The sequence below is a fragment of the Suncus etruscus genome, chromosome 11 (assembly GCF_024139225.1).
Source record: "Suncus etruscus isolate mSunEtr1 chromosome 11, mSunEtr1.pri.cur, whole genome shotgun sequence".
Classification (NCBI taxonomy): Eukaryota; Metazoa; Chordata; class Mammalia; order Eulipotyphla; family Soricidae; genus Suncus; species Suncus etruscus.
The window spans coordinates 13,814,957-13,948,281 of NC_064858.1; the positions used below are offsets into that span (position 1 = coordinate 13,814,957).

Below are 133,325 nucleotides of genomic sequence, written 5' to 3' on the forward strand. Positions count from 1 at the left end.
AAGAACTCTCCATGACATCTTCAACAATGAAACACCACTGACTAAGTAGGTGGGAGCAAAAATAATCAAATCGGATTAAAATACTTCTGCATCTGAAAGGAAATAATGACCAGGATACAAAAGCCACCCATAGAATGGAAGAAATTATTCAGTACACATCTGATACGAAGTTAATATCTAAAATATACAAACTGGTAGTCTTAATAAGAAATGATATCCAACTCCATTAAAATATTGGGGTAAAAGATTGAAAGAAATTTCCTCACAGAAGAAATGCAAATGGCCGAAAGGCACATAAGCATACTCCACAATAGTAATCATCAGAGATATTCAAAGTAAAAACAATAATGTGCTATTATCATATACCACAGAGACTGATATACATCAAAAAGAACAAGAACGAACAGTGGGGACATGGATGTGAAAGAAGGGATTCTCTTTACTGTTGTTGGAAATATAGACTAATCTAGCAATTTTGAAAAAGCAATCTGTACATTTTTAGAAAAAACCCTAAAAATTTAGCTTCTATTAGAACCAGCAATACTGCTCCTTTGGAATATACCAAAGAAGTCTTGAAAAATAATGCAGGAAATCCTATCTGCACTCCTATGTTCATTGTGCCAATTCACAATAGCCAAAATCTGGAAATAACCCAAGTGCTCAAGAACACAGGATAACATTACCTATGAGTTTGTAGAGCATTTGCCTTGCACGTAGCTGACCCAGTTTGAAACTCCAGCATCCCATATGGTCTCCTGAATATGCCAGGAGTGATTTCTGGGCACCGAGCCAGAAGAACCCCCTGATGTTTGGATGTGGCCCAAATTCTCTAGCCTTCACCCCCTAATCCCCCCACATGATTGAATAATGAATAGCGTTATCTTCAGACAATGGAATACTATGCAGTTATAAGAATAAATTAAGTCAAGAAATTCACTTTTATTTTAGGTGTATAATAAACATGGAGAGTATTATGCTGAGGAAAATGAGTCAGAGGGAGAGGTCCACATATCACACACATCTGTTGGATATAAAAACCACCATAGTATTAGAATAATACCTAAATATAATAGAAATGATGAGGAAGCGAAGTGCAATTAGACAGAGAATGGACAACTAGTTGAAAATGATTACTCTGGAGGGAAAAGGGCATTGAAAGTAATTAAAAAGATATGTGTAATACCCCTTCCATAAATCTTGAACATCACTATGCCTAAAAGGAATAAAAGAGGAACAAGAGTGTCTTTCACAGAGGCAATCTGGGATATAGAGAAAGAGGATGTGTGGGACACTTGGGAAATAATCATTATGAAGGTATGTGTATTGAAATATTGTATGACTGAAACCCAACTATCAACAAGTGTTTAACTCTGTATCTTATGGTGATTTAATTTATTTCTTTTATAAAAGATTACATTTTATTTTTCATAATTAGCATTTCTTTAGAATAAGTATTTTTAGAAACTAGTATTTGATACTCAAAACCATTTTGGAATTTCTTTTTAAATAATTTGTACTCTTAGCCTAGCCCCTAGTATTTCTCAATTACATAAAAGGAGATTTTATTTTAGCATTATTACTAATTATATCTTATATTTTTGTGTTTTATATATTTTATAATTTTAAAACAAAACCTATTTTATTGTGTTTTACAACTACATATTTGAGTCACTTTTTTTTTATAAATTCTTAAAAATACAAATAAAAGCAATTTTGAGTCTCTCAATAAGTTTCTAAGGCTTCCTTCAACTTTACTACACAGCAAATGAGTTTCCTACTTTATTAAATAACAACCAATATATTTGAAGAGTTCTACTATAAATAAAGAACAACAACAACAAAAAAAGAAGTAATTAACATTGGAACAGAAATATGGGTGTGACTGATTTAAAGAGGGAACAGGAAATACATTTTATTTTCTTTAAATTAAGCACATTTTATTTTCTTTTATGGATGCTGTAATGCAGATATTTGGAAATACAAAAATGCCTGAAATCTTATTTCTAATAGTAGACTAATGAGTCATCAAAGACATACAGTTGCATGTGGGAGTCATCACTGTGAGGTTAAAATATCAGGTCAAATGTGTATGGCTCAAATTCTGGGACTGTTTCATGTCAGGGTTAACTTCCACTTCAAAGGAATCCAGCAGAAAGGAAATGAATGTTCAGTGCTTCTTCCTTTACATATGATCTCAAAATGGCTCATATAGTTTTGTTTGGTGTCATCAAAAGACACATTTCAAAGTTCATTATTATTTGTCTCTTATCAAGGGCCAATAATATGCACATGTGTATACTTATCAATTAATATTCATCATTTATAAGATTGATGATCAGAATCTTTGTTTCTCCTTTAGAAGAGTATAAATAGAATATTTGCTGAATGACTCATACACAACCTCAATAAAAGGATGGTGTTGAAAAAACGCTGACAAGTTATTCATGAGAAATGAGAAATGTTTAAAGGAAATATGTAACTCTAGATATTGGGCAGGAGTTTCACTGAAAGCAAATACAAATTTAAAAGAAAGGACTACCCATGTCTTCTGCCATTCTTCAGTCAAATAGGTATCAGCAATTTATTTTCTTGAAACATCCAGGCTTCTTAGTAGGCAGACCTTAATCACATAAATGAAATAAAAACCTACATAAAGAGCTTCAAATTCTGACGGTAGAATCTTTTCAGATATTTTGATGTCCTCAATTATGTGTCATCTCCGCAGATTGTGTAATCCAAAACTTAACTGAGCCATTTGAGCATAAGGATAATATAATGGTAAACAAACTGTTTTTTTTATTAATTCCTATTCTAAATTATCTTTAAAAAGTTTACCCTCATTAATCAAAAATAAGATGTACATATATGGGGTCAGAGTGATAGCACAGAGTTAGGGCATTTATCTTGCATACAGCTGTCCCAAAATGGACCCGGGTTCAATCCCCAGCATCCTATATGGTCCCCCAAACTCTGAGTGCAGAGCCAGAAGTAACCACAGAATGCCTTTGAAGTGTCAAAACAACAACAACAACAACAAATATGTACATATACAGAACACTAGTTTTGCTTTTTCAGAAAGTATTCAAACACTTCTTACATACTCCATGGCATTTCTTTAACACAAGCTACATCAAATCTCACACTGAACCAAAATGATTGGGGCTAAAGGTGTGGGGTAATAAAATGCATATCACAGATACTTTTAATAGTAATAATTTCTTATGCATTTTTAAATTAGAAATGTGCTTTCAATATGATTTTCTGTTTGGAATTTTTATTTAGAGGTTAGTGAAAGAATATATTTCTTTTTAAATCTTGTCTTTCCTTCAGCAGCTAACACATAAAGCTACTGCTTATGTATATTTTAAAATAATGATGTATTTCACACCCATAAATTGGGAATTAGAACTCTGCACTATTTACTTGGACTATCTCTGCTTCTTTTGCAGAGAATGATGAAGCAGATCATTTTTGAAAGGCATATTCTCTTGGAGATATTATAACTATTAAACTGAAACATTCCTGAGTGATATCACTCATTTATAGAATTTTCCTATTATAACTTTGCATAATGTAATTTCAATGTTCTAACTTGCCACTTTTCTATTTTACTTCATCCATTTTTAAATATTTAATATATGTTAATGGTTCAAAACTAGAAACATGCTAACATTATAACAGTCTCATTACTATTTGAGGTACAGAGTTCTATGTGATTCATACCCTGCTACATATTCTCAAAATTAACTGTTATTAATATTTTTCTCTGTTAGCACAGAAACTGTTGTACTTTACCTAAAATACAGTATACTTTTTGGGACTGTGGTGACAACCTGTGGTTCTTAGGTAAGGGCAATATCTAAAATATACAAGATACTGACAAAACTTAAGATAAGACATCTGACTACAACCAAAATACATGGGGAGAATAAATTAATAAACATTAATAAACATTTTTTAAAAAAGAAATATAGATGGCCAAAAGACATAGAAATGTTTCACATCACTAATTATCAGGGAATGCAAATTAAAACAACAATAAGTTACCATCTCCCACCACAAAGACTGACACACATTACAAAGAACAAGAACTAATCATCAAGGAGATGCAAATCAAAACAACCATGAGTTATTATCTCATGCTACAGAGACTGATACACAAGACAAAGAACAAAAACAATCAGTGCTGGCAGGGATTTTGAGAGAAAGGCTCTCTCATTCACTGCTGGAATGCTGTCTAGTACAATCTTGCTGGAAAATAATATGAATATTGCTCAAAAAACTGAAAACATGTTCTAGCAATACAACTTCTAGGGATATAACCTAGGAACACACACACACACACACACAAAAACACAATACAAAAATGCCTTCTGCATGTCTATGTTCATTGCAGCTCTATTTACAGTAGCCAGAATCTGGAAACAAGCCAGGGACCTGACAACAGATGAGTGATTAAAGAAATTTTGGTACATACACACAATGGAATACTATAAAGCTGTTAGGAAGGATGAAGTCATGAAATTTTCCTAAACATGTATGGACATGGAGACTACCATGGTGAGTGAAATAAGTCTGAGGGAGAGAGATAGAGAAAGAATAGTCTCACTCTGTGGGACTTAAGAAAAATAGAAAGCATTATGGTAATAATACCCAGAGATAATAGAGATGAGTACCAAATTGACCATCCCATTATATTAAATGTACCTTAAAATTTACCTTAAACTTCATATAATTGGGAGGAGGAAAATAGGGGAAGATTTCACTGCTAAAGGGGGGATTATACACTTTATGACTGAAATCAAACTACGAACATATTTGTAATCATGGTGCTTAAATAAACATATATTATTATTAAAATGTTTAATATCTGGAAATTAAGTTTCATTCATCATACCTTTAGCTTTAGTATTTTTTCAGACAAGAACTAATTTCACACCTGGTAAGTGCACCGTGAGAAGAAAAGAAGCACCAGAACTAAAGGAACTGTGTTCCAGTCTCTCCTGCTGGGCTCTGCCCACCCACCAATCCCAAAAAACTAAGGCAGATAGAGAGACCAACAACATGGTTCTTATTGTGATTCAAAATAGCCATTTTAACCTCAGACTAGTCAATCCTGAGGGAAAGAAAAACACAAGGACAAGGCCAGGAAAGAGTCTTCAGCCACCCAAGCTGAGCTCCACCTAACCCACAATACCAAGAACCTGAGGCAAACGAACTGATAAGCAGTTTGGTACTTTTTGTGATGAAGAAGATCCGTTTTCTCCCAAAATCTTTGTGCCCTGAGAGATATAGTTGTCTTCTACAACCTCAGTTTAGCTCCAACCAGTCACAGAGTCTCAAGAATCTAAGGAGACAAAAAAAAAAAAAAATCCAGCAGTAGGGATCGCATTTTGACTTAGATAATAATTTTATCTCAGTTCAATGCAGCCACATATCTTCTAAGTCATGGGTCACGTTGGTTACATAAAGAATGCAACACTGAAAACGTCATAGTACAAAAGAAAAGCAAAAGCCCACCATACTTAATGAATAAAGATGGTAGTTCTGAAGATCCAACTAATACTGGCCATCTATATAGTCTTCTCTGATAGGCTTTAGAAAGAAAATATTGATAATGTTCAAGGAACTCAAAGAAACTGTGGAACAGCCAGTCAATAAGATGCAAAGGATTGGAGGGCAAAAAAATGAGAAAAATTAAAATAGAAATGACAGAACTGAATAAAGTTACTGTAAAGCCTCACTGACAGAGCAACAGGACAAAATTTTGTCCTTATGCTGAGGACAAACTCAGTGAGCTCAAGATGAGTTGCATAATACCTCACATATTAGCAGAATATGGAAAAGATTCTTAAAGTAATATTGTAGAAAATAGGAAAAAAATAAAAGAAAAATGCCACATGACATGATTGGTGCCTATGGGGATGCTAGAACAAGTCCAACAATCCCCTTGACTTGATTCTAACATGAACTTTAAATGGAGGGACACTTCTACAGACTTCCTTATTAAACAGATAGCAAAGAAAAGGACAGACAAAACAAATATATAGAGGGGAAATATTGAAATAGTGTGGTGGAGTTTTAAATTCAGTGAACCATTTTGGTCTGTGATTTGATCTGTACGGTATTGACGGCAAAATGGGTAAATGGAGAAAAATAATGGTTGGGACTGAGGCATTAAAGGACTAGAAATGAGCTTTGTAGAGCAGTGTCAAGGGCACAATACAAGATGGATATTATGTAGTTCATTTCTAATTTCAGTACCTTGTAATCAGCAAAGGAAGACTGCAAGATTTCTATCCTCTTGATTTTAGGAAGGTATGTTTTATGAACAAGCGTGTGGTCTATCCTGGAGAATGACCCATGTGCACTGGAGAAGAATGTGTATCCAGTTATCTGGGGATGGGCTGCCCTAATTATATCCACTAAACCACTTTCCTCCATTTCTCTTTTCAGAGCTAGTATATTTTTGTTCAGTTTCAGTCTTGTTGACCTACCAAGTGTTGACAGGCAGTGTTGATGTCTCCCACAATTATTGTGGTGTTATAGTATATTCTTTCAGATTTTTCAACAATTTTATTAGATATTTTGCTGGTCCCTCATTGGGTGCATATATGTTTAGGAGTGTGATTTCTTCCTGTTGTACATATCTCTTGACTATGAAATGCCTATCTTTGTTCCTTACATCTTTTCTGAATCTAAGATTTGTTTCATTTGATACATAATGGCCATTCCTGCATTTTTAAGGGTGCTATTTGCGTGGGTAATTTCCCTTCAGCCTATGATACAGGTCAAACAGCAGAGACCAGCTCCATTCTATCTACAAAGTAGAAGAGGTCTAAGTGAATGATGGGCGGAGAAAATCAAATCCAAGGCCAAAGCTGAGAGAAGGCCCAAAATACCATGCTTCAAGTCAAACAACACAGACCAGCTCCACTTACTGTAGGCAGGACTGCTCAGCTCCAAAGTAGAAGAGCCCACAGGAAATTATGAGAAGAAATAATCAAAGCTATGACTGCAGGGTGGCAGAGAGAAGGTCCAAAATGGCTGCAGTGCTTCAGGTCAAACAGCAGAGACCAACTTCATTGTCTATGGGCAAAACTGTACAGCTCAGAAATAGAAGAGCCCTCGGGGAATGATGGGCATAGAGGAACAAGTATCAGGCCAAAGGACAGCCAAGAAAAGACCGAAATGGCTGCCTTGATATAGTTCAGAGAGCAGAGAGCACATACAAGTCTGTTGGCAGTATGGTCACCTCCAAAGTAGAAGGCCTCAGGAAATAATAGGTGGAGTGGATCAAATCCAGGACACAGGACAGAAGAAAGCCCAAAATGAATTCTGTGATTCAGGTCAAACAGCAGAGACCAGCTCCATTGTTTGTGGGCAAGACTGCTCACCTCTGAAGTAGAAGAGCCCTCAGGAAACAATGGGTGGAGAGAATCAAATTTCAGGCTGCAGGACAGATGAGAGAAAGCCTAAAATGGCTTCTGTGCTTCAATTCAAACAGCAGAGACTCACTCCACTGTCTGTGGGCAGAACTTCTTACCTCCAAAGAAAAAGAGTCCTCAGAAAACAAAGGGTGTATATCAAATCCCAGGCTGCAGGACGGCACAGAGAATGCCCAAAATAGCTACACTGCTTCAGGTCAAAGAGCAGAGACCAGGTGCACAGTCTGCGAGTGGGACTGCTCACCTACAAAGTAGAAGAACCCTCAGGAACAATGTACAGAGAGAATCAAATTTCAGGCCACAGGACAGCCAAGAAAGAACCCAAAACAGTTGTGTTCAGGTCAAACAGCAGAGACCAGCTCCATATTTTGTGGGGAGGACTGCTCAACTCAAAAGTAGAAGAGTCCTCAAAAACTATAAACATAGAAGAACAAATCCCAGGCTGAAGGTCAACCCAGAGAAGGCCCAAAATGGTTGCCGTGCTTCAGGTTGAACAGCAGAGACCAGCTATACTGTCGAATGGTGGAACTGCTCACTTTTGAAGTAGAAGAGCCCTCAGGAAATGATGGGCACAGAGGTAAAATTCCCAGGCCGCATAACAAATGAGAGAATGCTCAAAATTGCTGTTGTGCTCCAGGTCAAACAGCAGACCAGCTCCACATTCTGGTAGGTGGGAACCTCACATTGAAATATAAGAGCCCTCAGAAGTCAATGGCTTCATAGGATCAAATTCCAGGCTGCAGGACACCCGAAAGAAGGCCCAAAATGGATGCTATTCTTCAAATCAAACAACAGAGAAAAGTTCTATGAGACTGCTCATAGAGACTGCTCACTTCAGAAGTAGAAGATTCCTAAGTGAACAATGTGTAAAAAAATCAAATCCCACACCACAGCACAGCTGAGAGAAGTCCCAAAACATCTCTCATGCTTTAAGTCAAACAGCAGATACCAGCTCCACTGTCTTTGAGAGGGACTGATCACCTCTGAGAATAAAGAGCCCTCTGGAAATGATGATGGTAGAGGATAAAAATCCCAGGCTGCAGGAATGTCAAGAAATGGATCAAATTGGCTGCTGTTGTTACAGGTCAAACAGCAAATACCAGCTCCACTGTCTGTGGGTAGGACTGCTCTCAACTCCAAGCTTCAGTCTCAAGGAAAGAAAAAAAAGATTCGAGGTCAGTCTCTTCCAAACCTGAAGAGGAGTGGAACAGACAGATCACCTCTGAAAATTCCTACAGAGGGTGAGATGCCCACGACCAGCCACAAGATCCTCATGCTGAACTGACCAACTCATCAGCCAAACCTGAGTGACTGTGACATGATAAACCTGCTGTGTCTACAATCTATCCTCAGAAAAGCTCTGTAAGTAATGGGGGTGCCCCAGATGGAGATTTCTCCAACAGTACTGTATATATGCAAAGGAAAAAACCAAGTTATTCAAATACCTGATAAGGTACAAGGTAAAGGTGGAGAGAAAAACTATTTTTGTAGCTAATTAAAATTCTAGAGGGCCTAACTTAAAACCCACTTCTTTGAAGTAACTTATATGAAAATGTTCTTACTAGTTGTACTGAACCAGATCATAAACTGTAAATATAAACATTAGTCTGGCTAAAGTAACTCAGAGCTGTGTTTATTGATAATGCTATGATGCTTTGATTTCTGTTGTTTAATTTGTGCTATCATTACAGACAATAAGGACAGCTGTGTCATTCAAGTTGTACTATTTACTGCTCCAAGGCCTGATTGGGTTAAATAATATTCCCTTGTCTAATTGATATGATCCTTTTCAGGTGTTAAGACTGCAAAAGTGAACCAGTTAACTGCTCCTTTAGGGAAAAATTAGATTTTACCCTATCTAGAGATTGAGACTACAGTCCCTTGCCAGCCTGAAGTAGCTACAGAAAATTGATCTTCGACCACGTTCCCTTTAATGACTTCTAGGGTGAGGAAATCTCTAGGAAAAACATGGAACAAAATGGTCATCAGAAAAATCTATGAGGGAAATAAGGGGAAAAGAAAGGCCACAGGAATTAATAAGCCAAGTTAACAATTAAAGATAACATTATGCCTATCTATCACAGAGGTTAAAGCAGGTAGCAAAATAAACCAATCCTAACATTTAACAAAGATAAGTAGTATAAGGAAAGAAGCAAAAATTATGCTTCCCTTGGTAATGTTAAAAGTAAGAAATTATTACTAAATATGAAATTTCTTCATCTCTGTCTAACCCAGTGCAGGAAAGGCAACTGAAGTTTAGGGCTCTATTGTTTTCTCTCTACCCCAACAGCCCTTTTAAGTTGCAGGATTAAAGAAAAGAATGGATTTCCTGAAGCTCTCCCCAGCTAGGGAGACACCGTCCAAAGACGCAGCCCGCGCGAGCAGTTTGGCTCTGCCCCTGGTGACTTCCTTCAGTATTTCTCAGGTAGGGAGACCCCGCCCCAACACGCTGCCCACGTGAGCAGCCTGGCCCCGCCCCTGGCGATTTCCTGAAGCTCTCCCCAGCTAGGGAGACACCGTCCAAAGATGCAGCCCGCGCGAATATAGCTTAAAACAACTTATAGGTATAGCCAGTTCAGGCCTAACACCAAAATTTCTTAAATAATCAAGAACCCATAAAATTGGGAAGAAAAAAAAAAGGTGGGCATTCAGAGACCTCTGTGCCCCACAGTCCGCGTGCCTCTCCCTAAAGTGAGTGCAGCACCCAGAGGCCACTCCACCTGGGGCATAGGGATCCCCGCATCCACGACCCCCCCCCCGCACCAGTGCCCAGAAAGAGTGCATTCCCCCGGGACCATTCCACGTGGGTGTACTCCAAAGCATACCAATAGACGCAAAGAAATATGGGTAAATCAAAGAGAACCCTAACATCTGAAAATACAGAGACAGACCCTATCAAGTTTCCAAGTCCGCCAAAATGCACAGATCCATGGGAAGGTGACCTAAAAGCAGCAATGAGGAAGGAAATGCAAGAATTAATAAAACAAATGAAAGAAACCTTAGATACAGAGTATAAGAAATCTATGGATGAACGAATCAGCCAAATTGAAGAAGAAATGTTAAAGAACATGAGAGAGTCCATACAAAAAGAAATGAAGGAATTAAAAGACAATGTAACAAGCCTTACAAGCAGAAACACAGAGTTGGAGAGACACATTGAAGAACTCGAAGGAAAACTGCAAACAAAAAATGATCAAGAAACCAACAAAGAAATAAAAGGCAAAGCACTGGAAAAAAAAGTCCAGTATCTAATGAACAAGGACAAAAGAAACAATCTAAGAATTGTGGGTATACCAGAAGGGGAGGAAATAGGGAAAGGGGAAGAACAAGTAGTCAGAGAGATAATAGCAGAGAACTTCCCCTCCCTCTAGAAAGAAACCTCAATGCCAATCCAGGAAGTGAAAAGAGTCCCTAATAAAATAGACCCTAATAAAACAACTCCAAGACATATGGTAATCCAAATGGCAAAAAATAAAGAGAAAGAGGAACTCCTTAAAGCAATAAGAGAGAAAAAAAATCTCAAGTACAAAGGTAGGGACATAAGAATCAAACCAGATCTCCCATTCGAAATAATCCAAGCAAGACGACAGTGGAATGACATATTTAAACGACTGAATGAAAGAAACTTCCAACCTAGGGTCCAATACCCAGCAAAATTATCATTCATATGGGAGGATAGACTAAAAACATTCTCAAACAAGAACGAGCTTGAACTATTTGTGCAAACTAAACCAATCCTAAATGACCTGCTCAGAGATGAATTACACAATCCAAACCCCCGATTGTAACAAAAACCACCCTACACAACACAACTGCACAACAGTCATCTCTCTCAATAATCTCCCTAAATGTTAATGGACTAAACTCCCCAATTAAAAGACACATAGTAGAGAACTGGATTAGGAAAAATAAACCAGACTTCTGCTGTCTGCAAGAAACACACCTACAACTACAGGATAAGCACAGGCTTAGAATAAAAGGATGGAAAGTAATTATTCAGGCCAATGGAAAACAAAAAAGAGCAGGGACAGCCATTCTTATATCAGACCAAATTGCATTCAACATCAAGAAAGTGATCAGAGATAAAGAGGGCCACTACTTACTGATCAGGGGAACATTAGATCAAGAAACACTAACCCTGGTCAATATCTATGCACCTAATGTAGAGTCAGCAACATATGTGAGGCAACTGCTCGTAAACCTGGAGAAACACATGAAGGGAAATGTGATAGTAGTAGGGGACCTCAATACTCCACTATCACCACTGAACAGATCCACCAAACAGAAAAATAGCAAAGAAATAAGAGCTCTAAATGAAAAATTAGAAGATTTGGGGCTAATAGACTTATATAGAGCCCTACATCCCCAGAAAGCGGAATACACATTCTTCTCAAGCCCACATGGAACCTTCTCCAGAATAGACCATGTCTTAGGTTACAAAGCCAACCTATATAAGACCACAAAGGTAAGGATCATTAGAAGTACCCTCTCAGATCACTATGAAACAGAACTCAAAATTGATGTCAAGAAGAAGCAATGGAGAAAAACTAATACCTGGAGATTAAACAACATGCTGCTCAACAACAGCTGAATCAAAGAACAACTCAAGGAAGAAATAAAAAGATTCCTTGAGACAAATGACAACGAAGAGACAACATGTCAAAAATCTGTGGGACAAAGCAAAAGCAGTAATTAGGGGGAAACTCATAGCAATACAGGCCTATGTCAAGAAACAGGAAAATAACAAAACCAACAGCTTAAAAGACCACCTCAAAGAATTGGAACAACAGCAACAGAGAAATCCAACCACAACCAGAGGGCAAGAAATAATAAAAACCAGAGCAGAAATAAACAACATCGAAACCAAGAAAACAATACAAAAAATCAATGAGACCAGAAGTTGGTTTTTTTTAAAAAATAAACAAGATAGACAAACCACTGGCAAAACTCACCAAAAAAAAGAGGGAAAACACCCAAATCAATAGGATCACTAATGAAAGGGGAGAGATTACAACAGAACCCCAAGAAATACAACATATCATGAGATCATATTATGAACAACTATACTCCACTAGGCTAGAGAACCCAGAAGAAATCGACAGATTTTTGGGAAAAAAAACCCTCTTCCAAGACTGGAAACGGAAGATCTAGAAAGCCTAAATAGACCAATCACCTCAGAGGAAATTGAAGATGTAATTAAAAAACTCCCTAAGAACAAAAGCCCAGGTCCAGATGGATTTACAGGTGAATTCTATCAAGCTTTCCAAGAAGACTTACTACCACTTTTCCATAGGCTCTTCCAAACCATAGAAAAAACAGGAATCCTCCCTAACTCCTTCTATGAGGCAAATATCACACTCATTCCCAAAGATGGCAAAGACATCACCAAGAAAGAAAACTACAAACCAATCTCACTAAAGAACATAGACGCAAAGATACTCAACAAAATCTTAGCAAACCGAATCCAGCACTTTATCAAAAAGATAATACATCATGACCAGGTGGGATTTATACCAGGAATGCAAGGTTGGTTCAACATACGCAAATCAATCAACATTATACATCACATCAACAACAAGAAAGATAAAAACCACATGATCATATCAATCGATGCAGAGAAATCATTTGACAAAATCCAACACCCTTTCATGTTAAAGACACTCAGTAAAATAGGCTTAGAAGGAACCTTCCTCAAGATAGTTACAGCTATCTATGAAAAGCCAACAGCCAATATTATACTTAATGGTGAGAAACTAGAAGCATTCCCACTAAGGTCAGGAAATAGGCAAGGCTGTCCACTCTCTCCACTCTTATTCAATATAATCTTAGAAGTCCTAGCAATAGCAATCCGACAAGAGAAGGGAATCAAAGGAATCCAAATTGGGAAAGAGGAACACAAACTATCTCTATTTGCAGACGATATGATGATTTACATTGAAAACCCTAAACAGTCCACAGTAAAACTTCTAGAAACAATTAACCAATACAGCAAAGTGGCTGGATACAAAGTCAACACACAAAAGACAGTAGCGTTTCTATATACAAATCACGAAGTCGAGGAGAGAGAGATTAAAAATACAATTTCATTTAAAATAGTATCAAAAAATATCAGGTACCTAGGAATCAACCTTACAAGGGAAGTGAAAGACCTATACCAGAAAAACTTCAAAACACTTCAGAAAAAAATTGAAGAAGATCTAAAGAAATGGAAGAACATCCTATGCTCATGGATAGATAGAATTAACATAGTCAAAATGACTATCCTACCCAAACTTCTATATAGATTTAATGCAATCCCTATCCAAATCCAGACACCATTCTTTAAAGAAATAGAACAATCAATCACAAAATACATCTGGAACCACAAAAGACCCAGGATAGCCAAACAAATACTGAAAAACAAGAAGCTGGGTGGCATCTCCTTACCTAACTTGAAACAATACTATAAAGCCATAGTAATCAAAACAGCATGGTAGTGGAACAGAGACAGGATATCAGACCAGTGGGTCAGAACAGAATTCCCTGATATAAACCCCCAGATATACAGCCAACTAATATTTGATAAAAGAGGCAAGAACCTGAAATGGAACAAAGAAAGTCTATTCAACAAATGGTGTTGGTACAACTGGAAAACCACATGTACAAAAGTGAAGATCAACCCATACCTCACCCCTTATACAAAAGTCAACTCAAAATGGATCAAAGACCTTGAAATCAGACCCGAGTCTATAAAGTTTATTGAGAATAAAATAGGCAGAACACTCGAAGACCTATATATCAAAAAGGTCTTCGAGAATGGAGCACCATTGGCAAGAACCTTAGCAACAAACATAAACAAATGGGACTGCATCAAACTAAAAAGCTTCTCCATGGCGAAAGAAACCCTACTTAATGCAAGAAGACAGTTAGCAGAATGGGAAAAAATCTTTTCACTCGACATATCAGATAAAGGGCTGATATCTAGAACATACAAAACACTCAGAAAGCTGAGCCCCCCAAAACCAAATAAAGCCATAAAAAAATGGGGAGATGAAATGAATAGACACTTCTCTGAGGAAGACAAAAGGATGGCCAACAAACACATGAAAACATGCTCACCTTCACTCATCATCAGAGAGATCCAAATCAAGACAACAATGAGATACCACCTGACACCAGTGAGGATGGCTCACATTAAAAATAATGGGAACAATCTCTGTTGGCGGGGATGCGGTATGAAAGGAACTCTCATACACTGCTGGTGGGAATGCCCCCTTGTCCAACACCTATGGAGAACAGTCTGGAGAGTACTCAAAGAACTCAGAATTGAGCTGCCATTTGACCCAGCAATTGCTCTCCTAGGTATATACCCCCAAGTGGGAAGGACATTCATTCCAAAATATATGTGCACCCCTCTATTTATCGCAGCACTCAGTGTAATAGCCAAGTCTTGGAACCAACCTCGATGTCCAACAACAGATGAATGGATCATTAAGATGTGGTATATATACACAATGGAATATTACATGGCAGTCAGAAATGATACAATCACAGACTTTGCAGCAACATGGATGGACCTAGATCATATTATATTAAACAAAGTAAGTCAGAAGACAAAAGAGAAACACAGAATGGTAGCACTATTCTGAAGCACCCAGAACACACATCTTATACACAACTGATACTCAACAATCAAATAACACGGTTTAACAGGGTAGAAACTCTAAACACTGCAATAGTCAACATATACTCAGGAGCAGTCCCCAAAGTACTTGAAAAAGGAACAATGCAAACACTTGACTACACATTATTCCACAAAGAAAGCAGCAACACCAAAAACTGCACCGTAGAGAGAATAGGTATGTAATCAACCTTCCACGACAAAGGCCCACAACAATCACTTAGAGATAGTATTCAGGAACACAGGTAAAGAACACCACGGGAAATCACTGTCTGCAATGGAATCATCCCATAACACTACGTTTTAATGTCTTTATCTTATAATATTTAAAATAACCTCTCAGCTTTTATATCCATAGGCATCCTTGAATACAAATGGCGGATAAACTAAGATGGCAGCGCGGGATACGACACGAGATACCATACCTAGCTTGCACTATGAGATGGCCCCGAGAAAACTCTTTAACATACACTTTATCTCTAGGTTACACCTTCTTTTAGGAACTGAAGCACGTGACCAGTCAGACCACCAAAGCAGTAACTGAGACGTACAGACTTAAACTACACGCTCTATTCTGTGAACACATTCAAGCAAACTAGCATTCCCCTGCTATTTTCTCCTCTCTTCTCACTACTTCCTTTTTTATTTTTATCTTCTTTTTTTTCTCTTCTTTTTTTTTCTTTTTTTTCTCTCTTTTCTACTCTTCTCTTTACTTTTTTCCTTTTCTCTTCTCCCTTTCTTTCTAAAGTATTTTCTCTTTTCTCCCTTCCTACCCTTTCCATATACCTTCCCCTTTTCCCCCTTTGGAAATCCAACTATTTCTTCACCCCTCAATCCCATACAGACCTCCCGCCATATTAAAACTCTCCACCCTCAGTCCTTAATCTATTAGGCATCAAGATTGACCTCCTACCCCAACGATCCACTACCCAGCACCCAGTCGAGAGGACACCCAGTCAAACCCACACCTCGTCTCCTGCAAGAAAAGGCAGCCAACTCCCCTGCGGATCCATGCTGCGCTGCCCTCCCCACCAACTCCCCCTAACGTGGACTGTTACCTGAAACCGGACTTAGGTCTAAAAGTATCCTCAATGCAAGAACCCTTCCAGGACCTCCCTGCCGCAAATCTTTTGCCACTCTGAAGAAGATCTGGGGATGGGATGGAAAGACGCCTGGGGACCCACACACCACAAGAAAAACCCAAAAGACAATGGGAAAACCTGTGTTTCCAATATAAGCATAAGAACTGTATCACACCACCTCTTTACCTGCTTTTCCCCAAATGTAAGATAGTCATATGCATCACTTTGGCCCTTTAAATACTTTGCTACCTCATTTAAAAAAAATCTGGCCTACATATACATATGTAAGCACATACATTTTTGTTACCTATTTTTTTCTATTTATTATTTTTTCATCTTTTTTTGGGTATGTAACCTGTTTCTGTTTTCCCCTTTTGACCACCCCCAAATGCACCAACAATATAAGGTAGCACCATTTCCCCCTGCAAAGGCACACTAAAATAAAGGGGAATTCTTACATATATATATCTATATATATATATATATAGTTATATAGATATATATATATTAAAAAAAGAGAGCTCTTATCTATTAGAGATAGGAACTCATAGTTGTTTACAATAGAGGGATATCTCCTACCTTGAAAATATGTCATGTGGAATTAACTTAGACCTCAGGTGTTTAGATACCATCAATCCAGCCTTGAACCCTGGATCCCAGACACAGGAATGGCACAGTTCTTCACAACTGCTACAGGAAACAAATCCCATCTGGGACAGCCGCAATACTGCGAGGTCACCAACAAATGCCAACTCTAATATGACATCCTGACAACGAAGAAAATGGGAACAACTTGACCTAAGTGAAGGTTATCCTACCTTTCTAGCTAACGACAAGAGAAAATCAGAAGACTTGTCACCCTTTGGAAGGCCCAAAAACCAAGATTGCGAGTTACAGATGACTGCTGCTAGAACCATGACCAGACTGTATACAGCCTGGGACCAATAAAAAAGCCCTAACCTAGGGTTTGAACTACGATCTGCACAATGAACATGATCCCCAGTTTCAAAGGTCTGGCAGAGACCATTGTAACGGAATGGGGCTTCTGGAAGCACAAAGAAAGACACTGTCCTAGGTACCATCCTAGCTTCAGTGCAAAGACCAAGATCACCAACCACAGAAGATGAATTAAAATGACACTGATGGAACAGAACTCCTAGAACCACAAAGACTGACTTCATCATAACTCCCACCGCAGGATCTGTGCAGATACTGAGATCCCTAGACACAGAGGCCTGATAGTATCACCCAGGACAGAGCAGAGGTCTTACAAACACCACAAAAGCACCACTGGGAGAGTAAATGATCCTGAACAGAGTCTATAGTTGATCCCATGACAATACACTCCAAGGGCGGAGAAACCCCATATCTCTTAGGCCAAGTGAATTCCTTTTCGAATGACCCCAATATTTACTGTGCCTGGGCAGGAGGGGAAAAAAAACAAAAAGCACAAAACATTATTTATTTTTTATATATATATTATTTTACTTTCATTTAGTATTATTATTATTTACCTATCTATTTTTGGTCAATTTCTCTGGGTGTGATAATTGAAGTTGTCCCCAGTTATACTTATTCTTTCTCTTCCTTTCTGTTCTTCCTTTGTATGCTATGCCATGTTTCCTATATCAAGACCATGGCATTTTGTTTGTTTGTTTGTTTGCTTGTTTTGTTTTGTTTTGTGTTTGTTTTTGTGTTTTTTTTTTGGTGCTTTTGTTTATTGTTGGAGTCCTCACGGGATATTTGACACTTCTTTTTGTACTGGTGGAATGTTTCACCTTTTTTCTCTCCATTTCTCAAACCGATGTTGAGAGCCTCTGGAAGAATTCCGATTATTTTCGGCGTATTAGACTTTTACCCCAGTTTATTACTTTTCTCTCCTTCAAACAAAACCACGTAACTTGAACTAGCTAGTCCTGCCCCCCCCAATTAGAGGGGGAAACAAGGGAGACACCAGGACCAAACAGGTGCAAGACTACTATGCAGTAGGCTAGATACAGAGGAGACCACATATCCTAGCTACCCTGGGGGTGAGGGAACAGGATATGGGTGGTAGGACAAAAACGGAGGTGTAGGGAGGACAATTTGGTGATGGGAATCCCCCCTGATTTTATGTAAATATGTACCTAAAATATCATTGTCAACAATATGTAAGCCACTATGATCAAAATAAAAAAAAAAGAATGCAGAAACCTCCTTATCTTCATGGTGAAATTCACAGCCTGAACAAGAAGAAAGCCCTGAAGATCCAGCTGAGTCAGCTCATAGGACCAGAACAAAAGGCAGACAGTCCTGGTCTTCCTACAGCAGCAACCATATGGCACTCCCCCTCCCCCCGTGTGAATGCTTTCTGAGCCTTATGATGTTTTCTCTCCCCCTTCCACTCCCCTAGCAGTTCGGCTGGCCACCATTGCTGCCCTACAAAGCCAAGTCTGGAAGGGACTCAGAAAGGAGTGGCTCCTCACTCCTTCAAGCTGGGAGACCAGGTCCCGGTGAGATGGCACCACTCGCAGACACTAGAGCCTAGGTGAAAAGGACCGTATGTCATCCTTCTGATCGCCCTGACTGCTGTTAAGGTGGACGGCATTGCTTCCTGGGTTCACGCCTCCCATCTAAAACCTGCCCCTGCTGATCTTAACCATGATAAGTAGAAAGTGGAGCACACTGAGAATCCCTCAAGATTCGAGTCCGGCAAGCACACTCCAGCCCTGATGCGCTCACTGACTCTGACAATGCTCCTCCTGGCACTTGCTGAGGGAGGACTCGATCAGGTCGTACACCCGGATGAGCTGGTAAAAGACTATATGGAAACCCCTGTGACTGCAGGGGGGCTATCAACTCAACAATAGGCTTCTTTCTATACACTCGATCAGTAGACTCTGGAACTAGAACTGCTTGCCTCCAGTCCCCTCCTTCTTCCCATGTGGGGGAGGGAAGCTGGAATGGGTGTGTAAAGCAAAACCTCAGCCTTTGCCTCTCTCTTTGGGGGAAAATGCCCTGCTGGATGTGTGGAGCTTAATCAAGTTCACTCCCAGTGTTCTAGGGAGTATCAAGAGTGTACCAAAAATAACAAGGCATATCTGGTGGCCAAACTCACTGAAACTTATAGGGGGAGCATGGGAGGGGAATAGACAGTTAATAGCCATAAGTCCCCCCCCCCATGGGGCCGCGAGTTGCATGACCGAAGTGGGAGACCTGGTCTGTTGGCCCCTAAAGGTGCCCAGATGGGGGGGCAACAGACCAGGAAAGAGATAAGGAGGCTATAGACTGGGCTACAAAGAAGGTGGAGACCCTAATGCCTAAGTGGCCCCAGCATCTCACCCTCCGACCCCGAATGCCTGCTGAGAAGTTAGATCCAAGTACTCAGAACATCCTAGAAGAAACTCACAAACTTCTTGATTTCTCTAACTCTTCTTTAGCTGCTGATTGTTGGCTTTGTATGAAGACGGGGGAAAATTGGCCTTTGGCTGCCCCTGTCCGACTAGGTAATCTAACCTTTGCTTCTTTTAGTTGTACTTATGTCAAACCCTTTAAGGTAGTCCCTTTTAGCTTTGAATCTTCTGTTTGCTATTCACATAATGGCACCAAATCTGTAGACATGGGTCAGGTAGGAGCTGCTCAGTGCTCAGAAGTCCTACCTGCCCCCCCCTCCAGCCCAGGGTGCTTACCTCTGGGATGGGTATGGATATGTGGGGGAAATTTGGCTTACTCTCTCTTATCCCAAAACTGGACTGGAATTTGTGCCCCAGCATTAGTACTTTCCAACATTGACATTATCCCCGGGGACAGAGCCCATCCCTCTGCCTAGCATAGATCTCTTAGGCAGCACTCTTCTGTTTCGACGAGCCATGGTGCTCCTGCCCCTACAGGTAGGGCTCAGGGTAGCAGGTGGATTAGCGACTGGGGGAGTAGGGCTAGCAATATCAATAGACACGTATGACAAACTCTCTCAAAAGTTAATTTCAGATGTGGAGACAGTATATAAATCTATTAATGATCTTCAGGACCAGCTCGACTTTGTGGCTGAAATGGTATTACAAAATAGGTGAGGGTTAGATTTAATCTTGGCAGAGAAAGGAGGGCTTTGCATGGCCTTGCAAGAAAAATGTTTTTATAGTAACAAATCAGGAATAGTGCGGGACAGAATCAGACACCATCAAGAGGAGGTGGCCAAAAGAAGAAAGGAGCTATTAGATGGTCCCTTATGGTCTTTTTGGGGTGGAATTCTCCCCTATCTAATATCCCTACCAAGAATTAGCTCACGCAGGTAATTCTGACCAGGAATATCAGGAGATGGAGGCCCCCTATCACACTGGCTTCTAGGATTAGAAGCCTTACTACAAAAAGTGGGAATTGAAAAGGAAAGTCATCACTACCCTGCCCCCACCAACCTTGGCAGATGTCCCGCCCTTATAAGGAAGTCATTACTACCCCGCCGCACCAATAACTCATATTACCTTGGCGAATGCCCCGCCCTTAAGGAAGTTGTCACTACCCCTTCCCTTCCCCTCCCCCTTCTTATGGTATATAAGAACAAACGTAGAACGCCATGTGGTCCTTTGCCCCTGTTCAGTTCTGAACAAGCATTGAATCCTGGCCGGCCAGAATAAAGAACCCCACTTGAGCTTTTGCCTGAGTGACCGTCTCTTCATTTCTCCACATCGGAGCAGTATCTGGACTGCCGAACCTTTCACAGCAAAGACCAGCTCCATGTATTTGAGCAGGACTGATCACCTCAAAGGAAGAAGAGCCCTCTGGAAATGATGGGGTAGAGGATAAAATCCCAAGTCACTGGAAATCCTACTAAACTTTCAAAATGGCAGCTGTGCTTCAGGTCAAACAGCAGAGACAAGCTCCACTGTCTCTGGTGGAAATCACCACCTCTGCAGTGAAGACCTCTCAGAGAATGATGGGCATGTAAGGTATATATGATAAAATAGGATAAAATATATATGATAATATAGGATAAAATCTCAAGCCACAGGACAGCCTATAGAAGCCTCAAAATGGATGCTGGAAACAAGTCAAACAGAAGAGAGCAACTCCACTGACTGTGGGTGGGTGTGTCAACTCCAAAGTAGAAGAGATATCAGTGAACATGGGCAGAGAGGATTAAATCCCAGGCCACAGGACAGCCTAGAGAAGGGCAATAAATCCAGCCATGCTTCAGGACAAACAGCAGAGAACAACTCCACTGTCTTATGCAGGACAGTTCACCTCCAAAAAAGAAGGGTGTTTACTTTTTGCATTATTGTCCAAAGCGTCCGATATATCAGCTTTCCTTTTCTATAGAGGAGGTAACTGTGTGGTTTTTATTTGACATGGATTGAATTGATGATAATGAGGAGGAGAACATAGAAGAAGATGGCGACAAGAAGAGAGAAAAAGAAAAGCAAAACAAAACAAAACAAGCCAACAAACAAACAACAAAAAATATGAAGTAATGAGAAGAGAGGGTAAAAGGGCTAGGGCATGTTAATTTGCTTGAATATGTTCGATGTGTAGGGCCTGTAGTACAAATCTGTAGGTCACGATTATTGCTTTGGTGGTCTGGCTGATCATGTGCTTCAGGTTCTAAAAGAAGGCATAATCTAGAGATAAAGGGTATGTTAAATAGTTTTATCCAGACATTTTCATGATGCAAGCTGAGTATGGTGCCTCGTGTGACTAAGCACCGAGGTACCACCATAGGATGTTCACCCTTTGTATCCAGGAACACCTATAAACAAAAAACTGAGAGGCTATTTTAAATGTAGTAAGGTTAAGGCATTCAAACATATTGTTTTGAAATGTTTCCATTGAAGTCAGTAATTTCCCCTCATAATTTTTATCTGTAATCCTGTATAGGATCCCTAGAAAATTATTATGGGCCTTTTTTGTAAAAGGCTAATTACATACCTGTTCTCTCTATGCAGCTGTTTCTGATGATGCTGGTTTCATTATGATATAATATGTAGTAGGCTTTGCGTTGTTTCTCTTCCCTTTGTTTTTGGCTCTACTCCACAGTATATGTGATCATTACAGTGCTTGAGGTTTCTATCCTGTTACATCCTGTTATTTGATCATGGGGTATTGGGTTTATATCCGGTGTATATTCTAGGTACTTCAGAATAGTGTTCTGGCTTACTTTGTTTAACATAATGTTTCTTGGTCCATCCATGTTGCTGCAAAGTCTATGATTGTATCATTTCTAACCACCATGTAGTCTTCCATTGTGTACAGATACCACATCTTAATGATCCACTCATCTGTTGTTGGACATCGAGGTTGGTTCCAAGACTTGGCTATTCTACTGAGTGCTGCGATAAATAGTAGGATGCACACATATTTTTGGATGAATGTCCTTCCAACTTGGGGTAGATGCCTAGGAGAGCAATTACTGGATCGAATGGCAGCTCGATTCTGAGTTCCTTGAGCACTCTCCAGACTGTTTTCCATAGTGGTTGGATTAGGGGGCATTCCCACCAGCAGTGGATGAGAGTTCCTTTCATACCGCATCCTCGCCAACAGAGATTGTTTCCGTTATTTTTGATGTGAGCTATACTCAATGGTGTAAGATGGTATCTCATTGTTGTCTTGATTTGGATTTCCCTAATGATGAGTGAAGGTGCGCATGTTTTCATGTGTTTGTTGGCCATCTTTCGGTCTTCCTTGGAGAAGTGTCTATTCACCTGCTCATTTTTCTATGGCTTTATTTGGTTTCTGGGGACTCAGCTTTCTGAGTGATTTGTTTATTCTGGTTATCAGCCCTTTGTCTGACGTGTTGAGTACAAAAATATTTTCCCATTCAGTTAACTGTCTTCTTTTTTAAGTTGGGTTTCCTTCGCTATACAGATGCTTCTTAGTTTGATGTAGTCCCATTTGTTTATGTTTGATGCTAAAGTCCTTGCCATTGGTGTTCCATCCTCGAAGACTTTTTTAATATATAGGTCTTCGAGTGTTCTGTCTATTGTTTCCTCAATAAAATTTATAGATTGTGACATAATTTATAGATCTTTAATCTATTTTGAGTTGACTTTTGTATAAGGAGTGAGGTATGGGTCAATTTTCAGTTTCTTACAAGCAGTTTTCCAGTTATACCAACATCATTTGTTAAGAGACTTTCTTTGTTCCATTTCAAGTTCTTGGCTCTATTGTCAAATATTAGTTGACTGTATATTTGGGGGTTTATGTCTGGAAATTTTATTCTAACTCACTGGTCAGAGGATCTGTTTTTGTTCTAGTACCATGCTGTTTTGATCACTATGGCTTTATATTATAGCTTCAGGTTAGGTAAAAAGATGCCACCCAGCTTCTTGTTTTTCAGAATCTGTTTGGCTATCCTGGGTCTTTTGTGGTTCCAGATGAATTTTGTGATTGATTATTTTAAGTCTTTAAAGAACGATGCCTGGATTTGGATGGGGATTGCATTGAATCTATATAGAAGTTTGGGTAGGATAGTCATTTTGATTATGTTGATTCTACCTACTCAGGAGCATGGGATGTTCTTTCAAATCCTAGATCCTCTTCAATTTCTTTCTGAAGTGTTTTGAAATTTCCCTGATATAGGTCCTTCACTTCCCTTGTAAGGTTGATTCCTAGGTACTTAATATTTTTTGATACTATTTTAAATGGAATTGTATTCTTAATCTCTCTCTCCTCTACTTTGTTATTTGTATAGAGAAATGCTACTGTCTTTTGTGTATTGACTTTGTAGCCAGCCACTTTGCTGTATTGGTTAATTGTTTCTAGGAGTTTTACAGTGGACTCTTTAGGGTTTTTGATGTATATCATCATATCATCTGCAAAAAGAGATAGTTTGAGTTCCTTCTTCCCAATTTGGATTCCTTTGATTCCCTTCTCTTGTCGGATTGCTATTAATAAAACTTCTAAGATTATATTGAATAAGAGTGGAGAGAGTGAACAGCCTTGCCTAGTTCCTGACCTTACTGAAAATGCTTTCAGTTTTTGCCATTAAGGATAATGTTGGCTGTGGGATTTTTATAGATAGCTGTAACTATTTTGAGGAAGGATCCTTCTAGCCCTATTTTGCTGAGTGTTTTCAGCATAAAAACACTTCTCTGCATTGATTGATATGATCATGTGGTTTTTGTCTTTCTTGTTGTTGATGTGGTGTATGATGTTGATTGATTTGCGTATGTTGAACCAACCTTGCATCCCTGGGATGAAACCCACTTGGTCATGGTGTATAATCTTTTTGATACAGTGCTGAATTCGGTTAGCTAAAATTTTGTTAAGTATTTTTGCATCTATGTTCATTAGTGAGATTGGTCTGCAGTTTTCTTTCTTGGTGATGTCCTTACCATCTTTGGGAATGAGTGTGATATTAGCCTTTTAAAGGGAGTTGAGGGGATTCCTGTTTTTTCAATGGTTTGAAAGAGCCTGTGGATCAATGGTAGTAATTTATCTTGGAATGTTTGGTAGAATTCACCTGTAAAGCTATCTGGACCTGGACTTTTGTTCTTAGGGAGTTTCTTAATTACAACTTTAATTTTCTCTGAAATGATTAGCCTGTTTAGGCTTTCAAGATCTTTCTTTTCCAGTCTTGGAAGATGGTATTTTTTGAGGAATCTGTCTATTTCTACTGGGTTCTCTAGCTTATCTGAGTATAGTTGTTAATAATATGACCATATGTTATTCTGTATCTCTCAGGGTTCTGTTGAATTTCTCCCCTTTCATTTGTTATCCTACTAATTTGGATGTTTACCCTCTTTTTTTGGTTAGTTTTGCCAGTGGTTTGTCTATCTTGTTAATTTTTTTGAAAAACCAACTTTGGTTTTCTTTTTTAAATTTCTATGTTGTTTATTTCTTCTTGGTTTTTATTATTTCTTTCCTTCTGGTAGTGGTTTATTTCTTTTCTGCTGTTGTCCAGTTCCTTAAGGTGATCCTTTAAACTGTTCACTTTGTCATTTTCTTCTTTCCTTATGTAGGCCTGTATTGCTATGAGTTTGCCCCTAATTACTGCTTTTGCTGTGTCCCACAAATTTTGACAAGTTGTCTCTTCATTATCGCTTGTATCAAGAATCTTTTTATTTCTTCCTGAGTTGAGCAGCATGTTGTTTAATCTCCAGGTGTTGGATTTTCTCCATTGCTTCTTCTTACAGTCAATTTTGACCTCTTTTGCATAGTGATCTGATAGGGTGCTTCTAATGATCCTTACAGTTATGGTTTTGTACAAGTTGGATTTATATCCCAGGATATGGTCTATTCTGGAGAAGGTTCCATGAGGGCTTGAGAAGATTGTGTATTCTGTTTTCTGGGGGTGGAGGGCCCTGTAAAAGTCTACTAGCCCTAGATATTCTAATTTTTCATTTAGGGCTCTTATTTCTTTGCCATTTTTCTGTCTGCTGTATTTGTCCAGTGGTGATAGTGGAGTATTGAGATCTTCTACTATTATCATATTTCCATTCATGTGTTTTTCCAGGTTAGCAAGCAATTGCCTCACATATTTTGCTGACTCTATATTAGGTGCATAAATATTGACCAGGGTTAGAACTTCTTGATCTATTGTTCCCCTGATCAGTAAGTAGTGACCCTCTTTGTCTCTGATCACTTTCTTGAGGTTGAATGCAATTTGGTCTGATATAAGAATGACTGTCCCTGCTATTTTTTGTTTTCCATTGGCCTGAAAAATTGATTTCCATTCTTTTATTCTAAGCCTATGCCTGTCCTGTACTTGTAGATATGTTTCTTGCAGGCAGCAGAAGTCCGGTTTTTGTTTTCTAATCTAGTTTTCTACTACGTGTCCTTTAATGGGAGAGTTTAGTTTGTTGACATTTAGGGAAATTATTGACAGAGAGGGCTGTTGTGCAGTTGTTTTGTGTAGGGTGGTTGTTGTTACAATTGGGGGTTTGGATTGTGTAGTTTGTCTCTGAGTAGGTCATTTAGAATTGGTTTTGTTTGCACAAATAATGCAAATTCGTTTTTGTTTGAGAATGCTTTTAGGCTGCCATCCCATATGAATGAGTTTTGCTGGGTATTGTACCCTAAGTTGGAAATTTCTTTCATTCAGTTGTTTAAATATTTTATTCCACTGTCTTCTTGCTTGAATTGTTTCAAATGAAGATCTGGTTTGATACTTATGTCCCTTCCTTTGTACTTGAGGTTTTATTTCCCTTATTGCTTTAAGGAGTTCATCTCTCTCTTTCTCTCTCTTTCTCTCTCTCTCTCTCTCTCTCTCACTCTCTCTCACTCTTGGCATTTGGATAACTATATGTCTTGGTGTTGGTCTATTAGGGTCTATTTTATTAGGGACTCTTTTCACTTCCTGGATTTGCATGGAGTCCTCTTTCCAAAGGGTAGGGAAGTTTTTGGCTATTATTTTTCTAACTACTTGTTCTCCCCCTTTCACTGTTTCCTCCCCTTCTGGTATACCTACAATTCTTAGATTATTTCTTTTGTCTTTGTTCATTAAATACTGGACTTTTTCTTCCACTGCCTTGCCTCTTATTTCCTTGTTAGTTTCTTGGTCGTTTTTAGTTTGCAGTTTTCCTTCGAGTTCTTCAATGTGCTTCTCCAACTGTGTGATCCTGCTGGTATGGCTTGTTATGATGTCTTTTAATTTTTTAAATTCCCTTTGTATGGAATCTGTCACATTCTGTAACAGATCTTTAATTTGGCTGATTTGTTCATCCATGGATTTCTTGTACTCAGTGGCTAGCGATTCTCTCATTTTCTTAACCGTGGCTTGCATTTCCTTTCTCATGGCTGCTTTTAAATCTTTATCTGTTGGAACTGTGTGTTTTGGTGGACTTGAGAACTTACTAAGTAATCTCTCTGTATCTCCTGCTGTTTGGGTCCTCCTCAGTTTACCCATGTTTCTTTGCATTTATTGGTGTGGCTTGGAGAGCAGTGCTTCCGATTTCAATCTGCTATTGCTCCCTGTGGTGTGAGGTTGGGTCCCTTCTCTGGATTGCAGTTCTGGGTGGGACTGTTGGGTGGGCTGACTGAGGTTTGGCCTCTTGCACACCCTCTAGTGGAGCCTGGTGAGTTGCTCCCCCCTCTTGCTGCCAGGCAGTGTAGTGCCGCTCCTGGCCACAATGGTGGAGCATGCTGTTGAGTCTGGCTTTCTTGCCTTCTCTCTTACCTGGAAGTCAGCAGAGCTCTGCACCCTCAAATTCCCTCCCGTCTATAGTTCTTAGCCATCCCAGTGGTACTGGAGACCTCGCAGACATACATGGGGAAGGGGCAGATACAGCAGAAGTTCTCCTACAGTCTGCCAGCTCGGGAACCCTTGGGACGTGGTTGCAGTTGGGGTGGAGACAGTGGAAGTTCCCCTGACATATGCCGGCCCTGGAAACCTCAGAGACATGGTGAGAGGAGGGGCAAAGGCAGATGAAGTTCCCCTACCATCTGCTGGCCCGGGAAGCCCTCAGAGACGTGGTCGAGGTAGGGCGGAGACAGCAGAAGTTCCCCTGCTTTCTTCTGGCCTGGGAAGCCTTAGAAACGCGGTCAGGGAGGGGCAGAGACAGCGGAATTTCCCCTGCCATTTGCCGGCCCAGGAAACGTCTTAATAAACATTTTATTTTGACCAAAGTGGATAACATATCTTTTACAGTAATATTTAAGTTACATATTGCCATTGGATCAGGGGAATTCCCACCACCAAAGTTGTCCTCCCTCCACCCTTGTTCCTAGCATGCATCCTATATTCTCCCTTAACCCCCAGGCTGCTAGTATAAGTGGTCCCCTCTGTGTCTATCTTGTTGTAGATTGGGTATTGATTCTGTTGTCATTGGATTGGGTTAGGTATTTGTTTTTGGGAAACACCTGCCAGGGCTCGGAGGACCATATGGGATGCCAGGATTCGAACCACCATCCTTTTGCATGTGAGGCAAATGCCCTACCTACCTCCATGCTATCTCTCTGGCCCAGGTTTTGGTATTTAAGTCCAATCATTTTTATTACTACTTAGTGATCATACAACTGTTTGATCTTAGTGCCCTCCGTAGTTTTCCCCTCAGATTAAAAGGCAGAATGAGTTTGTTCAAATTATGTGGTTCTGTTTGATTAGAAAAATATATAAAATGGGGGTAAGAATCAAACAAGCAAAGAATGAGTGGAGTCCTTCTAGAGGCTATAAATATTAATTTGAGAGAAGAAAAGTATGAAGGAAGAGAAACACATTAACAGGGGACAGAGAGTAGTATGGAGGTAAGGCATTTGCCATGCATGCAGAAGGACAGTGATTTAAATCCCGGCATCCCACATGGTCCCCCGAGCCTGCCAGGAGTGACCTTTGAGCATAAAGCCAGGAGTAACCCCTGAGCACTGCCAGGTGTGACATATAATTTTATTTTTTTATAATTATCTTTATTTAAACACCTTGATTAAGAACATAACTATAGTTGTATGATTACAGTCATGTAAAGAACACCCCCCTTCACCAGTGCAACATTCCCAGCACCAATTTCCCGGATCTCCCTCCTTTGTATAGATCCTTCACATCTTTAGACAGGTTGACTCCAAGATATTTGAGTTTGTGTGGCACTAATGTGAATGGGATTGTTCTCTTAATGTCCATTTCTTCTCTATCGTTATTAGTGTATAAAAAGGCCATTGATTTTTGTGTGTTAATTTTGTAGCCTGCCACTTTGCTATATGAATCTATTATTTCTAGAAGCTTTTTGGTAGAGTCTTTAGGGTTTTCTAAGTAGAGTATCATGTCATCTACAAACAGTGAGAGCTTGACTTCTTCCTTTTCTATCTGGATTCCCTTGATATCTTTTTCTTGCCTAATTGCTATAGCAAGTACTTCCAGTACTATGTTGAATAGGAGTGGTGAGAGGGGACAGCCTTGTCTTGTACCAGAATTTAGAGGGAAGGATTTTAGTTTATCTCCATTGAGCATAATATTTGCCACTGGCTTCTGGTAGATGGCTTTAACTATATTGAGAAAAGTTCCTTTCATTCCTATCTTGCTGAGAGTTCTCATCAAGAATGGGTGTTGAATCTTATCAAATGCTTTTTCTGCATCTATTGATATGACCATGTGAGTTTTATTTTTCTTGTTGCTTATGTTGTGTATTATATTGATAGATTTACGGATGTTAAACTAGCCTTGCATTCCTGGGATGAAACCTACTTAATCAAAGTGAATGAACTTCTTGATGAGACACTGGATCCTGTTTGCCAGGATTTTGTTGAGGATCTTTGCATCTGTGTTCATCAGGGATATTGGTATGTAATTTTCTTTTTTGGGCAGTATCTCTGTCAGGTTTTGGTATTAGGGTGATGTTGGCTTCATAAAACCTATTTGAAAGTGTTCCTGTTTTTTCAAGTTCATAAAAGAGCCTGGCCAGGATTGGTAGTAGTTCCTCTTGAAAGGTTTGAAAGTATTCATACGTGAATCCATCAGGGCCTGGGCTTTTGTTTTTGGGCAACTTTTTTATTACAGTTTTAATTTCCTCAATAGTAATGGGAGTGTTTAGACGGCTACATCTTCTTTATTCAACTGTGGAAGGTTATATGATTTCAAAAATTTATTCATTTTGTTCAGGTTCTCATATTTAGTGGCATAGAGTTTCTCAAAGTATTCTCTGAATACCCTTTGAATCTCTGCAATATCTGTAGTGTTCTCCCCCTTTTCATTTCTAATATGCATTATCAAGTTTCTCTCTTTTGCTTTGTGAGTTTTGCCAATGGTCTATCAATCTTGTTTATTTTTTCAAAAAACCAACTTTTGCTTTCGTTGTTCTTTCTGATTGTTTTTTGGGTTTCTACTTCGTTGATTTCTGCTCTCAGCTTTGTTATTTCCTTCTGTCTCCCTATTTTTGGGTCCTTTTGTTGAGCACTTTCTAGTTCTATTAGCTGTGTCATTAAGCTACTCAGGTAAGCTCCTTCTTCCTCCTGATGTGTGCTTGCAAAGCTATAAATTTTCCTCTCAGTACTGCTTTTGATGTGTCCCATAAGTTCTGATAGTTTGTGTTTTATTGTCATTTGTTTCCAGGAACCTTTTTATTTCCTCCTTGATTTCATCTCGGACCCACTGGTTATTCAGTATGAGGCTGTTTAACTTCCAGATGTTATATTTTTTCTTCTGTGTCCCTTTGTAGTTCACATCTAACTTCAGAGCCTTGTGGTCAGCAAAGGTAGCCTGCAAAATTTCTATCTTTTTGATTTTATGGAGGTATGTTTTATGTGCCAGCGCGTGATCTATCCTGGAGAATGAACCATGTACATTGGAAAAGAATGTGTATCCAAGTTTCTGAGGATTTGAGTGTCCTATATATATCTACTAGGCCTCTTTCTTCCATTTCTCTTTTCAGGTCTAGTATATTTTTGTTGGGTTTCCATTTGGTTGACCTATCAAGTGTTGACAAGCCTGTGTTAAGGTCTCTCACAATTATTGTGTTATCATTGATATCCTTCAGATTTGTCAACAATTATATTAAATACTTTGCTGGTACCTCACTGGGTGTGTATATGTTTAGGAGAGTGATTTCTTCCTGCTGTACAAATCCCTTGATTAATACATAATACCCATCTTTGTCCCTTACAACTTTTCTGAGTATAAAGTTTGTGTCATCTGATATTAGTAATGCCACCCCGCTTTTTTAAGGGTGTTGTTTGCTTGGATAATTTTTCTCCAGCCTTTGATGTTGAGTTTATGTTTATTCTGACTGTTCAGGTGTGTTTCTTGTAGACAGCAGAAGGTTGGCTTTAGTTTTTTGATCCATTTTGCTACTCTGTGTTTCTTAACAGGTGCATTTAGCCCATTGACATTGAGAGAAATAATTGTCATGGGATTTATTGCCATCTTTGTGTAGAAGTTTGGTTTGTTTTTTGTTCTGTCTTGTCTTTAGAGTAGATCTTTCAGTTCTTCTTTTAAGGCTGGTTTTGTGTCTGCAAAGTTTTTGAGCTGTTGTTTATCTGTGAAGCCATGCATACATCCTTCAAACCTGAAAGTGAGTTTTGCTGGGTGCAGTATTCTTGCACAGCTTTTATTTTATTGAGTTTTGCCACTATATCCCACCACTGCCTTCTGACCTTGAGTGTTTCTGGTGACAGTTCTGCTGTAAATTTCAAGGATGCTCCCTGGAATGTAATTTCTCTTTTTGATCTTGCTGCTTGCAGTATTCTATCTCTATCTGTGGGTTTCATCATTGTGACTAGGATGTGTCTTGGGGGTGTTTCTTCTGGGGTCTTTTTTAGCTGGTATTCTTTGGGCATGCAGGATTTGGTCACATATTTCCTTTAGCTCTGGTAGTTTCTCTGTGATGATGTTCTTGACCATTGATTCTTCCTGGAGATTTTCTTCTTGGGTCTCTGGGACTCCAATGATTCTAAAGTTGTTTCTGTTGAGCTTATCAAAGACTTCTATTTTCATCTGCTCATATTCTTTGAGTAACTTTTCCACTGTCTGATCCTTTGATTTAAGGCTTTTTTCCAATCTCTTTTGCTGTGTAAAGTTGTTATGCATCTCGTCTTCCAGAGCACTAATTCTATCCTCAGCTGCTTTTAACCTGTTGGAAAGCTCATCCATTAAGTTCTTCATTTACTGAGTTTTTTAGACCTGTTATTTGACCTGATATTTCAGTATGGAGTTTTCTGATTTCTATTTTATATTCTCTTGATTTTTATTAGTGTTCTGATTTATACTTTCTTTGAGTTCTGTGAGCAACCTTCATATCTCTTCTCTAAACTCCATTTCTGAAAGACTGCTTACGTGGTTGGCCATTGTTGGGTCATCAGAGTTTCCATCTTCATTCTCTATGGCTAAAGTTGGTCTGCTGTGGGTTTTTCTACGTGTTGTGGTGGTACTTATTGGCTAGGTGGAGTGCGCGCCACCACACTCCTCTGCTTCTACCCCTTATAGGTGGGCTTAAGAGGGCCAGCAGCGTCAGCTTTATCCGCAACTCCAGCTTGGAAACACTCACCTTAGCTGAGGCAAGCCGTCAGGTGATGAATTCCAGAGAAGATCAAAGTTCCCAGGTTGAAGCAATCCCGGGGAAGCCCCAAAATATCTGCCAAGCTTAAGGGGCCCAGCAGAGTCTCTTATCCACAACTCCGGCTGAAAAGACACCGACATATAATTTTAAACAATGCAGGAGTAAAAGCCCTCACATATGGTATCTGGTGAAATTCCCTGAAGGTTTTTGACCATAACCATTAATTATTAGTATGAGTAGGACAATTATGCCATCCTTGGAGCCAGAGCCATAGCACAGCAGTAAGGTGTTTGCCTTTCATGCAGCCAAAACAGGAAGAACCCCGGTTTGAACCCGGCATCCCATGTGGTCTCTCAAGCCTGCTAAGACACTTATGAGAGCAGAGCCAGAGTAAACACTGAGCACCGCTGGGTGTGACAGCCCCCCAAAAACTCACATACACAAAAAGTATGCCACCCTGAATAGAGATTATTATGCTGAGTTAAATGAGTCAGAGGGAGAGGAATAGACATAGATTAGTCTCACTCATCTGTGGAATAAAAGAGAAAAACCAGTATGGCAATAATTTCTAGAGAAATAGAAATGAGGACCATAGGACCAATCCCTGATATTAAGCTGGTCCCAAAGAGTGATGAGTTCAAGAAGTAGAATCTTCATCCCAGAGAGAGGGTCAGGGAGGAGGAAAATAGAGGCCATTGGTGGCCAGAAATTTGTACTAGTAAAGGATGGTGCACATTCTTTGAATAAAACCCATCTATGAACATTCTATAACTATATTATTTACATAAGAAAATTATTAAAAATTAATATATGCCATTCTAATTGTAATCTTCAGGAAGTTGAACACATATAGTTTTTATATTTTGTACAAAATCACTGCAGTTAGTGACTAGAAAAGTCTCCTGGGCCTATATTTCTGTTGACTTTTTGTCCATCCCTTTTTCTACCTATTCTTCCCCTACTGATTGGTAATCTGTTTTGTAACTTAAAAATTCAAGTGTTTGTTATCACTTCATAATGTTTACTCCTTTGTTTTGCCTCTATATATACCACAAATAAGTGAATTTTTATTTCCTTATCTAATGGGACTATATACTTACTATGATACCCTCCAGCTCTATCCACACAGCTAAAAACAGCATAGTTTAATTTTTTTCTTACAGTTTCCTAGAAAGGAACATAGTATTATGTTGTTTGTCCCAACTTCTTTATTCATCTTTCATTGAAAATTTGGGTCATATCTATCTCCTGATTATTGTATTAAGAACTACAATGTAGCAGTACAATCATATGTTTTTAAATTATTGTTTTTTTATGAATAAATTCTTCAATTAAATTACCATGAGATACACAGTTACAATGTTGTTCATTATTGAGTCTCAGTCATACCTGTGCAACACCCTTCACCAGAGCACATTTTCTACACTTTTCACCAGTGCACCCTCCCTTCTGCCTGCCTTTGTGGCATACATTCTCTCTCTTTCTCTCTCTGCCCTTTCTCTACATTTAGAAAATGTGATTTGAGTATTATTATTATTATTGCAGGGGTAACATGTATATCAGTTAATTTCCTTTCAACACCCAGTTCTTGACAGAGTGATCATTTTCAACTATCATTGCCATTGTCATTCCTTCTATGACCTAATTGCATTTTCCCTGCTATTTTTGGCAAGCTTCAAATTTTCATGTTTTGGAGATGACAAAGAGTCAAATTGCTAATAATACGGGAGCTCTAGTTTACTTTTAGTGAAATTATCGCATCGTTTTTCCATAGAAACTGTATCAGATGACATTCTCAACAACATGGAAAAGCATTTCTTTTTCATCACTTTCCAGCAAACATATATTGTTTCCAGTCCTGCATCAATAAAATTTGTGAAAATTAATGTATCACTCAATGAGGTCATTAAGTCTTTGTCAGAAATTTGAGTAGTGCTTTTATGCTAGTTGATCATTGTTACTTCTTTTGTTTTGGAAAATTAGGTGGTCTCATAAACACATTGCTTGCTGTATGAATTGGTGTGTTTCTACCAGATTGACAGATTGATGTCTCTGTAGAGTACTGCCTTAAAGAAGTGATGAAGGAGGGCCATTGATGAAGCAGTGATTTTGGTTATGGTTGCAATATATGTGGCTATGGCAGGATGGGGATTTGGCTCACCATCTCATGAAATTAACTTTCAGTTGTGTGGCCACTCTACCCATAATTTTCAGTTTATTTTAATCTCTTACAAGATCAGAGTGAATCTTTGTAGCTGACTAAATGCAGACATGGCAATTGCCTTTATCTGAATAAAGTTTTTTACATTAGCAAAGTACATTGGACTCTAAGAAAATCACCTTTTTGACTCAGATTTAATTCAATGATTTATATAGTCTTATTCACATTGCTAATTTCTGAAGTTTTGTTCATATTTTAAAGCTTGATGCTTTATTCAATACTTATTATTTGAACCCACCAATACATAGATTTTAAAATTATTGCTGAATTCTTAAACATTTCTTAAATATAAAAGGCAAAATGCCTCAAATAATTATGAATATTTGTTGTAGAGGAAATATATCTTTCACTAGTGTTGTTTTACAAATACCTTCTTAGATTTCTACTCTTTCATATTAGAAGTACTTGTATATTTGCTTTCTATATGAAGGTGGGCCGTAAAGTCTAAAACATGACATCATTCATGAGGCTTATTCAAGAAAAATTTTCTATTAAATTCTGGACCTCTTGTGGATAGTGATACGAGGATATTAGACCTTTGTTAAGGTATTTAATTGAGCCTATAAAACAGATATTAATTTCTTGTAAACTATCATTACTTTATTTTTATCACATAGACAAAATTAAAAATTCAGTAATTTCTAGAATGATCCAATTTGTGAATTTAATGTTTTTAAGAAAAAAATAATTGAGAGCAACCATTTTTAGCAGGTCTTGCTACATTTTCAGGGGCTGGGTTAGGCCTGCTCTCCCCTCCCAAGTTCTAGTCCTTTCATGTGTTCAGAGATGGGACCCTTCTGGGCCTCTGAGTACTCCAACATTTTTCAAATGCTCATGAACCAATGGAAAACACTGCAGAAGACCCTCGACAGAGAGATTACTGACATGCACACAGGACTTGACAACTTTGGGTAGAATATAAATCAGGCTAAAGTGCCATGACTAAAATGTTTATATAAAAAAGTAACATCATGATAGCAATGTACTCACACAAAATAATATGTGAAGCAGAAGCTCTGAAATTGCCTGAAAAAGAAAATTGCAAAAATATCAAAGAACTATTAGCAACTAAAAAATGTCAAAACTATAAAAGATTCATCAGGATAATACAAGTTCATCTATTCAATTTCCTGACTGGAGTTATGAAATCAACTAAAAGTAAGTCTGTTAAGGAAGGTATTAAAACATTAAAAGATCTCCCCCCAAAAGATAAATGGATCCATCATTACCAAAGTGTGTTGAAATATTTTGAGGACTCTGAGGTAAGAGTCCCTTTAGAATAGATGTTCTAAATGCAAGGAAATGTAACTACATGAAACTAATAAACTGGATTCTGAGTATATTATTGTAGTCTGTAAAAGTTAAAGAAGAGGTAAAGAATGTAGTGGTGACATGGAATATAATTTGCTCTGCCCAACTTTACCTCTGAATCCACCAAACAGATAAACACTGACTCTGCAATCTAAACTGACTATCTTAACAACTTATTTCAGAAGAGAAACATCAAGCCAATGAAACGTTTGGGCTTAATGAAACAGGAATAACACAGTTCTTAGGGTTAAAAACATTAGGGCCTCTTCTGCAGAAGTGTGGTCAAAAATTATTCTAGGTCTGCAACTCCTAGAGCTTCATGAGTACATGTATGTGAATGCCATGTATATTGCCATGTAATACTTCCAAATTCAACAATATGGACAGTAGACAACAACAACAACAACACAGAAGAATCAAATATCAGCCAGTGTTTTTAACAAAACCATCGTGAGATATAAATTTTTGCTTGTTTGTTGGCTCTGCATTCAGGAATTACTCCTGATGAAGCAGTGGAAAACACACAGCATTCTGGGACTCCAACCTAGGTCAAGCCGATCCAAGGCAAACTCTCTATATACGCTACTATCATTCCAGCCCAAGATATAACTATTTTTAAAAAATTACATTTACTGAACTAATTTTGACAATTTAATTACCGTTTTGTTTTTGCATCTGATAAGGGGAAAGGCTTGATAAGTAGGATAATTTTGGAGTAATGTGACATGGTGCTGAGATTGGCACTGAAACATTGAATGCCCAAAACAACTCTGTTATGAAGAACTTTGTAAATCTTGGTGTTTTATTAGTTAGAAAAAGTAAATCGAAATGCATTGAATTATAAAGAGAAAAGAAAACTTTTGTTTCGTAATCTAATAATTCATTGTATTTTATCCCATCAAAAATAAAATTTCATCTCAATAAAAAGCTTGGCAGATAATAATATGATGATAAAATATTTAAATTTTAAAATTTAATTAAAGTACATCATTAAAGATGAAAATAGATTTTAATAATCAGTTTTGACTTATCAACTCCTAATTAAACTAACCTAAATTTTCTAAGCTCTAAGCTTAGAGTCATAATTTTTAAATATGCTCCTTTGTCTTTTTGTGTGTCATCACTACCAAAGAAGAATAAGCCCCAGACAAATTCTAGATTGGCACTAATATAATTAGATTTCAGTTTTTCTCCAACAGAGATTAAATATATCATGTTCTAATTTTTCCTTAATTAGAAGAATCACAGTAGTTTGAAAGACTCAAAAAAAATACCATAACAGTTTGCAAATTTTTCTTAGGGATCACAAGTAATACTTAAATATAAGATTCACTGAACATATTTTATAATTTTAGGATCCAATTTTCTTTCTGTTTCTTCTCTTCTCTACCTTCTTCATACTGTTAGTGGGAAAAACCTCCTAGGGACAGTGTATTCTCTATTCTTGATATGAAAGCAATATACAAGACATCTAAATTCAGAAAATTGTCTTTTACTGTTTTAAGCCAAAGAAAGGCTAACTAAATGTAAAAATGAAGGAAATTAGGGTCAAAACCTGATGTGAAAGGTCAGGTTTCTCAAAATGTTATATGATGAAAGGGTCTTTTCATAATTTCCATCTTAAAGAGGGTCATTTGGTGACACTGAATTTAGTCTCTTAATCCATGGACTGGGTTGGGAGAACAATAGAAATCATTAATATTTTAAAATCTTTTTTATTTTCCCATAATGAGTGGGACAGGTAGAAGAAAAATTACAAAAATAATTTTTGTTTGTTTTATTATTTATGGCTACATACTCGGTTTCAGTGTCCTGGGCAGTGTAAGGCCTGTGTGATAGTTCAGTGGTTAGGGCATTTTCCTTGCACAGGCTGACCTGTGTTTCTTCCTAAGCATCTGGTCCCCTGAGCCTGCCCAGAGTGATTACTAAACATGGAGAGCCATGAGTAACACTTGAACACTGCTATATATAGACCAAAAACCACATAAACAAACAGATGAACAAAAAACAATAAAAGAAAAATGCATAGTTACATGCTCACACTTACACATATACTTACATACACACTAGGTACATAAATATGCAGCTATATAACCATATCAATATGTGAATATATGTGTAAGAATTAATTACAATGATTTTCTTAATTTTTCATATATGTCACAATCATAATTGACTTCACTTTTCCACCTCACATTACATATTTTTTTAAACTCGATCTACTTTTCAGTTTGTTGTAATTTAATCCTCCTGTATCATGCTTCACCTTTTAAATGAGACATGACTATAAAAGAAAAATTTCTGAAATTGCATGTGTGTTTTATCACAAATTGGGAGGCATTTTATTACCTAATTTGAAGCTTTATTGTAAGGCCATAGTGACCAAAACTGTATGGCATTGGAACAAGGACAGATTTTCAGACCAATATGTCAGAACAGAATATCCAGTGGCAAATCCCCAAGTATATGGTCAACTAATTTTTGACAAAGGAGCCAAGAATTTAAAATGGAACCAAAATAGTCTCTTCAACAAATGATGTTGAGAGTTTGATAACCATGTGTAAGAAATTAAAGATTGATCCATACCTCATACACAAGTTAATTTAAAGTGGAAAAGAAAACTTGAGATGGAACCCAAATCTATAAATCTTACCGAGGAAATATAGGCATAACACTCCAACTTTTAGAACCCAAAGACATATTTGGTAATAGGATGCCAATGCAAGAGCTATAGTATCAACTCTGAATACATGGGACTACATCAAACTAAAATGTTCTGTATGCAATAACAAACATGGGCTAAAATTAGAAGACAGCTAACTGATTGGGAGAAAAAATACTTTTTGGTTTTTGGGCCACACTCACCTAGTGACACTCAAGGATCACTCCTGGCTATGTGCTCAGAAATCACTCCTGGTTTGGGGGACCATATGGATCCTGGGGGATGCTGGGGATCGAATTGAGGTCCATCCTGGATCAGTTGCCTGCAAGGCAAACACCCTACCACTGAGCTATCGCACTGGCCCCAGAATGGGAGGAAAGTTTTACACTCAACACATCAGATAAAGTTTTAATATCTATGATATACAAAGTACTCACAAAGGTTAAATCCACAAAACCTAAAAACCCCATCAAAATAGGATAGGAAATGAATAGACACTTCTATAAGGAAGAGCAACTGATGGACAATAGACACATGAAAACATGTTCATCATCACTTATTAGAGAAATCCAAATCAAGAAAACAACGAGATACCATCTTACACACATTAGGATGGCACATAGCAAAAATACTGGAAATAATATATGTTGGTGAGAAAAGAATTCCCCACTCTGGTGGAAAAGCTGTCTATTTTAGCTCCTATGGGAAGTAATTTGTGGTTCCATTAAATTGAATATTGAGCCACATTATGACCCAGAAAGTCCTCTTTTGGGTACCTACAGCCTTTGTAGCTATATGCCAGTCTTCCATAAAGATCTTGGGCCAGATCATTGACAATTCTGACATCTAGCTGCCCACTAATCCAGGTATGTCACACTGTGGTTGGTACTTGCTTTGTGGAGATGAAATTGCATGCTCTATTCGATCAAAGTCATCTCCTATGCTCTTTAGCTTTTCCACGATACTAAGCATAGGCCCCTGGGCCAAAGTGTCATCAATTTTGACATCTGGCTGCCCACTGATCTAAATGTAGGTGGGACCTGCCTTAATGTAACTAAAAATGTTTCCTTCAGTCTAGCAACTTGGGATACCACCTCTTTAGCTGTACTTGCTGAAAGTTGCCCAATCCTTAGTCCAGATGTAAGAATCAAGGCCCCCTGGGTTCAGTCACTTACCCCAGTGAAGTAGTTCTTGAGACAGGTTAAAAGTTTCGGTACTTTTCCACTTTGAGCTAAGGCAGAGTGAGTTAACTCATAAAAACAAAGTTGGTGGCCTCCAGGAATGAACAACTAAGGGTTGAGTGAATTTGGAATGTTCTATCTGAAAAGGCTCCCTTGACAAACAAAGGTTACCTTAACAACCAAAGTTTGAATCAGAGTATCCCTTGACAGCCAGTGTTGTCCCTAGACAACCAAAGTCAAGCCATAAATTCAGTGATTAATTAAGCTATCTATACAATGAAATAATTTTATTGTTAGTACTTGTGATTTCTATATAAATTGCTTGAAGATTTGTCTTGTCAAGGATGAAACTTGGTCCTCAGCTAGCCTAATATACTCCCTTTTGAGTTTTGCATTATTATTGGAAGGGGTCTTTGATTCTCAGCACCAACTTGGATGGTCAAATCGCACCCTTACATGTGGGACTCATACAGGATTGCCTTTAGCCTGGAGTCTGGCCAGCCCTGATATAGGAAGAATTAAAAGACCTGAAGACAGTAAGGGAAGGTCTTCAGACCAATAGGCTTGAGTGAAAGGAGTGCAGCTTTCTCTGTGTTAGGGGCTGTCTATTCTGACATAGGAACCGATCACCTGACTGTCAGGGACAGTCTCTGGACAGAAAGGCCTTACTCTGCACTGTCAAGGGCAATCTTAGACATAAAGGCCTGACTAGGGAGACCCTAAAACTGGAGCCAGTTGTGAAGTTAGCAGACGTGCTAGTGATCTTCCAGCAGAGTTTTCAGGACATTCCTGCCCTCTCTGAAATTCCCACAGAACTATGAACTTTATTCAGTAAGATCTGAAGGGAAGGAAAGAAAAAGACCTTGGGTTATCCTGTGAGCCATTTAGTGTGTGTCTGGTCTCTGTTTATGTGAAGGAATGTTTGTCTGCCCCTTGCCACCTTTTGTGTTTTGCTTGTGTGTGTTGTCTTGACATGTCTCTGAGTCCGTCACTGCCTCCGCGTGGTCAAGGGAAGTGCCTTTGGGACTGGTGGGTGGTAAGCGACATCACACCTGAGCCTGAAGTTGGGGAACCATGGGAAGCGTGAGCCTACCTGCCATCTGCCCTCCCTTTTCCATGGGAGTAGGTGCGTCCTGGCTTCTGCCAGAAGAGACAGCACTGGGAAAGTTGGGGGCCAGCATCTAGAGTTGGGGCTGGGCCTTCTGAAGGTGAAAGCACATCCAGACCACTACCATCCTAAAGAAAAAAAAAGCATAAGACCAAGCCTCTTTTCCACTCCCTAAGCAAGCTACTGTGATCGTTTCCAAGGGAATGCAGGTGGTGTGAGGGTTAACAGAAAGCCAATCAGTCTGAGCTGCAGACAAGAGCTGAAGGTAGCTTTAAATGTATCTAAAAAATAGAAAAATTGTGTAGAAAATGTTGTGGTTAGCCTTTTTAGAAAATATAGTTAGTCCTTAATATTGTTGAGATAACTAAATAATAGCAGTGTTGTCACCATGCATTTAGCTTAATGTTGATCATAATGTATAACATATTAAAATGTGAATGATTAGGTACTTCATTGTAAATAAAATTTTGGAAAAAATTATTTAAATGTCTTTAATAAACTTACAAAAAGGACAATTTGTTCCTGTCAGATGTAAGAAAATCTAGAAACATGTTTTCAACATTAGAAGGAGATTAAAATTTGAGTATCTGGATAAAATACAGACTTTTAAAAATTGTAAATTTATTCTATTTTTCTGAGGCTTTACAACTTACCATAATGCTTAGATTTAAAAAAGTATCTATTGTCCTTGACATGTTAATTTGGAACTATTGCAAATTATCTATTCCTCATTTGCTGAAATTGAGTGATTAACCTTGTGAAGTTTGGTTAACTTAGTAATTGGTGCTTATATATATGTCATATATGTATATATATACACACACATATATAACATATATATGACTATGAACCCTATAATAAAATTTAGCACTGAGATTTTTATTCATAAAAGAAAAATCAGGATGGTTGTTTTGTTGTGAACTATTTTAGACTTTTTGTTAGCAAATTGAATATTTTAAATTGTATTACTCATTTAGAATTATTTTCAAATGAAAGCCTCTGATTTATCTTGTCAGGGCAAGAAGCAACTACCTTGCTTCACATAAGTGTAACATGTTAAACTATTTGCATTCACAAGCAACAAAAATCTCTAAGATATGTGTATAAGATATATATATTAAAATTGCAAAATGATATGCCTGATACAACTAGAGAAAGAGAACTATTTTACAAGTTGTTCTAAGTTATTGATAATGGATCATAGTAACTAATAATGCATATTATGAGTACATATATTGTAATGGTCTATGAATTTTTTAAACTGACATATAGAATTTTAACACGAAGCACTTATAAGCACATTAAGAGACTATAGCTTCTGAATTTATTTGATTTTGGTTCAATAATTTAACTAGAGTTTTGTTCTTTTCAAATATGACTTAAATTAATTGAAAGGGAATACTCATTAGTTTTGGGCAATTTAAAATGAGCTGAACTCATCTTAAAAGGAAACAATTAGAATTCTTGGTAATTGACAGATTATAAATTTAAGGTCTTTAAAAGTAGGGGCATTTGTGTTTCTTGAATTGTTATTAAAATTTCTCTAAATTAGAAATAATCTGATCTTCTGCATAAATAACTCTATGGAAAAGGAACTTAGATGCTTTCAGTCATATTATAGTGTTCTTATGCTTACTGTGTAAAAATGGATTAATGATAAAGTGCTATGAACTCCTAAAGATAAAGATTTTGAAAAGAATAATCATGAGCTTAAGAAAGGTCATTGAAGATCAGTGTAAAGATTTTTGTAAAAGTAGTGATAGTCAATTTTTGACTAGGAATTTTTAAGACTAAAGTCTACTAAACTTTTCATTACTTTCTGCCAAGTATATTGATTGGTGTATCACAAAGAGCTTCATGAATATGGTCATAAATTGGATCTATAAAATTATAGAAAATCTTATCATGAGAAGCCCTCTAGACATTGGTCAAATGGTTTCAAATTTTCCTGTGTGTTCTGTAAATGAGAGGCATTTGCATTTTTTTCTCCTCTTAGCACCTTTAGTATTTTTTATGTTTTCTAGCACTATGTTGGTTTGCTTAAACACAGACAGGTAAACTTCCTTTCTGTAGTGAGGATAATTTCTGATGCTGACAGAAAATCTTGAACCTCAGAGCCCTTTTTATAGAAACAGAGTTGAAAGGAATTAAGGTTAAATTATAGGAGCAGGTCCAGTAATAATTGGTACTGTTACAAGTACACTGCTTAAATTAGGGGAGGATATAGAGGTATACTGGCCTAGAAAATTAATAATTAATCTGTGCCAGCTATCCACAAGCCCAGTCCTACTCCTAGCAAAGTTCTGGAGGACAGAATCTCTCCCAGTCCTGGAGAGGGTGGGCCAGGCTTAGGACACTCCTACAGAGAGTTACAGAAGACAGAACCTCTCCTAACCCTGGAGATCCCTTTAGATCCCCAAAGGTCAGAATCTCTTCACAACCCTGAAGGGGAGTAGGACAGGCTCAGGACAACCCTACAGAAGATGAGAGGAGCAAGGTCATCCCCAGCTCACTGTGTTGATCTGACTGCTGACTTCTAGACCTCATCTTTACATCAACCAAGCCTACGGAACCCTGGCATTGAATGTAAGTCTCATTGCCTTTAGTGGTATATCCCCAGAAACTCTTTAAGTAATGGGGTGCCCCAAATGGAGATTTCTTCAGCATTGCCGTGCTTATGCAAATGAACAAGTCAAGATTATCCGCCTGTCTGAAGATGGAGAGAGAAACTATCTTTTTCTGTAGCAGATAGAATTAAAATAGTGGGAAAATATGTCACTCTTCTTGGGCAACCTATGTGAAAGGAACTGAAGGCAATAAATGCAATCACTAGTTTAACCAAGGAAAACTCAACCTGAATGGAAGTAACAGCAGAAGTAATTCAGAGCTGTGCTTATTGCTGTTACTGAACCCAATTGGTCTCCTCCAGGAGAGCACATCCTGAAGAAGACTGGTAGACTTCACAAATACCAAAAATTATTGGAAATATAATATCAACCTGCCTAATTGACATAATCCTTTTTAGGTGTTTAAACTGCAGAACCCAACCTATCAATTGCTTATTAACAACTAAAGCAGCATGAGGTAGGGCCTAAAGTCCCTTGCCAGTTAAAGAAGTTACAGAAGATGGACCTTTGCCCACTTTACCTATAATGACTCCTAAGGTAGTAAAATCTCTAGAAAATATAAAACAGGAAGGTCATCAGAAAATCTTTCAGGAGAATAAGTGCAAAGAAGGGCCACAGGAATTCAATGAGCTAAGGCCATTGACAATAATTAGAAATTATATTATTTCTATCTATCCCAGCAGTTGGTTCAAGTAGCAAGAATTAACTGTACACTAAAATTTAAGGATAATGGGTGATATAAGGAAAGAAGGAGCAAAGATTGTGGCTTCTCCTAGAAATGTTAATGGTAAAAGAATTAACACCAGGTGTAATTTCTCTTGAATTCTGCTAGCCCCATAACAACTATTTAAGTTATATTAACTATATATATTAATATATATTAACTATTAACAACTATTTAAGTTATAATAACCTCTTATCCAAAGGAACTTCCCCTGGCCTCATAGTGCAGAATTAGAAGGACCCCCTGCACATTCAGTTGACTCAACTTCCAGAACCAGAAAAAATAAAAATCATCCCGATTTATCATCTGACAGTGGTGACTGCAGGACATCTGGCAAGAATAAACATCTGATTTATTTGTGGATAGTACTTGGGCAATTACCCATTCCGTGGATGGAGTGTTTTTGGGTCAAACTATCACTCCTGGGATCCCTCCCCTAAACCTTGACTTCTGATTGTGCTCCACAAAATTTTCCCCTGCTGAGGTGTATGCTGCAAGTGGCTTCTGTCTTGCAGCACCAGTGGGATTTCAGTGAATTTACTTCAGGAGGAGTGGGTTACCCGAACCGGCATATGGAAAAATATTGAAAAAATGATGACCACACACGAAGTATGGGGACTCACGTCTGACGAGCATGTGATAAGTTTAATTTTTGAGCAGGGGAATTTATAGGGGTAAAATTAGCCAGAGGTAAAGAATAATTATAATCACAAAGCATAGTACAATAGTAACAATACTTAAGCTATGGGTGTGAGTGTAAAAATTCTAAGTTACAAGAGAGGAGGTTACACTCAAGATGACTCTTTGCAAGCTTACTTCAAATGCAAAATCAGGATTAGTAGGAAGTAGAAAATATTTAGAAACTTGATCTTTCTAGGCTGGACTCTATTGTTTTAGAGGTTAAGTAAAGGGAGGAGCCAAATCCCCAAAAATGAGTTTCCCTGTTTCTAAAGGAAGATCTGCATTCTGGTTATGCCCTTGATTACCAGAACTGCAGCTGCAAAGACAAATTTGAAAAAGGGAGAAAAATTGATTCAGAAAAAATGATCCCGTAAGAATAGTTAGAAGCTACCACTTACTGTTTGTGTAATTGTGAAAACTTTTAACTCTGAGCCTGAATTTCCTCACTAAGAAAATGAGAGCAATAATGCCTGCCTCCTAAGGAGTCAGACCAGAAATCATCACTGTAGTCCAGGAACCTTGTGATTTATATCTATTACTAAGTACCTTTTTGTACATTTCTTAAAAGACTGCTGGTCTAAGAAAAAAAAAAAAAAGAAAAAGCAAAAGGGAGAAAAATTGTCTTTGCTTTTAGGGCTAGCTATATCCAGAACAAGGAGTTCTCAAATAAGCTTTGGCGCTGGAATTTCTGAGCCAAGTTATTTGATAGAGGTCATTGTTTTGCCTGATATATACAAAGGAGAGATAGTCAAATACTGCCTGAAAATGTAATGCCAGGCATCTCTTTGGAAATTCCTCAACCATCCACGTAGGGGAAAAAGGCTTCCACAGCATGCCTTTTGAGGAATCCCATGGGGCTTAAGTTATTTCTACCCACCAGGAAAATCTGAGGATACATCTGGTGGGCTGAGCCCCCCTAAAAGCTTAAATATGCCCTGGCAGGTGTAAATATTGCCTGAGATGAAACAACCATAAATGTTGATGTTAGAATATAATGTGTCAACAAAATAAAAGAATATAATGTGCCTTTGCTTAGAGATGACATTGCTTTGGCTTCTGTACTCTGCTTAAGGAAATTAACTGCTACAAGCTGCAGTTTTGAGGTAGAAAGACTAGACCCAGCTAAACAGCAGTTGATAGATAGACAAATGACAAATAGACTCTGGATCTGGAGATGCCAGAGCACCTCTCACTGAGCTGACAGCCACCATAACTGTTTCTCTAATGCTATATTTGAACTAGAACCCCTAGGCCATTGAATGAGAATGGATGATTCCTCCTTGTGATCCTAAGACAAGAGGAATGTAAGAACCTAGGACCCCTGGGTTCAATCACTTACCCCAGTAAAGTAGTTCTTCTTGAGACAGCTTAAAAGTTTAGGTACTTTTGCACTCTGTGATAAGGCAGAGAGCGTTAACTCAGAAATAAAACCAAAGTTGGTGCCCTCCAGGAAAAAGGAACTATGGGTAAAGTGAGCTCAGAATGTTCTATCTAATAATGCTCCCTTGACAAACAAAGGCTCCCTTAACAACCAATGTTTGAATCAGAGTATCCCTTGACAGTCAGAGTTTAAGTCAAAGTTAAGACAAAGTTGAGCCAGAAAAATTAATGATTAATTAAGACATCTATACAATGAAATCATTGTATTGTTAATGCTTGTTATTGCTATATAAACTCCTTGAAGATTTGACTTGTCAAGACTCCCCTGCTTGGATGAGACTTGGACCTTAGCTAGCCAAATAAACTCCTTTTTGCATTTTGCATTATCAGAGTTGGTCTTTAATTCTCAGCACCGACTCGGGTGGTCAACTTGAACCCTTACACAGAAATCACAGGTTCAAACCTATGTCTACCTTTTGATCCCTAGAATGAAAGTGTATGGGTGGGACCTGCCCTTATGGAGCTGAAACTGCATGCTGCCTTATATTAGCCTCGGTCACTTATTTGACTTCTGTGCTGCCTACCATCCTCAACCCCCCTGGACCTGAAGGTAGACAGTTCTAACAACTGTAGGGAATCTAATGCAATTTGTGTAATTGTGTGTGAATTTCTGGAGCTGAAATTGCAATCTGTAGTATACCCGTTTGGGATATTTGCCTTTTCAGCTGTAGTGCTGCTCTCCCACAAGAACCTGGTCCAGATAATTGCCAATGCTGATGTCTGTCTGCCCTCTGATTTTAAGTGCATTGCTATGGGGTGGAACTCCCCCCTGGAGCTAAAACTACAAGTTCCATTCTGAAATGTGGGATCCCAGCCACTTTAGCTCTTCCATATTACTAACCCCAACCCCCTGGAGAATAAGTTGCAGATTATGACATCTGGCTGCCAAGTGATCCAGATATGTCACTCTGTGGTTGAGATCTGCCCTCATGAAACATAAATTACATGTTTCAATTTACCAATGTAGTATTCCAGTCTCTTTAGCTACACTGCTGCCAGAAATCCCAGCATCAGGAAATCCCCAGTTCAACCATCTGCCAGCTCTCTGACACTCAAGTGCCTTATATTGTGGTGGTACCTATGCTCCTAGACCTGAAACTGCATGCTTTTTTAATTTACCAACGTGGGATCCAGCCTCTTTAGCTGTGCAACCTCCTTCCCCCAAATTCCCTTGCCATAGGTCACTGGAGTGACAGTTCAGGCTGAGGCAGAAAGGTGGAGGATAGATGTGTGGAGGCATAGAGAAAGAGTTTGGTAGGAACTTCAGAGAGACTATTCACTTATTGCAGGTGGGGACAGAATAATTATACAGAGCAGGAATCACAGGAGGAGAGAGATGAACCACGCATGGGGAAAGTAGGGAGAACGATAGGTCATTGTTGCCCACCAGTCAGGTGGTGTTTTTCAGTCCCGAATTGTTCCAAGTTGGCTGATGTGGCTTATGGGAAAGCAGGATGTGCGCTCCACCAAGGCATGACAGATGGTTCATCCTGATAAGTACATATCTCCCTGGGTGGGGACTGCCATGACTTACACAGTGCTCTTTTAGGGTCTCCTTACAATGGGCAAATGAGAGACATCCTTATCAGGGTGGCAATTTTAGGCAGAATCCATCCTGTCTTTACCCAAGCCACAAGAACTCAGCCTCTTTACCTGCACAGAGGTCCTCCACTAAGCCCCTGGAATAACAAGTAACCAGTCTTAATATCTATTGTCCTTTGATCCCAGATGTGTGTCTATGTGAGACCTGCCTTCCTGGAGCAGAAACTACATGCTTAGTCTAAAAATTTTAGGCCCAATAGCTTTAGCTATGCCATGATCCTCTGTACAGGCCCCTTGGCAGGAAAATTTCTAGTTATGACATCTCTCTGCCTCTAATTCCAGGTGTGCCATGCTGTGGATGGAAGCTGCCTTACTTAAACTTAAACTACATGCTCCAGTCTACAAATTTTGGACTTCAGCCACTTTAAAAGGTGCATGCCACCTTCCACAAAAGCTGTTGGTCCAGAAATTGCTAGTTCTGGTGTAAGTCTTCTCTCTGATACTAGGTCTACCTGGTTGGAAACTGTAATCCTGGAGCTGAAACTGTATGCTTCTTTCTATCAAAAATGAATTTTGGCCCCAGAGCAATAGTGCAACGGTAGGGCGTTTGCCTTGCATGTGGCTGACCCAGGACAAACTTGGATCCATCTCTGGCATCCATATGGTTCCCCAAGCTAGGAGCGATTTTGAGCTCCTAGCTAGGAGTAACCCCTGAGCATCACCAGGAGTGGCCCCAGACCAAAACCAAAAACACCCAAACAAACAAACAAATAAAAAAGTGAACCCATTCTCTTTAGTTGCTCAGCTACCCCCTACCAGCCCTGGGCCATAAAGTTGCCAGGCCCAACATCTGCCTGTCCTGTGGTATTTGGTGCATTACATTGTGGGTTAACTGCCTTCAAAACTGAAACTGCATGCTCCCATCTACCATGATGGCAACACACTCTCTTTTGCTGCACTGCAGCCTTGCTTCCAAATCCCGGGATAGAAATTCAACAGTTGTCAAATTTGTCGGACTTTTGATGCCAGGGTTGTCATTGTGTGGGTGGAACCTTCCCTCTGGGAATGGAAACTGCATGCTCTGAGTTTAGTCTATCAGTTCAGGACCCCAGCCATTTTATCTGCATCACTACACTGTCCCCCCCCCCCCCCGTGTTTCTGGGTCAGAAAGTTACCAGTTCTGACATCTGTCTGCCCTCTGATTCCACATTCACCATGCTGTGGGTGGGACTTGCCCTCCTGGATCTGAAATTGAATGTTGAAGTCTACCAATCTGGGATACCAGTCATATTTGCTGTGCCACTGTTTTGTCCACAAGCCACTGGGCTATAAAGTCAACAATTCTCATCCGTCTCATCAGTCTATCTGTCATCTCATCTCTAACCATAAGTGTGCCAAAAAACAAACAAACAAACAAACAAACAACCCAGCCAGTAATCACCAATTGTGAAGTCTAGCTTCCTTTTGATGCCAGGTGTGTCACATTCTTGGTGGAACTTGACCTCCTGTAGCTAAAACTTCATTTTCTACTCTATTAATATGGAAACAGAATCTTAGCTGCACTTGTGAAAAACTTTGTAGACCATGGTGTTTTATTAGTTAGAAAAAAATAAGTTAATATGCATTGAATTATAAAGAGAAAATAAACATTTTGTTTAGAAATTCAATAATTCATTGTTTGTATTTTAGCTCATCAAAAATAAAATTCCATCTGAATAAAATGCTTAGCAGGTAATGATCAATCTGATGATAAAATATTTAAATTTCTTTTTTTGGAGCAAAAATGTATATTAAATATATTTCTTCTTTTTTTAAATTTTTTAACTGAAAACCAACTACAAATATGTCATAACCACGGTGTTTAAACAAAGACACTATTATAAGAAAAAATTAAAAATAAATCTTCAATTCATTTTCTTTTTTTTCCCTCTTCTTTTTCTTCTTCCTCTTTCTGAGATCAGATGAGATTGGGCACATGGTGGTATGGCTGTAGACTCTTCTTCCTCTTTCTCCTCCTTTCTTTCTCTTATTCTTCTTCCTCCCCCTCTTCTTTCTTTTCTTTTCTTCCTCCTCTTCTACTTCTTACTTTTTCTTTCTCCTCCTCTTCTTCGTTTTCTCTCTCTTCTTTCCCTTCCTCTTTCTTGTCTTTTTTCTTCTTTTCCTTCTCCTTTCTCCTCTTCTTCCTGTTCTTTTTCTTTTTCTTCCTTTTTATTCTTCCTCTTCTTCATCCTCTTCGTTTTCTTTTCTTACTATTCTTTGCTTTCTTCTTACTCTCCTTCCTCCTTTTCATTTTTAGAAGAAAAGATGAATTCTTTTCATCTTCCCCCTCTTCTTCTTACTTTTCACAATAATCTTCTTACTCCTCTTCGCCTTATTCTTACTCTTCTTTGCCTTATTTTTCTTACTCTTCTTCACCTTATTCTTCTTAAAATTCTTCTTCCTCCACTTTCTGTTCTCACTCTTCCTCAAACTCATTTATGGGACTTCATTGATTCCTATGTTGTTTCTGTTGAGTTTCATCAGTTCACATTCTTTGAGTAGTTTAGACATTGTCTGATAATTTGTTTTAAAGTTCTCTTCCAATCTCTTCTGTTGTATGTAGTTGTTCATTTCATCCTCTGGCTCACTGACCCTGTTTGCAGCTGCTGTTACTCCAGTAGAGAGGTTTTCCATTGAGGTTTTCAATTCATAAGCCAAGTTTTTCAAACCTGTTATTTCAGTGTGAAAATTTCTAATTTCAACCGTCAAATCCTCTTGATGCTTATTTGGCCTCCATTCAAGTCTACCGATGCTTTTTTTGAGCTCCTTGAACATCTTCCATAATTCTACTCTAAACATCTTATTTGAAAGGATACCTAACTGTTTGGTACTTTTCGGATTATCAGAGCAGCCATCTTGATTCTTTAAACATGGGATTGTACTGCAAAATTCCCCCATTGTTAAGGTTGTAGATTGCTTTTTACAATATGGAGAAGGGTTCAGGGGTTAAAAGACAAGCGCGGCATTGGTATCTCTGGGCTGGCTCCTGAAAGAAGGCAGAGAGCAGGGCAACAGTCCTTTATAATGTCTCTGGGTGCTCAATCACATGGCAGGAATCGGCCCCACACTAGTTGGGTGGGAACATCTTACTGGGTGTGAGTCCTGGAGAGATTATGATCCTTGGTGTCTCTGGCCTGGCTTCTGACAAAAGAGGCCAACATACAAAGGAACATTGAGAAGTCCCACTGGATCTCTTCACACAATCATGATACACACAATCAGGTAATAATCCTGAGTCCACCTCAAGAGGGGAGATGCTGGAACCATGTGCTCTGGCACCTGTGCATGGACCGGCAGCACACATGAGCACAGCACAGACACAGGGGCCCAGGGAACACTCATGCAGGTCTCCACCAATTCGGGTTGGCTTATATGGGTTTCTCCACCAAAATATTTAAATTTCAAAATAAAATTAAAGTACATCATTAAAGATGAAAATATATTTTAATAATGAGATTTGACTTATCAATTCCAGATGAATCATGCTGTCTTGGGGCTGAAAGTGCATGGTCCTGTCTACCAATATTGGAAACCAGCCTCTTTATCTGAACCTTCCCAAAACTCCATTGGAAGAAAGTTATGAGATATGTCTACCATCTTATTCCAGGAGCGTCAAATTGTGTGTGTGGAACCTGCTCTTCTGAAGCTGAAACTGCATGCTTTGATTTATCAAGGTTGTACTACATTCTTTGGTATGCTGCTGCTCTGAGTAGAAATTTGACAGTACCCACAACTCTTCTGCTCTCTGTTTTCAGAATTATTACAATGTGGCTTGTATCTTCTCTCTTGAAGATAAAACTGTATGCTATAAATTACCACTGTGATCCAACATCTTTACATATCATGTTCACACAAAGATATTCCAATGTATATCTCCTATTTCTGGCAGGTGGCATGTTAGCTCCTTGACCTCTCAAAGGTTTTAAAGCCTCAGAACTCAGTATGTTCAAAAGAAGAACTAGTCAATAATTATCTTATTGTAATCAAATAACATTGCATTTTTAGGAAAATAACTCAAGTGCAGATGTATTTTAGTCATAATTTGATAGAAATAATTCAACACATCTCACATAACAGGAAACTTAAAACTCCACAATTAAAATCCACAAATTCAAATAAAAATGGAGAAACTAATTAGGGATTTCAATTGGAGTCATAGCAAGTATAAAAAGAAGCCTAGGAAAATCTTAAGCCTGGTTAATGAAGACCAAAAATTTACACTCAATGCATTAGAAACAGAAATTAAGGATGAACTAGCCAGCTAAATTAAGCAATAAATAGATCAGAAATTTTACCAACTCAAAGAACTCTTTCACAAGATTAATGAATCCACCCAATCAGAACCAAAGGAGTTAAAGAAAACACATGTGAGTTATAGTAGTAGATAACACAAATACATAAATATATTTAAAATATATAAACTTGAATACAAATTACAAGCCAGCTAAAGAAGTCTAAGAAGAAAAAAAACTGATGAAAGAAAATGCAAGGTGTTTCAAAAATCCTATCAAGAAAAATCATCTCCAATTTATCAGAATACCTGAAGATGAGTAAAAATATAAAGGGGAAGAACAAATAGTGGGAGAGACAGTAGCAGAGAATGTCCCCAACATCTCCAGAGAAATACAGCATTGAAATTCAATAGGCCAAAAGAGTAGCAAACAAAATAGACAAAAAATGAAAAATGCCACCAAGACTTATAGTAATCAAAATGCAAAAAAGAGAAAGATAGACTTCTTAAAGCAGTAAAGGAGATGAGAAACTTTAAAAATATAAAGAGAAAATAAAGAATAACACAAGAACTTCCCAATGAAATGGTCCTGGCAAGAAAGGAGTAGAATAACATATTCAAATTACTGAAAGAAGTTTTCAACGTGGATTCCACTATACAACAAAACTCTCATTTATGTAAGAGGGAAGAATAAATCATTCTCAGGCAAAAAAAAAGAACTTGAAATAGTTGCAATAATGAAACTTTAAATAAACTACTGAAATGTCACTTATATAAACTATAAATATATAACTTATTGTAGAAGCAACAACCCTACATAGCAAAATATGACAGCCCTTCTCTCAATAGTTTCCTTGAATGCCAATAGAATAAAGTCTCCATACAAAATGCACAGAATGGAGGGTTGCATCAGAAAAGAAAACTCATCTATTTTCTGTTAACAGGAAACACATGTAAATCTCAGTATAGTCATAATTTTAGGGGAAAAGGATACACAACAGTTATAACAACCAATTGGAAATAAATCATGGATACCCTACTTATATCAGACCAAAATGCATCCAATCTCAAGAAAGTAGAGATAAGACAGGACAGTATTTATTGATCAGGGGGAAATAATAGACCAAGAAATATTTATTCTAATCAATATACTCACCAAATGTTGCATAAACAAGGTTGTAAGGCTTTTTCTCACAAACTTAGAGAAAAACATGGATAAAAACTCAATAGTAGTGGGAGATTTAAACATTCCACACTTACCTCTGTATATATCCAGTGAAAAGAATATCAGTAAGGATATGAGTCCAAATAAGAAACTGGAAGAAATGGAATTAATGGATTTATACAGTACTTTACATCCTCAAAATGTTAAATACATGTTCTTTTAGGGTGTACATGGAACATATATAGGATATATTACATTTCAGGAACTAAGTCTAATTTAATAATATTCACACCATAAAAATCAAACTAAGCATTTTATCAAATCACAATACCATAGTAGAGATTTATTATGAAAAGAAGATGTTGAAAAAAACTCTATTATCTGGAAACTGAGCAATATGTTGCTTAAAAACAGCTGGATCAAAGAGGAAATCATGCAAGAAATAAAAAGATTCACTGAGACTAATGAGAATGAGAAAATAAATGATCAAAATCTATGGGATGTAACACATGCAGTAATTAAGGAGGAACTCATAGCAGTACAGGCCTAAAGAAAGAAGGAAAAGGTGAAATCAGCATTCTAAAGACACATTAAGTATCTGGAAAACCAAAAAGAAAGTACCAAGACCAAACAGTTATAATATCACTAAGTAGTAAACTAGACACAGAGGGGACCACCCATTCTAGCAGCCCTTGGGGTGAGGTTGGAGGATATGGGAGGCAGGATGGGAATGGAGGTGGAAGGAGGACAATTCGGTGATGGGAATTCCCCTGATTCAATGTTAATATGTACCTGGAATATTACTGTGAATGATATGTAAGTCACTATGATTAAAATAAAAATTATATTTAAAAAAAAGAAAGAAAAAGAGAAAAAAAAGGGCTGGTGGACAAGGCTTTGTGAGTTTTTTGTTTGTTTTTGTTTTGTTTTGTTTTGCATAGGCAGAATAATTATTGGAAAACTTAAAAGGGTATTCCCTTGGCTTAGGAGATAGTTTATCTACTCTTGAAGCAAACTGTCATGGGAGCAAATACAGGCTCCATACATGCTCAGTATCGAGCCCCAAGGTCTTTTATGGTGCCAGGAAACTTTCTGCTCAGCTGTTGATGACAAAATCAAACCTCTGTAGCTAGAGATCTTGGAATTTCAACGGGTCATAGTATTTTTTTGTTATGGTTCTAGAAGATCTGTTCCATCACGTTTGTAGTAATCAGTCTTCTGTAATTAGTGATCTTGGTTTTTGCACAGATCCTAGGTCAAAGCCTAGGGTAATCTTACCTTATGGCTCTAGAAATTCTACTCAGTCACGCTCGTCAAAGTCAGATATCTGGAATTAGAGATCTTGTTTTATGTTAAATCCTAGGTTGAAGCCTATGCTAGGCTTATTTTTTATTGTTCCCAGGAAAAGTTTTGCCCAATCGCCAATGTCAAAGTTCATCTCTGTAATTAGTTGTCTTGGATTTTGCACAGATCAAAGAAGGGAGCGTCTTCTGATTTTATCTTACTGTTAGGAGATGAAATAGGGCAGCCTGCTTTTGGATCAAGTTTTTCTGTTTCCTCATTGTCGGGTTATTGTATCAACCTGTCTCAAGTTGGTGCCAGAGTGGTATTAGGGATTCCCCAGGGGACGTTTGGTTCCTGGTGCTGTTGCAGTGAGCTATGTAGGATCTACGTTTGGGATCTGGGGTTCGGGTTAGGATGGCCCTGTCCGATCATGTGGAGTCGAGTTAGTTGGGTCCTCATGACAAATGTTTAGGTGAGAGGTGCCTCTGAATTATAAAATGTAAGGGCTCTTATTCCTAGTAAATAAGAGTTTGTTTCTATACATAAGGTTCCCCCCTTAGTATGCCTAAACAAAAGGGAATAGTGCCATATTACATTGTTGGTGCATTTGGGGGTAAGAATGACAGGCTATAAAGTCTCTGTGCTGCTGCGAGCCAAATTTTGTTTGCAGTCTACAGCACCTGCAAACAAATCCTTCGTGGAGTTCAGGAAAAATTCCACGGGAAAAGGTGGGCACACGGAATGGCGAATGACGGAAATATATTGTAAAAATGAATGAAACCACACAGATAGTATGGGGACTCAAGTTTACACGGAACGAGAGACAATTTTATTTTATTTTATTTTATTATTATTTTTTTTTTTTTTGGTTTTTGGACCACACCCGGTAACGCTCAGGGGTTACTCCTGGCTATGTGCTCAGAAGTTGCTCCTGGCTTGGGGGACCATATGGGACACCAGGGGATCGAACCGCGGTCCAAGCGCCTTTCTTTCTTTCTTTCTTTCTTTCTTTCTTTCTTTCTTTCTTTCTTTCTTTCTTTCTTTCTTTCTTTCTTTCTTTCTTTCTTTCTTTCTTTCTTTCTTTCTTTCTTTCTTTCTTTCTTTCTTTCTTTCTTTCTTTCTTTCTTTCTTTCTTTCTTTCTTTCTGTCTGTCTTTCTTCATTCATTCTTTCTTATTATTTCTTATCTTCCATTTTATTTTAAATTTTGCTTTCTATTTCAATAACTTTTCTATCACTTATCTGGCAACAAATGTATTATGATCAACTATGTCAAGTCTGTGATGCATTTTTTAAGTAAATAAAAACACATAGTGTAGGGATCAGAGGAATAGCAAATCAGGTAGGGTACTTGATTACATGTAGTAAACCTGAGTTTGATCCCCTGTATTCACTCCCACCATGAGTGATTTCTGAACACAGAAACAGTAGTAAATCCTGAGCATCAGCAAGAGCAAATAAAAAAGGTGCAGTTTCAATATGGTAAAATGTCTCAGAATTCGTAAGAGCAGAATTTTTTGCTTTAATTTGTTTTGAAGGTCAGTCCCATTAGTGTTCAGGAAACAGTGCAGTTCCATAAAATACAGCTGTTTACAAAGCATGCATTTAGCCCATTTAGCTATTTAGCTGGCCCCAAACATGAAATAAATATTACTATAAATGAAATAATAACAAAAATAGTGAGATATATTTATAATATTTGGATTTAAGGGCTTGCATTCCTGAGATCCCAAGTTTGATCCTCAGCACTGCATCACTTTCTATATTTTCTTTTTAGGTTTAATTGTTCTCTCTTTTTTTTCTTTTTAGGTTTAATTGTAACACCAATATTTACCAAATTGTTCATATATAGTAATTTATGACAGTAAATATTTAAATATCAATAAAATAAATTAAAGCATATATCATACCTTACACAAAAGACAAATCAAAATCAATGCAAGTACTTGAGATCAGGAGTAACTGAATGTAACAAGTACAGATGTGAATCTCACACATGCACCCTAAATGAATAATTTATCATTTTAGTCACAAATAGAAACCCTTTGTTTTTAGTTTTGTCCCTATATGCCAAAGTAGCATGCAATGATGTTTATGTTCATTAATTTCAGTTCCTATTTTTTCTAAAATTACTAAAGACTTCTGAAAAGCTTGCATCATTTTACTCAGAAAGGAAGCACTTGTCTGAGCAAAAAATGATTTATTTCACTACCTTGCATGATTCTTCTGAACATCTTGATAGATAGTTCTTTGTTTCCAGGGAATATTTCATTCCTTTGGCAATCCAGTAAAGGGAACCTTATTTAAGAGTTTTCAGGACAAGACCTTTTTGTTTACAAACCCAGACCTTCTAGAGAACTTCAATCCTGATAATTCTTTTACCTCTTGGAATTGTCATTTTTCTAACTTGAGTTTACCCCCCATATATAAAATAATTAAAATATTCTTTATGAAGAAGATTGCTTTCATCCATCCTAAAGTAACTTTTTGGTCTCCTCTGTATCTTGTTATTGGTGGTACATTTTACTGTCATGACATACATACATATATTGTTATTTGTAAATATTAATGCACTTGCATTTATACAGATATATGTGTGTTTAGTAATTTATTTTGTATGTGCTATTTTGAGTTCATTAATGCTCATAAATAATTAAAAAACATGCATAAATTGATTATTTATTATGTATCAGCTGCTGAGTACAAATTTATTGGTTATACCCTTTTCTTTAAGAACTTAGGGAAGTAGGGGCCAGAGTGGTGGCATAAGTACTAAGGCATCTGCCTTGCCTGCACTAGCCTAGGACAGACCACATGCTGTTTGATCCCCCAGCATCCTTTATGGTCCCCCAAGCCAGAAGCAATTTCTGAGTGTATAGCCAGAAGTAATTCCTGAGTGTCACTGGATGTGGCCCAACCCCTCTCCCGCAAAAGAACAAAAAAACTTAGGGAATTAAACTAATCATATTATTATGTACTTTTAAAATGTTAGTCACAGAATATAGAAATTTTGGACAGCCCCAGATAATTTTCACAATAGAAAAGAATATTCAGTAGAATAATACAACTATCAGGAGACTTAGCTCCATAAGAAGGTCAAGGGCATACTATTTTATTGTCTTCTCTTGTTTTGTATTTCTATAAAGAGTTGTTTTAATTTGACATTAAAAATTTTTTTTGGTTTTTGGGTCACACCAGGCAGTGCTCAGGGGTTACTCTTGGATCTAAGTTCAGAATTCGCTCCTGGCAGGCTTGGGGATCATATGGGATGTCGGGATTCGAACCACCGTTCTTCTGCATGCAAGGCACATGCCTTACTTCCATGCTATTTCTCTGGCCCCAATTTTTTTTAATTTCTTATAACACACATTTATTTCAGCTTAGTCTAATGATTATGTATTTCTGGTATAAATAAAAACATAAAGCATAAATAAATATATATTTTAAAGTTTGATTAAATAGATAAATATAATTTTAGTAATGATATATGGAGAATATGCATATTGGTTTTATTTTTTTATTATTTGTTCTGTTTTGTTTGGGGGTCACACTCGGTGATGCCCAGGGTTACTCCTGCATATGCACTCAGATATTGCTTCTGGCTTGGGAACCATATGGAACGCCAGGGGATCAAACCTCTGTCCATCTTAGGTTAGTTCATGCAAGGCAAATGCCCTAATGCTTACACCACTGCTTAGGCCCTGTATATTGTTTTTTTTGTATATTGTATATTGATGTTTTTTATTCAAATACATTCAACTTACTAAAATTCTGGCATAATGCTTCAAACTAGTTCACTTTTCAGTATATGACATGAATTTTTTCTACTTAAAATAATACGACGCGTCTTGTGGGTTAGAAACAGCACACGTTGAAATGAAGTTCAGGGGCCAGGAAGGTGGCGCTAGAGGTAAGGTGTCTGCCTTGCAAGCGCTAGCGTAGGACGGACCGCGGTTCGATCCCCCGGTGTCCCATATGGTCCCCCTAAGCCAGGGGCGATTTCTGAGCGCATAGCCAGGAGTAACCCCTGAGCGTCAAACGGGTGTGGCCCAAAAAACCAAAAAAAAAAAAAAAAAAAGAAATGAAGATCAGGGTTTGGAGCAATAACACAATGGGTAGAGTATTTGCCTTGCATGGAGTCAACCTGGGTTCGATCCTCAGTATCCCATATGTTTCCCTAGGCTTGTGTGGGATATGCATATACTGAGGCAAAAGATTCATGAAAAAAAATCTTACTACATGTGATGTATTCTAATAGTCTGCTTTATTACTGTCTAATTTGTATATGGCGGTAGCAGACCCAAGACAAAGAGGGGTCTTCCAATAGCTGGAGTCTAACTAGCCACATAGTCACAAGAAACTGAGGCAGACAAAAGACCAGCAGAAGGATGCTCATTTTCTCAAAAGAGTCATAATAACCCCAAAGCAATGCATCCCAAGTAAAGTGGCTGTTCAGCTTTGCTTGCAGCTGCACCTTTCTTCTAGTTAATAAGTTCCATCACAACACATACAAAGCACAACCAGTACAAAGGTTATAATGGGAAAGTAACACAGACCCCAGCCATGCTTATTGAATGGAGATAGTAGACACAAAGCTCTAACTAGTATAGCACCTATATAGCTTCTCTAATAAGGATTTTAGAGGGGAAATTTTGAGGATGTTCAACGAAGTCAAATAAACTGGAATGAATGAACAGCTGATAAGACTCTAGGTGATAGATTTAAAAAAAAAATAAAACAGAAATGACATAACTGAAAAACTTGACAGATTAAATGAAAAACTCATTGGAAAACATTAACAGCAGAGTAACCACCACTGAGGACAGAATTAGTGAGAAGCAAGTTGAGCTGCAGAACACCTTCATAATACAGCAGAATTGAGAAATGTACCTTAAATTAAATGAACAGATGCTGGAAAAAAATTCTCAAAATAGCTGTACAGACAAAAATAAATTTCCAAAGCATAGTTTAATGAATATAACAGCCAGGGTGGAGAGTCCTGGGGCCTTATAAAAAACACCCTCGGCTGAGAAAAGGAGAGAGGGAGAGAGAGGGGGAGAGGGAGATAGGGAGGGAGAGGGAGGGAGGGAGAGAGAAAGAGAGAGAGAGAGAGAGAGAGTTGTGTTTGTGACTAGAGTAAGGTCAGATAGCGGTCCAGCCAGGTAGAAGGACCAGATGGAAAAGCAAAGGGTAAAGTCCTTTAAATCTGTAGAAAACAGCAAGAGGAGTAGCAGTTCAACAGGCAGCAGTTTACAAGCTTCAACTCCAACAACCCATAGCAACCTGCACCTTCTCATTGGATTCCCTCCAATGGCAGTTAATCATTAATGGGGAGGGGCAATCTTAAAGGGGCAGAACTTTTTCTTTTTTTTAGCTAATGCAAATTGAGTTTTATTTGTAAACTATATATTGGAATGAAAAGGGAAATGTCCATGGAGAAGCCTTTGGTCCCTAAAGGGACACCAAAGCTCTAGTCAACACCTTTATATCCATAGTAGAGAGATATGTTGATGTCTCTTTCTCTCTGAGGGAAAAATCGCACTTTCCCTATCGATGTGTACTTGGAAGCATTATACCTCTCCCACTGAGCCTTCTTTTTCATTGCCTCACGCTCAGGCCTTTGCTCATCGGTGATAGGTGTTGATATCACTGGTTCTGGTACATTTGGCTCTCTCCAGGGAATTCGTTGGGCACTAAAATCTTTAAGTAAAAACGGATTTTGACTCTTGGGTGGTGACTGGCCCTTGGTCACAGGTTGAATGCGAGGGTCCCTCTGGAGAGAAGAGAATGTTGCTTGACCTGGAGCAGGTCTAGATGTTTCAGGTGGAGCAATAGGCGGGCTAGTTGGTTTCTTCAGAGTTGCTTGAGGTGCATTCTCTGAGAAGGACTGAGCTGGTCCTATGATGCGCCCACGCAAAAAACCCTGAGAACAGACAAAAATATCATTTGGGAAATTATAGACAATAATATATAACTCACAAACCTAAAGTCAAGAAAGCAAAACCTTAATGTAATACAACATCGATTCCTAATATTAAAAACTAAAATAGAAAAACATTAATTACGATAGTCAAAAGAAGTGTAGTACCAAACATAACTTCAAAGGATTACAGTTATAGGAAAAACAACAGATGTAATTTCTACAGAGTTCAATACCAATCTGTAAATATGAGGGGTCTGGAACTCCAAAAAGACTGGCAGAAGACACTTGATGGGTCTGGAAAAGCGGGTTGAAGCCTTGTACAGGAGATAACATCAAGCTGAATGAAGAAGGAAGGCCAGTACAGTCATCCATGTGTTGGGGCATCCCCAAGCGTTACATCATTACATCATAAGTTGGTTGGGCTTCTGTATTTCCTTTGGGATCGGTGCAATCTTGGGGTAGCCATTGTAGAAACGGTCAACAATAGCATTTTGTATGTGGATGGAAAACCAGAAATTCAGATAGCACAGTTTAACTGGGATCCAGAGACTGTGGGTCTTATCCATGGATCTTTTCTCTGGTGTTACATTGTGACACAAATCCCAGGTGGCTTCATTTCCAACAAGTTTGCAGCATATATGGTGTAAAACTCCAACAGTCATGGATTTCTTCTTCCCGCTGAGATCAGGAAGCTTGTAGTTGTGGGTGAAGGAGATGGGTTGCACATGTGAAATCCTGAAAATTAAAATGTTAAGGACTAGGAAGAGAGAAGGAAGGATAAGGAAGACTAATTTGGGGAAGATAAAGTTAGGAAAAAGGAAACTATATACAAAATATGCAGAACAGACAGACACTAAACAAGACATACATACACAGACTTCACAAAAAATATGGCCATAACACTCACTCATACTAAAAAATATTTGTTGGAAAGGATCCAAAATAGAGCAAAAGAAAAGAGAATTCAGCTGAATCAATTAAAAGCTCCTTAAAATGTAATAGCCGGCAATTGTTTAGATAAATCATTTCAAATTCACTAAAAATATATTTTTTTTTTGCCTAGCAGATCTGAAAAAGAATTTCATGCGTAATACAAACATGGACAACTCTACTATACGTGTATATCAGTATATATACAAAGTTATTGTATAACAGTAACTTTATGATAATCAATCATAGGCAAGAAGCACTGTGAAGAAAGTCCACCTAAAATTATCATTATGTAAGCGTCTTAAAACCTAAATTGAGGGAAATAAAGCAATGATGTTAAAATAAAAAGAGTGAAAGTCGTTAAATGAGTATACCTAGAAAGAAAAACAACATTAATATGATGAGAAATTTCTCTTTCAGGTGAACCTTGACTAAATTAATTTGTAAAATTTCATGATTAACTGAGACCTAGAGCAATAATGAAATTAAGACATAAATCCATCCTACAAGGAAACACATTGGGGATTCATGATTTTCAATCTATATTCATTGATCATGCCTGTGGAAAAAATCCTAGAGCATTAATAGCAACTGATAAGGAAGTAAAATGATTATCTGGTGTTCATTGTAGATCTCTAAGAAGTATAAAACAGGATGTATGCTGCTGTGGATTTTACCAATGTATTAGGGACTTTTTTGATCTTCTTGTCATCAAAATTGATCCAGTGTTGTTTTGCAGCAATTTTACAGTATGAAGTACAGTATCCATAGTGAACTTTACCATAATGGTTTGACACCGATGATAAGTTGTATTTCTTAATCTTGCTTTTATTCTCTGAAGTGAATTCCTCTAAATTGAGGTCTTCTAAAGGAAAATCTACATAAGTATGCAATTTTTTTATTTGTTTGCCATCAAAAGCAAAACGTTTCAAGTGTATTATAAGTACTGGTGGCAGTTTCCATAAGTACGTTTTCTTTGAAAAATCCCTTCTATTTTTGCAACTGTTGCACAGAACTTTGTTGTCATTTCTTAATTCTTCTTCTTTAAAAAATTCAGAGAGGCATTCCTGTAATGTACATTTATCTGTAGATGTAACAGCCAAAGACAAATGAACAAATGTCTCATAAACCTCAGACTTTTGGTGGCAAGTGAGACACTGGAGTATAGATTTGAATTGTCCTTGAAAGAGATCATAAATAATAGATTTATGAGCCTTTTGGTGTTCTGGACTAAATTGTTCATAATTTTCATTTCCCATGAGATGTGTAGTTTTGTCTGTCATTAGATTTACAGTAAGCAAGTCCTGATGTAATCCCTCTATTAGGAACATCAGTAGTTCGTGAGGATCCTGCTGATTGTGTCCAGCAAACTGGTCATTAAGTAAACCAATTGTTACTTTGAAGCTTTCAGGGTTAATATATCTATGAAATCCATTTCCCATGGTTTTGATGAGCCGACCAAATTCTTCGGCTAATTTACCTTCATGCCCCATCGGATTTTTCTTGTTAATATCCTTTTTATAATGATCTTTATAAAAATACTGAGTTAAGTCTGAAATATTATACAAGCATTGCAATATTGAGTTCATGTAGCAAGAGTTTCCTATATTTTGGAGCCCAGTTAAGACAGGTTCCTGTCTTTCCTTTTGCATCTCGGAGTGTAAGGGTTTATCACTACCATCAGTCTCACTCATTGTATGGTGTGTGACAGCTAAATCGTTCCCTGCCCCAGAGACCTTAGTAATATTACTGCTGTTAGTGTCTGAAGTATTCTGTTTTTTCTCTGAAGGGGAGTTTGTAGTCTGAACCTGATCATTTGTGCTAGCCCGATTTCTAACAAGACGTAATGGAACCCAAAATTTCTTGGGAGGGTCATCATTTATAGAAACATAGGCATAACCCCTTCCTCTTAGGAGAAGATAGCCAGCTATCCATTTTTCATCCTCCTTGATCCAAATAGGTTTATGGGTTGTTTCTTGTCTCTGAATATCTTCTTTAAAATGTCTTTCCGCTGCAGTGTAGCTTTCCCCTTGGGGTAAGTTAAAGTACTTTAGTGTGATAAGAGTCAAAGATAGCAAATCCGTTGGTGGTAAACCTCTTTTTCTATTTTTTTGCAATTGAGTTTTTAAGGTTCTGTGAGTCCTTTCTACAATGGCCTGTCCCCTACAATTGTAAGGAATTCCTCTGAGATGTCTTATCTGCCATTCCTTACAAAAAAATTCAAAAGTTTTGCTAACATAGGCTGGCCCATTATCAGTTTTTATAGAATATGGAATACCCATCACAGAGAAACATTGTAAAAGAAAACTACAAGCAGCCTTAGATTTTTGAGAAGACATGGGAATTGCCCACATAAACCGAGAATAAGTGTCCACCACAACATGAAGATAAGGTTTCCTTGGAAATAAATCTGTTTGAGTTATATCCATTTGCCAAAGTTCGTTAGACTGTAAGCCTCTTGGGTTTGCTCCTGCTATGTGAGTCTTTTTTGTTAACGGTGCACATACGTTGCAGTTTTCTACAATTTCTCTAGCTTGCCTCCATGGAATTTGGTAATTCACATGTAAACGGCGAGCATTTGTGTGTAGGGCTGAATGTTCCTCTACAGGTGATTTAAATATAGGCATTGCTAGCAAGTCAGCAGTTTTATTTCCTTGAGCCATAGGTCCTGGAAGACCTGAGTGGGCTCTAATATGTGTGTTGAAGATGGGCTCAGTTCGTTTTTGAAGAAGCTGCTGTAATTGTTTAAGTAAGTCCTGTATGATCGGGTTATTAGCATTAAGGGATGCAGTGGCTATCACATGACATGAATTTACCACATACAAAGAATCAGAAACTATATTCATGGCTCCAGATACATTTTCTAATAGGTAAATTAACGTTGCTAATTCAACTTTCTGTGCAGATTTATATTTGGTATCTATGGTCATATTAATGTTGTCTCCAGTTATTCCTCCTTTTCCATTTTGGGATCCATCAATGTAAAAAACCTTGGTATTGGGGATAGGGGAATCCCGAACAATTGAAGAAATAACAAACTGAGTTTTCTTTAAAAAGTCCCAAATTTTTCCTGCTGGATAATGGGAGGATATTTCTCCTGTGAAATCTGAGAGGGCCCTTTGTAGAGATTCATTAATTGGCAATATTGACTCAATTTCCTTTTTTGGTACTGGCAAAACTATTATATCTGGATCAAAACCTAGTAAAGATATAGATCTGAGTCTTGCCTTGATAATAATCTCTGAAATCAGTTGTAAGTAGGGGACAACTGAGCGAGGTTGTTTGTTATGTAAATACACCCATTCCAAAGGTCCTGACTGTTGCATCAAGGCCCCTGTGGGGGTTTCTATAGAAAGGAAGATTAACAGTAATACCTTTTCTCCTGGGATGAATCTTGAGAGAAACGATTTTTGTAATCTGCTCAAGAAGATGTCCAATTCATTTTTTGCAGCTGTTGTTAAATTTCTCGGGCTATCTAAAGCAGGATCACCCTCCAACGTTTTAAACAGATTAGATAGCTCTGCATTTGGGATTCCTAGTGCAGGGCGGAGCCAATTTACGTCACCTTAAAGTCTCTGAAAATCATTAAAAGTTCTGAGGTTTTCTTTTTAGATAGAAAATTTTTGTGGACGTATAGACGTCCGGTCCAAAATAAAACCCAAATATTGATACGGTGGCATTATCTGTATTTTTTCTAAAGCTATTTTCAGTCCTGATGTTTGTAAACAGTCAGTAACATAAGAGTATAATTCCTGTAAATCTGTTTCGTTGTTCATTGTGAGCAAGATATCATCTGTATAATGAAATATCATGGCTTGAGGAAATTTTTCATGAGCAGGGCTCAAAACCTTATCTACAAAAAACTGACACATGGTTGGGGAATTCAGCATGCCTTGGGGGAGAACAGTCCATTGGAAACGTCTGCAGGGATGGATATTATTGAGAGAAGGAACTGAGAATGCAAAACGTTTTTTATCATCTGGGTGGATAGGAATATGGTAGAAGCAGTCTTTCAGATCAATTATAATTAGTGGCCATTCCTTTGGAATAACTACAGGTGATGGTAAACCAGTCTGCAATTTGCCCATAGGTATCATGGATAAATTTATAGCTCTAAGATCCATCAAAAGTCTCCATTTACCGGATTTCTTTTTTATAGTGAATATAGGTGAATTCCATTGAGAAAAAGATGGTTCAATATGTCCTAAACTTAGCTGTTCCTCCACTAATTCTGTCAGCACCTTTAATTTATCAGTTTTAAGGGGCCACTGACCTGTCCAAATTGGTTCATCAGATTTCCATTTTATTTTTATTGGTGCTGGTGTTTTTACGGCAGTGGCCCCCACTAAAAATTTTTGGTTTTTAAATCAAAAGAAGGTTCGGGCTCTTCTGGAGCTAATGGGATGTGGAATTCTGCTTTCCACTGTTTGTGTAGGTCACGGCCCCACAGGGATGGTGAAAATGGGCCCACGTGAGGTCTGATTATTGCTTTTTGATTTTCTGGGCCGTAAAATAGTATAGTCCTCGTACTCACAGACAGGAACTCAGGCCTCCTATTCCTTCTAGGGAATACGGGATTTCCTGAAGAGGCCAATTTTCTGGCCATTCTTTATCAGAAATTACGGTAACCTGAGCACCCATATCTATCATTCCATCAAAGGGTTTGCCTTCCAAGTGAAGTTTGATCATTGGGTGTTCATCTTTACATTTAGTAACCAGAGCCACGATTGGGTTTTGAGCAGCATCCGGATCTGTGCTTCCAAAACCTCCAATTCTAGTCTTATCTGAAGTCCCAAATTTGACATAAGGCACTATTACTATCTGGGCAATCGCTTCTCCTTTTTTAAAGGTCCATGTAACTGGTACAGTAATAACTACAATGATTTCTCCCATAGAATCTGAGTCAATGACACCAGTGATTACTGATATACCCTTATGTTGAGGGAACTTCTGCCAAGAATCAAACCCATGGTATCTGGGGGTGGCGGGCCTACAATGCCAGTTTCTAACATGTAAGGGCATGCTCCTGGGTAAATTGTAATGTCCTCTGGGCATAATATGTCTAATCCGGCACTCCCTGAAGTAGAGTGGATTAATTCCCTTATCGTGATGAATTTTCTTGGGCTGGGCTTGGAAGGATTATTGTCTGTGAACTTTGCCCCTGATTTGGAAGGGCCTGGGGGGAGGCCCTGTGGGCGTTTCCCTGCATCTTGTATGTGTGTTCTTGGGGAGCTGAATTTATAAGGAGACGACAATTTCTTTTGATATGTCCCTGTTTTCCACAATGGTAGCAGGCGATTTGCCTCCTGGGGACTGTGTTGAAACCTCTACTTAGGTTATTATTAATGAGGTTTCTGGATCTGCAATCTTTCGCCCAGTGGCGACCCCTTTTGCATTTTGGGCAAAGACCTGGTTTCCGGAAAGTGTTCTGTCCCCGAGGGGAGTAAGGCATTGTTCCCTTGGTAACTGGGAAGGTTTGTACTGAGTCTGAGTGGGGTGGGGGTTGGGGTTCCACATAGACATTCCGGCAGGCATAAAGGTAATCATTCAGATCTGACTTTTCATTTAATGTATTCAATACTAATCTACAGGCTGAATTTGCATTATGATAGGCCAAAGATTTTACTAGGAAGTTTCTAATCTCCTCATCTTCCACCTGTAACTTCAGAGCATCTTTAATCTTACCTACAAACTCTGCAAATGACTCATAAGGCTCTTGGGTAATTTTTAAAAAGTTTCCTCTACCAATGCTGTTAGAATCAATTTTTTCCCATGCTGACAATGCAATCTCCCTGATTAAATTTAAGATTTCCTTAGGTAAAGCTGCTTGTGTCTGAATATTTGCAAATTGATTTTCTGCCATCAATAATTCATACGATAGAGTAACACCTGCCACTTGCTTTTTCATACCATCTGGACTATATAATTTAGCTTTTACGCCTTCTGAATAGTACATTTCCCATTCAGTTCGCTGTTTAGACGACAGGCATATTTCAGCGATTCTTTTAAAATCATACAAAGTCCAAGATGAGTTATGACTCCAAAGTCTTAATAACTCCACACTGTATGGCGATTTTGGCCCATTTTCTTTACATGATCTTTTAAACTGATCTAATTCTTCCATCTAATAGGGTACATAGTTAGAAACATTTACCCCGTCTATAGGGGATAAGGCCTGATTAGCAAAATTACTCTGAATAGAGCTCTGAGACCGAGCATGTGGTTCATCGTTTGAATCTGCTCTGCTCTGCGATTCAATTTTATGACTAGAAGGAGGCATACTTCGTGGAGTTAGCACTGGAGGTAGATCATTATCTGAGTCACTACTGTCAAGCAATTCACTAGAATCAGGCTTAACATTCTGAGTTGTTTTTCTTCCAGCAAAAATTTCTATATTGTTGATGGTGGGGCTGGATTCGTCAGCCTGCACCTTGGTCTGAGTTTTCGTCAGATAAATTTCCTTATTATCTATACTGGTTTTAGCCTCACCATTTCTACACTTTCTATTTCCTAAATAGAAATAACAGCAAATAACTATGCTCATAATAATAACGTTAGTCAACACAGAAATTCCACAAACTATGATGGCTAGAGACACTACACTTTTCATTTGAAATATAGACCACAACCATCCAACTGCAGTGATTGTCCTTAGATCAAAACCAATTAGTTTTAAACAAAATGGAATGATCCATTTGTATACTAGAGCACCAATGCGTAAGACTAAGGGTGGTAAAATCCACATGACTAACAACAGAAACCATTTGATGGTCAGCATAGGAAATTTCCAATGAAATATTTCACTTACAGTTCTGAGGGTCCAGGGTTCAGGTCCCTGTCCTACCTTATAGGTAGATAAACCTGGAAGCCAAGGGATTAAGGAGCTTTTTGCCTTTTGGCCCTGCTGGGCTCTCTGAGGGAGATGGCTAAAAGAGGATAAGACGCAGGGCAAGCCTAGAATGGCTGTATGCTTGAAAGGTTATGAGTAGGCCACACACATGTGGTGGCTAGGGCCTAAATAAAGATGATTCTTCCTGAAGCCTGCCTGTGAGTGAGTGATTTCACCTGGGCCTGGAACTCACCGGCTGCATGAAGGTTGCAGAGCCACGTGGACTGGAATGGCACGGAGAGAAATCCACCGCCATCCAGCCCCATCGTTATTTATTTAACACTACAAATGGCGCTCCGAACTTTGACCTGAATCCTGGACTCAAGAAAACAGCTAAAATGGTGAGATTTCTGCTCTTCTGTTTGATTTTCGCTTTGTTCACATGCAGTCAGCCCAAAGTGTTTGGCCACGTGAAGCCATGTTCAAAGATGGCCGCAACCCCTTCTAGGGGCAGAAGGGCAACTGGAAGGAGAGAGGTGAAAGCTTGCATCACCTCCAGCCCAGGCCCAGGCCCACAACTGAAACTTTGTTACAAGAAACAAAAACCTGGGCCTCTTCAAAGACTTATTAAAAGTCTAAATTGGAAAAGGAGGATAAAAAAAAAAACTATTGAAAATGGACTGATTTTCTGAGAATGACCTTTGGCTTGAATTTGGATTTCGACTTTGGAAATTTCGGACTGAACTTTTAGTTTAAATCACTTGGAACTCTGAACATCCATAAGCTGCTTCCAAAGTGCGCCCGAAGGGAAAAATAAGGCAGCGGTGAAGCCCCTCCAGCATGAAAAAAGCGGCGAAAAGCTCCAAGTGGCTCGGCTCGGCTGGGCTCAGCTTTGCCCGGAAAAGCAAAAAACCTGAAATCCACGCTCCAGATCACAAACCGGCAGCGGAGCCTGAAACTACGGAAGAAAGCCACGTGGTAAAATCAGCGTGGGACAAACCAACATCTGAACTTTAAAAGTTGACAAAAGCCACGTGGTGAGATCAGCGTGGAACAAATTAATCTAAACTATGGTTTTAGGTGTAAAAAATTAGTGGGTAGTAATATTTTACTCATAGTTGGTAATGTAATAAGTTTTAGTTAGTGGTTAAAAAATAAAAATAAAAGGGAAGTAGTTCTGTTTAGATCATTTAAACATCTAATTTCTAACCACCTGCATCTTTTCTTAGTCATTTTCTTTATGATTTAAATGTGTTTTGTTGTCTTTCAAAGTTAATATTTTCAATTGCAAAATGTTTTACTGTGTATTTTAATGTACTTAGCCTGTTTTTAAAATGTATGTTATGCATGTATGCTGCAGTACTTGTGTATAGAATAGGTATAGGAACATGAAGTTCCCCCAATATAGTTTAAAAGTATAGGAACATGAAAGTTCCAAAATAGTGCTTGGTAAAAAAGCATTAATAGAATTTTAGGTTACAGGTGTAAAGTATATTTTGCAAAAATATGTTTTTGAAAAGGGCTGGTATATTAATTTTCACTCTATTATGTTGGTGCATAAAAATATTAAGAAAAGGAGGAAATGTGGGTGTACCTATTTAAGACCCTAGACCCACCCTTTTCTGGGAGGGGTCTTGGGAACCGGATAGTAGGTGTAACCTTACCTGCTAGACCCTCCCATTCCTGGGAGGGGTCTGGGAAATGTTTTATAAGGCTTGGACCAAGGGAATTCGGGTTTTTGGCTTTTGGCCTTTTGGCCCTTTTGGCGCTTTGCCTGTTTGCGCTGCTGGGCTTGGAGGAAGATGGCTGAATTACAAGATGCAGGGCCAAGAATAACTAGGGCTTAAAAGGTTATGAGATAGGCCACACACATGTGGTGGCTAGGGCCTAAATAAAGATGATTCTTCCTGAAGCCTGCCTGTGAGTGAGTCTTGATTACGCCAATCACCTGGGCCTGGGACCCGGCCAGCTGGATGGGAATGAAGCCACGTGGCTGGGGCCTAAGCACAAAAGCCTCCATCCATCGCCATCCAGCCCCATAGTTAATTATTTCATGCTACACTGAGCAGACGCAGAGTTGTAGAATTCAGCAGTGGAGGCCAGCGCTAAGGCATTTGGGGGCTGGACCTCCTTTAGTACCATGGCCATTTCAGGGGTTGAGTTGTAAGTTTGGAGGGCAGAGCCCCTACCTCCTGTATATGACATGGAGTCATAGAACTGCACAAAGGGACCAAGTTCTTCAGACAAGAGACCTCTCAGGGTGTCCTGACTATAATAATGCACCTGGCTTCCTTCCTGGTAGGGACTCACTAGGCTCTGAGTGTGATGTGGACCCTGAGGTGGTGTCCTCTTGACAAGTCTGCCTGAAAAGGTCGGGTATGTGTACAGAGGTACTGTGCTGGTGGTATGTGAGATGTTAGGGTACTGAGCTGCTACTGACATGGAAGAGACAGCTGTGTTTTGGTCAGTGACAGTCATAGTGAAGCCTCCAGGGGTAGAGGACTTCTTTTGAGCACTTCCAGTAATATCCCACTGAATAATAGTGGGGTAGGAAGCAGTTGAATTGAAAGTCTGGTTCTTGCCAGACACTCCAGACAGCATTCCTGTGTTAATTTGTTGATAAGGATAGGCACTACCCATAAGTGGTTGAAAAGGGGTGCCAGAGGCTGATGGTAAGAGCCAGGCAGAGCTAACAGCTGAAGCAGAGACTGTGGAGAAGTTGCAGGTACTTCCTGCCAGGGAAGCTGCATTGCTTACTATAGGAACCAAAACCTGCCAAGAATTTGCAGTTCCCAATGCATATGGATTTTGGAAATTTTTTGTGGGGAACAAGAAGGTGATGAAAACATAACATGAGAATGATGATCTTTCACTGAGACAGTAATAATATTACCATAACGTTGTAGGCAGAATAAAGCTTCTTATACTAACACTCACTGAGATACCAAAAGTCAAATGGTTTTGGGTTATTCAAGGGCTGGAACATTTTGGCACTTTGTGTATGTGGCACTGTGCTCCCAACATGGAGGCATAACTAGCAAAGACCAGGTATCCTTGTTTGTACATGGTTTTTTTTTTTTAATATAATTTTTATTTTGATCATAGTGTCTTACATATTGTTGACAATAATATTTTAGGTACATATTTACATAAAATCAGGGGGGATTCCCATCCCCAAATTGTCCTCCCTACCCCTCCGTTGTTGTCCTACCTCCCATTTCCTCTTCCCTCACCCCCCAAGGCGGCTAGAATATGTGGTCCCCTCTGTATCCAACCCACTACTTAGTAGTCTTGCACCTGTTTGGTCTTGATGCCTCCCTTATCTCCCCCTCTAACTGTAGGCAGGACTAGCTAGTTCAAGTTGCGTGGTTTTGCCTGAGAAGGAGAAGATAAATAAACTGGGGTAAGAGTCTAATACTCCCAAAGTGGGTGGAATCCTTCTAGAGGCTCTCATCATCGATTTGGGAGATGAAGGAGAGAAAGAAGGTGAAACACTCCACCAGTACCAAAAAAAGTGTCAATTATCCAGTGAGGACTCCAGCTATATCGATAAGCACCACAAAAAAAAAAAAAACAGCCGAAAAACAAAGCAAAACAGACAGACAAACAAACAAACAAAAAACAGAACAAAAACAAACAAACAAACCAAAAACACGCCATGGTCTTGAAATAAGAAACATGGCATAGCACATAACGAGGGAAAAGAAAAGAATAGAAAAAAATAAGTATAATTGGGGACGACGATTTCAATAATCACACCCAAACAGAGAAATCGACCAAAATAGATAGGTAAATAAAAATAATAATAACAATAATAAATGAAGGTAAAAGATATATATGTGTATATATATATACACACACACATATATATACATATATATATAAAATACCAAGTTTTTGTGCTTTTTGTATTTTTGTTTTTTCCCCTCCTGCCCTGGCACAGTAAATATTGGGGTCATTCGAAAAGGAATTCACATGGCCTAAGAAATATGGGGTTTCTCCGTCCTTGGAGTATACTGTCATGGGATCAGCTCCAGACTTTGCTCAGGATCATTTATTCTCCTGGTGGTGTTTTTTGGTGTGTGGAAGACTTCTGTTCTGTCCAGGGTGATACACTCAGAGCTCTGTGTTTAGAGGTCTCAGTATCTGCACAGATCCTGAGGTAGGTCTTATGGTGAAGTCAGTCTTTGTGGTTCTAGAGGTTCTGTTACCTCAGTGTCGTTTTAGTCCATCTTCTGTGGTTGGTGACCTTGGTCTTTGCACTGAACCTAGGATGGCACCTAGGTTAGCGTCTTTCTTTGTGCTTCCAGAAGGCCCATTCTGTTGCAGTTGTCTCTGTCAGACCTTTGGGACTGGGGATCATGCTTATTGTGCAAGTCATAGTTCAAACCCTAAACTAGGGCTTTTTTATTGGTCCCAAGATGTATACTGTCTGGTCGTGGTTCTAGTAGCCAGTCATCTGTAAGTCACGATCTTGGCTTTTGGACCTACCAAAGGGTGCCGAGTCTTCTGGTTTTGTCTTGTCGTTAGCTGGTGAGGTAGGCTAATCTGCTCTAAGGTCAAGTTGTTCACATTTTCCTCTTTGTCAGGATATCATGTTAGAGCTGGTCCTTGTTGTTGACCCCGCAGTATTAAGGCTGTTCCGGATGGAGTTTGTTTCCTGTAGCTGTTGTGAAGAGCTGTGCCAATTCTATGTCTGGGATCCAGGGTTCAAGGCTGGATGAATGGCATCTAATCATCTGAGGTCTAAGTGATTCCACATGACATATTTTCAAGGTAGGAGATACCCCTGTATTGTAAACAACTATGAGTTCCTATCTCTAGTAGATAAGAGCTCTTTTTTTTATATGTAAGGTTTCCCCATTATTTAGTGTGTCTTTGCAGGGGGAGGTGGAGCCACATTGTATTGTCGGTGTGGTTGGGGGTGGACAGAGGGGATAACAGACACAGGTTACATACCCAAAAATGATAAAAAAATATAATAATAATAATAATAATAATAAAAAAAATAAAATAAAATAAAAACGTATGTGCTCACAAATGTATATATAGGACCAACATTTAAAAATAAATAAATAAATAAATAAATTTAAGAGAAAAAAAAAGAACGAAAATGAGTTAGCGAAGTTTTTAAAGGACCAAAGTGGTGCAAAAGACTACCTTACATTTGGGGGAGAGCAGATAACGAAGTGGTGTATTACAGGTATTATGCCTATGTTGGAAGTACAGTTTTTCCCATTGTCTTTTGGGTTTTTCTTGTGATGTGTGGGTTCCCAGGCATCTTCCTATCACACCCCCTGACCTTCTTCAGGTTGGTAAAAATTTGCGGCAGGGAGGTCTTGGAAGAGTTCTTGCATTGGGGATACTTTTGGACCTAGGTCCGGTTTCAAGAAACAGTCCATGTTAGGGGGAGTTGGTAGGGAGGGCCTCGCAGCATGAGTCCGCAGGGGAGTTGGCTGTCTTTTCTTGCCCGGGACGAGGTGTGGGTTTGACTGGGTGTCCCTTCTCTTGGGTGCTGGGTACTGGTTCGTTGGGGTAGGAGGTCGATCTTGTTGCCTAATAGATTAAGGACTGAGGGTGAAGTGTTTTAATATAGAGGGAGGTCTGGATGGGTTTGAGGGGTGGAGGGATAGTTCCAGAGGGGGGAAAGGGTAAGGTGTATGGAAGGGGTAGGGAGGGAGAAAAGAGAAAAATACATTAGAAAGAAAGGGAGAAGAGAAAGGATAGAAAGTAAAGAAAAGAATAGAAAAGAAAAAAATAACCAAGAAAGTGGTGAGAAGAGAGGAGAAAATAGCAAGGGAATGCTGGTTTGCTTGAATGTGTTCAGTGAATAGAGCATGTAGTTTGGGTCTGTACGTCGCTGTTACTGCTTCGGTGGTCTGACTGGTCACGTGCTTGAAACCCTAAAAGAAGGTAAACCTAGGGATAAAGTGTATGTTAACGAGTTTTCTCAGGGCCAACTCGTAGTGCAAACTGGGTATGGTATCTCGTGTGGTATCCCGAGTTGCCATCTTAGCTTGTCCGCCCTTTGTATCCAAGAACGCCTGTGGACAGAAAAGCTGAGAGGTTATTTTAAATATAGTAAGATAGAGGCATTAATACGTAGTTTTATGGGATGTTTCCATTGGAGCCAGTGGTTTGCCTTGGTATTCTTTACCTGTGTTCCTGTATACGATCTCTACATGATTATTATGGGCCATTATTGTAGAAGGTTAATTACGTACCTGTTCTCTCTATGCTGCTGTTCTGGTGTTGCTGTTTTCTTTGTGGTATAATGTGTAGTCGCGAGTTTGTGTTGTTCCTTTTTCATGTGTTTTGGGCACTGTTCCGAGGTATATGTTGACTATTACAGTGGTTGGAGTTTCTACCCTGTTAGACCCTGTTATTTGATTGTTAAGTATTAGTTGTGATTGAGATGTATGTTCTATGTGCTTCAGAATAGTGCTACCATTCTGTGTTTATCTTTTGTCTTCTGACTTACTTCGTTTAACATAACATGATCTAAGTCCATCCACGTTGCTGCAAAATCTGTGATTGTATCATTTCTGACTGCCATGTAATATTCCATTGTGTATAGATACCACATCTTAATGATCCATTCATCTGTTGTTGGACATCGCGGTTGGTTCCAAGATTTGGCTATTATACTGAGTGCTGCGATAAATAGTGGGGTGCACACGTATTTTGGAATGAATGTTCTTCCAACTTGGGGGTATATACCTAGGAGTGCAATTGCTGGGTCAAAAGGGAGCTCAATTCTGAGTTCTTTGAGTACTCTCCAGACTGTTCTCCATAGATGTTGGACTAGGGGGCATTCCCACCAGCAGTGGATGAGAGTTCCCTTCATACCGCATCCACGCCAACAAAGATTGTTCTCAGTATTTTTGATGTGAGCCATCCTCACTGGTTGTACATGGTTTTTTTTTTTTTTGTTAGTTTGTGATATTTCTTCCTGTTTTCCTGAATGCAAGGCAATTAAGTGCCTTATTTCCTCAACTATTTCTCTGACCACCACGTTTGTTTTTATTAGTGGGTTACAGAACCTCGGCATTTGTTCTTTCTTGCCAGGTCTCTGCTTTGAGCATTACAATGCCAGAAACCAGGAGAAAGAGAACATATTAATAGAAGTATTTGTGGGCCATGTGAGTGCAATACAGCTATTAGCAATGCAATCTTCAGTTTCTCATTTTGCTTGTGTAGTTCATATACAGTACTGAGGGTTCACAGTCCCAGTCCTATTGATCAAAATAACGTTGGCAATTTGATCATTTTCAAGACTGGTTTTTGAATTTTACCTCAAAAATTATTACTTTACTGTTTCTTATGAAATACTTTTTTTTGGGGGGTGAATATTATTAAGTCATGAATTCACCAATGAAATAGTTATAACAGCAACAGTAATCAAGAGTAGTAATGCATACTTGAATAAATTGTTCTCTGACATGCTTACATGAGGACCTTAAAATTCTATAAATATAGAGAAAATAATTTAAAATATGGATCACAGAACTGAAGAAGTATAAAGATATCAATGAAATCTGGACTAAATTTCTAGCAGCAAAGTGATTGAGCAAAGAGCCAAGTGTAAGCCCTGGGCACCATTTTTTTTTGTCCCAAAACCAAATCAAACAAAAGAAGTACAAATTTACTCATAAACTCTGTGTCAGGCATCCAATATTAAGAACTTAATCTTTGATTTTAGTGAAATATTTTGGTCAAAATAATGCAATGTAATATTGTGAATACATACCTTGCCAAGACCCTAAGATAGAAAAGATTTATCAATAGCATACACAAGCAAAATATTGCAATACATGTGAATGTATTGGTAGAAAATATATTAATATTAAAACATATAAATAAGTAGTATATATTTTAAGTATAAGGTAATTCAGTTAGTTTTTTCACAATTTAAAACTTTTTATGTCAGCATGCTTTACCAATATCTTCATGATACAGGTGTCTTAGCCATTAAAATTTCAAACACCAATCCCACCTCATGTGACCTTTTCTCCAACATTTTCCTCAGTTTTCAAACCACCACCCTAATCTTCTCCTTTACAAACACAAATTTGCTTCATATTGTTTGTTATAAATAAGGTTATTGAAACTACCAAAACTGCTGTAAGGGTCTGTTTGAAATATTTCTCTCTCAATGCTGTTACTAATCTCATTGGCTAAGGATTTTCTAGTTTGTGTTTTGTGCTGGTAGTAGGGCCTTCTTATGTTTTTGTTTATGGTGAGTGTGTCTTCTATTTAACTTTGCCATCAGATGTGTTGTGTTTTGAGGTGTCACATGTCCACTGTGAGTGCACAGTTCAGGATCTATAGATCTGGATTTTTTTTGTTATTATGCTCATTCACATTGTCTTCCTATTAATCAGAAAGCAAAATAAATTATATGTAGCATACATACAGTTTAACTATAGTAAACTATATTAAACGTAACTATATTTCTTTCTGTTGTAATTTAAAATCTTTGCCTCTAGCCAACATTCTATTCCAAACTGTTACTCCTTCCTTCATAACTCCTTCCTGGTCTCCCCTCCATTTTTAGATTATTGTCCCAATTATAGTCTCTCCTTTTTGGTTCATATTAGTTAATGCTTAATGACAGTTGTTATCTTAATCTTCCTTATCTTTGTTTCTTTATAGCTAAGCACTCTACACCCACTCTGACCTCCCAATTTTTCTCTTTTCACTTATTTTAACTAAAATAATCTAAGATATGTGGCTACTTTTTGGAGCAGCATTGAATTTAAAGTAGATTGTAAGTAGATTGTAATTTAAAGTAGATTTTAAACTGGAAAGATTATTACAGACTGAATATCCTGGTATATATTGCTACTTTTCTACTCTACCTACATTGTCTATTTCATTTGAAATACTCCTGTCTCTGATTTAAGTTTTTACATGGATATTATAGAAAAAAATCACTATTAGAAAGTAAAGGAACTACAGAGAATGAACACTCTCTAATATATAAACATAGATGAGAACACATTAGCCAATGTACAATATATAAAATTGTATGTAAAGATATGGTATAAAAACAAGAAATAGATGCTGTGTGAAAGAATTAAGTATAAAAATAATTATAGAAATAATTATATTAGCATACAGTCAGAAAATGTCAAACTGAAATGAGGCATATCAAGTTGTAGTTTAATACTTTGCTCCATTATTCCAAGTTATTTTGACTTGACTACTGAACTTAGGGTAAGAAACCTAACAAACAACTTAAAATGTTTCTTTCCTTACCTGACGTGGTCAGAAAAGAGAAAAATATCAGCTACAGATTCAAGGGATGAGGAGAAAATTTCAAGGATGTCTGAGCACTGAGGCAGAAGACTGAATGTCCAGTACAGACTACTGGTCACTGGTCATTGGTGATGATCCAAATTTGTTTACAGACAAATCCATGGGAACCCCAAGATTCTACCAGATGGTGATTGGTTTGGTGGGAGAATGATGTCATAAGTAGTCACTTTAGGTGGGGCTAGCCAAAATGGAGGTTAAATTCTCAATAAGACCACCAGGTATGGTAGAGAGACAGAATGAAGCAGGCTGATATGTAGGGTGTTGTAATTATACAAAACCCATGTAACAGTCCTACTTTTATTGAGCTTTTCTGTTAGGAAAATCCTCCTATTAATCAAATTAATGAGTTTACAGATGTTTATTAATTAAATAAACTGTTATTAATTACTTATACATTGTTTTCATAAATGTATTTTACATAATAGAATAAAATCATATGATATACATTATATTTGAGGTTATGTATTTACATAGTTAGAAATATTTTAATTTCAATAGAAATTAATTACTTTAATTAATAATTTCATTATTTAAAAATATAATCATAGCTTGGTTTTATACATCCAATATTTCAAATTCAATCCCACCATATCCCTCCACCAATGTTTCCAGAGTACATCCTATGCCACCAACCCCTGCCTCCAGCTGACTATAATAAAAGTCACCTTCTAAAATATGTTTGTGAAAGTTTGAATTTTATAATTTCATTTTGTTGACTCTTGCTTGGATAGTTGGTAGGTGTGTCACTCATTTTTTATTTTTAGGCCACACCAGGTGGCACTTGGGGGTTACTTCTGGCTGTGAGAAATTACTCCTGGAAGGTTCAAAGGACCACACGTGGATCCTGGCTTGGCAATGTTCAAGGCCCATCTTCCAACTACTGTAATATCAAAAAGCCCCCTAGTTTCTGTCCTTTTTTAACACCACCAATGCACTTGAAAATTCTTTTTTTTAATTGAATTTTTATTTTGATCATAGTGGCTTACATATTGTTGACAATAATATTTTAGGTACATATTTACATAAAATCAGGAGGGATTTCCATCACCAATTTGTCCTCCCTATACCTCCGTTTTTGTCCTACCTCCCATATGCTCTTCCCTCACTCCTAGGGCTGCCAGGATTATGTTGTTCCCTCTGTAACTAGCCTAATACTTAGTAGTCTTGGACCTGTTTGGTTCTGGTGCCTCCCTTATTTCCTCCTCTAACTGGGGGGCAGGATTAGCTAGTTCAAGTTACATGGTTTTGTTTGAAGAAGGGAAGAGTAGTAAACTGGGGTAAAGGTCAAATACGCAGAAAATAAGCGGAATTCTTCTAGAGGGTCTCATCCTCAGAGAGACGAAGGGGAAAAAGGTGAAAGACTCCACCAGTACGAAAAGAAGTGTCAAATATCCAGTGAGGACTCCAACAATAACGCTAAGCACCACACCACCAACAACAAACACAACAACAACAACAAACCGCCATGGTCTTGAGATAAAAAACATGGCAGAGCAAATAATGTAAGAAAAGAAAAGAAAAGAAAAGAAAAGAAAAGAAAAAAGGTGTAAATGGAGGCAACAGCTTCAATAGCCACACCAAAACAAAGAAATCAACCAAAAATAGGTAAATATAATAATAATGATAATAAATGAAGATAAAAAATAATATATATAAAAAGATAAATAATATTTTGTGTTTTGTTTATTTCCCTCCTGCCCTGGCACAGTAAATATTGGGGTCATTCCAAAAGGAATTCACTTGGCCTAAGAGATATGGGGTTTCTCCGCCCTTGGAGTATATTGTCACAGGATCATCTATAGCCTCTGTTCAGGATCCTTTACTCTCCCGGTGGTGTTTTTGTGTTGTTTGAAAGACTTCTGTTCCATCCTAGGTGATACAATCAGATCTCTGTATCTATCAATCTCAGTATCTGCACAGTTCTAGGGATGGGACTTATGATGAAGTCAGTCTTTGTGGTTCTAGAAGTTTCGTTCCCTCAGTGTCATTTTAATCCATCTTCTGCGGTTGGTGGTCTTGGTCTTGGCACTAAACCTGGGATGGCACCTAGGATAACGCCTTTCCTTGTGTTTCCAGAGCCCCATTCCGTTACAGTTGTCTCTGCCAGACCTTTGGAACTGGGGATCATGGTTGTTGTGCAGGTCGTAGTTCAAACCCTAGACTAGGGCTTTTTTATTGGTCCCAAGATATATACAGTCTGGTCATGGTTCTAGCAGCCAGTCATCTGTAAATCACGATCTTGGTTTTTGGACCTACCAACGGGTGACAAGTCTTCTGATTTTGACTTATTGATGGCTGATAAGGTAGGATAACCTGTTCTTAGGTCATGTTGTTCTCATTTACCTCGCTGTCAGGATATCATATTAGAGCTGGCACTCGTTGGTGTTCCAGCAGTAATAAGGTTGTCCCAGATGGGGTTTGTTTCCTGCAGCTGTTGTGAAGAACTGTGCCGTTTCTGTGACTGGAATCCAGGGTTCAAGGCTGGACGTATGGGATCTAATCTCCTGAGGTCTAAGTTGATTCCACATGACATATTTTCAAGGTAGGAGTTATCCCTGTATTGTAAACAACTATGAGTTCCTATCTCTAGTAGATAAGAGCTTTTTTTATGTGTAAGATTTCCCCTTTTTTTTAGTGTGCCTTTGCAAAGAGAAATGGTGCTACGTTATATTGTTGGTGCATTTGGGGTGGACAGAGAGGAAAACAGAAACAGGTCACATACCCAAAAAAGATTTAAAAAATAGGATTAAAATGTATGTGCTCATATGTATATGTAGAACAGACAATTAAAAAATGAATTAACGAAGTATTTAAAAGACCAAAGTGATGCAGAAGACTACCTTACATTTGGGGAAAGGCAGGTGAAGAGGAGGTGTAATACAGGTCTTATGTTTATGTTGGGAGTACATGTTTTCCCATTGTCTTTTGGGTTTTTCTTGTATTGGGACTACTTTTGGAACTAAGTCCGGTTTCAAGTAACAGTCTACATTAGGGGAAGATGGTAGGGAGGGCCACGCAGCAAGGGTCCGCAAGGGAGTTAGCTGCCTTTTCTTGCAGGAGACGAAGTGTGGGTTTGACTGGGTGTCTCTTCGTTTGGGTACTGGGTACTGGCTTATTGGGGTAGTAGGTCAATCTTGATGCCTAATAGATTAAGGACTGAGGGTGAAGAGTTTTAATACAGTGGGAAGTCTGGATGGGAATGAGGGGTGAGGGAGTAGTTGGATTTACAAAGGGGGGAAAGGGGAAGGTATATGGTAGGGGTAGGAAGGGAGAAAATAGAAAATACATTAGAAAGAAAGGGAAAATAGAAAAGAAAAGAAGTAGAGAGAGGAGTAGAAAAGAAATGATAAAAAAGAAAGTAGTGAGAAGAGAGGAGAGAATAGTAAGGGATTGTTAGCTTGCTTGAATGTGTTCAATGAGTAGAGTCTGTAGTTTAAGTCTGTATGTCACGGTTACTGCTTCGGTGGTCTGACTGGCCACGTGCTTCAATTCCTAAAAGAAGGTATAACCTTGAAATAAAGTGTATGTTAAAGAGTTTTCTCGAGACCATCTCGTAGTGCCAGCTAGGTATGGTATCTTGTGTGGTATCCCGAGCTGCCATCTTGGTTTGTCCACCCTTTGTATCCAAGAATGTGTGTGGACAGAAAAGCTGAGAGGTTATTTTAAATATAGTAAGATAAGGCCTTAAAACATAATGTTATGGGATGTTTCCATTGGAGTCAGTGATTTCCCATGGTATTTTTTACCTGTGATTGTATACAATCTCCAAGGGATTAATGTGGGCCTTTGTCGTAGAAGGCTGATTACATACCAGTTCTCTCTATGCTGCTGTTTCTGGTGTTGCTGTTTTCTCTGTGGTATAATGCAGTCAAGAGTTTGCGTTGTTCCTTTTTCATGTATGTTGGGCACTGCTCTGAGTATTTGTTGACTATTACAGTGTTTAGAGTTTCTACCCTGTTAAACCCTATTATTTGATTGTTGAGTGTTAGTTGTGTATAAGATGTATGTTCTAGGTGCTTCAGAATAGTGCTATCATTTTGTGTTTATCTTTTGTCTTCTGACTTACTTCGTTTAACATACATGTTCTAGGCCCATCCACGTTGCTGCAAAGTCTGTGTTTGTATCATTTCTACTGCCATGTAATATTCCATTGTGTATAGATACCACATCTTAATGATCCATTCATCTGTTGTTGGACATCGAGGTTGGTTCCAAGACTTGGCTATTATACTGAGTGCTGCAATAAATAGTGGTGTGCACACGTATTTTGGAATGACTGTCCTTCCGACTTGGGGGTATATACCTAGGAGAGCAATTGCTGGGTCAAATGGCAGCTCAATTCTGAGTTCTTTGAGCACTCTCCAGACTGTTCTCCATAGGTGTTGGACTAGGGGGCATTTCCACCAGCAGTGGATGAGGGTTTCTTTCATACCGCATCCCCACCAACAGAGATTGTTCCCATTATTTTTGATGTGAGCCATCCTTACTGGTGTAAGGTGGTATCTCATTATTGTCTTGATTTGGATCTCTCTGATGATGAGTGAAGGTGAGCATGTTTTCATGTGTTTGTTGGCCACCCTTCTGTCTTCCTCAGAGAAGTGTCTATTCATTTCATCTCCCCATTTTTTATGGCTTTATTTGGTTTTGGGGGGCTCAGCTTTCTGAGTGCTTTGTATGTCCTAGATATCAGCCCTTTATCTGATATGTCGAGTGAAAAGATTTTTTCCCATTCTGTTAACTGTCTTCTTGCCTTAAGTAAGGTTTCTTTCGCCATGCAGAAGCTTTTTAGTTTGATGTAGTCCCATTTGTTTATGTTTGATGCTAAAGTTCTTGCCATTGGTGCTCCATTCTCAAAGACCTTTTTGATATATATGTCTTCGAGTGTTCTGCCTATTTTATTCTCAATAAACTTTATAGATTTGGGTCTGATTTCAAGGCCTTTGATACATTTTAAGTGGACTTTTGTATAAGGAGTGAGGTATGGGTCAATTTTCATTTTTGTACATGTGGTTTTCCAGTTGTACCAACACCATTTGCTGAATAGGCTTTCTTTGTTCCATTTCAAGTTCCTACCTCTTTATCAAATATTAGTTGGCTGTATATCTGGGGGTTTATGTCTGGGAATTCTGTTCTGACCCACTGGTCTGAGGTCCTGTCTCTGTTCCAGTACCATGCTGTTTTGATTACTATGGCTTTATAGTATAGTTTCAAGTTAGGTAAGGAGATGCCACCCAGCTTCTTGTTTTTCAATATGTGTTTGGCTATCCTGGTTTTTTTGTTATTCCAGATGAATTTTATGATTGATTGTTATATTTCTTTAAAGAATGGTGTTTGAATTTGGATAGGGATTGCATTAAATCTATATAGAAGTTTGGGTAGGATAGTCATTTTGACTATGTTAATTCTACCTATCCATGAGCATGGGATATTCTTCCATTCTTCAATTCTTCCACTCTTCAATTTTTTTCTGAAGTGTTTTGAAGTTTCCCTGGTATAGGTCTTTCACTTCCCTTGTAAGGTTGATTCCTAGGTACCTGATATTTTTTGATACTATTTTAAATGGTATTGTATTTTTAATCTCTCTCTCCTCAACTTTGTTGTTTGTATATAGAAACGCTACTGTCTTTTGTGTATTGAATTTGTATCCAGCCACTTTGCTGTATTGGTTAATTATTTCTAGGAGTTTTACTGTGGAGTCTTTAGGGTTTTCGATGTATATCACCATATCATCTGCAAATAGAGATAGTTTGTGTTCCTCTTTCCCAATTTAGATTCCTTTGATTCCCTTCTCTTGTAGAATTGCTATTGCTAGGACTTCTAAGGTTATATTGAATAAGAGTGGAGAGAGTGGACAGCCTTGCCTAGTTCCTGATCTTAGTGGGAATGCTTCTAGTTTCTTGCCATTAAGTATAATGTTGGCTGTCGATTTTTCATAGATAGCTGTAACTATCTTGAGGAAGGTTCCTTCTAACCCTATTTTGCTGAGTGTCTTTAACATGAAAGGGTGGGGGTCGGAGAGATAGCATGGAGGTAAGGCGTTTGCCTTTCATGCAGGAGATAATCGGTTCAAATCCCGGAGTCCCATATGGTCCCCTGTGCCTGCCAGGAGCAATTTCTGAGCCTGGAGCCAGGAATAACCCTTGAGCACTGCCGAGTGTGACCCAAAAACCACACACACACACACACACACACACACACACACACAAAACAAAAAAAAAAAAAACAAAAACATGAAAGGGTGTTGGATTTTGTCAAACGCCTTCTCTGCATCGATTGATATGATCATGTGGTTTTTGTCTTTCTTGTTGTTGATGTGATGTATAATGTTGATTGATTTGCATATGTTGAACCAACCTTGCATTCCTGGTATAAATCCCACTTGGTCATTATGTATGATCTTTTTGATGAAGTGCTGGATTCGGTTTGCTAAGATTTTGTTGAGTATCTTTGCATCGATGTTCATTAGTGAGATTGGTCTGTAGTTTTCTTTTTTGGTGGTGTCTTTGCCATCTTTGGGAATGAGTGTGATATTGGCCTCATAAAAGAAATTGGGGAGGATTCCTGTTTTCTCTATGGTTTGGAAGAGCCTATGGAAAAGGGGTAGTAGGTCTTCTTGAAATGTTTGGTAGAAATCACCTGTAAATCCATCTGGGCCTGGTGTTTCTTAATTACATCTTCAATTTACTCTGAGGTGATTGGTCTATTTAGGCTTTCTAGTTCTTCCTTTTCCAGTCTTGGAAGATGGTATTTTTCTAGGAATCTGTCGGTTTCTGCTGGGTTCTCTAGCCTAATTGAGTATAGTTGTTCATAATATGATCTCATGATATGTTGTATTTCTTGGGGTTCTGTTGTAATCTCTCCCCTTTCATTTGTGATCCTACTGATTTGGGTGTTTTCCCTCTTTTTTTTGGTGAGTTTGCCAGTGGTTTGTCTATCTTGTTTATTTTTTCGAAAAACCAACTCCTGGTCTCATTGATTTTTTGTATTTTTTTCTTAGTTTCTATGTTGTTTATTTCTGCTCTGGTTTTTATTATTTCTTGCCTTCTGGTCGTGGTTGGATTTCTCTGCTGCTGCTGTTCCAATTCTTTGAGATGATCTTTTAAACTATTGATTTTGTTGTTTTCCTGTTTCTTGACCTAGGCCTGTATTGCTATGAGTTTCCCCCTAATTACTGCTTTTGCTGTGTCCCAAAAATTTTGACAAGTTGTCTCCTCATTATCATTTGTCTCAAGGAATCTTTTTATTTCTTCCTTGAGTTGTTCTTTGATCCAGCTGTTGTTGAGCAGCATGTTGTTTAATCTCCAGGTATTAGTTTCTCTCCGTTGTTTCTTCTTGAAGTCAATTTTGACCTCTATTGCATAGTGATCTGATAGGTTACTTATAGTGATCCTTACATTTGTGGTCTTATATAGGTTGGTTTTGTATCCTAAGACGTGGTCTATTCTGGAGAAGGATCCATGTGGGCTTGAGAAGAATGTGTATTCTGCTTTCTGGAGGTGGAGGGCTCTATATAAGTCTATTAGCCCTAGATCTTCTAATTTTTCATTTAGGTCTCTTATTGCTTTGCTACTTTTCTGTTTGGTAGATCTGTCCAGTCGTGATAGTGGAGTATTGAGGTCCCCTACTATTATCACATTTCCCTTCATGTGTTTCTCCAGGTTTGCGAGCAGTTGCTTCACATATTTTGCTGGCTCTACATTAGGTGCATAGATATTGACCAGGGTTAGTACTTCTTGATCTAATGTTCCCCTGATCAGTAGGTAGTGACCCTCTTTGTCTTTGATCACTTTCTTGAGATTGAATGCAATTTGGTCTGATACAAGAAAGGCTGTCCCTGCTCTTTTTTGTTTTCCATTGGCCTGTATAATTACTTTCCATGCTTTTATTCTAAGCTGGTGCTTATCCTGTAGTTGTAGGTGTGTTTTTTGCAGACAGCAGAAGTCTGGTTTATTTTTCCTAACCCAAGTCTCTACTATGTGTCTTTTAATTGGAGAGTTTAGTCCATTAACATTTAGGGAAATTATTGAGAGAGAGGACTGTTGTGCAGTTGTATTGTGTGGAGTGGTTGTTGTTACAATCGGGGGTTTGGATTGTGTAATTCGTCTCTGAGTAAGTCGTTTAGGATCGGCTTAGTTTGCACAAATAGTTCAAGTTCGTTTATGTTTGAAGAATGTTTTTAGTTTGCCCTCCCATATGAATGATAGTTTTGCTGGGTATTGGACCCTGGGTTGGAAATTTCTTTCATTCAGTCATTTAAATATGTCTTTCTACTGTCTTCTTGCTTGAATTATTTCAAATGGGAGATCTGGTTTGATTCTTATGTCCTTTCCTTTGTACTTGAGGTTTTTTTTCTACCTTATTGCTTTTAGGAGCTCCTCTTTCTCTTTGTTTTTTTTTTTTTTTGCCATTTGGATTATTATTTGTCTTGGTGTTGGTTTATTAGGGTCTATTTTATTAGGGACTCTCTTGACTTCCTGGATTTGCTCTGCAGTTTCTTTCCAGAGGGTGGGGAAGTTCTCTGTTATTATATCCCTAACTACCTGTTCTTCCCCTTTCCCTATTTCCTCCCTTCTGGTATACACACAATTCTTAGATTGTTTCTTTTGTCCTTGTTCATTAGATATTGGAATTTTCCTTCCAGTGCTTTGCCTTTTATTTCTTTGTTGGTTTCTTGATCATTTTTTGTTTGCATTTTTTCTTCGAGTTCTTAAATGTGCTTCTCCAACTCTGTGTTTCTGCTTGTAAGGCTTGTTACTTTGTCTTTTAATTCCTTCATTTCTTTTTGTATGGAATCTCTCATGTTCTTTAAAATTTCTTCTTTAATTTTGCTGTTTCGTTCATCCATGGATTTCTTATACTCAGTAGCTAGGGTTTCTATTAATTCTTGCATTTTCTTCCTCGTGGCCACTTTTAGGTCTTCTTCCCATGGATGTGTGCGTTTTGGTGGACTTAGAAACTTGCTAGGGTTTGTCACGGTATCTGCAGATATTAGGGTTCTCCTTGATTTACGCATATTTCTTTGTATTTAATGGTGTGCTTTGGAGTGCTGTGCCTTCTAATTTCGGCCTGCTTTGGTTCCCTGTGGCATGGAGATGGGTCCCCTTCCTGAAAGTAGTTCTAGAGGGGGCTGTTGGGTGAGCTTGTTGAACCTAACTCTTTCTCCTCCCCTTTGCTACCTAGAGGTCAGCCTTCCTTCAGTGGGTATTGTCCCTTTTCTGCTCCTTATTTCTGTCAGCAGTGCAGTTCCGCTCCTGGCCACAATTGTTGCTGGTGCTGTTGAGCCTAGCTCTCTATCCCCCCTCCTCTCTCTGGGAGTCAATGGAGCTCTGTCCCCTCCAAGCCTCAGTTGAAGGAATTCCCTCAGCCAAACCCTGCAGGCTCTGCCCTCAGCCCTTGGGGAGTCCCAGGTCCGTTCCAGGGCTCAGGGGGGTGAACTGCTCTAGGTCACCCAAGGGTCCAGGTGTCTGGTCCAATCTCCCCCATCTATTGGTCCTAATCTGCCCCAGTGGTGCAGGGTTCTCCTCACCCCTCCTACCTTGCACTCGGGCTTGGAGTCCTGGAGCGGAGCGGCTTGCTCAACTTGCCAGTCTAAGCGCCCACCTGGGGGAAGGGACTCACCCGGTTTGTTCTCGCCTGCGCTTGGGGTCCCGAGGGTGGGGGGGCTTGCTGGCCTAGGTGCCGACGTGGGGGGAACTAGGCGCCCGCATGAGGGGAAAGGGGACTCAGCTGGTCCGCTCTCTGCTTGCGCTCGGGGTCCGGAGGGGGGTGGTTGCTGGCCTAGGCGCCCACATGAGGGCAAAGGGGACTCACCCGGTCTGCTCTCCGCTTGCGCTCAGGGTCCCGGGGGGGGGGTTTGCCGGCCTAGGCACCCACGTTGGGGCAGAACCTTTTTAATGGGTGTTATAGGGGTGTACCCGAAGAGTGGGCCTTTGAAATAAATTAAACTGAAATAACGTAAAAATAATTGAAATCTCAGAGACCTAGGAAAAAATCTTCGATGAAGAAGCAAAAGTGAAAAATATCACAGCTCAGTTTTCAAAACTCAAGAGTTCATGTAACTACATCCTAGATGCCCAAAGAGTACAAAATAAGAGACCCAGATAAAAGCATTCCAAAGCACACTCTAATAAAAAAAGATGAAAACCATAGAGATGGAATATTTAAAGAGCAATATAGAAAAAGAAATTAAGTGCAAAGAAGGAGCCTGAGATTTACAGCAGATTTATCAGAAGCAATCCTCCAGGCCCAATGACGGTGACGAGATATAGTGAAAAAATACTAAGTGAAGTTAAGCCTATACAAGAATCCTTAAAAGTAAGATTTTCATCATATTATTATATATTAATTAACAAAATTATTATATTTTATATGTTATTAATTAATATTAAATTATTATATTTCTTCAGATATTTATTTGAAGAAAGGACACATAGGTTCATGAATGAGCAATGGCCAAGAAATTTTACAGAGCCTTAAAATTAACCTTAAAATAAGAACTGAAGGGTCCACTTTAAGGAAGACAAACACCAAACTTCTGTATAAGATGGTACAAAATTCCATGATAATATGTTTCTATGGCAATTGTCTAAATGTAACAATTAAGAGACACAGATTGAATGACAAAATAGATCAAAAAATTGAATTTAGCATTTTACTGTCTCCAAGAAACACATTTGAATAGTCAGAGCAAACACAGACTCAAAGTTAAAGATTAGAAGATAATACTCAAACAATAATTTTTCTTAAAAAGCATGATTCCTGCTACTCTCCTACGAGTATGGCTGGGAATCTGGGCAGACAGCTGGCTAATGGCCTTCTGGGCTGACCACTTAGTCCAGGAGACCGAGATCCCCCCACCCCCATGCCAAACTGGTCTTCAGGACCAGGTTTGGCAACTGGGCTCTGGGGGGAGGGGGAGGAGGGAAACTCCAATCTCATGCTTTTTCAAACTGGAGAGGAAGTTTGCAGCTGGACCCAGAAGATCCCACATGCCAGGATTACTGCTCCTCTTCTACTGGCATGGCTTAGAATCAGACAGACAGATGGCCAAAGGCCTCCAGGACTGACCAGTTAGTCCTGGAGACTGAGAGCCCCCCACGTCAAGCTGGCTTTCAAGGCCAGGTCTGGTATCTGAGCTCTGGGGGGATGGGGAGGAGGCAAACTCCTCCCCCATACTTTTTCATACTGGAGAGGGAGGCTGCAGCTGGACCCGGACGATCCCACATGCCAGAATTCCTGCTCCTCTCCTACGGGTATGGCTGGGAATCTGAGCAGACAGCTGGCCAATGGCCTTCTGGGCTGACCACTTAGTCCAGGAGACCGAGATCTCCCCATGCCAAACTGGTCTTCAGGGCCAGGTTTGGCAACTGGGATCTGGGGGAAGGGGGGATGAGGGAAACTCCTCCCGTATTCATACTGGACTCCCTGCAGTGGTGTCTTTTCTTACTAATAGTCATTTTTATAAACACATGGGCACAAATGCGTCCACACGAAAAATATACTTTTTAAGTATTATCTAAAAATGTTCTTAATTCTAGATGGTTCCTAGGAAAGGAAACAGAATACCAAAGATTTTATGATAACACTCAAATAGATCTTTAAAGTCAGTCTTTATGGATGTGACTTTCCCTACTGACTTCAAGCCGAAATGACAAACAATTCATATATATATATATATATATATATATATATATATATATATATATATATATATATATATATATATATATATATTCCCCTAATTTAACCCTCTTTACCCTCAGTTTCTAACTCGGTAGGCACCAAGATTGACCTCCTGCCCCAACAGACCACCTTCCAGCTCCTCAGTGAAAGACACCCTCTGGGTTCCAATTATCATGCATCGCCAAAGAACTACAACCAGCATGCCTGCTGACTCATGCTTGATGGCCCCTCTCATCCCCACCAAATCGTGGACTGTTGCATGATACAGGAATCGGCCTCAGCAAAACTTCCAGATCAAAGACACTATATGGTCTCATAATGCAGCAAAGCATCTCTCAAACTCAATTCCAAGGCCTGTGAATCAAAAAGTACCTTGGCTTTTACTCCACACAAGAATATATCAAAAGACTTAATTGGGAGTCTTATATTGCCTATAGAAGCTCAATACCTGTATAACAATATATCTTAAGATGTGTATTACTAAATATACAAGTAGCCTCCTCCACCACTTGTTTTATTCAAATACCTTTTCTTTTTAACTCAGTTTTATTTATTTGTTCTATTTTAATATATACAGTTTTTCTCTATCCTTACCATTTTTGATGCTGCTTAATACAAAAAGCCTTGACTGGGATAAAAGCTCAGAACAAAACCAGATGACAGAGACTGTGTGTGCAGCCTGTCATCCTTACCCAGAATAGCACCAGCAACACAGTATTACACCATACGTTTTTGTATGGGCACAGTAAAAAAAGGGGAAACCATAGACACAGAAACAAGATCTTATCTTCTAGGGATAAGAACTCACTTTTTATAGCAGAAGGGTGCCTCCCATCCTGAACATGTGTCATGTGGATACAATCAGTCCCCAGGAGATTGGACAGTGTTAGGCCAATCCAAAACCCCAGATCCCCGACGTAGAAATGATACAGCTCCGAGCAACACCACCAGGAACTAAGCTCCATTGGGAGATTTATAACACTACTCTGGCACCAACTTGTGCCAGTTTTGATATGACAACGAGGAAAGAAAATCTTGACCTAAGACCAGGCTGTCCTATCACATCACCTAACACTAAATGGAAATCAGAAGAGATATCGTCCCTTTGAACTGTGAAAAATAAAAGCACCAACAACAGAAAACTGACTTTGACAATCGTGACTGAACAGAGCCTACCTTGGGACTAATAAGGAAAACCCTACCCTAGGCTGTAGTCCAGGACACATAAACAACAACAACAACAACATCAACAACAAGATGTCTTATTTCAGAGGTCCAACGTGGACAACAGAGACAGAGCAGAACCTTTGGATCCATAATATCCTAGGTTTCAGCTTAGGGACTGAACGAAAACAGGGAGCAAGTGTTACAGAAGACTGAACACCACAACAACGATGGATAGGAACCTCTAGAACCTAGAGACTCTATCCTAGACCCTGACCTATAACCTATGCAAATACCAAGATCACTAGCTACAGTGGCTTGATTTTCTCACACACAACCGAGAGGAAACTTTCCTGGCATCACAAAAAAGCCTTTGGGAAGGGGTAATGAGTATATATGGAGCCAGGGGTTATACCATGATGGTATGCTTCAAGGATGGAGAAACACTGAATCTCTTAGGCCACGGGAATTCCCTTTCTTCCCCAATGCTTACTGTGTCTATGCAAAAAAAAAAAAAAAGTGGGGGGAACGCCAAAACCTGCCACTCCAGCACCCATACTTTTTCTTGTTTCGTTTTGATTTGTTAGTTTTTTACTTTATTATCCTTCTCTTTTTTCTTCCACTTTTCTCATTCTTTTTCACTCTTGTATTATTATTTAGAGATTTATTTTTATTTGCTGGCTCCATTTTTTTCTTTTTTCTTCCATTTTTCTTTTTTTTTCTCTCTCTCTTCTTTCTTTTTTTGGTAGTTGTCACCAAACTTTTTTCTCCCCCTTTTCTTATCCTTTTTATCTCCAATGACAGTGGAATAGATGCTCAATCTACAACAAGCTGTAAAGTGGAAACCAGTTGCACTAGCATACTGGGGGGTAGAGGAGGGAGAATTGGGATGCATACTGGAACAGGAGCGGAGGGAGGACAGCACTGGTGGTGGGAATGCCCCTCATTCATTGTCACTATGTACCATACATGATGTAGTGAAAGATTTGTAATGCACTTTAGTCACAATAAAAATTAAAAAAAAAATTAGGCATAGCCATACTAATATCAGATAATGTAGACTTTACATTTATAAACTTAAAATGTTTATGAGACATAGGGTTATTTCTTGAGAATAAGTGAAAATGAGGACACAAAGTATCACAATTTGTAAGACAAATAAAAGCTGTATTATAGGAAAAATATAGATTTGGAAGCATTAGAAAGATGAGTCTACATAAATAACAATGGTATATATAAATAACATAAATAAATAACAAATAACAATGGCAGAGCTTAAATCTGAAAATGATGAACAAAATGAGCCAAAATCAGAAAGGCAGAAAGAAATATTTAAACTTACAACACAAATTAATGAATTGTACACCTCCCCCAAAAAACAATAAATATAAATGCAAGCAAGATTTGGTTCCTTGGAAAAGAATACAATATCTATAAATAATTAACTGTACTAACAAAGATATATATATATATATATTAAAATCAGAAATGAAAGTGTGATGTCACAATAGATACTTAACAGGGGTCTCAAACTCAATTTACCTGGAGGCCGCAGGAGGCAAAGTCGGGGTGATCCTTGAGTTCAAAGTCAGTAGTAAGCTTTGAACATTGGGGGGTGTGATCCAAAGAACTAAAACAAAACAAAACAAAAAAAGAATCCTCTAGGACAGGGCCACAAAATGTTGTACGAAGGGCCACAAACAGCCTGCGGGCCACGAGTTTGAGACCCCTGTAACTACACAAATTTGAAGGGTAATGAGAGATTACTTAGAAAATCTTTATGGCACAAAACAAGAGAACCTAAAAGCAATGAATAAATATTCTTTGACTCCTTTAACCTTCCAAAAAGTAATTAAAAAATACCTGAACAGATGTATCTTTATCAAGAAAATATAAATAGTTATCAAAAGGCTTTCCAAAAACAAAATCCTAGTCACAGAATTCACTATTGAATTCTTTATAACCTTTAAGAAGGACCTACAGCCAATCCTTTTCAGGATTTTCCAGAAATAGAAAGAATCACAAAATTTTTTATAAGGCTTAAATAACAGTTATTCCAAAAGTAGGATGAGACACCATAGAAAAAGAGAATTAACAGCAGATATCCTGGATGACACAGATACAACAATGTTTAACAAAATACTAGTAAATAAAATCCAACAATTCATCAAGAAGGTCATGTACCATGACTAAGTAGAATTCATCTGAGAGATGCTGAATGGTTTAAAATATGCAAGTAAATCAATATAATATACTATATCAATAAAAGAAAAAACATAATCATAACAATAGATGCAGAGAAAGCATTTAACAAGATTCAGCACACATTAATGATAAAATCCCCCAAGACGGGAACTGAAGAAACTTTTTTCAATATAATCAAAGCCTTAACTTTAAAGCAACTCACTGGCAAGCATAATCAATTAGGAATTTCTTTTCCACTAAGATAGGGTACATAAAAAAGATGGGGTACAAGTTAAGAGTGCCAATTCTCACCATTTTTATTTAAAACAGTACTAGAGGTATTTCCCATAGCAATTAGGCAAGAAAAATATAGTAAGGTCATCCAGGTAGGAAAGGAAAAAGTCAAGCTCTCATTGTTTGCAGATAACATGATACTAAGATATAAAAGGCACTGGTATTCTTAGCAAGAAAAATGTCTGACCCATCAGAGAAAAAATACACAAACATTTCCTAGAAGAATAAAGACAGATGTCCAAAAGACACATGTAAAAAGTGTTCCACATAATTAACCTTCAGGGAGATTACAATCGAAAGAAGGAGATAGCATCTCACTGGCACACATCACAAAGAACAAGAACAAGAGCTGTTACAGATGCAGGGATAAGGGGACTCTCATTTATTGCTGGTAAGAATGCTAACTAATGTACCTTTTTTGGAAAATAATATGTATATTGCTTAAAAATCTAGAAATTGAGCCTCCATATGACTGACCCAGAAATAATAATCCCAGGAATATACCCTGTGGACCCAAAAATATAATGTAGAAAATCTCTCTGCATTCCAATGTTAGTCACAGTACTATTCTCAGAAGCTAGAATTTAGAAACAACCCAAGTGCTTAGAATGAGTGGCTAAAGAAACAGTGGTACATGACACAATGGAATACTATACAGCTGTTAGGAAAATGAAATCATGATATTTATTTATATATGGATAATATGGAGTGTATTATGTTGGGAGAAATTCAGAGTGAGAGTGATAGACATAAAATGATCTCATTCATTTGAGAGTTATAAGAAGGATAATATGTAATAAGAGACAATAGTGATTAGGAGTAGAGAAAATATTCTATGATAGGACTGTCACAATATCAGGGGAGTGCAATTATGGGATAAAAGGGCTTACAGTGACAGGATAGTTGATTACCATTCTGGACAATATTGAGTATTTAAGGGGATAAAGTGATATGCATAATACCCCTTCAGTAATAATATTTCAAAATTGAGTTTTTAAAGTGAAAAAAGGAAGAGAGAGAAAGAGAGAGAAAAAGAGAGAGAAAGAAGAAAATGTCTTCCCCAGAGGTAGATAGGGAAGATATTAAGTGGGAGAATAGGAAGAAACCTGGGAACATTGTTGGTGGAAAATGTGCACAGGTTTGTATATTGAATGACTAAATCTCATTTAAGAACAACTTTGTAACTGAAAGATCTGTATTATGAACAAACTTGTAACAGTGGTGTTTAAATAAAATAATAAAAATGAAATGTGGAGAAACTCTAACATTTGCAAGCTGATAGCTGGCTGGAATAAATAAAAGAATAAATGAAAGTTTATTTGAGACTAATGATGAAAAAACAATCATTGAACTATAGGTTCCATAGAAAAAGAAGTCCTTAGGGTAAAAACTATAGCATAATAGGCCCCCCTCAGGAAATAAGTAGTAAAAATTAAAAAAGAAACATAAACACATACCTGAAATATTTGAAGAACCAAGAGCAAATGAACCCAAAAACTAGTAGAAGAATCAAAATTGTTAGGAAAAAAATCTCTGCAATGCAGGGCTACTTTAAGAAAGTGTCAAAATTAAATTCAACTACTTAAATGCATACTTACATTTTATGAGAGCCAATAGAAAATAAATTAAAATTCCAGAAGATAAAAATTTAACAAAGACCAGAGAAGAAATCAACTCTAAAATCCAAGAAAGCAATGTAAAGGGTCAGTGAAGCAATATACTGGTTCTTTGAAAGAATAAACAAGATAGAAAAACCTTTGTCTAGACTCGAGAAAAAATGAGTAGGTGCTGAAATAAATTGTATCAGAAATAAAAGGGGGAGGAATTATAACAGAATTCTGAGAAATTCAAGATATGATAAGAAGTAGCTTTTTCTCTTAATCTGGAAAACCCAAAAGAAATGGACAGATTGTGAGAAAATATAGTACCCCAAAACTGAATGATTAAGTAGAAGCTTGATCAAGAAGCAAGGAAATAAAAAGATTAATTAGCATCCCAACAATAAATGTTCAATCCAAGATGAGTTTATGGATGAATTTATCAAACTTTCAGAGAAGACTTATTGCTATTGACCTATGCTCTTTCAAAATATTGGAGAAAGAGTAATATTTTCTTAAACTTTCTCATTTATATAATATAACAATGATATTAGATAACATATCAAGTTATAAATAATAAAAAAAATTTACATCCACGTTTTATTTTATAATGTCAGTGCAAAAATCCTCAAATCAAAGCAACCAAAATGACTGCACATCCTAAAATTTTTATACCATTATCAAATGAAATACATCCCAAGAATTTAAGGGTGGTTTAATATAAATCAATATACATAATATAATCAATTAATAACAAAAATAAAATCGTACCGCCATACCAACTGATATATAAAAATCTTTTGACAATATGATTTTTGACATGATTATTCTAAATGATAAAAAAATTGAAAGCCTTCCCACTGAGACACAAAGAGGTGCACAATCTCCATTCTAGCAATAGCAATTAAGCAAGAAAAGATAATCAAAAAGATACAGATGGGAAAAAGTCAAATTATCTCTATCTGACAATATGATAATATAGGCTAAAGATCATAAAAAGTCCCCATAAAATAGCTCCTTGAAACAATCAACCAATACATAAAATGGTTATACAATTATTACAGTTGTTTCTTTCTATGCAATGATTCAAAGGTGAAAGAGTTCAGAGTTTATTTCAATCAAAATATGATAAAAAAGCCATCAACTTAATATGAATACAATTAATAAAACAGGTTAAAAAAAACTATACACAAAACTTCCAAAACACTTAAATTGAAGAAGACCTTAAAAAATGAAAACATATTCTGTGGGTGGCCTTTATATCCTCATCACTTTTTCCTTTGAGGTGCAGAAGCTTCTCAACTTAATATAGTTCCATCTTTTTATCTCCACTTCCACTTTTTGGAAAGTGATATTTCCTCCTTGAAGATGCCTTTAGCCTCAGTGTCAGTATTTTACCTACATGTTGGAGTATTTTACCTACATGTTGTAGTATTTACCTACAATGGAATATTTTACCTACATGTTGTTCTATATGCCGTATGGTTTGGGGTATTATATCAAGGTCTTTAATCCAGTTGAATTTGACCTTTGTGCATGGTGTTAGATGAGGGTCTGAGTTTGCTTTTTTGCATGTAGATGACCTGTTTTCTAAACATTACTTATTGAAGAGACTTTTCTTGCTCTATTTTGCATTTTCTACACCTTTATCAAAGATTCATTGATTGCATGTCTAGGGGTCATTCGCTAGTCTTTCTCTTATGAGCTCTGCCTGTCTCTCTTGCTCCTGTTCTCTGTTCTTCCTTACTACTTCCTGCTAAACTTCCTATCCTGAGAAGCCTATCACTGCTTCTCTTCTGGATCTCTGCTTTATCTACTCTCCACTCTTCCTCAGGCAGATTCTTTTATCCTTTACTCAAAATAGCCCATCTAACAAAGAGTGGGATTAACATCTCAGAAGGAAGCTTGGATGGGTCTGTGGTTTTAAATAAAGAATAAAAGGGGCTGACTTAGGGGGAGGAGTGAGAGAACAAAATGAGGAAGCAGCAAAAGCCTGAGAAAGAGGGGCATCAAACAGCTTAGCAGAGAAGCACATGTGAGGAAATGTACATGGCAGATAGAGCCATAGAATAAAGAAAGCTGAGTCGACTCCAATGAAACTTAAATTGACTGCTTGTGAATTATTTCTCTGCTGCCATTCTGTGTCTTCAGATCTGTCCACCCGAGGGGTTAGAAACTCAGTACCTGGGGCGGCCTCACCCAACATGTGGACCTTTATGCCTTATATTTATATTTAAATCAACAATGGATGGACATGGAAACTATTATGCTGAGGAAGAAATAGACACAGAGTAGTCTCACTCTTCTGTGGAATTTAAGTAAAATAAAAGACATCATTGTAATAATCCCCAGATACAATAGAGATGAGGGCTGGAATGACTGGTCCATGCTATAAAGCTCACCACAAAGAATGGTGCTATAGAATAACTTTACTAATAATTATTAAGACAATGGTCATGAGTGAGAGAAGTAGAATGCCTGTCTCAAATACAGGCAGGTGGTAGTACAGGAATTGTGATGGGGCATTAGTGGTGGGAAAGTTGCACTGGTAAAGGGGGTTGTTCTTTTTATGACTGAAACCTAACTACAAAATGTTTGTAAACATGGTGCTTCAATTAAAATGGGAAAATACTATACATACAAATAAGTTCTTATCTATAGAGATCAGAACACATAAATCTCATAGTGAAATGGGGCCTTACACCCTGAACATTGATATAATGACCTGGCACAGGCCTCAGAAGAATGGGCATCCTCCATTCACCCTTGAACCAGGGAAGGTATCTACAAAACATCCAAGGTTTTTTATAACACCTGGAAGCAATCCTCTACCAGGAAGACACTACCACAGCTCTGACATCGACCTGCTCAAAAGAGACTTCCCTTAACAATAAGAAGACTTGACAACAACAATGGCCTCTTACAGGGCAGGGTTCTCTGCATTGCCCTTTAATTGTGAGGTGAAATGAGAGGACACTCTGCACCATCCTGACTGCAATGTAGGATATGCAGATTCCAGGATCTTTAATACAGAAACATGATACCAACAACAGAGACTGCGTGCAAAATAAAAGTGTATTGGCACTATAGACAATATCCTGGATTGGACAAACTAGTTTGCCTGGAGTCTAGAGTTGGTCTTATGCCAGGAAACTTCAGGGGTAGGGTCTCCTTGTATTTAGGACAAAGCTTTTCCATTCCATGTCCCTCATATTTTGGTGGGCCTATGCAAAGAATAATTGCCACTCTAACATCATTTTTACTGTGCTCCTTTGACTCTAATCCTTAAGAGGAACAAACCACTTAAACTTTTGAAGTTAACTTAAACTAATATGCATGTGCATGGAAATGTAAAAAAGTACTTTGCCTTCAATGTTTAAGGAGTTACATAAGTGTTATGTCTTTAGATTGCTTTGTGTGCTGCTAAGAAATATTATGTACTACAATCTGGGGACTTGAGGGACAAAGCAATTGTATACATAGGTTCTGTTTTATTTTTCTTAATGTTCTTTGGCTGAAAGTTCAAAGTTAAGATATCAGCAATAGGACTACTGAGAATTCTGTTTATGAGTGATTGTCCTTCCACTGTAACTTTACCTTGTTTTCTTTCTTTGCATCTTTGTTCTCATAATTAAAAATAAAAAAACAAAACAAAACAAACAACAACAAAAAAAGACCACGATACTTCAATAAAGATATTATTTTGTGAAAAAAAAATTGAACACAGCCTGCGTTGCCTGCAGCATTTCCCCCTAGACACTTCCACATTTCTCTGCCAGCTATGGTCCCCCTGCAATCCTGTGCCACATTGAAGCTCTGTGTGTGTAGAGAGAGGAACCCTTTAATCTCTCCTTTCAAATGCAGCATGGGCTACCTCCAGCATCTTCCTCCAGCTACTTTGTCTTTCCATCAGCTCAGAGCCCTCTTTAATGCAGCTCTCTATCTCAGATCTGTGTATGTACAGAGAAAGGGACCCTCCAGTCTTTCCCGTCAATCTTTCTCATCCCACACCTTGCAGATATGTGAAGATAATTCAATATACTATATTTTCCATCGTATAAGATGATTTTTGAAACAAAAAAAGTCAACCAAAAATTGGGGGTCGTCTTATACGCTGAGTATATCCCCAAAAATGTTTCAATATGCAGCTAAATGAAACAAAAAAATTAAGCCGCAGAGTTTCCAAATCTCTTTCTTGGGGGTTCCCAAACAGTACTCAGAAGATCTGGGGCCACTTCTGGCAAAACCCAGCTAACCGTCTTGGTGGTTCAGTGCTAGGGTCTGAGGATGGGGTGTTGTTTGGTTCATGTAGTGGGGGAGATTAACTAATGCCACCAGGGAATTGCCAGAAAAGGTGCCTATGATAAGGGACCAATCACTGCAAGGCTGCTCAGACCGCCTCTCTAACTTAGCCAATCCAAGTAGGCTTTTTATGCATGCAAATCTACACTGTCAAAAGCCTGCTCAGATTGGCCAGAGTCAGAGAGGAAGTCTATTACAGTAGATCCTTTGAACCTTTGCTTGTTGTGATTGGCTCACTGGTACATACAATGCAGCACAGGAACATTTTGTCTGATACAGTGAATATAGGCCTAAACCTATGTTTTAACTGCAAAATTAGGGGGTCGTCTTATACGCCCGATCGTCTTATAAACCGGGAAATATGGTATATTACATATTTCTAGGCAGATTGAGCCTAGCTCTTCCTTCTCCTAGAAAATATACATCTCAAACTTAGTTGAACAAATAAATAAATTTGAAATATTTTTATCATACTTAGATAACTTTGCTTCTTTAGGAAAATAGCCTCTAAATTATATAAAACTAGCCACAATTTATACAACCAGTTCAAGAGATAACTTGCCTTTTTTTGGAGGGGGGGGTCACACCCGGCAGTGTTCAGTAGTTACTCCTGGCTCTATGCTCAGAAATTACTCCTGGAAGGCTTGGGGGACCATATGGGATGCCGGGTTTCGAACCACCAGCCTTCTGCATGCGAGGCAAAGGCCTTACATCCATGCTAAAAAGATAACTTTCTTAAACACCCTGAAACGTCAGCATTCTAACCCACAAAATGCAAAGAATAATGAAAAACTAAGGAAGATACCTTCAGTTGGGGTTATGGAGAAACATTCCAGCACATTTCAAAGTCCAAAAATTGCTTGATCCTTAAAGATGAAGACTTAAAATCGACACTGAAGGTTTTAACAATAGACATCAAGGAGTCACTAGCCTGTGAAAATAAAAAGTCTATAGATGAACAATTCAACCAACTCAAAAAAGACCTCTTTCAGAAGATGAGAAAATCCATAGAAATGAAACAAAACAAGAAAAAAAAATGTTAGCAAACCATAGTAGCTGGAGTAAACAGGTGAAGAATTACATAGACAAATTTGAAGACAAATTACAAGCCAGCATTGATAAAGAAGTCAAAAAAAGGAGAGATAAAACAATGAAAGAAAATATAAGGTCCTTAAAGAACAAAGACAAACAAAATAATCTCTGAATTATAGGCGAGGAATTTTATATATATAGGTGAGGATAAAAGGAAAGGAGAAGAACAAGTAGTGAGGGAGATAATGCAGAGAAGTTATCCATTCTCTGAAAAAGGAGGTTGTATAAATCCAAGAGGCACAAAGAATAATAAACAAAATAGACCTTAACAGAACAACATTGATACAGATAGTGATCCAAATGGAAAATATAAAGAGAGAGATTGACTCTTAAGAACAATAAGGGAGAAGAAAAACATCAATATAGTGGAACAAACATAAGGATTCAAATCAGATCTTCCATTTGAAATAATAAAGTCAACAAAAGAGTGAAATGTCATTTTCAAACTATTATATAAATGAAACTTTGAACCTAGTATATATAACTACTCTTTCTGTCAATAGTTATTTTTAAATGTCAATGAACTAAACTCTCCTATCAAAAGGCTTAGAGTAGCAGGTTGGATCAGGACACAAAACTTTGTCATCTGCTGCCTGCAGAAAACACACTTAAAAGTTCAGGATAGACACAGCTTCAGAGTAAAAGGATAGAAAACAATTATCAAGCTACTAAAAAGCAAAATAAAGCTGGGACACCCATAACAATAGCTGATCAAATTGCTGTCAACTTCAAGAATGTACTTAGAAATAAAGATTGACACAATATATTGATCAGAAGAACAACAAACCAAGAAGTACTAAATAATAATACATTAGGCACCACATGTAGAGTCATCAAAGTATATAAGGCTTCTGCTCACAGAAGTAGAAAAATATATGGATGGAAACATGAAAGTAGTGGGAGATTTCAACACACTATTATCACCACTAGAGATCCACTAGGCAGAAAACTAACAAAAACATGAGTTTTTATTGAGAAACGAGAAAAACCAGGAATAGTGAATCTATACAGAGCCTTTTATCCTCAAAAAGATGAATATATATTCTTCTTAAGTGCACATAGAACCTTATCCAGTACAGACCATGCTATAGGGCAGAAGCTAATTACATAAATTCACAAATATAATAATTATACCAAGCACCCTATCGGACCACATCAAGATTGACTGTAAAAAAAAGATGTGAAAAAAAAATCTAACATTTGGAGACTAAACAACATTCTGTTCAAGAACAGCAGGATCAAAGAGGAAATCAAGGAAGAAATAGATTCCTGAGATGAATGATAATGAAGAAACGAATTGCCCAAATCTATGGGACATAGCAAAAGCAGCAATTAGGAGAAAAACTCAGAAATACAGGCCTACATTAGAAAATAAGAAAAAGACAAAGTCAACATCCTGAAAGGACATTGTAACTATCTGGAAAACCAGCAGCAAAAGAATGAGAACACAACCATCAAAACGTTAATGAGTGAGAGAAGTAGAATGCTTGTCTAGAATACAGGAAGGGGGTGTGGTAGGAGGGAAATGGGGGCATTGGTGGTGGTAATGTTGCATTGGTGAAGGGGTGTTCTTTTTGTGACTGAAACCCAACTATTGTCCTGTTTGTAATCATGGTGTTTAAATAAATATATATATATTTTTAAAAAAGAAACACAAACACAAGCAGAAGAAAAAAAATTATAAAACCAGAGCAGATCCTTCCTGGGAGCCGGAAGTCTAGCAGGAGGAGGTTTGGCAGGCCCCCGCCATGCCAGAGGCCTAGGGGGGGTGCGGGACTTGGGTAACCCCAGCACCCCTCTGCCGCCTTGCTCCAGATCTCCAGGGCTTCCCTGGGCCACACGCCTGTGCAAGCCGGTGAGTTGGGTCCCTTGGTGGAGCTTGAAGGTACCCTAGGCCTTCCCCCACCATCCATGCGGCTCCTTAGGGAGGGTCTGGGTGGGGCACTGAGCTTCTGGTCTCCCAGCTTCTTGAAGGATCTCTCCTTCCTGGGAGCCGGGAGTCTAGCAGGAGGAGGTTTGGCAGGCCCCCGCCATGCCGGAGGCCTGCTTGGCCAGGCCTAGGGGGGGTGCGGGACTTGGGTAACCCCAGCACCCCTCTGCCGCCTTGCAGGAAAGACCCTACAGCTGCTCTGACATCTACTCAAAAGAAACACCCCTTAACACTGAGAAGACAACAAGAACAAAGACCTGCTTACTGGACAGGGCTTGCTGTATTGCCCCTTAATTGTGAGGTTTGTCTATAACATCACCTGGAAGCAATCCTCTACCACGGAAGACCCTACCACTGCTCAGACATCGTCCTTCTCAAAAGAGACTTCCCTTAACACTGAGAAGACTTAACAACAACAACCTGCTTACAGGAAAGGGCTTCCTGCATTGCCCTTTCATGGTGAGGTGAAACGAGAAGGCACTCCACATCATGACTTCAATGTAGGACATGCAGATTCCAGAATCTTTAATACAGAAACATGAGACCAACAACAGAGACTGTGTGAAAAGTGTGTTGGCACTACAGACAAAGTCTTGGATCGAACGATAACTTTCCTGAGGCCTAGAGCTGGTCTTATGCCAGGAAACTTCAGGGGTAGGATCTCTTTGTATTTAGGCCAAGGTTATTCCTTTCCATGCCTCTCATATTTTGGTGGGCCTATGCAAACAACAATTGCCACTCTAACACCATTTTTACTGTGCTCCTTTGACTCTAATCCTTAAAACGCACCCACTTAAAATTTGAGGTTAACTTAAGCTAATATGCATGTACATGGAAATGTAAAAAATACTATGCCTCTAATGTTTAAGGAGTTACGTAAGTTTGATGGCTTTAGATTGCCTTGTGTGCTGTTAAGAAATATTATAATGTGCTACAATCTGGGGACTTGAGGGACAAAGTAATTGCACATGGATTCTGTTTTATTTATCTTAACTTTCTTTGGTGAAAGTTCAAAGTTAAGATATCAGCAAGGGGACTTCTTCTGATAATTATGTTATGGGTGATTGTCCTTCCACTGTAACTTTACCTTATCCTCTTTCTTTGCATCTTTTGTTCTCATAATTCAAAATAAAAAAATTATAAAAAAAAAAAACAAAAAACCAGAGCAGAGGGGCTGGAGCGATAGCACAGTGATAGGGCATTTGACTTGTACATGGCCAATGTAGAACGAACCTTGGTTTGGTCCCCTGAGTCAGTAGTGTTTTCTAGTGCATAGCCAGGAATAAACCCTGAGTTACAGGGTGTGTCCCCCTCCTAAAAGGCAGAAATCAACAATATAGGAACAAAGGAAATAATACAAAAATTGATGAAACCATGAACTGTTTTTTTTGAATTAATAAGAAAAATAGACAAACTTCTAGCAAGTCTCAAAAAAAAAAAAGGGAAAATACTCAAATTAATCAGCTTAGAAATAAAAGGAGGAAATCAGAAAAGAGCCATAAGAAATCCACTACAACGTGAGAGCTTATTATGAACAACTGTACTCAGATAAGTTATAAAACCTAGAAGAAATGTATAGATTTCTCAAAAAACATCATCTTTCAGTACTGAATAAGGTGGAATTAGAAAGATTAAACAGGCCATTCATAAGTAAGAACATTGAAAAATTAATTAAGAAATTCCCCAAGAATAAAAGTCCAGGGCCAGACAGGTTTATTTGTAAATAATATCAAATATTCAGAGAAGAGATACTACCATTGATGATGTGGCAAAAATTAATGGGACAGAGCCTCTGTATATTTGTGAAGAGTAGTAGACCCTCTGCTGTGATTAGTGCTTGAACATTGTATGTATAAAACTCAACTATGAATAGCATCATAGATCATTCTGCTTTAGTGGTTTTAAAAACAAGAAAACATCTGTGTCTTTGTTAGAGTCAAAACCTAGCATCCTTTGAGGTTTGATATAGTAAACATTTAATTCACATATTTAAAATGCCTACTGAAATACTTTCTCTTTTCTAACAGTATATATGCATGAAACCAGTTTATTCATATTCCTCCCCCTAAATATTAAAAGTCAAACAACAGTTTGACTGTTAATATACATATAATGAATCCATTTTATTAAGCCAAGCCTACAGTTGCCACAAGTGAAATAGTACAGGGTGAACCTCTTATCATGTAAATGACTCCATTTCAAATAACAGCACCAAAAATGGTCCTCTGAGCACTGCTAAGGAGTAATCTCTTAGCACAAGCACAGATGTAAACCCTGAACACTGCTTGATGTGGTCCAAACTTCTACCCCCCTCCAGAAAAAACAAACTTTCAAAATTGTTTAAAAATTAAAATAGCTTTTCTCTAATAACTAAATTTAGTAAGAATACTTAATTTCCCAAGGAAATTATAAATTAATAAGTAAGTATTTAATTTTTCTATTTAATTTCTTGCATAGTAAATATTATTACATAAAACCCACATAACTTATTTAAAATACCTAATAAAAGTTTTAATATCATAAGAGTTTTCCAAGACCAAAATTTTGAAACTGGTAATCACAGGATTTATCATAAAATTGTATTTTTATTCTTTTTATTTTAGACCTCTTTTTCTAATAGTAGGTGCGTGACAGTCTATAAGTTCTCTAGATAAATGGTAATTCCATATCCACTTCCATTCTCTCAGTTTTAGTTTCTTGTAAGCCTAAATGGATAAATAAATCTTGCTTTTACATCATTACAGATTTTTATCTTTCCAGAAATTTTTTTTAATGAAACTATAATTTATTTTTTTGTCCCCCAATTCACAATACAGACCAGGCAAAGGGCTTGGGTTGAGGTGTAAATGGGTGCATTTACTGTGCCTCCTCCTTCTATAGAGTCAGTGTAAAGAACACAGCCTGTGGTAAGAATTGGGAGGCTCTTTCCAGAAATTTTATTTTTCATCAATAATGTGGCAGAAGTAATAGCTGTTATTACAATTCATAAGAATCATGTCAGGAAATTTGACCAAGATGAAATTTACAAATGTATCCAACTTTCTGCACAGCACTGCATCTTGATATTAAACTTGACTGAGAAGACAGTCCTCTTTCCTTGCTGTTTTGAGTGTTTTCTAATTGGCAAAAGTTTAAAAACATAAAAGGTTTATGGATATTAGGAGGCAGCAAAAGGTATGACTATTCTCCAAGCTAAACCAAATACTTGTGGAAAAATAGTAATGAATAATTCCTTATCTTCAAGGGGAGACTGTCTGATTTCTTTCTTTGCTTTGAAGCTTCTGATAATTTCTGGCTGTTTGCCTCACAATTTGATCATTGGATAAGAATGCTGTTACCCAAGCAGCTTTTCTTCTAAGGTCTACCAGGAAAATATTTCTGGTTATTTTCCTGGGGTCTTATGTTTGATGTGATCCTTGAAAGATTTGAGGAAATTGTCTACAGAATGTTCAGAAGCAACATTCTATGATACTCTGTAGGAAGATGTCTGGACCAGGAATTAAGTTGTTCTGGGGATAAGGCAAATGATGGTCCCAGCAAAGAAACAGAACAATTTCCCTCTCTTGCCTTTCTTCTAGCTCATAATATTACTGGTATTTCGGCTTTCAGTAGGCTGGATTAAATGAGACATCAGATTACTCTTAGAAAGAAAATAGTCCTCTACTTGGAAATAAATTGAGACCACTCCATTCTTTTCAATTACATATAAATGTTTAAACTTTTCATTCTATGTTATCAGTTCCAGGGCATCATTCTTTTTGGTCAAAATATAACCTCTGCCAAATTTTTTTTATTTCTCATTATTTTTAATACTGTTGCTTTTTAACGCTTAGTCATATTCTTTGGGAAAGGACATTTATAGCTGTTTATTTAAATTTTCTTGGCAATATCCCTTGAAATTCATTTTTATAGTTATATCTTGCAAATGATCTTTTTCTGCTTGCTTTCACTTATTAAAATAATATTTTATATTAGTGTTATACATTGACTCTACATAAAATTACTCTAGGTTCATTTTAATTCATAAAATTATTAATGTAAATCCTTTCACAGCTGAAAAATTCTGTACAATTATATATGAAGTACATTAGTGCCCTCTCTTGTCCACTTCAAAGTAAATCAGTTTCAATAGTCAAGGAATTTTCTTTAAGTAGTTGCAGGAAATAAACCCAGCTTCTTACAATGGTATTTGTCTTACTCTGAAAATTTTAATGTAGTATCAGTACCAGTTGTAATATGTATTTTATTTGAATGATTCACTTAATTTAGTGCACCAAATTTTAAAATGAATTTAATTTTAGTTTTGTAGAAGTGACTATAATCTGTGTAAATGTCTAAGGTAGCTAAATCTTTAATTCATATTATGATTTTCATTTTTTAAAATACAATTGCAGGTGAAGTAGCAACTAAGTGTATTTTTTCCAACAAGCAATTCCTAATATTCCTATTCAGTTATGGAGTTGTACTAGTGGACATACTACAATGGGATTAATTTTAAAGTGAACTTTCTATAGATATATAACTAGATATAAAACATATATAAATCTTTCAATAATCTTCTTTGAAAGGTGCAAAACTGAATAATAATGTAGTATGTTGTGTTTGATATGTGTTTGATATGGGTTTAGGATAGCTTAAGATTTTAGGATATTTTAGTATGATTATTTTAGGATGAAAAGATCTCAAATTAGAAGAAACTCAGTGGGGGCCGGGAAGATGGCACTAGAGGTAAGGTGTCTGCCTTGCCAGCGCTAGCGTAGGACGGACTGTGGTTTGATTCCCTGGTGTCCAATTTGGTACCCCCAAGCCAGGGATGATTTCTGAGCGCATAGCCAGGAGTAACCCCTGAGCGTCAAATGGGTGTGGCCCCAAAACAAACAGAAAAAAAAAAGAGAGAGAGAAGAAACTCAGTTGAAGAGAACTAATGTTTTGGCTACAGCCAACAATGATGATGAGAAATGGTCTCTGGTTTTAGGGATCGTACGTTATTTCAGTTGTAGTTTCTTGAAGTTTTGAGTAAAAAAATATTTTTGTCCTTACTTTTGAACTTCCTAGAATGTCAAGTGAGGTAGGTTCCATCCTAAATATTCCACATACAATGAAAATCATTGTCATTAGACATAAGGAGATACTATGTTTATTACTGGGATTTTTTTGGTAAGAACAGCAAGTTGCTTTATAAATTACAAAAATTAAAAAAAAAGAAACCTAGAACCCTCTTCCCTGCCCCTGATATCTATCCAACTCTCATTTCATATTACCACTAGATTTTTAATTTTTGTCAAATTTATTAGTCCCCAAATGGGATGCCTTGCTGCAGCCAGCACTGCAGTAAGCAATGCAAACTTTGCATAATTTCTATTACATAAGGAAATGAAGCTAAAGGTCAGGTATCTCCATATAATATATGAAAGAGTCCTTCAAGTGGTAGCTATAGATCCTACTGAGCAACAGATCACATAAAGATGATCTGGTAATCATTTTCTTCAATCTATGCTGTTAGTTATATCATCTAAATATTAGCATTCTATTTCACTAAGATGATTTGCTAGTAGGAAGTAGATTCATTGTTAGATATGAACTCGATATATGATTTTGTCAAGAAAGCTCCATAGAGTAACTAGGGCATCATTCCGAAATAGTTAAACAATTTTGTCTATCGCCAGGTTAAGTTCAATAGACAGAGTAAGAATTTGAATTCAAATACCCAGTTCTAAAGATATGCAATACTGCCTTTCTCACCGCACAAAATCAAGTTAGTTTTTAAGGCCCTATTCAGAAGCAATATTTTTTTAGAGTTACTGTATATTAAGTAATAAGTCTTTATTAGTATATTAATTAATTCTCCTAATAATAATTGCTAGTGACATGGAAGAACTATTTCTATAAGTCAGGTTAAACTGCAGACCAAAATTTATAATTAGTGTATTAAATGTGATAAGTTACTTAGCTGTAAGTCCTCAATTAATAAACAATATTATTACCAAAGGTCACTTTTTTTTGGTTTTTGGGTCACACTCAGCAGCACTCAGGGGTTACTCCTGGCTCTATGCTCAGAAATCGCTCCTGGCAGGCACGGGGGACCATATGAGATGCCGGGATTTGAACCACCATCCTTCTGCATTGAAGGCAAATGCCTTACCTCCATACTATCTTGCTGGCCCCACTAAAGGTCAATTATAGTTAAAATAATTTATGAATCTAATTTATATCAATGACAGACCATATAAAAATGGCAGGCAGGGGAGAGAGCCAGAGGGAAACTGATATATAATATATGATATATATATATATGTGTGTGTGGGATATATGCAATGATGAAAGCATGATATTGGACATTTAATGACTAAAACACAATCATTAACTATTTTGTAATTGTGTATCTCATGGGGATTCAATTAAAATGTATTTTAAAGAAAGAATAGCAGATTAACTAAAAAACCGTCAATTTTATATGCAAGGCTTTTTGTAGAGCATTTTATATACAACCTTAAAACAATTATGTACAGAAAAGGAAAATATTTTATAACAATGAAAATTATGGTGCAAAATATATGAAAGTACTTGCTGTTTGAATATGGGTATCTACTCGAATACATTTCAGGTATTTATCACATTTCAGGTGATATAGAGGAAGAAAATAAAAAGTCCTGAAAGATAGCATATGAAACCAGCAGTTCATGTATTTTTCTAAGGGGTGGCTATATTTGAGAGATTTAGGGTCACATCACACCCAGCAGTGTTAAGGAAACTAGTTTTGACTTTGTGCTCAGGAATGATCATCAAAGCTCAGGGTACCAGATGTAGTGTAGGGGGTTAACATCGGGCTGACTGATTTCAAAGTAAGCACATTACCTCCTACACTATCTGCCCCACTTGATATGTAGTTCTTTGATATGCAATTCTTAACAGTGAAATTCAGTCAAGATTCAATTTTATTAATTTATTCAAGATTAAATGTCCTCTTTCATACATTCAATTTAACTAGAAAAGGCAAAACATTGATTTTATAGATATGTGCTAAGGCTTTTTCACGAAAAATTCTCCTTAACTCAAGTACTGCAAGCATTGATCTGGATATCTCCAGCACTGCTGGAGCATCATATGGGCCAGCAAAGCACAGCACTGTCAGGGCTGTTTGATTATGTATCTCAGGGCATGGCCTCAAGAGTCCCTTGAACATTGCTTAGAAGTTTCGGGGGAAATTGCAGTACAAATGTGACCCTGTTTATCACATAGAAACAAACTAAATTAGCTACAACTTGTTTTGATTATTGAGTAATGAGATTAGAAAATAACAGTCTGGAGTCTATGTGTTAAATTTAGTTAACTTCAATTTGTGTGTAGAACTACATTTTGAGTCCTTGGATTTGGTCCGTTTCTACAGAGAACTTCTAGTAATTCAAAATTTTAAACCAAATAATCTGACAGTTTTTAAGAGTGGAAAAGGATGCTGATTTCCCAAAGACTGATCACAGAGAAGGCCATACATTATATACAATTCAACATTTCTCTGCCAGAAAATATATTGTTCAGGGAAAACTTTCTGCAATTTCCATTTATTCCTTCTTTACAAAACTAAGCATAGTATTTTATTTTGGAGACAAGAATGATATTGTAACATTTTTCAGGAAGAGAGACTAAAGTTCAAAGCAGTTTTACTGAATAATTCCAGTCATTCTCTTTTTGTCTATGACCTTTAGGAATCTCCATATTGTTTTCCATGAAGACTGGACTAGATGGCATTCCACCAGCAGTGAATGAGAGTTCCTTTCTCTCCACATCCCCACCAGCACTGCTTGTTCTTGTTTTTTGTGATGTGTGTCAATCTCTGTGGCATGGGACGGTACTTCATTGTTTTGATTTGTGTCTCCCTGATGATTAGTGATGTGGAGCACTTTTTCATGTGCCTTTTGGCCATCTGTATTTCTTCTTTGAGGAAATGTCTGTTCATTTCTTCTCCCTTTCTTTTTTGATGGGGATAGATTTTTTTTGTTGTTGTTAATACTGTCAGTACCTTGTATATTTTAGATATTATCCCCTTATGTGATGTTTATTGGATAAATAGACTCTCCCATTCTGTGGGTGGCTTTTGTAACCTAGTCACTATTTTCTTTGAAGTGCAGAAACTTTTTAACTTAATATAGTCCCATTTGTTTATCTCTGTTTCCATTTATTTGGACAATGATGTTTTCTCCTTGAAGATGCCGTTAGTCTTAATGTCATGGAGTGTTTTTGTTTTACCTACATTTTCTTCTATATACTTTATGGTTCCAGGTCTGACATCTAGGTCTTCAATCCATTTTGATTTGACCTTTGTGTATGGGGTTTAATGGATGTCTCAGTTAGTTTTTTTACATGTGGCTGACCAATTGTCCCAACACCACTTGTTGAAGAAGCTCTCCTTGCTCCATCTTTGCATTCTTGCCCCTTTATAAAAAATTAATTGATTGTATGTCTGGGGGAAATTTTCTGACTACTCATCTATTCCATTAATATGAAGGTCTGTCTTTATTCCAATACTGTGCTATTTTAATGTCTATTACTTTGTAGTACATTTTAAAATTGGGGAAAGTGATGCCTGCCATCTGATCTTTTTCCTAATGGTTGCTGTAGGTATTTATGGGTGTATATTGTTCCAAATAATTCCTAGGAATAAACCTTAAGAACACAAAAACACAGTAGAAAAATGCCTTTCGCACACCTATGTTCATTGCAGCACAATTTACAATATCCAGATCTGGAAACAACTCAGATGCCCAACAATAAATTAGTGGCATACAAATATACAATGGAATATTATGGAGCCTTTAGGAAAAATGAAGTCGTGAATTTTTTCTATACATGTATGCACATGGAAACTATTATGCTGAGTTAGTAAATCAGAGGGAGACAGACAGATTCTCACTAATCTGTGGGATTTAAGAAAAATAAAGGACAATATTATAGTAATACCCAGAGACAATAGAGATGGTGAGTGCAGTTAGAGAAATAACTACATTAACAATGATCATGACAATGGTAGTGAGAGAAATAGAATATCTTGAATACAGGCAGGGAGTAGGGGAGGAGTGAGATGGGAGGCATTGGTGGTGGGAAGGATTAACTGATGAAGGGGTGGTGTTGTTTTCTATAAACTGAATCCCAGCTACTAACATGTCCGTGATTGTGGTGCTTAAAGATATTACTTTAAAAAAATTAAAATTAAAGAAGACCTTATTTTTAGCTTTTCTGCTCTAGGCTTTGATTTATTGATTGCATGCATGATCTTTTTATCTGTCTTTTCACCAGGGCACCTTGGTACCTTGGTACCCAGTTTGTAAACAGGATAAACTCATACTATGTTAGTAACATAGTGTGAAATTCTTTAGAAATTTTATTATAATGGAGCAATAATTTCTGCCCATCTACTTTAAAATTATATGCAAAGAGAATTATAGCACTTACCCAAGGTTCTTTCTAACATTGCCTTTTTTTGAATCTTCTTTACAAGCTACTGTTCCACATTAATTAGCTCAATAGGCATGACAAGTAATGGGTGTGAGTGAGAGATGTTTACGTTATTTTTATTACAAACTTGGGTTATTGCTGGTAACATGGCCCAAATATGCTAGTCAAGAGTAGTCTTGTATTGAATCCAGGAACTCACACATACAAGGACTAAGCTTTAAAATTGAACCTCATTATTATCCCAATGTTGCTGGTGGGAGACCCTATAACCAGCAATTGGGGTGTAGGGCTTTCTGGGTGACATGTGAAATGAATGGAAATTCATCCTTCTCTCTATATTCACCTCAGACTCCTAAGAAAATGCCCTGGAGATTTAGAAATGATAACATTCTACCATGACATCATAATAGATCTCTAATATCACCATTCCTGTGAGTCAAACTGGGCCTGAAGTCCTCTTGTTCTACACAATGTGGGAAATGGTCCCTCCCATCCTATTTCTGAGGACACTATAAACACTTTGGAGCAAAGAATTCTCTTTGTTTTTTTTGTTTTTTGGTTTTTTTTTTTTTTGGTTTTTGGGTCACACCCAGTGTTGCTCAGGGGTTACTCCTGGCTGTTTGCTCAGAAATAGCTCCTGGCAGGCACGGGGGACCATATGGGACACCGGGATTCGAACCAACCACCTTTGGTCCTGGATTGGCTGCCTGCAAGGCAAACACCGCTGTGCTATCTCTCCGGGCCCTCTCTTTGAAGAAAAGGAAAGTCACTCCGAAATTCTACCTAGGATTTCCAAGGTCCGTCACTGTCTCTCACAGAAAATAATTTAAGGAGAAAACCAAGAGTGAAGTAAAAAAAAGTTTATTTGGAAAGTGAGGGGTGTGATAGCAGTGTTTTATGCTCAAAATAAAATGCAGACAAAAATAAAAAGTAGACAAAAGTAAAAATGCAGATACCAAGTAAAGCTGCAGCAAATTACCATGATGGAGAATGGTGCAGGTAATTTGTGTGGAGCAATAATAAGCTGATATCAGATTTTAGAAGTGTCTAGTTTTTACCTTTATATTTTCCTCCCACTAGGGAGGTACTGGAAAACTAGAACTGAGAAAAGTCTTCTCTCAACACCTGTAATCTAGAGATAGCTTCATTATCAGTACATGAGATGGATACAAATTTACACCAGAGATCGATTTTTTCTATCCTGAGTGGAAATGATCCCTGTCACCCAAAATGTTTCTTAAGAATCCACGGGACCCAGGTTATTGTGGAAGAACTGTTTTTTGCAGAATAGTTGGTTAGTCCTAAATACTTTGTTTTCCAGGTTCATTACCTTACTGCACAGAAAAGTATTTCAGGAGGAGGTGAATAATAAGGTAATACAGTTGTATTTCCAGATGAGATAAGAGATAATACGATCAAGAAAAAGAGAGTGAGGGATGAGTAGAGATTGCACATTTCAGACAGAGAGGCAGGCCATTCGCCAGAATAGAGACACATACTAATTGTCTTTGTAGAATTGGCTTTATATGGTTGCATACTGTTTTCCTAAGATGCAACATGTGGGGATTTTTACCAAGGTAAGAGTCTGTAGGTATGATATTGTTGAGGCCTTTACATTTTGATTCTCCACTTTTATGTCTTTATCGTTTCCTTTTGTTGTCTGCTAGAGTTTTATCCAGAATGGAGTGAAGCTTTCTCTGGACTGTGCAGGCACAGAGTCTAATACCTTAGTTTTTATATCTACATACCACATCTGGATACTTGAGAGCTAGTGAGAGTAACTTCTTTAAATGCTCTCTTGGTTTGATTTTTCTCAAAAATTCATTGCCACGCCCCTTAATAGCCTCACACCCATCTAACCGCCTGCTTCAAAGACATGTATAATAAAATAAGCAAGTATACTCTCAAGCAAGACGTAGGTTCTTTCCAAGAATAAAGAAAAATACATCTTTTTCTCTGCCAAGTTAGTTTATATACAGTTTTGCCAAATTGTCCCTCAAAGTCTGTTGCTAGGATAGTTGCCAGGAAGAAGCTGTTAGAGCTGTTGGTGGTCTTTATTTGGTATGCTGTTCATAACTTTTGCTTTTGTAGTGGATCCTTTCCTCACAGATAAATTCAACCATACTTTGGGCCTAGTTTCTCAGGTTCCTGATAAAGAAATTTTAAAGGCCTTCATGATTTAGGTTCCAGACATTATACTTTTTCCCAATACATGCTATGAGGGCCATCCTATCTCTCTTCCTGCAACAGTACCATTATCTTTTCGAGTATCCCAAATACCCCTAAAAATCAATGTTTAAAAATTATACCTATATATTTGTTTAGAGTGTTCTATAAATAAATAAAGATTCAGAATTAAGTTTGAAAATAAATTGATAATGTTTTGGTGGACTCTTTAAATTTTAACACTAATTTTTTTAACTAGAGGTAAATTCAATTAAACAAGCAAAAGTTAAGTTATCTTAATTAATTTCTTATGTTTTTAACATGAAACAGGGGCAGGAGGGTCTGTACTGGGGAATATAGTCCCTGAGCACTGCCAGGAGTGATCCCTGAGTACATAACGAGGGGTAAGTTCTGAGTATCTATTTGTATTGTATTTTTGTGTTCCTAGGGTATATTCCTAGGAGTGGTATAGCTGGGTCATATGGGAGCTCGAGTTCCAGTTTTTGGAGGAATCTCCATATTGCTTTCCATAAAGGTTGAACTAGACGGCATTCCCACCAGCAGTGAATAAGAGTTCCTTTCTCTCCACATCCCCACCAACACTGCTTGTTCTCATTCTTTGTGATGTGTGCCAATCCCTGGGGTGTGAGGTGGTACCTCATAGTTGTTTTGATTTGCATCTCCCTGATGATTAGTGATGTGGAGCATTTTTTCATGTGTCTTTTGGCCATTTGTATTTCTTCTTTGTCAAAGCGTCTGTCCATTTATTCTCCCCATTTTTTGATGGGATTAGATTTTTTTTCTTGTAAAGTTCTGTCAGTGCCTTGTATATTTTGGAGATTAGCCCCTTGTCTGATGAGTATCGGGTGGATAGTTTCTCCCACTCAGTTGGGGGCTCTTGTATCCTGGGCACTATTTCTTTTGAGGTGCAGAAGCTTCTCAGTTTAATATATCTGCTTTCACTTGCTTAGAAAGTGCAGTTTCCTCTTTGAAGATGCCTTTGGTCTCAATGTCCTGAAGTGTTTTACCTATGTGTTGTTCCATGTATCTTATGGTTTCAGGTCTGATATCAAAGTCTTACATCCATTTGGATTTAACCTTCATACAAGATGTTAGCTGGGGGTCTAAGTTCAATTTTTTTCAAGTAGCTACCAAGTTGTGCCAACACCACTTGTTGAAGAGGCTTTCTTTGCTCCATTTAGGATTTCTTCTCCTTTATCAAAAATTAGATGATTGTATATCTGGGGAACATTCTCTGAGTATTCAAGCCTATTCCACTGATCTGAGCCTATCTTTATTCCAATACCATAATGTTTTGATAACTATTGCTCTGTAGTACAGTTTAAAATTGGGGAAAGTAATTACTCCCATATTCTTTTTTCCAATAATTGCTTTAGCTATACTAGGGTGTTTATTGTTCCATGTGAATTTCAGAAGTGCCTGATCCATTTCTTTGAAGAATGTCATGAGTATCTTTGGAGGGAACGCATTAAATCTGTACAATGCTTTGGGGGGGGGTATTGCCATTTTAATGATGTCAATCCTGCCAATCCATGAGCAGGGTATGTGCTTCCATTTTTGTGTGTCCTCTTTTATTTCTTGGAGCAGAGCTTTATAGTTTTCTTTGTATAGGTCCTTCACATTTTTAGTCAAGTTGATTCCAAGATATTTGAGTTTGTGTGGCACTATTGTGAATGGGGTTGTTTTCTTAATATCCATTTCTTCCTTATTACTATTGGTGTATACAAAGGCCATTGATGTTTGTGTGTTAATTTTGTAGCCTGCCACCTTGCTATATGAGATTATTGTTTCTAGAAGCTTTTTGGTAGAGTCTTTAGGGTTTTCTAGGTAGAGTATCATGTCATCTGCAAACAGCGAGAGCTTGACTTCTTCCTTTCCTATCTGGATTCCCTTGATATCTTTTTTTTCCTAATCGCTATAGCAAGTACTTCCAGTGCTATGTTGAATAGGAGTGGTGAGAGAGGACAGCCTTGTCTTGTGCCAGAATTTAAAGGAAAATCTTTCAGTTTTTCTCTATTGAGGATAATATTTGCCTCTGGCTTGTTGTAGATGGCCTTAACTATATTGAGAAAGGTTCCTTCCATTCCCATCTTGCTGAGAGTTTTGATCAAGAATGGGCGTTGGACCTTATCAAATGCTTTCTCTGCGTCTATTGATATGATCATGTGATTTTAATTTTTCTTGGTGTTGATGTTGTGTATTATGTTGATAGATTTACAGATGTTAAACCACCCTTGCATTCCTGGGATGAAACCTACTTGATCGTAGTGGATGATCTTCTTGATGAGGCATTGAATCCTATTTGCCAGGATTTTGTTGAGGATCTTTGCATCTGCATTCATCAGCAATATTGGTCTGTAATTTTCTTTGTTCGTAGCATCTCTGTCTGGTTTAGGTATCAAGGTGATGTTGGCTTCATAAAAGCTATTTGGAAGTTTTCCTCTTTTTTTGATTTCATGAAAGAGTCTTGCTAGGATTGGTAGTAGTTCCTCTTGAAAGGTTTGAAAGAATTCATCTGGGCCTGGGCTTTTGTTTTTGGGCAGGCATTTGATTACTGTCTTAATTTTATCAATAGTGATGGGTGTGTTTAGATATGCTACATACTCTTCATTCAACTATGGAAGATTATAAGAGTCCAAAAATTTATCCATTTCTTTCAGGTTTTCATTTTTAGTGGCATAGAATTTCTCAAAGTAGTTTCTGATTACCCTTTGGATCTCTACCATATCAGTAGTGATCTCTCCTTTTTCATTCCTAATACGAGTTATCAAGTTTCTCTCTCTCTCTTTCTTTGTTAGTTTTGCCAGTGGTCTATCAATCTTGTATATTTTTTCAAAGAACCAACTTCTGCTTTCGTTGATCTTTTGGATTGTTTTTTTGGGTTTCTGCTTCATTGATTTCTGCTCTCAGCTTTGTTATTTCCTTCTCTCTCCCTATTTTTGGGTCCTTTTTTTGAGTACTTTCTAATTCTATGAGCTGTGACATTAAGCTCTTCAGGTATGCCCCTTCTTCTTTCCTGATGTGTGCTTGCAAAGCTATAAATTTTCCTCTCAGTACCGCTTTAGCTGTGTCCCATAAGTTCTGATATTTTGTGCCTCCATTGTCATTTGTTTCTAGGGAAGTTTTGATTTCCTCCTTGATTTCATCTCAGACCTACTCTTTATTCAGTATGAGGCTGTTTAACTTCCACGTGTTAAAGTTTTTCTTTTTTATCCCTTTATAGTTCACATATAATTTCAGGACCTTGTGGTCAGCGAAGGTAGCCTGCAAAATTTCTATCCTCTTAATATTATGGAGGTATGTTTTATGTGCTATCATGTAGTCTATTCTGGAGAATGTCCCATGTACATTAGAGAAGAATGTGTATCAGGCTTCTGGGGGTGGATTGTCCTGTATATATCTACTAGGCCTCTTTCTTCCATTTCTCTTTTCAGGTCTAGTATATTCTTGCTGGGTTTCAGTTTGTTTGACCTGTCAAGTGTTGACAATGCCGTGTTGAGGTCTCCCACAATTATTTTGTTGATATTATTTTTCAGATTTGTCAACAATTTTATTAAATATTTTGCTGGCCCCTCATTCGGTGCATATATGTTTAGGAGAGTGATTTCTTCCTGCTGTACTTATCCCTTGATTAATGTAAAATGTCCATCTTTGTCCCTTACAACTTTCCTAAGTATAAAGTTTGCATCATCTGATATTAGTATGGCCACTCCAGCTTTTTATGGGTGTTGTTTGCTTGCATGATTTTCTTTCAGCCTTTTATTTTGAGTCTGTTTGTTCTGACTATTCAGGTGTGTTTCTTGTAGGCAGCAGAAAGTTGGATTGAGTTTTTTGATCCATTTAGCCACTCTGTGTCTCTTAACTGGTGCATTTAGTCCATTGACATTGAGAGAAAGAATTGTCCTGGGAGTTGTTGCCATCTTTATATCAGAGTTTGGTGTATCTGTTGGTCAGTCTTGTCTTAAAGTAGGCCGTTCAGTTTTTCTCTTAAGAATGGTTTTGTGTCTGTAAAGTTTCTGAGCTATTGTTTGTCTGTGAAACCATGTATTGTTCCTTCAAACCTAAAAATGAGTTTTTCTGGGTGAAGTATTCTAGGCAAAGCATTTATTTTATTGAGTTTTGTCACTATGTCCCACCAGTGACTTCTGGCATTGAGTGTTTCCGGTGACAGGTCTGCAGTAAAACTCAAGGATGTTCCCTTGAATGTAATTTCTCTTTTCGATCTTCCTGCTTTCAGAATTCTGTCTCTATCTGTGGCATTCGTCATTGTGACTAGGATATCTTGGGGTGTTTTTTTCTGGGGTTTCTTTTAGATGGTACTCTTCAGGCATGCAGGATTTGATCACATGTATTCATTAGCTCTGGTAGTTTCTCTTTAATGATGTTCTTGACTGTTGATTCTTCCTGGGTCTTTGGGACTCCAATGATTCTTAAGTTGTTTCTGTTGATCTTATCATAGACTTGTATTTTCATCTGTTCCCATTCTTTGAGTAATTTTTCCATTGTTTGATCATTTGCTTTAAGGCTTTTTTCCAATTTCTTCTGCTGTATGGAATTGTTATTCATCTCATCTTCCAGTGTACTAATTCTATCCTCAGCTGCTGTTAACCCATGGGAAATCTCAACCATGTTTTTTTTTAGTTCATCTACTGAATTTTTTAGACCTGTTATTTGACCTGATATTTCAGTTTGGAGTTTTCTATCTTCATATTCTCTTGATTCTTATTATTGTTCTCTTCTATACTTTCTTTGAGTTCTTTGAACATCTTCCATATTGCGACTCTAAACTCCTTATCTGAGAGACTGACTAGTTGGTTGGTCATGTTCAAGTCATCAGAGTTGCCATCATCATTCTCTATGTCTGGTGCTGGCCTGCGTTGTTTCCCCATTGTCACCCTTGTATTGTAGGTTTTTTCTACATGTTGTGCTTGTATTCATTGGCTTCGCTTCCTGGTCGTGCTCCTCTGGCTCCATACTTTCTGGGCTTGTCTACTCACCTCCAGGGAAGGCTCCAGGGGAAGGCGAGTCATCCTCAGATGAGCCACACACAGAATGAAATCAGGCCAAAAATGGTGCACAGCACCGAAGACAGGCAGATAGGGGTGCTGGCATCTGAATTCCAGCAGAGTTCAGTGGTTTCCCCTTTCTGGGCATGTAAGCTCAGCTCCAGGGAAGGCTCCAGGGAAGGTGAGCCATCTGCAGATGAGCCACACACAGGATAAAATCAGGCCAATAATGGAGCACAGCACAGAAGACAGGCAGATAGGGGTTCTGGCATTTGAGTTCCAGCAGAGTTCAGCAGCTTCTCCTTTCTGGGCATGTAAGCTCAGCTCCAAGGAAGGCGAGCCGTCCGCAGATGAGCCACACACAGGATGAAATCAGGCTGAAAATGGGGCACAGCACAGAAGACAGGCAGATAGGGGTGCTGGCATCTGAGTTCCAGCAGAGTTCAGCGGCTTCCCCTTTCTGGGCTTATAAGCTCAGCTCCAGGGAAGGCTCCAGGGAAGGCGAGCTATCCGCAGATGAGCCACACACAGGATGAAATCGGGCCGAAAATGGAGCACAGCACAGAAGACAGGCAGATAGAGATGCTGGCATCTGAGTTCCAGCAGTTCAGCCTCCAGCACAGTTCTTAGTGTGATTTTTTTCTTCTTGTTTCAATGGCATTCTTTCCCTAGAAAGAGCGCATGGCCGTGTAGAGAAGTGGAACGGCTGTCCTCTGCTGGAGCCTCTTTTCACCCACTCCCAAGAGGTTCAAGTGACAGGACAGGAGACAGACACACACAGGCAGCACTCACAATTTCTCATGGTCTGAGAAGAAATTTTTAAAAAATACAGCAACAAGAAAATCTATCAAAATTTTATCTCCAGGGCCAGAGTCATAGCACAGTGATAGGATGTTTGCCTTGCAAGTGGCCAATCTAGAACAGACCTTGGTTCAATTTCCCAGCGTCCCATAGGATTCCCCAAGCCAGGAGGGATTTCTGAGTGCATAGCCAGGAGTAACCCCTGAGTGTCACAGGGTGTGGTCCAAAGAGAAAAAGAAAAATCTCCTATGGGGTCATAAAGGCATTAGCTGAAGGTGTAGTAAACTCCTTTAAATAGCTGAATATTTTGTTATTTCTTTTATTTCTGAATATTAGTGGCATATTGGCATCTCAATTAATATTTTTCTATAGAATCGCTAGTTTCCCACAATAACTGCAGAAATCTACCAGATTGCTAGGCTTCTGCAGGTTACTGCAATAAACTGCTGGTCTGCCTGCTGCTCTTCTGCTGCTTGGCTGCAAGGGCCCAAGCTGCCAGGTTCCTGTGCCGTAATGATATCCAGGGCTCATGGGAGCCAGCTGCTGAGTGGGTCATAATGCCCACCCAGGGATTTCAATTTGTAGCAACCACCATCCCAGGACTAAGAGAGAGGCCATAGAGAGAGGGATAGAAACCAAGTTTCCTTTTTATTCCTTCTGGAGCTTATAGCCTGCCGCTACCTGAGAGAGATGGAAATTCATTGGCCAGAGGTGGCTGGGTGGGATGAGGGGCATAGTCCTGGGTTCAATAGAAAGAGAGGGATAGATAACACAACAGGCAGCCTTTTGTTATTGCTTTATCTCCAGCCTTCCAAGAACCAGCAGTTGCTGCTCTGGTCATTATCCTAGGCCTCCACTCTAACAGTTCAAGTTTTCCCTTTTTTACCTGGCACTGCAAAGGGGCATGTCCAAGGATGTGTCCAGGGTTGTATCCAGGTTCAACTGTCATTATAGTGGGGGTATAAGGGCATGTCCAAGTCCAACTGCCAAGTGGGGGTATCTAATGGGCATGTCCAAGTCCAACTACTATTCCATAAACAGATGTTTCTATGGGGATGACAGAACCAAACAAATAAAGTTGCCTGTGCTGTCCAGAAATTCAAAGCACTATGACTGACACTGCAGTTTTTATAAAGTATGTTCTGATCTGCCATGTCTTTTAAAAGTAGAAGAATGTGGTGGGAGGGTGTCCACACTCACTTAAAAAAAGTCCTAGTGAGATCAGCCCAAATACTGGCATAACTAGAGTTTGTTCAAATTGGTACCTGCAGCGAATCCTGGAGGAGTGAAGAAGCAGGGCCAAAGGTAAATATAGTAATTATGGGTGATGGAGACAGCAGGCCTGGTTTTGGCAGTTCTGGGACTTGGCCCACCCTCTCTTCCTAAGATTGCTTGTTTCCAGGTTGGTTTATGCTCCTTTCTTGAACAGAGCTGTGCTGGTACAGAAATAGTGACTGAATTTTCACAATATTTTTCTTAAACATAAAACTATTGTTCTGAAACTGGTCTCCCCCAAAAGGTAAGATAAAGGTAATATACCCAGGATAGACTTTTTTAGTGTCACTTTGATGTGTATAACTAAAATCAATCAAGCTACTGAGGATAGTGAAAAGTCTGATATTCTAACTTAAGGGATGAAGATTATTTTGAGTTAAAGAGCAAGGAAGACTCAAACACTTAGGAGAAGCCCATATCTTATTCAGTCCTTAGCTCTTCCCTGATTATCTCTTCCTAACCTCTTACCATTATTCCTTTTTGCACATTTCCTACCTAAGAAACGTTTTTTTAAATTTTGGTCATTTAATATGACATGCATTATCATGATGACAAACACCATCATCTCTTAATATATGAGTATTCTTGTATAGGTAAAAATAGGTGTGTCATTTTTATTCTCAGAATAAAGATAAGGTAACTCCTTATTTTGTGAAGTCTTTCCTCCTCTTAATACTTTGCTACTAAAATATACCCCCTTTACCTTAGAATTTACAGTCACATATATTCTTTATAGTTATGCTACATAGTTTTGACTATTTTCCTATAAATCTGCCTTACGTTAATTTGTTTATTTGGCCAACATCAGTTTGAACTTAAATTGGTTAGTTTTCTCTTTTCCTTGACACTTAAATCACTTTCAACATCTGTAAGAAATTTTCACATATTAACAGTTATTTTGAAACCAATATTTACTTCAAAGACTAATATTTATCATAATTACACCCCGAAGTACTATTTTCTGTCACAAGAACAGATTTTCAAGTTTTTCTCTTTTTAAAAATAAACATTAGTACATTATAATCAGATAGACTAAACTGTCTGAATGGATTGAATATTTAGAGAATGAAGACTCATTGAATAGTTAACAATCTGCACTCTAATCATAATATAATTATTTTGATGAATCAGATAAGGTCACTAACAACACTAAAATTACTACTTGAGCATTTATATAACATATTTTTATGCTGAGGAAATAGTTAAAGGGGTTAGAGCATATTCTGTTGTACAAGAGAAACTCATTCAATCTTTGGAACCACATGGTCAGGTATTTGTGTGAAATACTTACCACTGGATCAAGTGTTACTGAAGTGTACTCTAAACTCCCAAGTACTGTTAGGACAGATCCCTCATAAATATTGCCTTCTGTATATATTTGGCAATATTTAAAATGCTGTATAAGTTTAGCATTTCTGGAAGAATATTGATTAAAGACACATCAAAGATACACTTTTTTTTAAGTAAAGTGTTATTTTTTGGGGGGTGGAGTGATAGCACAGTGGTAGGGCATTTGCTTTGCATGTGGCTGACCTAGGACAGACCTAGATTTGATCCCCAGTGTCCCATATGGTTTGCCAAGCCAGGTGTTATTTCTGAGCGCATAGCCAGGAGTAACTTCTGAGCGTCACTGGGTATAAATCAAAAATAAAAGATAAATAAATAAATAAAATAAAGTGGTTGGTGTTTTTATTTATTTATTTTTTTGCCACATCAGACAGCACTCAAGGGTTACTCCTGGTTCTGTACTCAGAAATCGGTTCCTGGAAGGCTCTGGAGACAAAAATAGAATGTCAGGCATCAAACCCTGGTCAGTCACATGTAAGGCAAATACCCTACCTACTGTACTTCTGCCCTCCACTATTGCTTTTCATTTCAATCCCAATGAGATAAGAGTTCTTGATCATTTAGCTTTGGTCAAAAAGTATTACAACTCCCATGCTATTTCCTCAGGAACTCTCCACCCCCCCTAACCTATACCCAACCTGCCCTTATAACAGTTACTCCCCCGATCTCTCTGTTTCTTTTTTTAAGGTACTGTAGTTTTCAATATTATTATTGAAGGAGTACCATATATCACTTTACTTCCTTTCAATTTTCAGTTCTTGTTCAGTGATCATTTTAACTATTATTGTCATAGTAGTTCATTGTTTTATTTACTACTTCACTCATCATTTCTATCGTCTTTGGGTATTATTCTTAGACTATAGAGTTTCTTTTCTATACCCTGCAGGTAAGTATGATCATTAGATGTCTGTCCTTCTCTGACTCAATTAACCCAACATAATACTTTCCATGTGCATCCATGTATAGGCAAATTTCATGACCATGTTTCCTAACAGCTGCTTAGTGTTGCATTGCAGAGACTTACCATTGTTTCTTTACCCATACAACTTTTCTTGGGCACTTAGATTGTTTTTAGAGAGTAGAAAAACTTGTCTTTTACCTGATCTTATATGGAAGACTTTTAATTTTTTTCCCATTGGCTATAATGTTTATTGTGGGCTTGTAGTAAAGGAATGTTATGATAATGAGAAAAGTTCATTTTATTCACTTTTTATTTGAGAGATTTTATTATGAACAGATGAGAGATTTTATTAAATACCTCTTTCTCTGATGTATTTATATGATCATATTATTTTTATTGACATGGTGTATTATTATATTGATTAACTTGCATATGTTCAACCATATATACATCCATGGGATAAATCCTAAGTGATTATGGCATATGAGTTGTCTTTTTATGCATTGTTAGATTCTAGTTGCTAGATGTCATGCTAAGGATACTTTTGTCTCATGTTTTCTTAATCGGAAATTGACTTCTTACAAGTAAACTATTACAATTTTAGTGAAGAAATAAAAAAAGTTGATATTATTTTGATATTGATTTTGATAGTTGATATAAAAATGGAGAAGTGTGCTTTCAGTACCTGCATCTCTATAGCCTGCAATAGCTTCAACCATTGATAAACCCACAGTAATTATGTAAATTCTATTTGAATAACTTTCACAGCTTAAAAAATCTGAAGAACCTTTTAAATTGATGCAGATTTAGAATGTTTAAAGAAACAAATTTGCCAGTTTTATCAGAATTTTTGAAGATTATTTGTGACCTAAATGTAACTACTCCAAAGAACAAAGGCGCAGAATCAATTTGGAAATTTGATATGGCATATTACATGTTTTTGTTTGAGGGTCATAACTACCTCTGCTTAGGAATTACCTCTTGCACTGTGCTCAGGGATTCATTCTGGCTAGACATGGTGGACATGGGGGGGACCAGATCTTGTGCTGAGGACTGAAACTGGGTCATTTGCATAAAGGGCTAAAATGCCATTCTTGTACTATCTCTGGTTCCTGTCAAATCATTTTGTACCCAATTCTAATGTATTTCTTCAATAAGATTTTATGTTATTTTGTTTATGTTTATATGTTTATTATGTTTATGTATTATTTGGGGGTAAATAAGCAATTTACATGTGGTATGAATACCACTACTGCTAAAAGTAGATTAAATATGGTATCCCTAAAGAGTTCTACAAGATTGTAGCTTTCCATTTTGTTTCGCTACACTGCTTGCACATGTGTTATTTTAATTATTTTTTTATTTTTAATACTTTTTAAATTTAAACAACATGATTACAAATTTGTTCAAATTGATTTTCAGTCTTATAATGTGCACCCCTCCAACAAAAAAGGATAATTGTGTCTGTGATCATCAAATACATTGGCCTGTAACTCTGTTTATGTGGTGTCACAGTCTGCCTTTGGTGTCAGGGTTATGTTTTTGCTTCACGGTAACTATTTGGGAGTGTTTCTATTCTTCAATTTCCTGGAAGAGACATAAAAGGGTTGGCAGTGGGTTCTTATTAAAGGTTTTCAAGAATTCAGTTGTCAATTCATCTGGACTGGACTTTTGTATTGGGTATGAATTTTGTATTAGGTATGAATTGGGTATGAATTTCAAGTTCCTCAATAGTCATAGGTCAATTCGGGTATTTTAACTCATCTTGGTTTAGTATTGGCAGGTTATAAAAGTCCAGAAATTTATCATTGTTGTTTGTTCTTTGTTGCTTCTTTATTCTCTCATTTTGTGGGAAGAGGTTCTCAATATAATATTTGATGTCATTTTGAATTTCTATGGTTATGTTATGATCATCCTCATTTTATTTCTTATTCTATTTAGTAGAGTACTATATTTCTCTCTTGAGTCTTGTTAGTGTTTCTTTAATCTTATTTATTCAAAGAACACACTCTTGGTTTCGTGATATTTTGTATTGTATTTTGGGTATTCCACTTCATTCATTTCTGCTCTATGTTTTATTTTGTCCCTCCTGGCTAATTTTGGCTCATTTTTTGATAATTTTTCAATTTATTTGAATTTATTTATTTATTTTGGATCACACCAGGAAGAGCTCAGGGATACTCCTGCTCTACACTCAGAATCACTTCTGGAAGGCTCTGGTATAATTTGGGTTGTAGGGGATCAAACATGGGTCAGCTGTGTGCAATGCAATGGTTCTTCCCACTGTTCTACCACTCAGGTTCCTTCAATTTCTTAAGCTGTGTAGACAAGCTATTTATGTGGGTTTTTTCTTCCTTTCTGATGAGTATTTGTAAAGCTATGAAATTTCTTCTTCTTAACTATACATTTCTGTGCCCCACAAGTTCTGGTAACCCACTGTATCCCATTTCTAATGTTTTTCCATGAAGCTTTTGATTTCCTCTTGGATTTTCTCTCTGACACACTGGTTATTCTGTAATGAGCTATTTAGTTCTAGATATTTGAGTTATTTGTCTGTTTCTACCCTTTTATCAAGGTAAGTTTGGTGTCCCAGCATGTGGTTCTACTGTAGAGTATTCTTTGTGAATAAGAAAATATGTATGTGACTTTTGGGGGACAAAATTCCATTTATATTTGTTTATACATATGTCTTTATATAAACACACATATATATATATACATATATATATATACATTTATATACTAAGCACCTCTCTTCACTTTTATCCTTCAAATTGAATATTCCCTTATAGAGATAGTCTACTTGATCTATTGAAAGTCTACTTGAAAGAAAAATAGGGCATAAACACTTTTAGCTGAGTATACATTACTTCTGGACCATTTTCAATATATTTCCATTAAAATATAGGAGTGTACAGGCTGGAGTGCATGAGGAGTAGGAGAAGACATTTCTCCCAATCAAACTCAGAATCCATACCTGAGAAACTCATATTAACCCATATTCTATTAATGTCAACATTATCCCATTTTGAATCTGCTCTTATCAAATAAATCTCTGACAATGGTTCAATATGACAACTCATAAACACAGGTACTTTTAAAAAGAGGTGGCAGTGTAAATATTTTAAATCAGTTACATAATCGGTAGGGGTGATATGAGGGAAATGTCCAGTACAACATGAACAAACTTTCTGTCTGCCTTAAAAAGAAGAACTCTTCAAATTGTTGCTACTTCCTTTATGCATCTTCTTAAATGCTCTTCCAAGAAATCCTTCAAGAGCACTTAACTCCATACTTACATATTGAATTATTTTCACCTACCTGACCAATAGTATTAACATTCCAAAATAAGAAGAAAGATATCTTTCTTTTACTCAAAACTACGAAGTAGGATTTATTTTTAAGTGGCACCATTTTTTCTAAGTGTAATAAAATATGCTACTATTAATTATTTATCAAGAAAAATGTTTTTGTTTTATTAATAAAAATTCTGGCCATAAATATTACAAAGTTCATACATACTATACCTGGAAAAAATAATAGGTCTTGAAGCAGAAGGTGTACTGAAGAGAGAAAGTTTCTACCTTTGTACCAAACTTAAGATGCAGTTTTTAAAGTTCAAAGGGTAGCAGTGCCATGTAATTAATGCCCAAACCTTTTCTTTTGGATGTGTCAGGACACAATGATCAACACACATACACACACACAAACAAATATCTTACTGTACATAGCACTTTGCAGTGATCTGCATTTAAAAAGTATTACCAAAGATAAACTAAAAGAGTAATGAGGAAGAAGAGTGAAATTTTAACTCCAAACATCCAAGCAGGTGGTCGAAATATAGCATAAACCAGGTGTGTTTCCATTCTGCCTACTGAAATCACACAAAGAATAACTATAATAAAATAGAGATTTCATAAGAAATCTCGCAATTCCCAGAGAACAGCCAGGTCGCCCAACCTAACCCAGGAATCTACTGTTTTTGTTGGAAGTCTTCTTATAATTTCTGATAGGAAATCCAATTAACCAAATAAAAACTGACATAAAATATTTATTATTATTATTATTATTATTATTACTATAATATTTTGAGCTTACTCATAGTTCTTCGTTCAGGGATCACTCCTGGTGAGCTTGAAAACTACATGGGGTGCTGAAGGCATGAGTCCTACCTACTGTACTATCACTCCTACCTGAAATTCTGACATTTTTCTTCTTATTTTTTTTTTTAATTTTGGAACACACCAGGCAGTAATTAGAGCTGTCAAGGAATTTCAAAATAAGAACTCAGAGGGGCTGGAGCAGTGGCATGGAGGGGTAAGATGTTTGCCTTGCTGGCGCTAGCATAGGACAGACTGCAGTTCCAACCCTCGTTGTCCCATATAATCCCCCAAACCAGGAGTGATTTCTGGGCTCATAACCAGGAGTAACCCCTGAGTGTCACCGCGTGTGGACCCAAAACAAAAACAAAAACAAAAACAAAAACAAAAAATAAGAACACAGAGATAAGCATGGCAGAAAATGCTACTTGGCCACATATTTATCTTTATTATATGGTATAATGATTGAACCATTATTCAAAAAAACACATGTGGGACAGAAGTGGAATTGAAAACAGACCGAACTCTTCGTAAGCATGGACATTAGAGCAACTTTCTACTCACATTCAAGAGCTGTCAACAACATGCAAACTTAGCAGAAATAGTTGAGGGTCACAAGCTTCCAAGAAAGAGCAGGCCAGCAGGTAAGAAGAAAGTGTTTCACTTGCAAAAACAGTATCCTACTTTTTCTGTTAAAATGCAATCCTGAGCTGTTCTCTTGCTTTTGGCTGCTCCTCACACAGGGCTGACTCCTGACTGTGCTCAGGGATCACTCCTGGCAGCACTTCGAAAGCCACGTAAAAAAGTTGACTGTAGCCATAGTCAAGGCAAGTGCCATATCCACTATGCTACTGCTCAGGACCCCAAATTATCCTTATACAGTTATAAAATTGTTTAATTTGTGCTAAACACTGTCCAACCACTTTGCCAATATTAACCCACGTTAGATCTATTTTCTCCTCATTGTACTAAAGTCGGAGAACTTATGTAATGTTATAATACCAAGTTTTGGGCAGAGCTCATATTTATTTCATTTGCAGGGGTGGCTCACTCTTGTTAGTGCTGATAGAGGTTGGGGAGCAAATGGTTGAGGAAATCAAAATCATGCATTCTAGACATTTGAACCACCTCCCCAGTCCCCAGATCTGCATTATGAATGCTGATATTTGTCTCAATCAACATAACAGTCATATTAATATGTGTCATTAATAGTCTAAGAGAATTTTTCCCAAGCTTTAAAACCAATGTCAATAAAGAATAAAATGCTAAGAAGAAAAGCCAGTTGAAAAGTATATCTAAGAAGTTATTGTTAAATATAAATGAGTGACAATAATGTGAATAGTAGAATGATATGGTATGAAGTGAAGTCATATAAATGCATGTATCAAAATATTTAAATACCAATGATTTAAAATGGTTTTTTTTTTTTTTTTTTTTTTTTTTTTTTTTTTTTTTTGGTTTTTGGGCCACACCCGTTTGACGCTCAGGGGTTACTCCTGGCTATGTGCTCAGAAATCGCCCCTGGCTTGGGGGGACCATATGGGACGCCGGGGGATCGAACCGCGGTCCTTCCTTGGCTAGCGCTTGCAAGGCAGACACCTTACCTCCAGCGCCACCTACCCGGCCCTGATTTAAAATGGTTTAATTTATGAAATTAGGATGCTCAAAATTGAGAATCAAACTGGAAACCTAATAGTGTATTGAAATGTGAATTATTAGCTATTTTAATATTATCTGGCTAATGAACAGTGTCCCTGTGAGATAACACAATTAAGTATTTTAAAGGTCTTCTCTGTCTTTGGGAGCACAATATATTGAAGGTCGAGTGCATAAGCTACATATCTGGGAACAAGAGTGGACGGCTAGTGTGATGAACAGTTGGTGAGTATTTTATTTTTGTAGAACAGTGAAGACATATGTGTTTGATTACAAGTCTCATAAAATAATGGGTAGCTTTGGAAAACTGACCTTCACTGCAGGCATGCTGCCAGTATCTTCAGAACAGATAGATCAGGAGGATGGTGGGAGGTAAGACTCCACCCTTTACAATCCCTTTGGGAATAGTAAATAGAAATTTCTCACACCTGGTCAGAGTCTCTCTTTGGTGGGTGGTATTATCCACAGCTGTACATGATTTAAATATTCTAGTGTCTTTTATGAACTGTCTCTGGTAGAACACAACATAAAAATATTGTGACCTAAGGAGACTGTTACTTTGAACTCTGGGAAAAGTTGTAAACATTGCTGACATTTCTTGATGTCAGTTTGATGATACTTTTAAAGCATTCTTTATGAACATTTTTTGACTGGACTGAAACTGATGATTTGTAGCACATTTAATACATCCATAATTTTTGAACAAGCATTAAAAAACTAGAACATACTGTAAAATCTACTTGAGATAAAAGTTTTACAGTGATTTTTAATTTTCACCAAGAAAAGTTAAAACATAATTTTAAGTAAAATATTTATAGATATGTTTGTCTCTGATGTTAATTTTATCCCTCTGCCTATATAGGTTTTCTAAGATATCATATCATTTATGTAATAATTGAAGTGATCTTGAGATGACTTGGGTATTTTATTTTATTTTTCAGACAGAATTAGCATTTGTTTCATTTGTTTGGGTTTTTTGTGTGTTTTGCTTTTTTTTTTTTTTTTTTTTTTGATTTTTGGGCCATACCTGGAGGTGTCCAGGGCTTATTTCTGGCTCTGCACTCAGAAATTACTCAGCAGGCTTGGGAACAATCCTATTCACAATTTTGCTTCAGAAATTTAAGTACTTCCAAATCAACGTAACTAAAGATGTTAAAAAAAACTATACAAAAAAGTACCAAAATTACTTGAAGAAATAAAATAGGGCACAGGGAAATGGAAATATAACCCAGGGTCATAGTTTGGAGAATAGCATCATTACAGTGGCAATATCACCCCAAATTATTCAGGTTCAGTACAGTCCCTAAGCTTAAAAATGCACATGATCTTTTCATGAAAAAGAAAATGAAGTATTCCTAAATTTCAAATGTCCCTGAAAAACTAAAGCAATGCTATGAAAAAGAAGAGGTGAGGCATCGGCTTCACCTATTTCAAATGACACTGCAAAAAAACTGTTATAATTAAGATACTATGCTTTTGAAGTAAAGAGAGACCCTCAGATAAATAAAATAGGCTTCAGTATCCTGAAAAAAATTAGTTAATCTCTGTTAAAGAGGCAAAAAATATCAATTGGAACAAAGAAAACCTCTTCAACAAGTTCTGTGGGAAAACTGATCAGCCAAAGCAAAAATAATGATTTCTAAACTGTTTATAATGTCGTACAAAAACTCAAGTCAAAATGCATTAAAGATTGATATCAGACCTAAATCCAAAAGATACATAGAGAAAACAGGCAGAACACTCCATGACATTTAAGCTAACAGTATTTTCAAGTATGAAACACTACTGACCAGGCAATTGGAAGCAAAGATAAACACATTAAACTCAATTACGCATCTCATAAAATGATGAACAAAGACCAACTGGGTGGTCTAATAGACTTAATAGCATCTAATAAGATATAATATCCAAGATACATACTGACCTGACAGTTTAACGACAAAAAACCCCCAAGCCCATTTAAAATAGGGAGAAGAGATGAACAGAAATTTCCTCAAGGTAGAAATACAGATTGCTAAATTGTTTGCAAAAAAAAAAAAAATGTTACACATCACTATGTATCAGGTAGATTTAAAATAAAGCAAGAGTTATTTCAAACCAAAGAGACTAGGACACATAAAAACAAACAAGAACAATCAGTGCTGGCACATATATCAGAAGATATGGACTCTCATTGTTAGTGTGAATTTAAATTTGTCCAACCATTTTGGAATCCTACTTGGTTGTGGTGTATGACCTTCTTGATGAGGCATTGGATCCTATTTGCCAGAATTTTGTTAAGGATCTTTGCATTTGTATTCATCATCGATATTGGCCTGTAGTTTTGTTGTTGTTGTTGTTGTTTTTGTTTTTTTCGGGCCACACCCGTTTGATGCTCAGGGGTTACTCCTGGCTAAGCGCTCAGAAATTTCCCCTGGCTTGGGGGGACCATATGGAACGCCTGGGATCTAACCGTGGTCCTTCCTTGGCTAGTGCTTGCAAGGCAGACACCTTACCTCTAGCGCCACCTCGCCAGCCCCAGCCTGTAGTTTTCTTTTCTTGCAACATCTGTCTGGTTTTCTCAGATTATTAGCTTCATAAAAAGTATTTGGGAGTGTTCCTGATTTTTTCAATTTTTATAAAAGAGCCTGAAAAGAATTGGTAGTAGTTCCTCTAGACAGGTTTGAAAGAAGGGCTGGAGCAGTGGTGTGGAGCAATAAGGCACCTGCCTTGCAGGCACTAGCCTAGGATGGACCGCGGTTTGATTTCCCAGTGTTCCATATAGTCCCCCAAGTCAGGAGCGATTTTTGAGTGCATATCCAGGAGTAACTCCTGAGCATCACCAGGTGTGGCTCAAAAAAAAAAAAACAAAACAGAAAGAATTCATTAGTGAATCCATCAGGGCTGGGGCTTTTGTTTTGGGAAAAACTTTGATTACTCTTATAATTTCTTCAGTAGTGATTAGATATAATAGATCATCCTGGTTTAACCTTTGGATGTTATAGGAGTCTTAGAATTTATCCATTTCTTCCAGGTTCTATGTTTCATGGCATAGAATTTCTTAAAGTAGTCTCTGATTGCCTTTTGAATCTCTGTAGTATCTGTAGTAATCTTACACTTTTCATTTCTAATACAGTTTATTAAGTTTATCTCTCTTGTTTCTTTGTGAGTTTTGCTAGTGGTTTATCAATCTTGATTATTTTTCAAAGAACCAACTGTTGTTTTCGTTGATCTTTCAATTGTTTTTATTGATTTCCACCTCATTGATTTCTGCTCTAAGCTTTGTTATTTCCATCTGTCTACCTATTTTTGATTTTTTTGGTTGAGCATTTTTTTAATCTTAAAAACTGCTATTTATGTTGGCCTCTTCTTCCTTTCTGATGTGTGAGTATAAAGCTATACATTTTCCTCTTACTACTGCTTTTGCTGTGTCCCATAAATTCTGATATTTTGTGTCTTCATTGTCACTTGTTTCCAGAAATTTTTTGATTTCTACTTTGATGAATCTCTGACCCACTGGTTGTTCAGCAGTGTGCTGTTTAATTTCCAGGTATTAAAGTTTTTATTTTTTGACCCTTTGTATTTCACTTCTAATTTCAGTCCCTTGTGGTCTGAGAAGGTAGCTTGTACAATTTCTATCCTCTTGACTTTATAAAGTTATGTGTTATGGGCCATCATGTGGTCTATCCTGGAGAATAACCCATGTGCATTGGAGAATAATGTGTATTAGGTTTTATGGAAATGGAGTGCCCTATTTATAGTCCACTTTCTTTTATTTTTCTTTTTAGAGCCAATATATATTGTTTTATGCTTCAACTTCATTGACCTATCAAAGACTGACAGTGTTGAAGTCTCCCACTATTATTGTGTTGCTATTGATGCCTTCTTTCAGATTTGTCAACAATTGTATTAAATATTTTGCTGGCCCTTCATTGGGTGCATATATGTTTACGAGTGTGATTTCTTCCTGCTCTACATATCATTTAATTAGTACAAAATGACAATCTTTGTCCCTTATAACTTTTGAGTCTAAAGTTTGTGTCATCTGATATTAATATGGTCACTCCAGCTTTTTTAAAGGACTTGTTTGCTTTGATCATTTTCTTCCAGCCTTTTATTTTGAGTCTATGTTTGTTCTGACTATTTAGATGTGTTTCTTGTAGGCAGCAGAATGTTGTCTTCTGTTTTTTGATCCATTTTGTCACTCTATGTCTCTTAATTGCTGCATTTAGTTCACTGACACTGAGAGAGATAATTGTCATGAAATTTAGAAGTTTGTTGCATCTGTTGGTCTGTTTTGTCTTATTGTAGACCTTTCAGTTTTTCTTTTAAGGTTAGTTTTGAGTCTGTAAAATTTATAAGCTGCTGTTAATCCATAAAGCTATGTATACTTCCTTCAAATGTGAAAGTGAGTCTGGCTGGGTGCAGTATTCTAGGCGAAGCATTCATTTCAATGAGTTTTGTCACAATATCCCACCACTGTTCTGGCCTTGAAGGTTTCTTATCTGCTGTGAATATTAAGCATGCACTTTTTAATTTGATTTCCCTTTTTGATCTTGCTGCTTTCAGTTTTATCTCCCTATATGGAATTTGTCATTGTGACTAGGATGTGTCTTGGATGCTTTTCTTTGGGTTTCTATAACTAGTATTCTTTGGACATGCAGGATTTGGTTACATACCATCTTTAGCTCTTGAAGTTTCTCTGTAATGATATCCTTGACTGTTGATTCTTTTTTTTTGGGGGGGGGGGGTTCACACCTGGCCATGCTCAGGGGTTACTCCTGGCAGCCTTGGGGAACCATATGGGATGCTGGGATTCAAACCACTGTCCCACATGCAACGCAAATGCCCTAATGATGTTCTATCTCTCTGCCTCCTTGACTGTTGATTTTTACTGGGGATTTTCTTCCTGGGTTTCTGGGACTTCGATGATGCTTATTTTGTTTCTGTTGAACTTGTCAAGGACTTTTATTTTCATCTGCTCACATTCTTTGAGTATTTTTTCATTGTCTGATCATTTGCTTTAAGGTTCTTTTCCAGTCTTTTCTGCTGTATGGAATTGCTCTGCATATCGTCTTC

At 37.7% G+C, this 133,325-nt stretch overlaps 1 protein-coding gene and 1 non-coding gene across 2 annotated transcripts; both read right to left on the reverse strand.

Moving 5' to 3' along the window:
- Positions 1-59,765: 59,765 nt before the first annotated feature.
- Positions 59,766-119,544, reverse strand: LOC126021991 (uncharacterized protein C2orf78-like). The gene is made up of 3 exons (XM_049782876.1): positions 119,423-119,544; positions 70,035-70,849; positions 59,766-60,193 (listed from the first exon to the last, which is right to left on the reverse strand). The coding sequence occupies exons 1-3, from the start codon at positions 119,542-119,544 to the stop codon at positions 59,766-59,768; spliced, it is 1,365 nt and encodes a 454-aa protein (XP_049638833.1).
- LOC126023196 (small nucleolar RNA SNORA51) lies at positions 104,336-104,467 on the reverse strand. The gene has a single exon (XR_007500400.1). It is a non-coding gene; the product is annotated as a small nucleolar RNA SNORA51 (small nucleolar RNA).
- Positions 119,545-133,325: the final 13,781 nt, after the last annotated feature.

Bases quoted from the DNA above. Each gene is read 5' to 3' on its own strand.
- LOC126021991 (XM_049782876.1), bottom strand. From the start codon at position 119,544: ATGACCCACTCAGCAGCTGGCTCCCATGAGCCCTGGATATCATTACGG. The intron at 70,850-119,422 runs GTAACCTGCAGA...TTACTGTCTCAG, and splicing joins CAGACCAGCAGTTTATTGCA to TGAAAGATCATCATTCTCAT. The intron at 60,194-70,034 runs GCATGAAATAAT...GGCGCATCATAG, and splicing joins CTCTGCGTCTGCTCAGTGTA to GACCAGCTCAGTCCTTCTCA.